This window comes from Dermacentor variabilis, chromosome 5, assembly GCF_050947875.1.
Source record: "Dermacentor variabilis isolate Ectoservices chromosome 5, ASM5094787v1, whole genome shotgun sequence".
In the NCBI taxonomy this organism is placed as follows: Eukaryota; Metazoa; Arthropoda; class Arachnida; order Ixodida; family Ixodidae; genus Dermacentor; species Dermacentor variabilis.
The window spans coordinates 22,388,361-22,532,539 of NC_134572.1; the positions used below are offsets into that span (position 1 = coordinate 22,388,361).

A 144,179-nucleotide genomic window follows, 5' to 3' on the forward strand; every position below is an offset into this window, starting at 1 on the left:
CCAGGAAGCTCAACACGTTGCGAACGACTTTCCTTTCGCACGTTCTACCGATTCGACATCTATAGTCCATGTATATTATATACCGGGAAATTCCGTGGCCGAACCAGGCATTCTAACCATAGGAACGACGTGAAGGGAATCGTCGCAAGCACATTGGCAGGTTTTAAACATATCTGGCAGTAGCTCGTTTCCTGCTGCATCTCTGGGCCTCTCCCATCTCGGGAAAAGATCCTGCACCTAAAACAGCCTCTCTACGCCTGTTTTCGAGGCGTTCGGCAGCCAGACTTCCTCCATCGATGCAAAGGCACGTACTATTGCGCAATCGCGTACCAGGCTGTGTTCGTCGTCGAATGCCACCTATAGCTCTTTGAAACGCACGTGATTGCACGCGAGATCTTAATCGTGTCTTAAGGCTTAGGTGTTGTTATCGGTGATGGCGCTATGTCCCATTTTCCCACCAGCGGAGCTGACAGTTGCAGGGTGGGTTCGTCGCCAAAGAGAGAGAGAGAGAGGGCGCTTTATTAAAAATGCAGAGTGTTTAGCCAGCTTATTTTCACCTACATGCTACCCTGCAGGTAATGGCACGAAGGAGTAGGTATCAGTAGCAAAGTAAGGCTTGCCAAAGTCGCTGGGCGCCTCTTCTCGAGATGCACTTAGACTCCCGCAGTACGTAGGATCTGCATCATTTTAGAGCGAATCACTGGAGCACTCTCTGGCCTTCACTAATTAAGTAAAGGAGCTGGGAAGAGAGCGCAGATGCACAACCTTGTCCTGCAGTCAAAGACTATAATGACTCCATTCCATCCCTCTTCATATTTTTTTCTCACGCTTTTATTTTTGTCACGCTCTTCTTTCCGTCTTTACTTCCCATTTTCCTTCCCCTAGTGCAGGGTGGCAAATCGGAGGTCTTAACTCTGGTTAACCTCCCTGCCTTTCTCTTATTTGCATCTCTCTCTCTTTCTTGTTATGCTGTCGTCATTCCCTTGTCATCTTGCAGCGTCATCGTCACGCTCTCGTAATTTGGTTGTCGTGCCACCTTGGTCACTAGGCCGATGTCGTCGCTCCGTCATTCTTCCGATTGTCGCTATTCTATCGTCGTCACGCTGTCATGTCGTCTACCAAAACATTTAGACAGCAGTTTGTGCCGCCATCATCGAGTACCGTTAGCGACGGCAGCAGTGTACTTCCGAAGTATTCCTATCGTGTACATAATATTTCTGCTGTCCGCGTTAGGTGTTAGCTTAGTTTGACGATCATCTTCGATGGTTTTCTTTCTGGAAGCTGCCCAGCGTTCAACTGAGGCACAAAAGTGATGTGCATCAAACTTATGTGAAGAGAAGTGAACAGTGGAGTCCCTAATCTGCGAAGGCCGCTTTATTGATGCTTATGAAGAAGGTGTTCCGCTAATAATGTCATTTTGGCCATCTCGAGCAGTTACTGCTTTCAAATGTCACGTGTTGTGCCATCTCTTGTGTATTATTTCATCTGCAATTTCAATAACATCGGGTTCAGTACGGTCCACATCAATTCCATGTAACGGCATTAACAAGAAAGCTTTTTCCACCTCACTGTGATAAACAAAACAGCGCGACATACAATGACGTTAGCTATAGCAGACAACGATCAAGAAAGACCGATAGTTAAATTACTGTACTTTCGGGAATGGTGTGGGTGAGGCGACAAAGAAACCCACAGCGCCTGCGTATAAAGTTAGTTTCGACTGCTGACCAGCGACTGGTCTACGCCTGATGAGCCTCGATCCAGAAGCATAAGGCGGGAATTGACACAAAACACTTCCAGTTTAATTAAAAGACATTATGCTACAGAATACAAACAGAAAAACACGCACGCGTGCGACTCTGCTAATGGCGAGATATATCAACAAGGCCAAAACAAAGAACGCTGCCGCGAAACGTATAGACTAATTTACGGGAACGTTTGGGCGCCGCCATCCTGGGCGGTTAACGCTGCTGTTTTCTGTCTTTAACGGCGAAGTGTACGTTACTACAGGCAATTGGCAAGCGTGAATATAGTTGCATGAATGTGTTCAGCGTTTCATGACCATGTTATGTGACTTTACTTCTAATAAAACATAAAAATTGTTTGTGTAACAGCACAAGATGGCGGCGCGCATGAAGGGAATATAAGATCGTCTATAACAACTCCCTATACGGTTACGGTTAATAATAGAGCAGTTAACAGCGCGAGTAAATAAAAAGAATATTTCACAGATAATTGCCAGTCTTATAGCCGATACATCAAAGAAAGTGACGTTGTATAGGCGAGTTCTAACACACTTCAAAAGTACTGACACTCCGTTTACTGGCTCACGACCTCGATCGAATGCCGCAGCACTTGCTGTTGTGTTTGAGTGCACCATCGATGTTAACACACTTTTTAGAACATACTTTTCATAATAACTCTGTATAGCTGGATAGGAAGAAACAATCGCACAGCATTTGACTGTGTCTATACCACTTGTCATAATACTTTATGGATTCTTCTTATGTATTAGCTGTGCCGCGGTGTCATTTCAACGCTAGGCATTATGCAAAAATCCATTGCTTCGCATCTCTGATATTCCTTGTTCTATTTAATGGTTTACCTTATGGCCAGATAATTTCCAGAGTGTCATTAGCTCTTGGATAAACACTCTAATGATATCAGGAGCATGCTAACGCTAATGTCCGCAAGTGCACCTTGATGGCCTCATTTTAGGCAAATTAGACTTCTCCGCTTCACTCAAGCCACCGAAGAGTTAGGATTATGATTGATACTAGTAATACAAATAGATTGTCTTTACATGCGCTTGCGTTTGCCCGTTTGGGTGTGCTACAATGTTGCGTTTATCTCCATAAATATGATCTCCTAAATACTGCCTTACAATACCGCATTATACGATACATGAGTGAAGTACTTCGGCCTAGTGTGCTGACGTTTCAACTCAAGTGGTCATTTGTCGAAGAAAGCATGAAGACCAGTAAAATGACCGTATGAACAAAACAAACACACACACCAAAATATCTATGCTATAACTCATTTCATTATGACTGTCGGCGTCAATGCGAGTAACGGTCAAGCAAGCGACGGACCCTATTGCCGAAGACACCTTTGTCTGCAATATATAGCGGGGTACGTAGACTAAGAATGCTGATCGCAATATTACACACACTTGCCACAGTTCCACCACAGATTCCAGTGTCTACGCGTTCGGACGCCACAAAGAAAGCTTCACTTAATGCAGCCTCCCCACTCAAGCCGGTTCCGTTCCGCTGGCATTGTAGAATTGAGTTAGCATATTTTACTTTCGAATGAACTACGGTGCGATTATATAGGCGTCATCTTCAGGCGTAAAATTTTAATTCGCACTGTCATCTAGAAGAGCGCGCGCTCCTACTTTTATAGGTCGGACATGTAGCTTTATTTCGTGTTTTGAGAACGAGAGCGACGTTTCATTGGATAGGTAGCCGTCAGCAGCATCCGAATGTGGACGAAATAGGCTTAAAATGTTAGTTGCCTTAAAAATGACCTAAGAGGCCTGTCATCGCAACATCTTCCCCAATCTTTATGATATGCAAGAAAACTTGCTAAAAAGATAACAATTGTGCTCATGCATACATTATTAGACTTGGCAACGTAAAAAAAAGTTATTTTCCTCGTTACCACGAATAAGGTTGAGTTACATCATTAAAACGCAACAAAAAAAAGATTTAGACATGCAGAGAATATGGCATTACGCTGGCATGCCTTTGCTCTTTTCGAAAATCGAACCACTTTGGTTCTGTCGCGAGCAACTCCCTTAGTTTCGACAGAGGCTCCAGCCATTGGTGTGCAGCGATTACCCATTTAGCATTCTCTCGCGGTGATGCATTCTGCCCCAATGAGCCTGATGTCTCCTTTCAGGCGAAGCTGGCGCAGGCTCGTACTCCCGTTCCTGTAGTGTTAGCTGCTGCCAGCAGCAGTAAGTCGCCTCTCGCATCTGCTACAGCGCATCCACTACCTAGAGCTTCCGGTAACCCGACGTAGATTTTTGTGATCGAAGCCGTTAGTCAAGTCATTTTCGATGCTTTTCGTGTATATATATACATATACATACACACACACATATATATATATATATATATATATATATATATATATATATATATATATATATATATATATATATATATATATATATATATATATATATATATATATATATATATAATATCATGAGGTGGTGCACAAACCCGCGTCTTCGCATTACGCGTGCGATGCTCTCACCAATTGAAGCAACGCGGCGCCGTTTTCCCATCCACTTCCTGGGGTATTTATTCCTATCTTCTAGAACTAAACCTTGGAGTCTTAGCCAGCGCGGTCACCCACGGCCTTGACGGCGGATGTGGAGCATCGTTTCTGTCACAGGCGTCATGCGAACGTGATCTTTCTGGGTGAAGACAAGCGGTCAATAAACCCAGACGTCCTACCTGAAGGCATCAATGCTGCTGGATTCGAGGCCTCGCTAAGTATTGAACGTGAAGAAAGGACAGCGAGGGCCAGATTTTTATTTGTCGTATCATGAGAAGCCATACACGAAGGACATCATAGTGGCAATTAATTGTACTTAATACTTGAATGAAAGATATGTATATATATATATATATATATATATATATATATATATATATATATATATATATATATATATATATATATAATGGTGTCCCACGTAACTTGAGTGAAGAATTTAAAAATGACAGGCGTGTTGGAAGTGAATTGAACCGAACGCATGCTTTTTGCACTGGCCTGTAGTCACGTAGGCATCTTTTGTTTTGTCCATACTTCAATAACTAATTAAGTTTAATTGCCATGATATCTAATTATTGGCTGAGGACCCCAAGTATGATAGGTAGATTGGTACAGCACCTTCAGTAACCAATGATTGAGTAGTTTCCTGTACGATACGTCTCACGTAGTCCTTTTTTCCGGGTTGCAAAAGAAAGCCAGCGGAATATGAAAAATTAACGACGATTACGTTACTTCCTAATGCGAAATTTGAGCGCAGCAAATAAGCTGTTTCACCTTTTCGACAGATTGAGGCAAAGAAATCGAGCAACACATGTATGCGCTATCACAGAATTTTTTTTTTATATTTCCCGTACTCCTGGATCATCTCGACGGCGGCGACGGTAAGCTTCTGCTTCGGCGGCACGCACCTCTGGATTCCGACGGCGACGGCGCTGGGCCTCTGCTCTGGCAGCTCGTTTAGCAGCAGTAGCAGCAGCAGCAGCAGCAGCAGCAGACGGAGGACTTCCATCGGTCGTCTCGCTCATGGCTCAGAAAGAACTGGCAGATAATTTCTCAGTGGCGAACGGCAGCGGCAATTTCGGCTCGGGCGGTGCACATATACAGATCCGCCGCCACCGATCTGGCTCTCTGATTGCCACCGCACAGGGCGAACGGCAGCGGCAATTTCGGCTCGGGCGGTGCACATATACAGATCCGCCGCCACCGATCTGGCTCTCTGATTGCCACCGCACAGGGGTTGCATTGGAGGAGGAGCGAAGAAAGGAATTAAGTTCGAGCCGGCGCTTTGACAACCGGAGACTCGCAGGAAGAGGGGGGAGGGGGGCGGCGTGTACACCCAGCGGCAAACGATGGGGGCAGAAGCGCGCGCAGCAAGCGGACAACACGATAAAGGGAGGAGGGAAGAGATAGCAGCGACTGACTGATGCCGCTGACGCCGATAGTGAGTCAACCCCAGCTGCGGAGTTGGTTTCAGGGACAACGCCGCCGATGCCGACACAAACAATATGATACCCTCGCTTCCGCAGCGCTAAGAACCAGGTCTAGCCGTGGGAAGGTGGTCACGTATTCGTCGACGTGCCGGGGCCTACGTGAAATAACCGGCGCGTCGGCAACTGAAGAGCACCCTATCCGCCACACAAGAACAGGGGGGGGGGACCCTTTCCTCCTCTTTCTGCATGGCGGCGACGGTGTTCTATGCAGTCACGTTATCTTGACTCTCTAGCGGCGTCAGCGGCATCCAGCGGTATCAGTCGGTCGCTGCTAGCGCTGGGGGGATGAAAGGGGGGCGGAGCTGGTTACGAGGCCGACGACAACGCCGACGACGACGCGAAACCCAGGAACGGACGCCAAAGAGCTGCGCTCTAAAAAGCCACGTGACGGAGCGCTTGCGCAGTGTTATCGTGCTGCTCTCAAGCATGCGTTCCCTTGTACAGGGTCGCCTGTATGGCGACTGGAGAGGGGGAAGCAGCAGTCTTGAAAGGGCCAGTCTTGATTACAAGAAGGATGTTTTCCTTATCTGTTGGCAATTCAAAGGTGTATTGACGCTTTTGATTTTAAGTTCTCCTTGGACTAATTTGCTCCTATATACGTCAACGGAAGGTTTCGAAGTGAAATTGAAAAAGAGAAAACTTTGCGCAGGCTTTCTACGCAAGTGCGTGTTTTTAGTGAATTCCTCTAGTGTAACGAATTCGTGGCCGTAGTTTGTAGTTTTCGACGAAGAGCTGCTATTACTGAATGCGGAGAACTTTCGTTCATTCCTTAATTTGCTTAGCGTTTGAACTTCCTTTTTTTTAGCACTCACTTTACGCTTTCCCGTGCTCCCTTTTTATGCAATTCCCCCCTACCTTCCCTCATATAATCTCTCTCTTTCTCTGTCTTTCTTCTCTTTTTGCTCGTACATATGAGCTCCCTTGAATTCACGTTTGTACTTGAGAATTCATTCTCATTAAATAGCCAAAAATACTATGTTTCTACAATCGCAATAAGTACGCCCATGATGAAAAAAAAAAGATTTATCTAGCTGATCTCGTATTCATCGGAAATCATTCTTCAACACAGGTAGTGGCGGGAGCTGGTTCAGCATTCCAGGCGTCTACGCTTGCACTGCGTTTGCATGTAAATGCAAACTCATGCTGCACTTCATGAATGTCGTTTCTATGCGCATTGCTCAATACTTTTTATTTGAATTTCGTTCTTCTAAAATAGTAACGAGCTTTAGTCGCATAACGTGGGGCGATCGTGACGATATATGGGACTAGTTCGTTGTTGCCAGCAACAGCAGAAGCTTTAGCGGGTGGCTGGTTATGTTAGTCGAGTCTCGTATTCATTTTTCCAGGACTTCTGTTTTCTCCACTATGTAAAAGGTAAAATAAAGGTAAAAAGGCAAGGTAAAAATTTCGCATCCCATGCGCTGTGGGAATCTGTTTAAGCGAAGCGTTCGTGGATGTTTGTGAGAAACGCTGTTCTTGTTTAGCGAGCATTGGCAAGTATTGAGCACACGAATAAGTTGGAGGCATTTTTACCGAAACCTTTGCGCTCAACATAAACTTGCAGTGCTCCAACATGCAGATCCTACACATGACCACGAAGCACTGACGACGTTGATAAGACGATGTAGGATCGATGAAATGATGATGCCGGTATGACGACAATGTAACGACCACAGGCACCTGAAGACCACTTTGTCACCACGATGGCATAACAACACTGGCAAGACGATGGCGGCATGACGACCATAGTATGGCGATGCTGGAAAGTTGACGTTGGTCTGAAAACAACGGTGAGCCGACAATGGGATGACAGTGATCGAATGACCTCAAAGGAATGACGACGATGGAATGGCTATGTCGACATTACGACGACCGTATGAATACGAATACATCGTCACGATCGTGTGACAACTTCGGCATGACGGCGACAGAATAAACATTAACATTATATCGACGGCGTGAAGACGACTGTTTGACGAAGACGCAATGACGACGATTGAGGGACGGTGGCAACATGACGTCATAAGATGATGACACTGAAATGAATAATATAGAAGGACCCTGACGTAAGGACCACGATGGCTTGACGACGACAGCAGGACAATGCTGGAGGGATTACGTGCATGTAACGGCGACGGTGTGACGATGACGGCATGACAACAATGGGATGACAGTTCTGGAGTCATAGAGGCGGAATGACGACGATCCGAAAAGCCTTAATTTCACAACGATGGCATGACTACGTATGTATGATGATGACGGCATAATTGCCATGGTGTGATGACGACGATGAAGTAACGAGGACTGAATGATTGTGACAGTAAGACCACGATGGCATGATAAGAATGAAATGACGATGAAGGAATGGCGATGACGGAGTGATGATGGTGACGTCATGACGACGATATGACAACGCAGCTAGTTATAGCGACTGAGTGAAGATGGTGGAATATTGACGATGGCAGGACAACGAGAGAAGAGGGATCACAACTGAATGAACGCGATAAAGTGACTAAAGATTGACGACTTCGTGGAGATGACAGCAGGTTTGTGTTGGAGCCCACATCCGCGCTTGCGTGTATCTCCTGTCACGCCAAGCCTCCTTGTTCTGCACTATAGTTCCGGTGCTGGTTTGCATTATACCCAATACCGACCAATCGTGCAAGAAAACACTTTCCTATATCTGCAGACACACTGTCCAACCCAGCAGCGCATAGCAGCCTTGACAAGCCCTCTTGTTTTGAGGAGGTGCCTTCTTAGGCAGCACATGAGTTTCCTGCAGGCATATTCTCTGTACCTGGATTGAAAAAAGAAAATTATTTCCATCACATATTTCTTTTTAGCTTATTAATTACCCTCAGGTTTTTTGCATATTAGGGTCCATAATCATAAGGCAATATTGTAGAGCTGTTCATAACTGTGGATGCCAGCCAATCGTGACGTTAGACGTATTTCTTTGCGTAGGTGGCCCACCAATTGAAAGCACATTTACTAACATAAAGCTTTGCAAAGTTGGACTCATACGGCGAGGAATGCCAATTCTGCAGCTTTCTGTCAGCAATATTTGTCAAACGTTGGGTGCATTCTTGTAGAGCGATCAGTATGGGCTGCACAGTACGGAGGTACAGCAATAAATGGAATTTCTTATTCGTGAAAATATATGCATCCATTAGGCTTCTCACATCAAGAAGCTTCTTAAGCTTCTATAAAATATCCATTGTACAGGTGTGGATTGTTAGTCAGATATTACATAATACTGGTGTTCTTTTCTTTGTACTTTCTTTGCGTTGTGTGTTTCATTTACGAAAGAATTTGGAGAAGGGCAGTCATATTATATTCATATTATTACCTTTAACTATGTGAACTGTCACTGAACAATTGTTATCATTGCCCATCTTCTATGAACTATACTTCATGTTAATCTAATAATTCTATTTCAAATATTTTCTTTTTTTTCCATCAGTGGTGCGGGAGTTGCTCTATGTTATCGTCATGATAGGCAGGTCGGAGCGCTGAATGCTAAGAAAATAACAGAATTAAGATAAAAAAATCATTACATTATACCGCACTGTAAGTATGGCAAAATTTTCCAATAGCTGTTGTATACACAAATAATGACAATAATAGCTATGGTGTACGAAGAAGCTGGTCCTATCAATGCTGATAGCTACAGTTTTACACTTTTCGGCAACGTTGCCCTGTAAACGAAATATTTCAGAACTCACACTCTCACTGAAAATGTAATATCCAAGCCTGCCTAATCCAAAATAGCTTTTTCTAGGCCTGTGGTATGCAGATTTCATTACTCAATATATGAGCAGTTGTTACAGATATACTGCAGGAACAATCGATGGAAGTTATGAGGAACAAAAGGACTCCGAGAAATTGATGAAAAATTTAAAATATAATAAGCCAAACGATATCTCTACTTCAAGAAACGACTGAGATTCAGCTTAAAATTCCAACCTATTGTATGCCAACCTGCTGAATTTATTAGAGTTCACAGTGCAAGCAGACGTACAAGAGCGAGGTGCTTCCCCAGGAACAAGCGAAAAGGTTTTGGCTTACTCCAGGATGTACGAAACAAACACGCATTTGAGACAGATCCCAAAAGTGCAACGAAAGCTGCAGCAATAATCGAAATTGTCAGTGAAAATATCAGGCAAATTACACTCCACAGACAAGTGGCTCGGATTGTAGGGAGCACTCAAATTTAGATCCAACGTCTGCAACTGGCCTGTGTCCTTTTCGCAAGTGCTGGTTCCCCTTCATCGCCAAAAAACCATTTCTTTTGTGTTTTTTTTAAATCTCATTGGAGTAGACACTCGCATGGCGCTTGAGTTGCTCGGCAGCCGCACAACCTGTTCTCTTTTCTGTCTGATAGTTTAGCTCTCCTGTTTTCTCCCTAGAAGGTGGACTTACATTTCCGCTCACGTCATGTGTGCGTCGCTCTCGCTTATCCCCTTTCCGCTTCTCATGTATAATGATTTCGGCAGGAGAATGCATAAGACAGCAAGTCGATGCGGTAGTTTTTAAATAGTTGGGCTTTTCTTCATGGCTGCCCATTCAACTTGCGTTTTAGAGGCATGGAGTTTCTCTGGCACCGGTGCTTGTTTACCTTGCTTTTTGACGAGAGGCCAACCAGACACTTGATCAGGTTAACCTTTCTGCATGTCACCTTTTTTACCCTCCCACCTCCTTGCGAAACCGTTGAGGTGCACGGTTCGTTAAGCTAGTAGCACAACTTTTTTTAGCAACCTATCCAACTTTGTATCAAACTGTGTCTTTGCAAAAAGTTACCCTTATTAGGTTCTGAGAGATTTCCTGGAATGTTATCGTTGAAAACTCCAGATAAGTTAGTTGAACTGATGACAACCAGCCGCTCGGATTTCTGAACACTGTAGCTGAACACAAAACACTACTTTCGGTCGTTTTGCGCTATACGTCAGAGTAAAAACTAGGCCGACGTTGTAATAAAGAAGTTGCAAAAGAAAATATTCAGAACGCGCTCATACATGTGCGCACACACATAACCATGCGCAGTGCGAGCATCCACAGCTCTAAACTAAAAAGGCTGAAATCAAAACTCCATTTGAAATGGTAAAAGGAAGTTTTACCTAGTCGTTTCTCGTTAGTTTCGTTCTCCTGAAGGTAGTGACAAGCGATATTTGAAAATGTTTTAATTTCAGGTAAGCGTGCTACACAACTAAAATAAAGAATACGCGACGACGCAACCAATGATATTCTGTCAGCAGTGACATGTGTTCGCTGTCTTAAAACACAATTATGACTTTTCCATCAATATTGGCGCCCTCAAATCAATAATTAAGAAGTACATTAATTAATCTTATCTAACTATTGATAGTTCAATTACGAAAGAATTACTGTTGCGGTACGTCACAGTTGACAGAATACCGCTGGTTGCGTCCTTGTCTACTATATATTTTATTTTTAGCAGCCTGGCTAACGTTAGATGCGACACCCTATATATGTGAGTACATATCAATCAAATGGCGCCAGGCAACCTAAGTGGGAAACATAAGCAAAATTCAGCATGTTTCACGCGGTTTTCAGCCATTTCTTAGGCCGAAGCTGGCCGAAACAAGCATAAGCAATCTTGGCTGCTGCCTTAAAGCCTTTGTATAAGACGGTAGTATCTGGCTTTCAATGGCTGGGTGAGTGGCGATGAACACGTCCACGTATATCTACGACGAGTATGTTACTAGTGGGCAAGGCATTATCGATAACGGTGCATGCACCCTGTCAATCTACAACTCCTACCCCCTAAATTAATGTGTATACGTCTTCGCGTTTCTTTATTGTTGGTTTGATACGGTTACGTCCTTTCGGCTTGCCCACCACATTCTCTCGAGCGTGCCCTGCATTGAGATTCAGCCTGCATACAGGCACGTTTTCTTGACCTTCTTTCCCGCTTTCATGATCCGTCCGTCCTTCAACGACCCCGTACCGTCCAGACGCGAGATTGGGATCCGTCTCTTTTGGTGTTACTGGTGCGAGCGTCGTGAACATACCAGTCATTTGGGATTTGCTGCTCGGAGGCCTCCTACGAACGTGATCGCGTTTGCTGTCGAGAATATCAGGCTTATACGGTCGCTTTTCCTATATCACCATTTTGGAGTACGTTTTTCGCTCCTCATGCAGTTTCTTTCTGGTAAGCCCCAGTTTGCTACGAGGTCAGTAAAGATCCATGACTTTTTTTTCAGCTAGCTACGTGAGGACTTCATCGCAGAAATAGCGCAATGCCGGGAATTGAAGGACCTCCAGATACCGTCATCGCGCTGTTTTCTTTTTTAAGGAAAGGTCACTTTGCCATGGAGGGGGCCCAATTAACTGTTGCTACTAATGCATAGCTATATTTATTCGAGAACAATGACTTCTTTTTTATTTCTATTTAACGTTTTGTGTTTTATGAAGTCTTGACTATATCAGCGGTTATCGCTATCTTGTGCTAATAAATATGATAGGTAGCATTATATTGATGGCACCCAAAAACTTCTGTGCGTTGTACCTTCATTCTTTGTTAATTCAGACAATCTTTATTTATTCTTTAGTTTTAGGTTACGCGCTGCCAACACCTGGAAAATTTTCATTGGTAAATAGGCCTTGAGTTGAATAAGTGAACACTAAATAACAAATTTATGTCATTATTTAGCGCTCTGCGATCACTAATTGCCCATCGAATTCCCGCCAATCTTCACGAGTTATGTAGGTGGAATGTCCTTAGCGTTCACACTTTCTTTTTTATTTAGCGTCCTTAAACAATATAATTCATCCGCGCTTAATGCAATCGCGAAATGTTCAACAGGGCGAAAGTTGTAGCATGTTGAAATCAATCAGTGAATACTGATAACAACACCACGATATGAAACTAGCTGCCCGTTCCTTGAACTGCGGAAATTAAGGGGATATAAGTTCTTCATTAAAAGATATTTTATTATGAGAATCCTGTTTTGTGAGTTGAGGAGAACAAGTGATACACGAGTAAGGTGCCCTCACATACACGAGTAACCATCGTCACTGTACACAGCAGTCACCAATCAGCAGTCACCAGTCACAATCAGTTACTTGGTCCGCGGAAGCGCTGCTTTGAGTTAGTCAGGGTACAGCTTCCGCACTGTTGCTTAACCACGGCTTGCACGATGCAGGGCGCGTGTTAGGCGGAGAGTGGCGGTGAGTCTTCACGTGCGTAGTCCCCACAAAGCAACGACACATATTCTGGCAACGTAACGCACTCTAAGACTGCGAGCTGTGAGCTTGCAGGAAGTTTTAATCCGCGCACTTTTCACGGATCGTGTTCTCTTCGACACGATGTCACTTCTGCTGCGCAGGATGGAGGGACGAGCTGCTTGGCAGCTCATAGCACACTTCCGTAGCACTGCAGAGGAAGCTTCTCCGAGAGGTCATGGTTGTAGTGCGCCACAACCTCGACAGCGGGGCCTATGTCGTCCCCTTTGCAGTCGACCTTTGTCTGTGTGCCCAGTGGTATGGAGAACATCTCGGTCTTCTCCGCTTGGCTCGTAGCGGGAGTCTCTTCAACCACGGGCTTCTCCTGCAGGAAAAGCTTGAGGTTCACAATCCATTCAGTCAGAATGGTGCATAGTACTTTTAAAATAAATTTTTAGTAAGACTGCTTTCCAAGAACTTGAATAGTGTAGATAGTGTCTATGGTTTACAAGAATGAAATTTGCATTAGAACTGCTGTGGCACTATGGTTTACAAGAATCAAATGTGCATTAAAACTGCTCTGGCATCTGCGGATGAGAAAAAAACTAAGACTGCTGCCAACATAAATATAAATATAATCTTATCACACAACACAGATTCTTCGCCAAGAACATCCGACCGTTAATTACACACATTGTTAGACTGCCTGGGATAGCTACGCACTGAATGAATACTTCTGTAACGCTGCGAGGCGCAGGGAACGCATTCTGAAGCAGAGTCAAGATGGTTTTTTTTTTTAATTCAGTACTGTTGGAAATGAGAGCAACGGTGCTACAGCTCCTTTACCCACACGGTAAGAAGCGACAACGCCTCATACCGAGAGTGTAGCTATAAAGCATCAAAAACTGCAAACTGCAAGAATGTTGTGGCATTTCGGAAACAACAAAGTAAAGCAATAGAAGACGCCACACGCGAAGTTAAATAAGTTAAGGTCGGCCGGCACCTTCAACGTTTATTTAGTAAACGTTCGTACATTTAACATTTCTTCTTCAATTTGTTAGAAACTGCTAAAATAATTTATATACTTTATTAGTAGTTTTCTTGTCGCTTCATTTTATCTATATTTATTTTCTAACCAAGTGAGAATAAATACGGCGACGGAAACTTCTCTGCTTATTATCTCACAGGCACACGAAGAAGAAAAGAAAGTGATGGGTGGTGTGTTGGCACCCAACGTTAGAAGGACGGGAAACTCGAACATTCGGCGCTGCCTTACCTTTCGTCTGTGATGATTTTTGCAGAAACATGCAATGCACACGGCAGCTGCAAGGACCGCGATGCTGCCTGCGACAGGTCCTACTATGGCTCCTAGATTTAACTGTGATAGCCCACCATCTTTTTCATCTGCAGGTAAGACAAAAATAAGGGGGAGGGTGTGAGGGTATGTACAGTATTCTTCCTCTACGCAACTTATGCCAACTGCATACAGTTATAGCTTTATAACAAAGCTAAATGTACCCTCACGTAATTAGGAAAAGGCTCTGGAATTCGTGCCAGAACTGAGTGTACGAAACGTGTACGTGAAACACGTGAAGGACTATCACATTGCATGTGAAGAATCATGGACGGAAGCGTGACGTTATTCTGCAATGTTACTCCCTTGATCACTTTTATTTTTCTTTGTTTCCTAAGTCAGGAAGTTCTTCAAGTGTCAACTATAAGTAAAGGATGACAATTTTAGAAGCAACAGTACATCCTTTAGCTGTCCAAGAGAGAGCTCATTATTTACGTTGGACTGAGTCATGTAGCTGTCGTTATGTATAAGTTTGTCAGTGTCCTAGATATCATACATTTCTCTTGTGCCACACAGTCGCCTAATTCTGAGATGAGAGCCTTGGCGCTTCAGAGACATTTATCTGTGAAAACGCTGTGGCAATCGGGACGGGGCATAGTTGTATCACAGGGGCACCGGTAGATACGCAAGGTTCGGGGAAGTAAATTCCCCTATGTTTTCACCTGCTGGTTGTCACTTCTTTCTTTCTTTTTTCTTTCTTTCGTTGTTTGTGCATGTGTGTGTCTACAATAAGCTCAGACGCTCTCCAAGAGTAACATAAGATTCAATTTGAGTTCACGGCACTTTAAAAACGAGATCACTCACAAGTCTTGGCCATGGCAGCCTCCGTAGATGAGATGGAGATGTTCAGAGTGCGGCTGCTCTCGACGCCGTTAGTGGTGTAGACAAGGATGGTGTAGTAGGAGGTCGGGTGCAGCTCACTGAGCTGGAAGCGCGGCGTGGCCGAGGTGACGCGTCGCACGAGCAGGTTGCTGCTGGCATCGTGCAGCTCCATCACGAACGTGTGGTGGTCGTCGCTCCGCCGCTGGCACTCGATCAACAATGACGTCAGCGTCTTGTTTAGGAGCTGGCACTCGCGCACGCGGCTCGGCACTTCTGAGAAGATGGCACGAAAAGCAACAAAGCTTGGGTAAATGTTTAAAAATCTATCAAGTGTATATTTCTAGACAGAGAATACCAAAATTGGTCTTCCGGCGCGGCTATTTTTGACATGTGAAACACGCATGTTATTGCAAAGATGCCCCTCAAAGTGATTCCGCTCGTCGCGGATTTCCCGAAAGCTCGAAGCCATAGCGAGGGCAATTACAGCTGCATTGTCACGCTCGCCTGACAAAATGAAAGAAAGAAAGAACGAAAGAAAGGAAATGGAAGATAAGCAAGCGACCCCGTGCATACTTGATGTTACCTACGGCAACATCTGTAGCGCGTTCTGCCTCGGCAGCGGAAGCTACGGATACGTGTAGCAGGTAATTAGCCGGTTTTGTCTGAAGGGGTCAAACTAACGGTCGATGTACAAGTCATGTGTAAGCATGTTATCTGCAGAGCATACTCAAAGAACTGACCTTTTGGTACTAGACGAAACAGGCAAGGCTTCTTCTGGATTCCGACGGGGTTCTTGGCCCAGCACTGGAAGGTCGAGTGAAGTTCTTCGGGTAGCGGAACGAAAGTGAGCACGCTGCGGGACGCGAACGCTCGGGCCATGACGTCGAAGTCACGCGAAAACGCCGCCTCCCGCTTCTCGGCGTCTCCCGGTGCCACTGACGCCGTGGCGATGGAAGCCCTGTGGCTCTCCTTCATGGACCAGCGGAAAGTAAGGTTGGTGCTGGGGTCGGCCTCCACGTCGCACGACAGGGACACTTCCTCGAACGGGGCCGTGTAGACCACCTTGGCGTGGTGTTGCTGCTGAGGGTTCTGGCAGCGAGGAGAATCTGCAGCGGTTGACAAGATACAGAGAGGGGGGATGCAGGTGAGAAAACCCATGGTCGTGTGAGTATTACACCCGTATCGTGGTCAACTGTGGTTGAGCAAGAAATGTCGAAGAAAGAATGCCCTTGTTGCAGTCCATACACGTAAGCAGAGAGCCTTTGCCTTAATGCAGATATAGCAAAATATTCTGCATCTAATGCCACTATTTATTTCAATGAATAATTTACGGCTGCTCTTACCTCATATAAGGGCAAAGGTTATCGCCTTCGCTGCCTTTTCGTTAATAAATACGAAAAAAGAAGACACCCGCATATCGATGGCATACTCGGTCGAAAGCGAAGAACGCTTTTTCGCTTTCGGACGGTTTAAGGTCTAGTGACACATTGGCATCGTGAGCTATCCCGTGGTGATATGTGCGGGCTACTAATAAAAGGCATGATGCAATATTTCCTTTATAGTCTGCAAACGTAACTTTTTATTCACTTTTGCACAGTAAAAAAAGAAAGAAAGGAAAGAAATTGAAAAAGAACGCTGGCCCCCTAACTACAAAAACTGACTTCATGCTATTTTCTCTCGTTGTCTCTTGTTTACACCGATCCTTCAACACATCGCCCATTCACCTTGGCGAGTGCTGCAACATGGAACTTGTCTGGCTTTGTTTAGATACAAATGCTTTGGAGTGCTACCATTGCAGCGCGACAAAGCGATTCGGGAATACTCACGCTGTATGCGTATCTGGAGGGTCTTGGACGTAGTCACTCCCTCCGGGTTGGTGACTGTGCACGAGTAGTTTCCAGAGTCGGACGACTGCACATTCCGCAACACCAGGTAGCGCTGGTTGACTATAAGCGGTCCACGCATCAGCGAGAGCGAGGAGGAAGCATTGGCCGACTGCTGCAACTGCAGCCTGTGTTGCTCGTGTGGCTGTTCCAGAGGGACGCCGTTAAGCTTCCACACGACGTCTGTGATGCTTGGATACGCGGATGCATTGCACACAAAGAATATGTCGTGGCCTTCGTAGATCATTGACTTCTTGAGGCCAGCGCCAAACTCTAGTGTAACCTGCGGCTTGTCTGCGCATTGAGTGCATGCAGGGAGGGAGACAAAAATCTGTTTAGCGGAAAAGGAATTGAATATAAACTTTTCGCGAGTTAGTTGATCAGTGAATGCCCACAAAAATTTGTGAGATTTATAAAGGGCACATGGTGTTATCCACTCTAAAGTTGACACATTTCAAGTAGCACTTAACTTAGACATTAATATACTTATTTTCAGTGATAATTCTACACTCAGGTAGGAGAGGCAGACATGAAATCAGCTCTCATAATACAGAAGTCGCAAAGAAACAAAAGAACATTAAAAAGGCTACAAATGTGCCGATATCTTACGAATTGGCTACAGTTCATTAGATGCAACGAATAATTGTATTATTATGGTTTTTTAGAATGTCAACCTTGCTTTCATATTTTACGGAAAATTAGACTAAATTGTGAATTATCTCCTTCGTTCGCACCTGAATTTGTATATTCTGGTTTATAACGCAGCCAGATGGCTGAATTGGCTAGCCACGAAAATAAAAGCCAGAAAACCTGTTGGATAAATTTTTATATCTGACACAAATTATGGTAACCAACCGTGACACAAATTTTCCGCGCATAGTGGATATCAGGTGTTCGATGCCACAATGCATGTTTTCAAGCCCGAAGTATCACAAATGCAACATTTCGAAACGTACAGTCTAGAGCAAAAGTGTATAGACCACGGCATCAGTAAAAAAAAAAAAAAATCTAGCACAGGCATGTAACGTGAAATTTTCTTAATGCACGACGCTAGTCAAACAGGCGCGCGTAGGTAGCCCCATTTGATGACAGCCTTTATTCCTGGGCGCCTAGGCTGCGGAGAAGAAAAAGAACTATTTTAGGGACACCTCTTGTTACCAGACGTTTGCCTTCGATGTACAGCCACAATGATTCGCGTTTTTTTTTCTCATCATAATGTCGGGACTTACATGCGATAACGGAAGCACAATGATAGACGGAATTATCTTCGCCAGCTTTGAAAACATAAACAAAAAGAAAAAGACAGGCAGAAGTTTGCGCCATGCTTTTTTGTTTTTTGTGCGTGTGTGTGTGTCCGCCCTCTTTCTCACCTCCGGTTGAAAGAAAACGTTTGCAGCATTTGACGGTGTAGAATAGTGACTATAGCGCCATATTCGCCTAATGCTGTATTTTTCTTTTGCCTCTCAGGAAGCAATTGCATCCTGTACTTTGCTCTTTTTTTCTGCTTGTGCATTAACGCAGAAGAACAAAATCGACGGAATGCCATGCAGCATAGCTCTGTGTGCCGAGATTTTTAGGGTATTCAATATTTATCGGTCATTCTAGTTTTATACATTAATCAAAATGAATGTATGAAACAATACCAAAGTATGAACAATAATATAAATAATGCATGAAATCAATACCATCGAATGATATTAATGTGCCGTCGTCTCTACTCCTTTCCTCAACAGTCGATGTCTTGCGATAAGCCTTTCGTCGACACGAACATTGAGTCGTAAAAAAAAGAAGGAAAATTACGCGCCGTAAAGTCATCAACTTTATTTTTTCGGTACAAGCAAAACAACAAAAAGGTTAGAACTTATCCAAGTGATAAGAAAACCTTCCGTTTGCAAAAAGTAAGGAAACGAACGAGGTCACTTTCAAGGATTTACTGTTGTTGGCAAGGGGCATGCTTCAGCCCTCGAAGCACGGCTATCGGGTATTGCTTTTCTTACGCATTACGTATACAGGACGACCAAGCACCGTGAAATATATGGGCCCCTAGGATGCGTAATTAATGCGTAGGGCGAGAAATGTCTGTTTTTATGGGATCCAGGATACGCACGCCTAGGCGTCATTATGATCACACAGTGGAACCGAAACGCATCCCTAGCACCATGAAACAGCGAGACGCTTGCTCGCTGAGGTGGTAACGTGCGGTCATATTACGAGATAGAAATCTTTGAGCGAGCTGTGATGCCAGTGCTATACGATGCGAGCGACGAGCAAAAAGAAAGTGGCAGGTAATGATTAGCAAACGAAGCTGGCACTAACCTGAGCAAAAGCTAACTACATGCACGGAATGCGCTTGCGTTTTATCCGTAACTTTAGTCGTCTGAGTTGCGCTGCTGACAGCATGGCTTAAAGCTAAAAATAACTACATAAAGAAACGCCCGCAACGATGTGTATGGAAGGTTTACCGCTTATGAGTGAGAGAGGAAAGAAATACAGATAGCAATCATCGACGGCATACGATTATTTCCAGCGGAAAGGTGAAAAAAAAACCGAGCCGTCTTACAACAGCCACTTCGGATAGGGCGATTCCCTTCATTACCTGAGCTTCGTTAAAGCCGTTTGGTGTGGCTCCGGCCTTGCAGTGGCGCAAAGCGACGCGTGCGCTGTTCTTCTCAAATCAAGGAAAGTGGCCACTGCGTTGCTGGGAACCGGGTCGTCGTGGTCGCACGACGTGCATTGTTCCTCATTTCCGGACTCACTAGCCAGCACAACATCAGCCGAAAGTTTTGATTTCTCGGGCAAGGGCGGACGAATATATATATATATATATATATATATATATATATATATATATATATATATATATATATATATATATATATATATATATATATATATATATATATATATATATATATATATATATATATATATATATATATATATTCGTCCCCCCCTCCCCGAAAAATTAAAACTTTCGGCTGATATACATACCTTTAATAACATTTGCGCTTGCAAAAACTTCGCGTGACCTCGAAGACGCGTTCGTCTTCGACAAGCCTGCGCTATTGATCGATGCTCGTGAAAGGGTTGTAGTGAAGCTGGAAAGAAAGACAAAATATTTTGGTTCGCTTGTATAGTCACCAGAGAGTAACATCAGCGCCCTACGCGCAATTTATCCGGTGTCGAATTAAGGCGTATCATAAAAAAAATTTTGGTTAATGTTGTGGAACGTTATCTTGTAGTTAAAGTGAAAGTGTTTCTCATTTCGACATCAGGACAGTCTCCTTTCCAACCGCTTTCTTTTAAGGGAATGTCTGTAACACTGTATGGTGCACGTTACTGATAAGAAAATTTGTCATGAACAGAGGAAAATTATGTAATTAAGAGATTTATGTTTCATACAAACGTAAGCACAGTAGAATTTTTACAACTTGTTTCAGGTTGCTTGTGTAAGTAGCCAATCGTCAGCAGGTCTCGCAGCTCTCGCAGTGACGCGAAGTTTTCTGTGAGAGCAGTCGTGGTACATGATTTTGCTACGGTTTTGTGGTGGGGCTGCACAGCGAGTAGATGCGAATAAAAGAGCAGAAAAGAGTAGCGGGTGGGGGTTCTCGAAGGATGAACGATTCGTTTGCGGCCTGTTAATAGATTTCTAATCGATGGCGCATTGTCGGCTGAGTAAAGCACGCGCGTTTATTCGAAACATACATTGATAGGCTTAATTGTGTGAAATTCACCGGTTCTACTTATCCCGTTCATAATATTACTCATTTGCAGAGTTTGTTTTCGCTGTGAGCCACAGAAAAGCAAAAAGAAAATAGACAGTAATTTTTTTTCTTCTGTTGGTTGATATGTGTGTACTAAAAAATATTTTATAAATTAAACAGGAAGATAGCGTAAGGTGTAATTATTCCTCAGGCGGTCCTATGTATATTATGTTACTTAGTTTTTTTGTTCGCTAACGAGTCCGACAATATCGACTACGACGCGTCAGGCTGATTTTCAAGGGGTCGCATATATTTTGGCTATCAGCTGTGTACAATTTTTTGCTTCTACATTTACTTTTTACTGTCTTACTTCACTGCTTACAAAATATACAGCGTACAAGCCCCTACGTGACCTATATTTAGAGAGCGTCGAAAATGCTTCGTTCCTTTGTTAAAAAATACACTAATTGCCGCGCAAAGGCCGCGTAGGACGTGTTTACAGAATGCAATGTCATATTACACTGGGAGGTAGCATCACCTTATCGCGCTAAGACGAGGGTAGAAAGGGAGACGTTGCCTTGAGCGAATCTCTGTAAGCGGCGATGCATCTATCAGAGCGAGAAAGGCAAAGTGAATCATTTAGTCATTTAACGTTTTCTCTCGTCCACTTATAGGCGAGATGCGCTCGATCGATAATTTGCGTCAGCGTCTTTTAGCCGTCGTCGCGTCATACTCGCCGGTCTCTATGTAAACGATGGGGTATTCTGATAACAGGCTACGCAAAGTGAAGGAGATCCCCTGCTGCCGAATTCGTGAAAACACGTCGATTTTCCAGCTCCTGCACTTGTGTTTCCAGAAAATGTTTGTTTCAGCGAAGGTATTCAATAGTACCTCAACCACCTTTTGAAGCGGATAAATAGATGCAATAAATTTTTTTCTGTTAACACGAGTCTTTTGTGACTATCAGAAAGATATACGGTAAATAGCGTTAGGTTGTCATAATTGACACGCGGTCACGTGCTGAAGGTCTGCGTGAGGTCACCTTATTACTTCTTTGAAGCCAAGAACTCAAGAAACATACTCCAACGGGATGTCAGTGTACTCACATTTTATCTCGAGCAGAGTCTCAGACGCCAGCTCTGAGCCCCTTAGACTCTTGTTGAAGGCGACGCACTTCAGCCGCTCACCATTGCGTTCCTTCGTGGGTGTGACCAGCACGAAGCTGGTGGTGACGTTACCGTCCGTCGTGGTACGGTACAGGAGCGACTCGACGGGATTCGAACCCAAAAACCAGCGTATTTCTGCCGCGGGACGGGATCCACGACTCGTGCATACAAACTCTGCCGGTTCTTCGAAGTACAGCTCGGTGTGGCTGGCCGTAATCACAGTGCTCGCAGGAGGCACTGCGTGAATTGCAAACGTATTCATTTTTATTCTGTGTCCTTCTGTACTCTCCGGCACTGGATTTATAAGGCATCGCACAAACTTGAGATTCTCCAGTGTACCCTCAAAGCTGGAGATACAGTATCGGCAAATGCAGTCCTTCTCACAGTCTCTATTTCACAGAAAGGTGGAGGCAGGCTACACTTTAGTGAAAAATGGAATAACTACAAAAGTTTTCGCAAGCGTCCGTATAACATGAACAATAGATGAATAAATTACTTATGCGAGTCACATGCTAATCAGACCCTCTAAGGGAAACATATGCAACGAAGCTCTGTTAAAACTGTCCGCAGAAACCGAATAGCCCAAACCGAACCAAAGCCGGTTACTGGAAACATTTTTATCGAGGCTTCATCATCATATCGCAATATACTCTGAGTTATAATCGATGTTTACAACGGTAGCGTGTCGTGGTCAGCAGCGTTTAACAGTCTTGCTGCATTTAGCATAGATGGCGTTTAGCATAGAAAGCCAGTTAAAGATGAGCACGAAATCATGTCGACTTGTTCGGGGCAGATTCCGCACTCAAGCGTAGCTTAGCTTAGATATCAATGCTTCCCATGCGCACTCTCACACTAGAAGCGTGAAAACGCTGAATCTGTTATTTCATTCTAATTTTCTTGTACAAGAAGTGTGCCGAGTGGAGATACCACACTCATGCGCAATGCCAAAAATTTCTCTTGTTTCTTTTTCTGTTTCATACATACTACAGAAGGCACTTCATTAAGCGCGGTGTTTTTCCACTTGACAAATGTCTACGAACTCACAATGGATGAGCACGTGAATCGAGAGGGACTTGGAGAAGAGACCGTCCAGAATGGAAGCCGTGCATGTGGCGTTTAGGCCCCAGTGGTGACGTCGCAGAGGCTCAATGCGAAGAAAGGTCCGGTGGACGTCGTCTTCTTCCACAACACTGCTCACGTTCGCGGCTGCACCCAGATTATTCTGCCACGTGGTGAGGAACCGGGGTTTCCCTGCGGTGGTGAGGAGACGTGGTCATCAGGCGCCTGCATCCCGACAATCAAGCATGCTACGAGATGGGTCGTAGTTCGATGCGGAAAAATAAGTGGGGAGGATGCTGCATTAGTCCCGGCTATGTCAAAAATGACGTCACTTTCGGCTTCCTTGCAACAGAACTATTATGTTAGAAGAAATAATCAAATCGTTTGATGTTGGGTGAAAGAACCATGATCTGATTATCAGGCACGCCATATTGGGGGGCTCCGCAGTTTTTCTGACCACTTGGAGTTCTTTGACGTGCGCCCAATTCACGATACACGCGCGTTATTGCCTTTAGCCACCATCGAAATGTTGCCACTATATACGGGCTGGCTCTGATGACGTGACCTTGTGATTAACAGTGCAATGCCAAAGCCACTATGCAACCACGGCGGGTTATACCGAAACGCCGAAAGACCAAAGTGCCTGCGATTGACATGAGAGCGTAGATATGTCGTACTCTGTGAAAGCAACCGTTGGTAATTCATCGCGTTATTTTCGCATAGAACACTAAACTATGTCACGCTTCTGGCATGCCCTTCTGTAACAGTAATTTCCACGTCTAAAAGTAGTCTTAGAAGAAACCAATAGCAATCTGAAGCTGGAAACCTTACTGCACAAACTTGGTTAAAATGCAACTTCGCCGGAAATCCTATATGCGAAACCAGAATATTATGACTTTAAGTACTCGGGAGAAAACAGAATTGCATTGGTGTCAATAATCACAAACCTTGCTAGCCTCAACTATAACAAAATAATGACGTCCACAAAAGCAGATTTGCTCGTTAGAGTAAGGATTACGCCACTCAGCTACCACCCGCTCCACTGTGTCGTCCCCTTTACCGAGAAAAGAAAATTGTGAAAAACTTTTTTCGGGGTATGCGGCATTCGTTGGCAGTAAACTACATATAATGTATGCTTATATCCGCCACACAGTTTCGAGAAATTACCGTTGACTTGACGTCACATTTATTCTCCTCCCATTCTGACCGTGGACATAACGATCTCAATTTTCGCAGAGTAGCTGTAATCGCCAAGGCGATTTTCGACTTGTTAGATGTCACTCATCGCAACTTCGACAGAAGCAGCCAAAAACTACCTTAATATTTTTTTTTTGAGGTGGGGTATAGCCGTGCAATAAAGAATGTTTTGGACAAAAAAATGTAAAAACTAATTATCTTGCAGAAGTCAGACTTACCTCCAATGATTTCACACACCAGAAAGAGGTTGTCACCCTCCGTGTATGGTCCCACTGAATCTCGCACAACATTGCCGTTAACATCCTTGATTACAAATTCCGTTGGTGGCACTGAAAGAGCCAAGGGTAATAAGGTGTCTAACTAAAGGAATATAGCACATTACCTAAGAGTTACGTCATACTGATATACTGTAGCTACTGAAAACGCTACAGTGCAACCATTAGGCCACTTTCAAAAGAAAGCATCAATAGATGCCTCAGAATGCTTTCTAAATTTGAAAACAACCAAATAATTTTCGTTCTCCCGAGACAGACATATAGTATGGGTTTCAGTCACACTCATTCATAAAATTAGATGGTTACGGTATTTTTAACTTCACCAGTACTACGATGCTAATGGAAGTAATATCCTACACATCTGCTAAGATGCCGTACAGCCTTGCAAGATTACAAGTTCGCTTCCAGTCGTTGTATCTACGTGCACTGCGTTTTACCGAATGCCTCTGTGCGTGTATATGCATCCTTCTTTTTGGAAGTTTTTTTCGTGACTAAGATTCAGCACGCTAACCTACTTCGATTCACCTTCACAGTGACAAAAGAGCAAGTTGATATCGGTTTTCTTATGGTTCTTCAGCTCTTGGAAAGCTTTTTCTCTTGCCGATTTTTCCAAAGAAAGCAATATAGCTTTTGTCCGTGACACGAGGCGATGCGCTCGAACCAGTTCAAGCAAAGGAAACGACTTGCAGTGCCAGGTCAGTTTCGCTCTTCCTCGGATGACATATGGATCACGCTGCGATGTGTAACAGATCCGCTTGAAGGAAGCGACGGTCTCAGTCAAGCCGTCCAGGAACCAATATCGGAAAAGCCAAGAGCTTTGCTCTATGGCTTGATTTTTGCTAAAAAAATCAATAGATGCAAAAATTGCGGCAGTAAAAACAGGATCGTGGTGCACTGAAAAAGAAATCGTGTGCTGTATAGCACACAGTATACCGGAAGACCGTATGGTTTGTGTTCGCGATGTCTGGTATTTTAACAGCCTACGTGAAATACGTATGGTACACAGACACTGTGGATAAAATAGGTAAAATATTAACATTCATTAGGATGTCGACAGAAACACCTATTTTCTGTTATTGTGCATACCACTGTAATTATACGTCAATTATGCGTCAGAAACTTCAACTGTTCCTCGCTCTAACTGCTATAGCACACTGCGCAGTATTCTTATTCCTGTCCAGCAAGAACACTTATTAAGTTGGAAATATTGCGTGAAATACGTTTCTAGCATAAAGCGCTGCAAAAAACATTGTTACTAACAGCGTCTGAGAAAATAGTATATTAATATTGCAAAAAAATTCACCTTCTGTTCTTCGCAGATATTACCAGTAAAACAGGCATATTTAGTTCTATTCTTACAGTTGCAGCGTTGAGTGGGGTGATGTAGCGTGCTTGCAAAATGATCCAGCAGGAAGAGAAAATTCGCTTTTATTTACCACCTGCCATCCATACTGCTATACCCACATCACTATCACGTCGTTTTCACACAATAATTCACAGTAATGCTTATTTTACAGCTGCACCACAAATATCTAGCAAATGTGAGGCGCACATAAATAAAAAAACTTTCAGTGCATGAACCTGATGCTTTATTGCTCGTCCCTTTTTATCTTTCTCATCTTTTGTTTCTCCACGCTGCTTCTAACATGAATTTTGTATCCGCGTGCAATCTAGCCCCGACACTCCATGCTAACACTCTCTACACTTACTGAGATGTCACCGTGGGATATTTCTGGTTGAGGCGTTGGTCCTACAGCAGGCATAACTAGGCGAATGATCGTGACGACGAATACGTAAACGAATGCATCACGTACCGAAAACGGCGAGCGCGACGGTTGCGCTGTATCGCCTGCCACTGGCGTAGAGCAGGTCGCAGACGTACGCGCCCCGGTCGGCGTAGTCCACACGGTTCACCTTGAGGCTGGGTGGCTCCTGTAGCACCGAGAAGAAGGAGCGACCCTTCCACGCCTCGCCCCTCGCGTGGTGACCCTTGGACAGGCCGCCCCTGCGCGACCGGGCGTCCAGGCTGTAGAAAGGCTCGGTGCTGTTGTCACCGCCGCGGAACCAGCGCACCAGCACTGCGGAGTCGTTGCGGCTCTCGACGCGAAGCTTGGCTAGGCACGGGATCACGGCGCGCCCGCCGTCCGTCGCGAGCACCGTGGTGCCTCGTGGGTCGACACCTGTGCGAACAACGAGGAACGGCAATCCTCTCTTGAAGGCCGTAGGGAAACCTATGAAGCTCTAGAAAAGAACGGCTACGCGAAGCGCTGGGAATCTTTGATTGGAAAGCTGCGTCCAACACTGTTTTCGCACCACGAAGGAGGTACTTAATGCTAAAGCAAGATTTTGCTCGTTAGAACAGTAAAATTCAACATGCTGGAATAAGTGGTCCTTGTGCTCCTTAAATTCTTCAACAATTTCAGTCAGTTTTCAGTAGATGATTGGCAAGTCTAAGTAAGAGCAATGTATTGTACCGGAATATGGAAATTATCTAAACTTGTCTGAAGACATGAAGCGTGGAAAAATGTAATAACATTAGGCGAACAAACCTGAGTTCAGCAAACACTTGATTTATTCTCTCGGGAACAACGAAAGGAATGAACTTGAGTAATAGCGAGAAAACGCTGCTTCTACGGAAGTTTGCAGCTGAAGTTTGCTTCTACAGGCTCGTGAATTTACGCCGATCGCACGAAGTGACGTCAAATAAGATACGGAAACCTCTTATTTATGACTGTTGTTCTCTGAAACCCGATGGCGTTCAACTCTTCGAGCAAACGGCCCTACAAGTTTCTTTCACCTATACTTCCTTTTCAGTACATTGTACAAATAAATTGCAAACCTGGTAAAAGTTGTAAACGTGACGTTTTTTACATTTTGCAAGTATAACCATGACCTTTACATTAACCAATGATAATACCTATCCAAATTAGAATGTATGGAATATTCTTCGTCATGATCGAAGTTGAGTTCACATGAAGTAAAACTTACAGGTGCGAATGACAGGTTACTGCGTCGACAGGTGATATGTTACCGCATAACATGTTACCGCACGCTGAAGTTAAACTCGTATTGAGTTTGTAAACGTGAATAACATTAATGCCACCTCCAGACATAAATAAAATTAATCAAAACAAACAAGTGCTCGTAGCTCTCATCATTGCCTATATAAAGCGTGCCAGTTAGCTATTATGCTTGAAAATGTGCGCCTTAATAAAATTCATCGCGCTTAGAATTATCTCCCCTGCAAAGCAACTAACATTGTGTCCATTCATTGCCATGTTATCTAAAGATTTCTGTGGGATATATCAACGGTCCCACCTAAATATTAGTTATGCTTTTTCACCTTTTCTTGAATTAGCGCAACTCCGAATGATGCAAGGAAACTAGGTACATAAGAAAAAAAACACATTAGGAAAACAACAGGAGACAGGAAACATCTCTTGTTCTTCTGTGGGACTTGGTTCGCACCGCAATCAGTAGCACTCTATGGATGGCAAGACGGCTGCGTTCTAGCACACAGTTTCAATCCCAAAGCCAGCAAAAATTCTGTACTGCAATAGCTATTCCTATAGACTAACTTCTTGAAGCGAACCAGAAGATATGCAGTTTGAGTTCTTTGTGAAACGTTCTACAAAGTATGTTATGTGAACGGTGAAATATCAAGTTATTTTAACGTTCATGAAAAGAACCATTATTCTACATGTTGTAGTTCCCTTAAGTACAAACTTGAAAGTAAACGAGAAGAAGATCAAGTGTTTAATTTTGCCATTTCACCGATAAGAGTACGTATCAGCGACATATTGGCACAAAAGATAAACAAGTGTGACTAAGCAGAGTCTGTCATTTGTGTATGCAGTAGAGTCTTCACGAACACTGATCCTAAAGGACACATGAGGTGATAAGCCTGAAGCTGTACCAATCTCAGAGAGTAAACAAAGCTTTTTTTTTAATTTGGGAATGGTGTGCCTAGTTCACTCAAGCCGAAGCACGGTTGTGGCCTTGCTTTTTACATCAGCAGAAATACGAGGGTTGTTTCTGTTGCCGCAGTCATTTTAACCTCGACCCAGATTTTAGAGAGAACATTACCAAAAGCTATAAGCACTTTTCTTTCGCCACCGCTATCAAGCGCAGTTGTAGCGAGTCGCGGCTCTATAGGGCCCCTTTGAGCCTTCTGTGTTCTTTGCTACCGCGCACGAAGGTGCTACCTCAGCGCGATTTCTTGTTTAGTGGGCAGAGCAATGTCCTAGTGTTCGAACTAAATCGACATGGTGGCTTAGCTCAAAGAAGAATACAAAAACTCGTTTCATGACATCTGCAACTCGGCACACTGCGTAAACACTTCGTTCCAAAGCACGTCTCTATTTTATTTGGCTCGTCGCTTGTCATTCGCATAGAGAAGTTTCGCTCGTCACCGCTGCCCCGAGAAGCAATAATTGTGGATTACAGCTATAATATGCAACCGTCGTGAAATCCGTGGAAATTGGTTGCTTCATATGTACTTAAATATTTAGGCGAGGTCAGCAAAAGGTGTGCTAAATAATATTTTTTTGCTTCTTCTTTAAATCGTTTGACTTGCTGCATAACTTTTACATGTGATATAATAAAAGTTAAAAAAAAGGAAGCTTCGTTGCTATAACAAGCATCTCTTTATTTAGTGTAATGGACTTTGTTTATTTTCTGGATATTCTGGAAATTTCTTATTTTCCGCCATTATGAATACTGTGCAAGATATTTTTCTTTGTTTAATGTTTGATGTTCTATGCTATAGAAAATATAATATTTTCCCGCAATATATATGCTAAATCCGATCGCCATTTTAACCCTCGTGCATCTTTGTCGATATTCGCGTATTTGCCTTGCTCCACTTAGGGATATTTCACTAACCCGTCCGGCATTCTTTTATGATTAGTAGAGGCAATGAATGTAGGCCAAACTTACGCCTATTTTTCCTCGTTATGCTTTTATGCTTTGTGCTCAATATTCGTCCCATGTCGCCACGCCTGGCCTATTTTTTCGACGCCGTATCGACCGTATCAATCTAGAACTAAACATAGCCAAGAATGGAGCAGCGAGGGCTTTGTATCAAGAGGGGAAGTTGCGATAGCAGTATATGTTGGAATGTGCATGTACCATACTATAATATTTAACTCTTTTTGTGAAACGAAAAAGTAAATAAAAAATAAACATTTTTGGCTTGTGTTACAGCAGCCTATCACCAAATTTTTTACGGTGTCTACTTATTTTTGCGTAGAACGCCTTTGACGTATTGAAAGCAGTTATAATAAGCAATTAGTCATTAGTGGAGGCGGATGGAGGGAAGTGGCGCAGTGAAGCGCAAGAAATTAAAATTATTACATAATTTTTAGTCTGATAATCAGTACACATGTGGTTCTTCATTAATTTAAACCAATGAGTGCTCTACGTATCTCCATTAAGCAGTAATGTTCATACGAGTACTTAATTGCCCATATTCTCCCCGAAAGTTCCTGCAGTAAACATTAGTTTTTGGTTGTGCTCGTGTTGTTGCTACATGTGGGGTTAGCGTGGCAGCCCCGTCCCGCAATTGCTTTGGCTGAGCGTCTCTTTCTGTGCCAAATGTATCACCATGCCTGCATCAGTCCTGTCTCTCGCAAAAAATGTGAGAAGAATGCGTGGCACTTTCATGAATAGTATCCGTGAGAATTCCGGGAATACTAACTGCTTCTCCATGTTTCAATTAGTGCAATGATGTGGGAGACCTAGAACATTTCATCTGGTCCTGCAGACGTTTCTGTCCTCAAAAAGGAGACTTGCGGACATCATGAGAACACTAGGATTTATCCACGAACGAGTGAAAAATTAGCGCTTGAGAAGAAGGCACTGTTGGAAAATTTATGCATTGAGAGCTAGTGCACTGGAGCCACATTTTTAGTTCGAACTTCAGCCAAGCTTGCTTATAAACGAGCATGGCTTGAGTGCCAGAAGTACAGTATCTGCGCTAATACAGGGAAAGTTATTTTTTAACTGTTTGTCAGTTGTAAGGCACGTACATTTTAAGCATGTAATACCAAAATACAGTTCTACATCAACTAAAATTAGAAAATCTTCTTCACGTTTACTTGTGGCATGGAGGGTGCATATTTACTAAAAAATGTTGCTTGAGTTATAAATAATTGATTACAGTACATAAACATTTATAAATCATAGGTTTGCTAAACTATCCTGAATTTAAAACTGTCTCCAGCGTAGGAAAATTCTGCTACAAGCTACGAGTTGCTTGCCGTGCTTAAATCGCCATTTCGAGGTTTTAAAACTGCAAGTCGTATGTGATACGTTTGACATTACAGGGTTAAAGACATCCCGGCTATAACTGGAACCTTGCAGAAACATCTCCAAATTTAAGTACACTTTTCCCTAAGTGGTGACGAACTCTGGCAGTGGTCTCTGGCATATCCGTAATTTGATGGAACTACTGAGATGCTGTAATAAAAATAATTTTGTGATTTGTTACATTGGAAACTAGAAACAAATAAAAAATAAAGCGGCCTGTTGCATCAGATTTTCATCGGCTAAGCTTCATATAGTTGGCTGTCACAGTAATTTCCTCTGTGTATGCACTTTTCCCCATGCAGTTCTTGGATTGTTCAAATAAATAAAGTGCTCACTTAAAGACATCTTTTGAATAGCGTACCTAAAGAAATTGAAGCATCATTTCTGCTACAAAAAGATTCTAATAAAAAGCTTTGATTATCAAAAACATGGTTTTCTACGGTCAATAAATGGATCAAGCGCGACAGCGTATCATCGAATATCGTCACTGCGTCAATTTATGCAAGATAAATTTCACTGACAGTTCATATAAGTTCAACTTGTGGTCAATGTAGCCGCATACCATAGTTGACCGTATACAAAAACCAAATAATATTTGCAGAGGCGCAGCTGCTATCATACCTCAAAGCTGTTAAATTACATATATATATATATATATATATATATATATATATATATATATATATATATATATATATATATATATATATATATATATATATATTGTAAGCACTGTTAACGTACTTCGTCGTTTTCATTTGTACATGGCCATCATCATCTTCCCTGTTCTACTTCGCGCGTGAGCTGGGGGCGTTGCCTTTTTTGGGAATAAACAGCGCTGGACAACTTGATCGGTCTCGGTATTATAAAGTGGTGAAGGTACGTCAAGACCCCGATGTCCTCTCGCGTTCCCGTCCTCCCTGTAGCTCCGTTCCGGTCGCCGCCTGCAGCCAGCTACCCCTACAACAATGGACACTTCCAACCCCGGCCCTTCCGGCGCCTCTAACCCTACCACACAGACGACCTCGCCTGCGGCGCCCTCTTGGACTGTGACGAGCCCTCAGCGCGATCCCCTGTCTTTGCGGGACTCCGCGGTGATGACGCCGACGATTGGATCGACCACTACGACCGCGTGAGTTGTTGCGCCAAGTGGAACGACACCCAGAAATTGAGGCACGTCGCCTTCTACTTGACCGGTGTTGCAAAGACGTGGTATTTCAACCACGAATCCGACATCGCGGATTGGTGCACATTTACCTCCAAGCTGCGGCAAATCTTCGCTTCCTCATCTGGCCGTGCAAATGTCGCCAAACAGAAGCTGGGAACGCGCCGCCAACTTCCCCAAGAGTCTTACATCTCATACATAGAGGATGTCTTGGCTCTGTGCCGCCGTGCGAATCCTAGCATGACGGAAGCCGAACGCGTTCGCCACATCTTAAAAGGCATTGGGCCTGTCACTTTCAACGCCTTAATCGTGCAAAATCCGGCTTCTGTCCAAGACATCACTTCAACGTGTCAACGCCTCGACGAGCTGCAGTCTATTCATCTTCCACATGACAGCAGTGATCCTCAGGTTCCCCATTCTCCAGATCTACGTGCTCTTATCCCTACCATCATCCGCGAAGAGCTTCAACTACAAGAACGAAGGCGTCCACCTGCTGCCTGCGCCCCAACCCCCACCTTCGACTTGCGCGAGGTCGTAAAGCAGGATTTGACAGCGATGACTACACCCACGACGCATCCTGCTCCGGTAGCGCGCTCCACACCTACCTACGCGGATGTTGTTTCGCTACCTACCCCTACCGTGACTTCCGTGCCTACTGGCGTTTCCTATGACCGTTTGGCTTCGATGGGAACCAGAGCACTAGCTGCGCCATCGTACCCTCAGTGGCGTCCACATCGTCCGGTTTGTTTTTACTGTAGTATACGCGGCCATATATCTCGCTTCTGCCGCCGTCGCCAGCAGGATGAAAGACGAGGCTATGCTGAGCACGAAAGAGATCGCACTCGCCGATCAGACGACTACTATCCCGGATCGTACTCGTTCCGTCAACAGCGTTCTCCGTCTTCTCCAGCTGCTCCCAATCTGCCTCATAGTTCCCGTTCGGCCAGACGTCGTTCTCCATCGCCTTACCAGCGCTCTACATCACCGCTTCGCCCCACTTCCAATTTTGTCGACCAGCACTTGGAAAACTAACTGTTGCAGTTTTTGGAGGGGAAACTGCTTCTTATCGGTCTTCAAAAATTCCTCCTGTTCGCCCGGCCAACATGCTTTCTGTGACTGTCGAACGTGTTCCCGCGTCAGCTCTCATCGATACCGGTGCCGCCATTTCTGTTCTTCAGAGCGATCTGTGTTCCCGGCTCCGTAAAGTAAAAACACCTTATCTTGGACCTATTTTGCGTGGTGCTAATAATGCATTCATCAACCCCGACGGACAGTGTACTGCTCGTGTTCTCATCGACAGCATACGCCACCACATCGAGTTTATCATCCTTCCAACGTGTGTCCATGAACTTATACTGGGTTGGGACTTCCTACATTCTGCTTCAGCCGTCATTTCATGTAGAGAGGAAGTTGTCCACATCACAGATACACAGCTTGAACCTGTTGCGGATTCTTCACTTTCATGCGTGAACTTGCCCATCGCTGCAGACTACGTCCTGCGTCCTGGTCACGAAGACGTTGTAGCCTTAACATCCAGTCAGATCACCGACGGAGACGCCCTAGTCGCCCCTTCTTCCCGCTGTACTTCTCGCGGAATTCTCATTGCCACCTGTCTCGTCCGGTTTTCACGCGGCCGCGCCCTTCTGTCTGCTTGCAACACGACCCCAGATCCTGTGATGCTGCCCAAAGGGATGACTGTGGCAATCCTCGCCGACACTCAACCTATCTCTATAGTCACGCTTTGCCCTTCTTCATCGCCAGCACCAACATCAGTTTTGGACGATTCTTTCCCTCCTCCAACGGTTTCTATAAAAGACGCGGAAATCGCGCTTTGAAGGGTGACCGAACAAGGTTGCTCACGATGGAGGCAAGGAGGCGGTTCTAACCGGTCGCTGTCCTTAAAATGAAGGGATAAGCGTGCAGGTTTTGCGCGTGCTTGTGACGTGGACCTTAAAGTTTTTATCAGTGCGTGCTGAAATGCAGTTAGCAGCTATTCTTGAGGTGATGATTTGTGTGGCATATGTTCTGGAGGACGAACTTTATTATTGCAGAAACCGTTGCGCGGTTTATTCCTGGGTTTTTCCCCCTGACAGGGCTCCACTTGCGATCGCGGCTCGCTGGGCCTGGTCGAGGGTCGCCAGTTGGCTTCCCAGGTCGAGTTCGGAGAGTCTCGCCTCCCAAGACCACGTAGTGAGTGTGTGTGTGGTGACTCGTGGCGAAATTGCGTCGCCCGGACGGTCGGTGCATTCGTGTGTTATGTGCGCGAGTGTCGCTGTGTGGTTCCTACTCCAGGGACATGTCCGGGACGTATAACTGTCTGGGGAGATTGCGTGTAGACGAGACAAGTGTGGGCATGTGTTCGTTTGCAGGCGGCGCCAGTGCCTTGCCTGGAGTTTATTGAGAGTTTTGTGTGGGGGAGCGCATTGTGTTCTTCCGAGACGTTGGTCCTGTAGTATTTGTTGACTTGTGGTTAATACTTCGTGGGTCGCTCGTCGGTCTGTTGGGGGCTGAAGAACGGCGTGGTCTGCCGGTCACACCTTGAAGTCTCCTAGCGAGACCTCGAGCTGCGCAGTCCGCCTCTTCGCTGCCCCGCAGGCCTTCGTGCCCGGGGCACCAGACGATACCGTGGGTCCAGGAATGGTTTGTATGTTCTGGAATAGCCCAAGTCGCACTATATTTTTTCCTGTCATAAGGTCAGATAGGTTCAGGTGAAATACCTGTTAAAAATTAAAATAAATTATTAGCGTTTGCTTGCCAGAATTACGATATAATAACGACACACGCCATGGATGAGGACTCCATATTACTTTGACGGATTGGGTTCTTTAACATGCGTCCAGATCTAAGTGCACGAGCGTTATTGCAATCACCACCGTCGGGGTCGAACCTTCAACCTAGAGCTCAGCAGGGCTACGTCACGGTGATTAAGCTAATGCGGCGGGTCCCAAAAACGGGTTCTATACGAATTATGTAGTTAAGTATGTGCTGTGTTAGCACACTGTTACGACTAGGGATACGTTCAATGCATGTCTTGCATACAGTATTCAAGTAATATACATGTAAACTGATTATATGCCATAACTGAGGTGAAGCTTTAGTATGACCTAAAAAAATTGTGCACTGCCATCCCGCATCGTTGAATGCGCTGAGTAACTAGCGTTGGCGGGATAATGGTTTCTTTGCTCATTTCAACCCTTTCACTGCGCTATCAGGCGATGGCGTTTAACCTTTTGCTGAAATAACGCGAAACAGGCCAGCCGAGCATGCAATCCATGTTTGAACAGTACTAGCGCAGGCGCGGGTCATTTGCGTCACATGCTGCTCGCGAGTTCCTTCTTTTTCACTCAATAAATCTATGCAAACACATAAGGTGCTTTGTTTTTGAACGCCTACCGGAAGCAAATTGCGCAAGTCGATGAAGGGTTCCTCCACCAAGAATAGGAGATTGGACGGTGACGATCGAGACGCAGGGACACCCTGATCATCATTTTCTGCTTCGACTGAGCGCAGTTATAGCATACAAATAAAAGAATACAAAATGCGCGGAAAGAAAGCCCACGAGATTGAGTTTTGCCTTGGAACTTAGTAGGCCCTTCCGTTCCATCGAAAGGTCAAACAGCTTTTGGAATAAGGTAATTTTTATTCGTCTACGCTCACGTCCTCCTTTCTATAATGTTTTCCCCCGCAAAATTCCTGAAATCACTGCAGCCCATTCGCCGCTTTGCTATCCTAAACCAGCAACATTACTTTTTGTATATTGGTTTATGGCAGCCAGTATATAAAAAAAAAGAAACACTTAGAACCCTTTGACAACTGCCTAAACTCACGTTTTTTTGAAAAACTTCAAAACGTGTTTAAAATCAAGAAAACTATAAGAAATGAAGGAAGCCCCGAGATTACTCTTTTTTTATTTTCTTCTGCTAAAAGAACTGGTAAACAATCTCAAGTACATGTCTGCCCCCGCCGAGCATTCACGTCAGCGTTCTTTGCGGCCATACGAGAGATTTCGCACGAGTGCCTCGGCAGACAAGGAGGCAGAAATGTAGGCGCCTACATCGTTCCCCTAGGTGGTATAATATTGGATAAAAAGGCTTGAGAGGGGCGAAGGATATCACATTCAGCAGAGGCTGTTCACCATGTTCAAGGCGCTAAGGCAGAGCATGGGCTCTCATGCTTGTAAATATCTTTTTTATTCAACATGACTTTCAGAGTGGCCCCATGCTTAGCTTGGGGACACTCTAAGCTAAGTTTTGGCATATTCTATAGAAATGGATCCTTCCCAAATTTATGTGCGATCAAGTGCAAAGCCGCACCTATTTGATCTGTGGACAAATTTTGAATGTTTTTACACATGTATGTTTTACGCGCGGTGGCTTAGCGGCCACGCGTCGTGCTGCTAAGCTCGACGTCGCGCGTTCGACTCCCGACCTCAGCCGTCGCACTTAGATGGGGGCAAAGCACAAAACCGCCTGTGTTGTTGGATTTACGTGCATGCTCAGGAACCCCAAGAGCTCAGAATTAATTCGGAGCCTCTCACCTCGCGTGCCTCATGAATATATCGTGGTTCCGGCCGGTAAAACTTCATGTCTTATTATGTCGTTTTTCAAAAGGTTTCTCTGGCCTCAAGCTTTTCTTTCCGTACGTATGTTTCCAATTACAGGTGTTTTCTTATTGCGAAAACATGTATGTGCGCGTGCGCGCGCGCGCGTGTGTGTGTGTGTGTTGTAGGCGCGTCATATAAGTAGTTCATAGTTTAATGTAATCTTTCTCACATAGTATCTTGTTGTTCCTGCTTGAAGAAGTTGGTATTTCACATTTCGCATGCAGGCATAAATAAATGTGGGACATTAACACTGAAAATACCGCATTTCCCTATTTCTTTCTGATAATTTCTGCTAATCTGGAATAAACACGATGCAACAACGGTGCCTCTAAGGAAATGATAAAATGGAAGTATAGAACAGTGTTGTGGTCGACCATCTGATGAGAAAGCTTCAGCTACAAGGAAATATTCCTTTTGCAAAAGTAAGCGCCGTTTCGACCAAGTGGGTTTTCTCTCAAATCCGCACGAAGGCACCCGCACGAAAGCATACGCATGAACGCGCGAAACTCTGACGCATCAACGCGTGGTTCAAAATGAAGCATGTGCAAGGAAATACAAAAACACATGAGGGAAGCTTGCCCTGGCGCTTTTGTCGCATTGGCTTAGAACCCTATACTTGCTGTGTACCTACAAGAGCTTACGTGAAATGCAGCTAATGTTAAGCGATAGAAAAAACGACAAGTTAGAGCATGCAGTTTGACTATAGGATAAAAATTGGGAACGCTTTATTTTTTTTTATATGCAAACGTGAATTGACGGGATATAAGGAAGTGTCATTTTTTTTAGTTTTTTTCGTAATTTAAGCCAAGTTCGTGTTGTACCCGTTTTTGCTTGAGCCCAAGCGGTTCTTCATTTAATTCAATTTTCTTTTTTCGTAGTCATTACCTCCTAGGTTTTTTATTCGGGTCTAAAGTAGGGCGGCATGAAGGAACACCTTCGTTCTGTCCTTGTTTACGGCTAAACTCCGAATTTTTGCTCAACGATGCCCTACAACATACCACTTAGGATAGACCCATCCGCCATGTATTTCACGTATTTATGCCTTTGCATCGTCTCATGAATACCCGACTTAAATAGCCTCGTCAGAGGGGGCCGAGGCGTGATAGCAATGGTGGATCTCTGCTAAATCTAGGGGAGAAGGGTTGAAATCTAAGTGGATGGTACACGCACCTGCAATTCAGATGGCCCGCTAAAATGTCGTATAGCGCACAAGTGGAAACACCTGTATTGATTATATAGAACAGGTCAGTAGACTAAGCACAAGCTCGGTGTACTTCTTCTTAAAAGGTGCTGGAGGCTAGCTTTCTTCACGTTTATGTTTTTGGCGAATACCGATTTGGACGTTAGAGCTTATGATGTGTCGATTAGCATGAATATGAATTTGGGAAACGAGGGAAGTTAATTCGCGAGACTTTCATATCAATAATAGCTCAATAATCTGCATTTTTTATTTCTTTGCGAATACGTCAGCATGGTGCTTGATGTTCTTTTGCTTTAGTCTCATAATAACATTCTCTAGCACTAAGGTAATACGTTTCAATGCTCAAACGTATTTGTTTTTTTTATTTATTCATAGTACCTCACAATCTCCTGGGGAGGGCTTTTACATGAGCGATGGGCTTTCTTCTTATACATAACTTCTTCAATGATGCTTTTGAAGTATGTCAGGTTTGACAGAAGCATGGCATTGGTGGGAAGGTCATTCCAGTCTTTTCATGTCGCGATGAAAAACGAGGTGGCATGGGAAACAGTACGGGCTTGAGATGGGTACACTGCCTTGTGGTGGTCCGTTCTGCTTGAGTCGTAGTAGTCTGGGTACAATATTGCTTCTCTGAACTGATGTGAGGAAGAAATTGTGGAAGGTAGAAACAGAGGGAACTTGGCGGCATGATGCAAGGCTAGAGAGATTGGCTTGGCTTTTAGTTTCGATGAGCTTTAGGCGCATAAATAGCCAGAAAAAATATTACTGCGTGTCTCTGCATAGATGTAAGCATTGTAATATAGTTATGTTACTAAAGATTCTAAAGAGCGCACATGCGCATTCAAGTTTAGGCCTTACACAGGAGCAATAAGTTTGAGAGAGGTGGGTAGTAAACGGATATCATGGTGAAGGAAACCAAGAGTGTGATTAGCATAATTTGTTTTGTTGCCTATGTGCGGGAGGAAAGATAGATTCGAGGACAGGTTTATTCCTAAGTAATTGCAGTTACTAACCAAGGAGGTCGCAGAGCCAGTGATTATGTATACGTGAATAGGGTAGAACTGCTTGCGATTTAAGGTAACAAAAGAAAATGTTTCGTATTCAAAACTTTAACCATTGGCTGCACCAAGTTTCAATAGCTCGGAGGTGAGACTGGAGGGAAAGAACATTGCTGTTGACAAGAACAATGTTGTAGTTCAACAGCATGTTATTGGCAATAGGGCGATATAGGACGCTGTTGTCTGCAAATAGCCGTATCGTCGAAGAAATGTTTGTTGGGAGGTCTTTAATATAGATAAGAAAAAGTAGAGGGCCGAAAACTGTCCCCTGAGGAACACCAGAGATGGCGGTTGAGTCGGAAGAGTGATCATTGGCGTATACACGAACTGTTGGCGTTTGCTTAGTAAGTTATGTATCCTGTCGAATACGAAATATTAATGGGTTATGCGTGAAAACTTTAGGAATAGCCAGTTATGAGGTAGCTTACGGAATTGTTTTTCAAAGTCGAGAAACAAAGCACCAACGGATGTTTAAGTTTCAAGGCTAGAACTAATGTCGTTTGGAAAAGTGCAACATGGTTGTCACACGAACTAGCAAAAATACGCTGCGCTGTTATAAAAATTTATTGTTTTAATAAGTTAGCTTTCTGGTGTTCAATGGAACAACATTCAGGCTGAAAGAAAATAGATATACAAAGAGAGGGGGAGAGGGAAAGGTGAAGTTGATTTTATTTACCAAAAATACGTACAAAAGAAAATAGCCCATGACATGTGTTCGGGAAAGTCGGAAACAAGCTACATACATGTAGCTTCACTGTTCTCGCCTCTCAGTACCCACAATCGGGCACTTTGGCAATATACATCTACGATACTAATTTCCTAAACAGTAGTGGACACTTTAGCTAAAGTACATATTACATGTACACAAAGACTGTTACAGGTGCAATATTAGTTAAACAACAGATATAAGATGGAAGCTACTGCTTTACGCAACCACGTGGACTGAAAAAGCGAATGATAACAAGCTCTATGCAAAAAGCGCATACAAATGATTTCTCGAAAGTACGGCCATCGTGAAGTGGAATTCCTAAGGACGCTAGCCTGCATCATTTGAAATCCATCGTTAGTGCGAGATCTTGGCACATTCCAAAGTTTTGTGCTCCTCAGTCAGTGTAAAGTAGCGTTGTTCTGTAAGTTTTGCAATATTCTGAAATTGTGTATGTCCTTACGTATTTCGCATTTAAGGGTCGATAGTAGCTTAAACTAATGCAACTTGTGTAATTTCAAAATTCCGAGTTTAGTAAACAACGGAGATGTGTGCCCATCATATGGCTGCTCTGCAATCGCACGTAGAGCATTTTCTTGCATTATAATGAGCTTACACAGAGCTTTTTAGTGCTATTTCTCTATACGATATGGCAGCAACCCTAATGTAATTCAAACAAGGCAGTGTATGCTGTTGAGACTCGGGGTAGCATTTAGTCAACAGATCCTTCGTGCCATATGGATAAGTACGTCCGGGAGTAGGAGAAAAATAAAAGGGGGTTTGTTTTACATTATTTACATGCTGAAACAAGTAGTCAGATTCCAGTCACAGCTCACACATGTCTGCAGACGTCAGGACGCCCGTGTCTGCAGACGTCAGGACACGTCAACACCCCCTCTGTCTGCCCCAAAAGTCCGCTTTTAAAACGCTTCCTGTCCTAGTTATCTACAGAAGGGAATTCGATCATCTTATTGCGGCCAATCAGAAGTGTCGTGCACTTCACAGAACTCTGCCTCGGATATCCAACCTTCGAAGCAAAGACGACGCAATCCCGAAACAGGTTCCTTACACGAAACAGTTCACGCTCGTTAGCGCCTCCACAGAGGGCAGCGAACGCGGTCGCTTCTAAGTAAGCCGCTTGTTTGGCCGTCGCCGTCGGTGTCGGGCATGCTGTCGCCATCTGAGTGGCGCTGCGTCCTCGGGGGAAACACCCATAGAGTGCGCACTGCCTATTGTGGCGCCTGTTTTCTCGTCACAGTCGGTGTCTGGAACTCGTGTTGCCGTCTGGGCGCTGGTGGAGTGTGTCGACTCATGCGACAATAATTCGGTGGCGTTATTGCAAAAGGTGAAAAAAAAAGAAAATGAAGCAGTGAAGAAGGTAAACATTAGAAAAGAAAGCTAAACTAGTGGTGACACCGTATTCTCACAATGTGGTGCGTAATATTAAACACGTTGTCATAAAATACAAAATTCCTGTGGTTATTTCCGCGCGCCGGATACTTGGTACTTTTTGTCGCCTGATTGTATCTGATGAGTCTAATAAAGTAGAGTGTTCTATTAAACATACAAACCCTTTTGTGAAGCGTGAAGAAGAGGTCGTAAACCGCATACCGCTGAAGTGCGGGAAAGAGTATATCGGCCAAACTGGCCGATGTATTAATGAACGCCTGCGGGAGCACAAGATTTTGCTGAAAAATGGTAATGACTCAAATTTGGCACTTCATTGCAAAGCCTGAGGGAATGAGAATAAGCAAGTATGTGCGGTAATGTTAAAGCTACAATAAGACTACTTTTACAGACGAATAATTAAAACTTCCGACACTGACTTCTTGCAATCTGACCTCGGGAAAATCACCCACTGGTGTAAACAGTGGCAAATGGAAATAAATGTTTCGAAAACTAAAGCTGTAGCTTTCACTAGACCTAGTAACCCGTGGCTTACCCTTACCCATTATTCGATGAACGGCATTAGTATTGCATATGCGCAAACAATAAAATACTTCGGAATTCATTTATCTTCAAACGTTTCATGCAATCATCATATCGAAGCGATGCGTAGCAGCGCGTGTAAAACCCTTTGCTACATTAGGTGCCACCATTACTCGGCAAGCAAGTCCACTAAATTATTAGCCTATACGACACTGCTTCAATCGAAAATGAAGTACGCGTCTTTTATTTGGAATCCGCATCAGTCGTGCCTCATAAACATGCTCGGGTCAGTCCAAAACAAAGCAGTCCACTTCCTCACGAAAAATCACTCACCAACGTCTAGAACCACTAACAATAAAAAATCTTTAAACCTCCCCTCGACAGAAAATCGAAAGCTAATAGGATTTATTTCCCATTTTCACAACCTATATCACTGGGGGTCGTCTTTCAGCGCATGCCAATCAGGCCCGCCCATAGTATCTTCCCGTGCCTTGATCATCCTTTAAAAATGCAGCCCGTTCTTACACGCACTAACTTCTTGAGTTACTAGCCTCTCTTTCTCGCGATATTTCACTGGAATATGTTACCAAATGAAATCACATCAGCTCTAAGTCATGATGATTTCCTAGTAAAACAAAGACACCATTTTAACGTACTAAAGTTATATGCTCATTGCTCATTCGTTATAGACATCGCTGTGTTGTTATGCGCTTCTTTCTTATTTTACTTTCTTTTCTCACCAAATTTTGATGTTCTTCGCGCAAATGGTTTTGTTCAAGGTTAGCACAGAGTTCCTTGTACTGCATAAAATTTTGTCTGGTTGTGCTTTTCATTGTTTCATGCAGTATCTGCTGGTGCGTGTACCTTTTTAGCAAGCATTTTCCTTGCATGAAGTGACCAAGGTACGTTTATATTGTGTAACACCCATTTTCATTCTATAGGTATCTTCAAAGTATAGGACGTGTCGTTGCACTGCTCATACCGTTTTATTGTTTTTGTTTTCCTGTTTTTCCGCTTGTGTTCTTTTTATTTTAATATGCATTATTTGTTTAAATGTGTATACTGTATCTATCGCTAATTTATTGTAACACCCCTATCTAATGCCCGCACGAGCCTTTTGGATATTTGAGTAAAAAATGTCATGCAGAGCTTTTGAGACAACAATCATGGTTAAAAGCAAAGATACTCTGGTGCGGGAACTGTTGGAGGCCAACCAGATTAAGAAAAGAGGGGACGCCTGTGTCAGCACCCTATCTCTGAATACTTACAGAAATGAAAGCATGTCCTTACGTAGGTTTTATATTTTGGTTAATCTTGTGATTTTTTGAAGGATGGTGGGCAGATTGTTCTCTAAAAACTGGCCACACTGCATACGTAATGCCTCATGACTTCGAGCGTACCGGAATCTTGGAAGAACGCCAACATAATCTTAATCCACAAGAATAGGGACGCTAAATACTTGAAAAATTATAGACGAATCAGCTTACTGTCAGTTACCTACAAAGTATTTACTAAGGTAACCACAAATAGAATCAGGAACACCTTAGACTTCTGTAAACCAAAGGACCAGGCAGGATTTCGTAAAGGCTACTCAACAATAGACCATATTCACACTATCAATCAGGTGATAGAGAAATGCGGGGAATATAACGAACCCTTATAATAGCTTTCATTGATTGCGAGAAAGCGTTCGATTCAGTCGAAACCTCAGCAGTCATGCAGGCATTACAGAATCAGGGTGTAGACGAGCCGTGTGTAAAAATACTGAAAGGTATATATAGTGGCTCCACAGCCACCGTAGTCCTCCATAAATAAAGCAACAAGTCCCAATAAAGAAGGGCGTCAAGCAAAGGAGATACAATCTCTCCAATTCTATTCACATTGCGTTTACAGGAGGTATTCAGTGACCTGAATTGGGAAGAATTGGGGAAAAAAGTTAACGGAGGATACCTTAGCAACTTGCGATTCGCTGATGATATTGCCTTGCTTAGTAACTCAGGGGACCAATTGCAATGCATGCTCTCTGACCTTGAAAGGCAAATTACAAGGGTGGGTCTAAAAATTATTCTGCAGAAAATTAAAGTAATGTTTAACAGTCTCTGAAGAGAGCAGCAGTTTACGATAGGGAGCGAGGCACTGGAAGTAGTAAGGGAATACATCTACTTAGGACAGGACTGCGGATCCGGATCATAAGACTGAAATAATCAGAAGAATGAGTATGGGCTGGGGTGCGTTTGGCAGGCATTCTCAGATCATGAACAGCAGGCTGCTATTATCCCTCAAGAGAAAAGTGTATAACAGCTGTGTCTTACCACTACTCATGTACGGGGCAGAAATCTGGAGGCTTGTCGAAAAGGGTTCTACTTAAATTGAGGACGACGCAACGAGCTATGCAAAGAAGAATGATGGGTGTTACGTTGAGGGATAACAAGAGAGCAGATTGGGTGAGGGAAGAAACACGAGTTAATGACATCTTAGTTGAAATCAAGAAAAAGAAATGGGCTTTGGCCGGGCATGTAATTAGGAGGGATGGTAACCGATGGTCATTAAGGGTTACGGGCTGGATTCCAAGAGAAGGGAAGCGTAGGAGGGGGCGGCAGAAAGTTGGGTGGGCGGATGATATTAAGGAGTTTGCAGGGACAACATGCCGACAATTAGTACATGACCGGGGTAGTTGGAGAAGTATGGGAGAGGCCTTTGCCCTGCAGGGGGCGTGGCCAGGCTGCTGCTGCTGCTGCTGCTGCTGCTGATGATGATGATGAGGAGGAGGAGGACGAGAAGGAGGAGGAGGAGGAATCTTGTGATTCCCTTGCTATACATTTTTTTATGTTTATTTTATGTTATTATGTTATTATTATGTTTATTTTTATTCACATGTTAAGAGCTCCCTCTTTTTTCTTCCCCCTCTTCTCATTGCTATATTGTTACACTATATTCATATATTCATGGCTATATATGAATATATATAGCCATGACTATATATATATATATATATATATATATATATATATATATATATATATATATATATATATATATATATATATATATATAATGGCTATATATGCATCCGCTTTTGACTTCAATAAGTATTTGCAAGTAGCGCGTTGTCTTGTCATTGTTCTTCCTTCATTAGTGTGCTGTCTTTTTTGGCGCTTCATCTTTTGAAATCATACTTTGTGCCCCTCCCAGCATAGCGCCGGATGTAGAAGTGTTATGCAGAGTAAAGTTCAATGATGATAAGTTAGGGAGTTGTAGGATTCATCTCAATTTGAGATAGAAAGAATAAAATTATTGAAGAACAAACAGGCCGACATAGACGCAGTAACTGTAAAAGCAAACCAATTCAGGCTGGAACTGGCAAACACATATGCAGCCTTAGAACAGTGAGATGAAGATGACATAGAAATAATGAATGAATCCGTAACTAGGCTGGCTTCAGAAGCAGTGATTGAAGTGGAGTGAAACGCACCAAGGCACCGACGGCTACGCTCTATCAAGCAATCAAGGCCCTAATAAAGAAACGACAAAAAATGAAAGTGTCCCACTCAAAATATCAGATTGAATTCGCGGAATTGTCAAAACTGATTATAATGTAAGACTGGGGAATTAAGTAGCAAAATATATAAGCAGCATGAAATCAGTGAGAAGAAAGCTGGGCGAGGGACAAGCCAAGATGCATGCGTTGAAAGATAAGTCGGGTAATGCCATCAGCAATTTCGAAGATATAGTAAAAGCAGCGAAAAAACTCTATACTGACCTTTACAATACCCAGAGCAGCCGAGGTAGCTCCATTCGAAATGCTAATGAGAAGGTTAGAGAGGCTCCTTCTATTACTAGCAATGAAGTTAGATGGGCCTTGCAAGGCACGAAACGAGTAAAAGTGTCAGGAGAAGATGAAATAACAGTCGATTTAATCAAAGATGGACGAGACGTCATGCTTGAAAAGCTTGTGGTTCTTCATACGACATGTCTCACGACTTCAAGCGTCCCAGAGAACTCGAAGAATGCACCATGATACTAATCCACAAAAGGGGAGACATTAAAGAATTGAAAAATTATAGAACCATCAGCTTACTTCCAGTATTGTATAAAATATTCACCGAAATAATTTCCAATTGAATAAGGTAAACACTTGACTTCAGTCAACCAAGACAACCGGCTGGGGTTCAGGAAGGGACACTGTAAAGTACATCACATCCATGTCGTCAATAAGCAATCGAAAAAAATGCAGTGTACAATAAACCTCTTTATATGGCTTTCCTAGAATATGAAAAGCCATTTGATTCAGTAGAGATACCAGCCGTCATAATGGAATTGCGTAATAAAGAAGTACGGAAGGCTTACGCAAATATCTTGGCAAATATCTACAGAGATTCCACAGCTACCTTAATACTCTACAATAAAAGTAGAAATATACCTATAAAGAAAGTCGTCAAACAGAAAGACACAATCTCTCTAATGCTATTCACTCCATGCTTGGAAGAAGTGTTCAAGCTATTAAACTGGGAAGGCTTAGGAGTAAGGATCAACGGCGAATACCTTAGCAACCGTTGGTTTGCAGATGACTTTGTCCTGTTGAGCAACACTGGAGACGAGTTACAACAAAGGATTGAGGACGTTAATAGGGTAACAGATGTAAGAGTAGGGTTGAAGGTTATTATGCAGAAAAAAAGATAATGTTCAATAGCGGGGCAAGGTAACAAGAGTTCAGAATCGCCAGTCATCCTCTAGAGTCTGTGAAGGAGTACTTTTAGCTAAGTTAATTAGTCACAGGGGATCCTGATCATGAGAAGTAAATTTAAAGAATAAAAATGGATTTTAACGCATATGGCAGAGATTGTCAAATCCTGTCTGGAAGCTTACCATTATCATTGAACAGAAAGGTGTAAAATCAGTGCATCCCACTGGTGCTAACATATGGGGTATAAACTTGGAGAATGACAAAGAAGCTCGAGAACAAATAAAGGACTTCGCGAACAGCGATGAAAGGAAGAATGTTAGGTGTAACGTTGACGGAAAGGAAAAGAGAGGTGTGAATCATAGAGCAAAGAGGGATAGCCAATATTCTAATTGCGATTAAGAGAAAAAATGGAGCTGGGCAGCTGATGTTATCCGTAGGTTAGATAACGGGTGTACCATTAGGATTACAGACTGGGTTTCAAGAGTAGGAAAGCGCAGTCGATGAAGGCAGAATACTAGGTGAACTGATCAAATTAACTAATTTTCCGGCTCTAATTGGAATCGGTTCGCGCAGGACAGAGATAATGGGATATCACAGGAGAAGGCCTTCGTGCGCCAGTGGACATAAAATAGGATGCTGATGATGATAATTAATGAATTTACGACAGACCCTGCATATATTCTATGTAGAATACATTATATATATATATATATATATATATATATATATATATATATATATATATATATATATATATATATATATATATATATATTGAGGCAGAGAGAGAACGACAGCGGCCCCAGGATACTGTTGTGCGGAACGCTGCATTTAATTTCACGGGCTGTTGAAAGTTCTCGGCCAACACAAAATGATTCATACATTCCTGATAAGTAGCTTCTTATTAAATCATCTGCAATAACTCGAATTACATAGTAAAACAGCTTTTTTACCATAGTGCTATAATTTATCCGAGGTGACGCATTTGAAAGGTCTATACGAACACCCAGTGCTTTCAGTTTATTCTCTATGTTGCGTAATATTATTTTTTTTTGGTGTACTAAAGCCACTCAACTTCAACTTTAGAGATGGCTTTCAACTTCCGTTGAACATCCATTTCTAAAACTGCACTGAGATGAAATAGTAAGTGAATGTTTATGAAGAAATGTACTGAATCTTGAGTGAAATAAATTTTCTATTGGTTTAGAAGACAGCGGCAAAATAGACATGGGTCTGCGATTTCCTGGATTATTTCTGCCATCGCTTTTAAAAAATTCTATGACTTTAGGTACTTTCATTTTATGATAAAATGCACTGTATGTCGGTGCTCTAAACAAGATTACAAAAATGGGTTATACAAGGAGTGATCTCAGGGACGCATAATAATGGTTTCATTTTTATGCCGTCAATGTCCTGACGTCTGGTTTTCTTAAGCTGTGTAGATGTGTTAAACTCTTCACTGCAGTCTGTTGAAGTTAAAGAAATTATCACTTGGAAGGAGGCCTCTCTAATCGTCATGTATAATAGGATTGTAGGAACTCTGAGGAAGAGATGTGAAATACTCGCTAAAAACGTTTCCTAGCATTTTTCTGTTTACTATTTTGCTATCTCTAGTTAACTCTTTCAAATTGGTACTCTAATTCCGAGAAAATATAGCTGAGGAAAGCTGCAGCCATAAATGTTTACTATCCTTGATACCATTAAACATGTTGTCAAGTAGCCGCGTTTAGCGTTTCGAACTGTTTTATTTTGAGGATTTCAGTATTTTTTTAACTTCTGCAATATATTCAGGTCTCGATTTTTCAGAAATTTGTTGTACAGCTTATGATTTTCCTTGATCATTTTCAAGAAGTCAGGCGTTATCTACGGTTCACGTGCGCATCATGGGTTCACAATCTTCTTGCAATGAAATTGCTTTTTATACAGGGAGCTTAATATTTCCTTAAACTATTGTACGCCATTTCAGCAGAAAGAGATTGAGAATACGCTGTCCCAATTGTCTTTCCTAATTTCGTTCCTAAACCGACCTAAAGTACCTGCAATTTCTCCTGAACACGGCTGGATGTTAACGCTTTATGCCTCAGCCATATTTGTTTTTGTACAATTAGATAAATTGGCAAATGGTCACTTATAGACCCTGTAGTTGTACCTCCACGTACACTGAAAGAACGGCAGGGCGGTCGACGAGACAAGAACGTCCTACTTGCTATTGAACACCCGGACTACCCTAGGAAGGAAGATAAATAATTAGACTGAAATCAGGGTCGTACACACAGATTAACGCCATTCAGCCGTAAAGCCGCTTACACATGTCAAATATTATAAAAAATTAGCATATACGAGTTATACAAGGTACAAAGTAAGGCTTACTTTACATACCGTCCTCTTGGATATATTGATGTAAGGAACCTTTTGGCAGAAAGTAAGCAACAAGCTCTTGTAGTTAACGTACAATATATTTTAGAATAGGACAATCACGCAAACCACATCACAAAAATCACAGAGCCGAATTTAAACATGGAATGCATTTACCTCCCCTTGTCGGCGACCTTCAAGTGACCTTGAGCCAAAAGCCGTTATCCGGGAACTCAAGATGAGAACGTTGGGAGAACATCCGGGCATCGTAGCGAGAACTAAACGAGATCATCCGGGCAACCAGTTCAAACTTCAGAAAATGCGGTCTCTGTCCCCTAACCCTTTGAACAGGACCGCATTACATACGCGAGCTACTGTCTAAACAAGTTACAAAAAAATATTCCTTCCAAGTTCTTCCTAATGTTTCTTCATAGTACGACATAAGCTCTAACTTCTAATACGCTGAAGTTTTATTTGTCATTTCCAATAGAAACGTTCAAAAGGCTGATAAAGGGCACCATATACTTGATTGTCATGTTTTGGCGCTGAGACAGGGTTGCCTGGGCTATTTTCATTGCCAGCGGTCCGCGAGTTCCGTGGCGCATGTTTTGCTTCCCGTCGAGAGATGGTGCCAGGCTGCGTGACCAAGCCAGCAACGTCCGGCGCGCCACGGACATTTAGCTAAAAAAGCAAATTTGTAGCCGTTCATTTCGACGCGTCAAGAAAAAAAAATAGTAGTGACAGACGCCGAGCGCGCTGCGCTGTCTGACGAAGAAAAGCGGTGAAAGGCGGCAGCACCACACGCAGCAAAAGTGGCCACATGCACGCAATTGTTTCCTGTCACTGTGACAGGAAACAATTGCGTTGATGTGGACCAGTGCACAGTGGTGCGGTGTGGTGCGGTGTAGTGTGGTGGGGTGTGCCATTGTGAACATGCACTGCACCAGTTTCAAGATTGTGGATATTATTATCTCCAACCAGTCGGCTTTGCCGGTAGCCATTTCATGCATATATCTACTATCAATTATTATCGGAGAGGTAGCATTTGTTTTCTTTTTTGTTCCTGTGGCAATGTATTCGCATTTAAAACAAGAAACAAATGTGAAAACAGAGGCATAAGTAAGATAGTAACAGCGTTCACCTCACGTTCAAACATGGTTGCAGAGCTGAATTACCTTCAATAAGTGCTGTAGGGTTCTTATGGATTTCTTTGCAAATGACGGTCGAGTCCACGGTCTCAATAATCATTGGCAATTTTCGTGATTGCGACCAGATCATAGTACACATTCTTACCTGCTTTATACTCTTCTATTGATAATGAACGGCAGACATTGCGCGACGCTTTAAGCTGATAGGGCGACAGAACGCTTACATTTAGCTAATGCATTGCTAGCAGTGCTCAGTATGAATAAAATGTGGCAAGAATCGCCGCAGAAAACGTCGGTAACGGGAGGGGAGGCACGCTGGACACAGAGCGCAGTGTACCAACTCTGAGTTCTAATAAGAATCAGGACACACACGCAAAAAAAATTAAATGCAACAAGTGCGTAAAGCACACAATAAATGACCCATTAGCTGTGTTTCGCACTCGAGTAAAGCGACTCACTGATTACATATTTAATTAGTGTTGCGTTTTTATATGAAAACCTTTAACAAGTTCACTCTGTCCCTGTCCTTTTTAAAAGGATCATTACTGCAGTTTTGGCGCTGATTCTAGGAATAGGGCTAATTTTGAATAAATCACTGCTCGAGCAGCATGTATATATAGAAGGCATAGAAATTGCTTTACATATATGCAAATTTTGTTCTTTACCCTGAACAAATGTTTTACCTTGGCAATCCGGGGCATTTTCTTTCTCTAACAGGCACACGTGATCATCATCATGATCCTCAGACTATTTTATGTCCATTGCAGGACGAAGGCTTCTCCCGGCGATCTCCAATTACCCCTGTCCTGTGCCAACCGATTCCAACTAGCACCCGCAAATTTCCTCATTTCGTCGCACTACCTAGTTTTTGTCGTCCTCTACTGCGCTTCCCTTCTCTTGATACCCATTCTGTCACCCTAATGGTGCATCGGTTATCTACACTACGCATTACATGACCTGCGCAGCGCCACTTTTTTCTCTTGATGTCAACTAGAACGTCGTCTATACCCGTTGCTCTGTGATCCAAACCACTCTCTTTCTGTCTCTAAAAGTTATACCTAGCATTCTTCGTTCCATCGCTCTTTGCGCAGTCCTTAGCTTGTTCTGAAGCTTCTTTGTCAGTCTCCAAGTCTCTGCCCCATATGTCAGCACCAGTAAAATGCACTGATTGTATACCTTCCTTTTCAATGATAAGAGTAGGATTCCAGTCGGGAGCTCAGGATGTCTGCCGTATGAGATCCTACCCATTTTTATTCTTCTGTGAATTCCCTTCTCATGGTCAGAGTTCCCTGTGATTAGTTGACCTAGGTAAGCGTGCTGCTTCACAGGCTCTAGAGAATGACTGGTGATCCTAAATTCTTGTTCCCTTGCCCGGTTGTTCATCATTTTGTTTGCGTTATGCATAATAATCTTCAGCCCTACTCTTACACTCTCTCTTTTAAGGTTCTCAATTATTTGTGAAAACTCGTCTGCAGTGTTACTGAATAGAACAATGTCATCAGCAAACCCAAGCTTGCTGAGGTATTCGCATTCAATCCTTACTCCTAAACCTTCCCAGTTTAATGGCCTGAATATTTCTTTGAAGCACGCAGTGAATTGCCTTAGAGAGATTGTGTCTCCTTGTCTGACTCCTTTCTTTTTAGGTATCTTGCTACTTTTTTGTGTAGAATTGAGGCGGCTGTGCAATCTCTGTAGATATCTTCCAAGGTATTTACCTAAGCGGTCTGTACTCCTTGATTACGCAATGGCCCTATGACTGCTGGTGTCTCTACTGAATCAAATGCTTTGTCGTAATCGATGAAAGCCATATAGAGAGGCTTATTTTACTCTGCGGATTTCTTGGTAACCTGATTAATGACATGGATGTGATCCACTGTAGAGAATCCCTTCCTGAAGCAAGCCTGTTTCCGCGGTTGACAACAGTCCAGTGTTGCCCTTATTCTATTGAAGATTATTTTGGTAAATATCTTATATAATGCTGGGAGTAAGCTAATAGGCCTATAATTTTTCAGTTCTTTATTCTTTGGTGTCTCCCTTTTGTGGATTAGTATAATATTTGCATTCTTTCAGTTTTCTGGGACCCTTGCAGTTGATAGACATTTCGTATAGAGAGCCGCCAGTTTTTCAAGGGATATTGATGGATTCAAAAGATTCAAGGGATTGCACACGGGATATTCAGCGACTATCAAGGAAGCAATGGGCTTCTTCAGGTTGTGTGCCGGAATAGAAAAGAAACTGAGCAACGTCTAGCAAAGTAAGTAAATTGAGGAATCAATCACCGCGAGAGCGGGAATTCTTGGCAGCAAGGACGGTAGCGCTCCGAAGATTTTTCGGCATGCAAGATATAAAGACATAAACTATAGACAAAAATCGTTCTATACCAAGACTGATTTGATGTTAGAAGGAACGAGTGGCTGATGGCCTAGACATATCAAGGCAATATATAATGCTGACGAAAGCAAGTGTTCTACAGAAGTGTATGCGTGCTGGCGACTGTGCTTGGCGCCAATAAAAAGCATGACAGCAAAGAAATATTTCCAGCAAGCAGTAACGGCGTCGGCACAAAAAGCTAAACGATACCTTTATCGTTTTGTGTCGAGACAATAAGACCCAAAAATAGCCAATACGTATACCGCAGTGTTTTAATAGTATCCAAGCTTGTTCTAGGCTATTAAGAACCGATGTGCGTAATCGACTAACATACGTCAAGAAGTTTTACCCGAGAAGTGAACCGAACTTAATACTGCATTTTTCAGGAGGAACTCCTAATTCAGTTACGCGCACATTGGACCCCTGCTTAAGGCTGCTGTAAACAATGTCATGAATCCGTGCCATTATGTTTGTATTTGCAAGCCCGGACAAACGGATGGTCTCAAAAAAAAAAAAAAAACAGTCCCACTTACGTCTTTGGCAACAATGGCACATAACTTGCGCAGAATATCCTATTAAAGCTCGCTCGAAACATCGGCAACCTGCCCTTCCGGGTTGGTAAGTCTCTTGTACTCATATTGGCGAAGAAAGTTTTGGAGGCCTGCTGTTTGGCATCTCCAGCTTTCCCCAATGTTTCAGTGAATAGACTCCGAGATCTGTATAAATATTTAGAATTTTCAGAAGAAACATGCTCGTGCGCACGATAACTCCTATATGAAAAAACTGCAAGCTGGAAAAAATGTGAAACACTCTGTTCTCACACCCCTAATGGCTCGTGTCGAGTGCTTAAGAACCTCTCGAATTTCCTCTACAAGTGACCTTGTGTGCTTCGAAAACCGCACAAGAAAGGACGCTTCAATATGACTTGGTGCCGGAGGAACTCGTAACGATGATATATTCCTCTCCTGGAAAAGAGATATTGAATATAACCGAACAATTCAATGAAGCAATCTTCTGATATCAATACGCTGTGATACCGTACAAAAAACTAGTGCTGATGTGTGAACCAAGTTTGTGAAAGCCAAGGTTGGATAGCTCTCTTATTAGGCAAAATATTTATATGTTACTCTTATTAAAGCCAAACACAGAGTATCATATTGCGTAAACACGTGACTGTAAAGCGATTGTTTCTCCAAGCGGGGTAGAGAAACAAGTTTTCAGGTTCTACGCAGTGTAGGCATCAATTTTATGCTAAATGATTTGTGGGCAGCTTTGTGTAGCCTCGTTCATGATTGCAAAAAGTGTTATCAACGGTTGTGAAATGTCCGTGTATGGCGTGTCATTGCGTGTGTGACGCGAATCTACGTATGACGATGGCGACGGCATGACTACAATGGGGAAGACGATCAATCTATGACGAAGACAGAGAAAACTACGGCATAACGACAACTGCCCTGATAACCACACTCGCTTAATTGAAGATTACACCCAACAAAATAACCAAAGGGGTAAGGCCCAACGTTTGAAACGAAGCATTAGGCAACTGTATCAACGCGAATTTCAAGGGGGCCTATAACTAAACTTAGGGAAAAAAACAGAACAGAGTGCCCCATAGTCGGTACCCTAGCAGCGAAACGACACTTCAATGAATTTGTTAACAGCAATAATCATCGATCCATGGCTCGTGCTTAATTGCGTCTTTGATGCCATACGTTGCACTTTGTTCTCCTTTTTTCTCCACTCAACACTCCAACATACCTTCTGTCCATGTTGTCTACAGGTGCGGAGCACCTTAGAACACGGATATTCTGGTGCCGCAAATTCCCGGGAATGGGCAACGAACAGCCATAAAAGAGCGAACTATTGAAATTATCAACCGAATCGACCTTGTTGCGCTCAAAAACATGCCCACACCTCCATTGATAAGAGAGAGAGAGAGAAAGAGGTAAAGAGTAAAGGCAGGGAGGTTAACCAGATATCAGTCTTTGATTCCTTAGCCTACATTGGGGATGGGAGATAGGGGTTAAAAGAAGGACAGAGAGGAAAACGTAAAAAAAAATGCACACATGGAGGCACACACGCACAAGAGGCGTTCCAGTTAAAGACGTTCACAAAGAGGGTGTGGAAAAGCTAGCAGCATATTGTAATCTCGTGTGCTCTCTAGAGCCCATCACTGAGAGACAACCCTGTGTCACTGATGTAGCATTAACAAGTGGGATTATGGGGAATTACTGTGAAGGGAAATCTCTTGTGGGGGCAGCAACATACCGAATCATTGAGGTGCATTCGTTGCTGCAAATGCGCGCCTATAGATTACTGGGAGACACGTGATGATGCATAAAAAACTCATAACTTTCTCCACGCCATACAATCTAGAGCTGTTACTTCGTGACGGACGTCTATATTTCTGTCAAACATGCCTATTATATTGTTTTATAATATCACGGCATGAAAACTGCTATCGGAAGGAGGGAATTTGCTTATGCAAATACGCGTGCAGCAATATCAAAACAACAAACATGACTGACAGGTGGGCATTGCGATAATTTGACAGCACTGACGTATACAATTCATGCCATTTCCTGATGAACAATGGTTCTTGCCAGAGCATCAGGGCTCACAGCAATCTTACAGCACATATTCTGGAAGGGAATATTTCCAAAACCGTATGAGCATACATGTCACGGGAGCTTAAATCGATGTCTATGCATGGCTTGTCACCGAAATAAGAGACGTTATGTAAATAATAAATTACTCATGAGAAGAATCGTCAGATATGTACGAGTACCTCCTTTCTTAGCTCATGCATTCGTGCCAAAATACAGACTTTCAAGTAACGTTGGTGCTAGAGAAATGCCAGGGAATGGATTCGTGACTCCGTTTACGACATGTGATGACGCTCAGCAGCGACATACGTGGTGCCAACATCACTCATGAGAAATTGTTGGCGTAAACAAGCTTATGTTTAGACTGCTTTGTCGAATTGCGTCAACTTATGCCGCAAAGGGAAAATAACGTCTAGCCCAGAAACGGTGTCATAGCCCTGCTAAAGCTAGTGGCGCAAGGTGATTCAATGTGACTGCGAAAAGAAGAGGAAGATACACCATAGTTGAGCGCGTACTTCCTGATTTTCACAGCATATTTCATCTTCCATACACCACGTAAGTGTTGCTGTAGCTCTGAATCAAATAATCCAACAAACAACAACTAGTGTGTTGATCCGCTGGCGCGCGCTTCTTGAACAACATTGTCGAAATGTCGCTGAAGACATCACATCGCAGGAATAGAGAACAGGCACGTAGCATAAAAATGTCCCAGGCAAAACCAGTCGATATTGACCTTTTTAGAGGTGACGTTATTATTAGTTTTGTGTATTTGATCTGAGAAACGTCCCCAACTGCCGGCAGCCAAATACGGTCACAGAATAAAATGGTTGGCTTGCAGTTTACGGTGCTGTTTTATAGATAGAATTGAAACCATACATTCATATTGCAAAAATTTTTTTTTACACCACATCTCCTATATTTCGACCAGCGCAAGTAATGCACGGATCTTTATCTCTGTGCCGTCAAAAGGTGCCTTCATAATATCAATAAATCGATTCTTCAGAAAGTCAAGAGATTGGGAACCGTTTTCCCCAAGAAAACGGCACCATAAATGGCGCTCACACCTAAACGTTGGCAGGATGGGTAGGTTAGACCACTCTTAACAAACTAGCTTTTCGCTACTCAGGAAAGAGAAGGCGTAACACCGATGAAACGCAACCACCATTCCCTGACACGCAATGCAGAGAAGGTGAGTAGTGGAATCAACGTGAAACCTTGTTTACGTCATCGGCAGGGGCAAACCGTCAATTTTACACTGGAGACACCCACGCTACCGGAACACTCCTTTTTTAGGCGGCAGCCATGGCCAACATGCAGACAACGGAAGACGAAAAAAGGTTTAGCTCCCGCAAAAGGAACAACAACAACTACCACAACAAAAATCAAGCAGCCAACGAGACGCGTGGCTAGCATTAGGAAAATTCAGGACGATCGCAGGCGTTATTCAAGAGCAGATACAACACACATCCTTAAGCCACCGCAGGCACCTGGCGGTGGTCTTGTATCGAGGTAGCATAGGGTGCATGCCGTAAAGTTTGAAACTTGTGACGCTTTTGGCTCCAGGAAGAGCTAGCTTATTGGTATTGGTGTTATTAAGCGTTTGTAAAAGGTTCCAGCGGTAAAATGGCAAGCCTTACTTCCACGTTATTTCTTTCTGAAAAGCCAATGTTCAACGGAGTTGAGTCAATGCACCGCATCTGTGAAGGTATTGTTAAAGTAAAGGTGGGCAAATTATAATAAAAGAAGAGAAACCAGACGCAAGCACAGCAAAGTGATTGTGATGCCACAGACTAAAACTACTGCTTATCGCTTCTCGTTTTTCCCTCGAACTATAGCAGAGTGGAATGCTCTACCGCAAGAACTCGCTTGTATGTCCTCGGTTGAATCCTTTGTGTCTGCCGTGCAATCTGTGCAATGAAGCGTGTTAGTTTTAGAATCACCATTTTCCTATTTTTGTAATATTGTACATGCTGCCTTTACCAACACAAGTCTGTATATTTGAGCATTTTTTTTTCATGGTTCCTTGTAACTCATCTTTTTGTTATTTTGACTTGCAGTGCCGACTTTTTACTCACTTACTCCTGCCTGGACTGCCAAGAGGCGGTTGGCAGTATCTAATAAATAAATAAATAAATAAATAAATGAATAAATAAATAAATAAATAAATAAATAAATAAATAAATACCAAGGATGTGTTTATGGCGGCATCGCTTGCCGCAGCATCATGGGCTGTTCGTAATGTTATGGCAGTGACGAAAAACGAAGTAATCAAATAATAGCGCCGATTGCTTACGGCGGTGACGGACAAACAAATTAAGTAAGCGGAATCGTCATAGCTAATAACGAGTAAATGAAATGAAACCAGTGAAGAGGTTGAAATTTTATGGGAGGAATTCGTGGTATGCTAACAGTACAACTTCGCAGTTTATTTCAGATAAGAAAGGCCGTTAGGTGTTTTGCAACCATAACGAGTACCCCAAAAAAAGTATGCTTCTGATGTGTTACGGCGCAATCACAACACGGAAGTAGAAGGCACACGGGACAACGCAGTGTTTTTTTTTTCTTATTTTCGCCAAAAGGCTTATTTTCTTTAAATTCACATACAAGCAGCACAAAAGTTACAATGTAGTCAACCGAAAGCCGCGTGGCGCCGAAAAGCAAACCCTTGTGATGCATTCAGTAGGGAAACAAGTTTTAGCCACGTGACACGTGCAGTGAGGTGGCGTTGGTGAGCGAGAGCACGCACAAAAGCACGTGAGGCTGTTGCTTTCAGGTGCAGTTCAGGGCAATGACCTCGCAGTTTTCCTGGTGATAGCATACGGATGCTCCGAAAGAGCGCTAGGAGACGTCAGGAGACCGTAGCTGCGTAAGCTTCCAGGATGCACAATTGCTATAGGTAGGAGCCTTCCGCAGCGTGGATTACGAACCCGCACAGCGTCAGCATTCACGCCGTAGAACAAACGTGTAGTGTTGGCAGAGGTTAGCAGGTAGCAGTGGCGGTGTAGGCACAGCTATGGGGCCCATGTCGGCTGTTCTTGAAACAAACTTACCTCGGCCATCGCCCTCTCCCCTCAATGTTTGCATAAAAGGCACTGCTACTCATACTAAATGTGTTTTCGCACACATTATGAAGTTCAATATACTGGAGCCTCTTTAGGGCCGCAATATGTTAAATAAATAAATAAATAAATAAATAAATAAATAAATAAATAAATAAATAAATAAATAAATAAATAAATAAATAAGAAGTGTCTGCAATTGCACAATCTTCTTTTTTTTACAAGCTTTGTCTAATAAATGCTTCCAAGTGTTTTCGACAGGTACATCCACGTATTCCTTTCCCGTGGGAGTGATTGCTTCCATTAACACTCACTTAATTCTTGCTTTAGGGGCTATAGAAGACTTTCACAGTTGTCTAAATGGCTCCACCCCACTGATACAATGCGCAGTTCAAAGCATTAAGCACGTTGTGTAATCGTGCCTCCTTGGTTGCGTGTTAAGCGTTCGCGTACACTGCCTGGATAATACATTGCCTGGATAGATCGACAAATACATTGCCTGGATATATCGACATTACCATTTCGTTCGCTTCTTTTAGGTGTTGCTTATTACAAACGTAACTTCATTGCTCACACCCAAATGATAAAACATATTTTGTCTGCAGAAAAAAATAGTTTGAATGGGAACAACATGAAGACTTCCTATAAAATCCTGGACCAATCTTGTGTTATGCACTATATCTTTCGGTGCGTCAATGTTTCCCTACTTTCAGCATAAAATCTTGCTTGATCCGCATTCGTAATCGGCGTTTTAAATTATTTATACCGCTTTTACAGAGCGTTGCAGTATTCTTTTACGTTGCAGCTTGTTCAAACGCGCACTTTCGCTGCAGTTACCCGGAAATTCACCGTGGCGATCGCTGACAGCAAAGGCCCCTCCCCTCTTCTCGAAGAACGCAAAGGTTTTCTCGGAGGGCAGGGAAGATTGGCTTTACTCGGCGAAGCGACGTGACCCGTCGAACCGGAGGCAGATTGCACCATGACGCGCGCGCGCGAAGACGGGATGGTTGGTGGTGTATGGGGGCATCTCTGCTGCGCGATCTCTACTACGCCGCGCCACGATAACAAAAAGGAATGCCTTTCCCCATGACGCGCGAAAGACCAAGGCGCCGTTTTCACCCCTGCCGATGGTCGTTACTCCTTATCCTCTACCATTCCCCCCTTTTTACGTTGTTTTGCCTGTTTGTGTTTCCTTACCGACCTTCATCCCGTCCTCCGTACAGCCCCGTGTCGTGGCTTCATCGAGAACGGAGCAGCCGTGCAGCGGACACCGAGCATTCTGCGGTAAGCGAACGAAGCGCTTCTGTATGATGAATGAAAGAGAAAAGGGGCGAGATAAGTCTGTGTCGGGGCGCGACTGGCGTGGTCGGCGACAATATCGCCGACTGTGTTCGACTGCTGCAGATCATAAGGACGATGGAAGCGTCTTACCCTGTATTTGGCTCCAAACCTCAATTCATCCTTTACATTTTCTTCAGTCTCCCATTCGCAAGCTTCCACATCCTATGTCTGTTTGCCCAAACCTGTTATTTTTTTTCTTCGTGTATCTGGAAGCATATTTACATCCTCAGAGCATGCGTAGAAGTATTTGCGTCGTCAACCTCTATTAATGGTAGTGCGATGGTATAGTGTGACGAAGGTAGCGCGATTTTATACACTTCCACCAAGCGCAGGCACAGCGGTTCATCATTCTTCGTTGCTATGCCATGGCTAAGGCATCCAATGGTAGCTGGTATTGCTGCGTCTGCCTACGCAGTACGCCAGGATAGCAGACGTCACAACGTCCGCTTTTCCGTATGCTTAGGAACTGCCGCTGTGCATGGGACAAAGAAAATAACACTTTTCTGTTTTTTAAGTCATTACCGTTTAACCACAGAGGCCAACAACAAGACTAGAGTTATAGAATTATCTGCAATTTACCAGAAGGTGCAGCTGGTACGTTCCGCCACAATATATGCTGAGTATACACTAGAAGTACGAAAGAGAATGAGGAGGGAGTAGCAATTATTAGTACGGACGGAGCTAAGGCTCTGACGTGGAAAAGGAACAACACAAAAAAATAAACGCTGCTCTTTTTTATAGACAGGTGCTCTTTCACATGGAGAATGTATTTACGTTAAATACGATGATATATCCAGAGTAATACTATAACTTTCAGCGCCAGCTGCGCCACTAACTGTGTTGTGAAACTGAAACGAGTATCACCGTTCAAGTAATGTTGTTTTCGCTACGAAGCTTCTCGCATCTGGAAAAAGTCAATATGAATCTATAGGCTCAATCATTCTGTCGTGAACAAATGTTTTTCTCTGTGCCCACTGGGCAGTGTTCCTGCATATAGAAATCAGCAATGGAGGGAACGATGAAGAGGAAAGCCAGGGAGGTTAACCAGATATTAGTCTCCGGTTTGCTACCCTACACTGGGGTGGTAAGATAGGGATTAGAAAGAGGACAGAAATATACCGGCTTTTCGAACTTCTCTAACTTGAATCCCTTCGTGTGTGTGTCTCTGTGTGTGCATGTTTTTAGCAATGGGCAATGTCACCAAATATGGCGATCTCCTAAAGCTTCTTTGCAACTAAGGTAAGAAGCCCATGACATTTCCTCTGGTTAGTGTGAAAACAAACTATGAATCCTCGAAAAAGATTTCTTTTTCTAGATGTAAATTGAAAGAAAACACAATAAAACGTGCGTTAATGTCGACACAGAGAAACAAAACACTGTCGGGTTCCTGGTTAGCCCGTTGCCAAGCTGTCGTACATAACCAGTTTACCGACTAATCACTGCGGTACCGTCTCCATCATTGAAGCGTAAATACAGAAGAAGACTTATGCGGAGCACTTTCAGGAGCAAACATCTAACTCATTGGCTTACGCCGCAGACGGAGAGAGAGAGAGAGGGACAGAGGGATTTAAGGAAGATAGGGATGTTAAGCACTCAAGAGCCTGGCTGGCTAGGCTACGCTTGCGGAAATGCGAAGGGCGAGAGAGAGAGGGTATAGGGGAGACGTACACGGACAGTAGTACTTGAGCCAAAGCCGCTCGAGCAAACCAGACGTTCTCAGAGAGCACAGAATTGCCTCCGCTGCCTTCTGAGCCGATGATCAGTAGGGTCGGTGCTCTAGTAATGTCTGTTCACTCAGAGGATGGTCATCTATTTTCGCCAGGGTGTTGGACAAAGATTGTTCTTGTGCTTGAAATTGAGGACAGTGGCAAAATAAATGGTCAATGTTCTCCTCGCATCGCAAGCATCACATGCAGGACTATCAGCAATTCCAAATAGTGCTTAATAAGCTTTGGGGAAGGGAACTCCCAACCACAATCGACACCGAAGAGACACTTCGCGTCGGTGCCGTCCGGTCGGAGGTTTTTTTTTTTGGCACTGAAAGGTTTGGTCTGTGCATCCTGGTGTGCCTTGTATGTGCGGTATCCCATTCTGCTAAGGAGATAATGCGTGCTAGAATGCGAAGTTGTCTCGCAGCGTCGGCCCTTGAGAGAGGAATGGTGACGCAGCCTTCTTTGTTTGAGGCCCAAACGGCCTCATCTGTGTCATCATTTCCAATGATACCGCAATGACTTGGTAGCCATTGAAAATATGTATTATGGCCCTTTTCTCTCAAGTGATAAATAGGTTCGACAATTTCGCACGAGAGCTGATCGTGAGTTTTATGTCGGTGGAACGACTGCCCACATTGTAAAGCCGGCCTTGAATCGCAGAAGACTGCCCATTTTCGAGGACTTTCAGAATTTGTCACATGAAGCGCGTCGCGGAGAGCCGCGAGCTCTGAAGCTGCAGCCGTCGTCATACGAGAAATCTTGAAGCGCTAGTTCACTCCCATTGTTCGTATAACTAAAGTGCCACCGGAACTGGTTGATGTAGTTGAACCACCAGTATACACGGATGTGTAGTCGCTATATTTCTCGTGCAGCAGGAGTGAACTAAGTTACTTGAGTGCAGATGGCAGTAAGTCCGACTTTTTCTGATGTCCTGGAATTGTTGGGTTTACCTGAGTATGGCTGACACACCATGGAATAATTGAAGGCTTTGCCGCAGGTGCGTACCTTGACTTAAGAGAGGCACGGTATTCGAAGACAGATGCACTGAAAGTCGTGTGGGGCCTTTCCACTGGGAGACTTGGGAGGTGGTCGGTAGGGGTCCTGGCAAAGGGTCTAATGTGCAACGCATTGTTTCAATGGTAATGTGCGTTCTAATAGTGTAATGTTGAGCGACTGCAGTAACTTCAGTCGTTGACGCACTCCGCCGTAGACCATGACCTATCTTGCGGACTTGGGCTTGGATGCCTTGGATTGTATTCACGTTAGTTCTGTAGGTGTTGGAGATGACCGGTAGGCTGTACCGCAGGAATAAAATAACGAGAACCCTGTATAGTTGCAGGATAGATTGTAGCGACCCTCCCGAGGCCTCTCCTGCAGGAACTTAAACATATGGCCAGCTTCCATGAGGTGTTTTCTCACATAATTCCCATGTGGCGTCCAGGAGAGATTTCTGTCAACGACCACCACCAAAAATTTGTGACTTGTGCTGTACGAGCTCAGCTGTCCGTCGACGAATATCATGTATGGAGACATTGGTTTCCTCGTAAATGCCATCACTGCACCCTTTTCAGATTATATTTGAAGTCCTTGTTCTTGAAGGTAGGATGATGTTAAAGTGGCTGCCTTCTGAAGCGGTGGGTGAAGCTGCACTCAGGTCAAACCCGACGTCCAAATACAAATGTCGTCACTATAGATGCACAGCCTAACGATGCAGGGATGGGTGTCGGTGAGTCGAATGAGTGTTAGATTGAAGAACGTTGGGCTCAGTACTCCGTTCTGAGGCACCCCAGAGTTACTGTACTGCTGGGAGGTTGGGCCATCCTCGGTATGTCTGAAAAATGATCTCATATGTAGATAGCTACCAATCCCGAAATAGATCTTGTCGCGAAGTCCTACTGCCTCTAATGCGTTGAAAATTGCTTCGTGCATTACATTATAGTATGCTCCTTTAAGATCCAGAAACAGGTCAGCAGATAATCTTTTGCGGGACTTCTGGTGCTCAACGTACGTCACCAAGTCTATAACGCTGTCTATTGAAGAACGGCCGTGCCTGAAACTAGCCATCGCATCTCGATATACCCGATAATGTTCGAGGTACCATTGTAGCCGTGCTAGAAACATCCTCTGCATTAGTTATCTGATGAAACTGGCACGCGCAATTGTTCGGTACGATGCAATGTCTACAGGCCACTTGTCAGGCTTGAGCAGTCGAATCAAGCGGCTGGTCTATTTCTGGGGAATTGGGCTTGTCTGCCTGGAGCTGCTGAACAAGAACGGAAGCACTTTCCGGGCCGCTTCGCCAAGATTGCATAGGGCACGGTAGGTTATACCACAGGGCAGATACTTTGTATGCTTGTATCTTCGTCCTGCACGGCGACGAATTGCACGAAGCTTCTCCAGATCAATGTCGTATTCGGTGCATCTAGACGTTCTCGGAAGCGAATGCGTGGCAGCCTCCAGGGCACCTTTCATGGTGTCCTCCATAGGCTAGAGGACAAGTCATCACGATGGCCCTCTTCCACAATTGATTTGAACATCGGCCAATCGATACATTGAGTGACGCCGCCTAACTTGCAGCCCTTCAATCCTAAGATAAGTGGCTAGGTGGTCACTTCACCGCGTTTTAATATCCAGAAACCACCTTACCTCTCTCGTGAAGGAGCGTGAAATAAAGCTGTAGCCCAGGCTGCTATTGTAGAAAGCTCCACGCAGAAAGGCGGGGCTTCCAACATTTAACAAGCACAGTTCTTTTTACAAGGAAAATCTTCGGCCCGTCAAATTTACCATAGAACTTCCACAGAAATAGCGGTGGGTATTAAAACCCCAGTCATCACTAAAGGCTGTGGAGTCCCCATCGTGATACGCCGTAACCGTTCGCTGTCTAGCCGAGTTGAGAGCAATATGTAGGCACGAACTACTGGGAAAGTGAGCTTGGCTTTCTTTACGGTCAGACATACGTACTGGGTTTCTTGGTCAGGTGGCACTGGATGATGGGCATACGTAAGATCACGTCGTATGGAAATGATAATCCTGATGTATTCTCCGTGGGTGGCGGACATGAAACACTCATACCCGGACAGCCGATGTTACGTGATAAGAGCTCGCAGGTGACGATGATTGCAAAATTATTTACCAACAGAAACATTCCTAAAGGCCGACATGCGTAACTTAAGACCTCTGGCGTTCTATTTAAATATTGACGCGTTCCAGACCTCTTCATGAAACGGCGGCTTCTAGAGGGCCATGATTTGAACCAAGAGCTAGCTGCAAGTACTGGACTCAAAGTGTCCAGCACCTGCAGCGCGCTTTGTGCAAGCGAAGATATAATGTTTTAAGTATATATAACGCGAATGACATCCACGAGTGACCGCAGAATGTTGATGACCTGGAGATCATCAGACAGCGTCGATTCAACAGTTGGCAAAGCCGTCAACGTCGGTGCGTTTGGCGATAACTTAGCAGGGCGTTGTGCCGTCGTTAGCTCAGGCCATTCTTTAGGATGGGTCAGCTGTTCCGTTTTGTTTGCTTTCCTTATATATGTCTTAGTGGTGCTATCCGTTGATGCGGCAATCCTTCTGACGGATGATGGCGCGTGACCACCTGCAGCGGCGGTATTTCGTGTACGTTTCTGTGTCGATGCCGACGTCGCCGAAGCGCGGCAGCAGCCTCTCGATGCGTTGAATTGTCCCGCAGCACTTGTTTGAGTATCGTGAATTTCTTCCGCACCTGTGGGTATTCCTTTGATGAGGCCTTCTTAGCACCACTACAGTTAGGAGACTTTAGAACATCTGTGCTGAAGGCGTCTCGTGAATGGGACTCAGAGAACCGAGGGACCACGACGTTGCTAACGCAGACACACTTTGCTTGGCCAGTCTTGCAACACTTGAAACACTGGAGGGGCTTCGGTACGACTGGTCGCACTGGATGGCGGACATGTTTTACTTTGACGTGGGAAGGAAGGCTGTCTCCTACAAACAAAATCTTCCCACGGCGTGTGTTTCCCAGTCTGAAAATTCTCGTAATAAACATGCCCCTTGTCGTTGGCAAGTCGTCAGTCGGGATGGCAATGTCGACGTCACAAATATGTCCGCAGTACCATCGCCGCCTGTAGGGATCATTGATCGCACCTTTACATTATCGATCTTAGTTAAATTACATAGGCCTTGTAGGGCGCTGCGATGTAACACCTCGACTACCAGGATATTATTGTGTGAGTTAATTTTCACGTCTTTAATCTCATTTGGTTGCAATTTTCTTGAGCAACGAACAGAGCATCTGCTTGTTTAGTAGCAGCCAATTCGTCACCGTGTCCACGGGCATGAAGAGCACAGTGTGCGGCCAGCGCTGCGGTGCACTCTGCATGCTAGAAGCGCTTGTCGGCGAATATGCCTGCAGTAGTCTTCTTTTTGCTGAACTACACTTCACGAGTTTAAAGTGACCGTCAAACGAGTCGTAGTTGTCCGAGCATGACTCAGTCGCCTCGTCGTCTGTATTTCTTGACGCACTCCCACGTTTCTTGGACGTCATCCGGCCTGACGGTTGCGCACCAAGAAGTTCGTGGGAGTTCTCTTCATCGATTGGAGGAGGAGGGCACACTCAAGGAGCGGCAACTCCCAGAAATGCACAGAAACAAAGCGTAGGTCTTTCTATCGTGTTCTTCCCGACTGGTAGCTGAATTTTCATTTCTTGCATTGGGCTATTTCTCCCGTGTGTAGCATAAACGCCCTGAAGATTATAAAATAAAAGCACTCGTTTTCGACGTATGTTTCATAAATGTGCTTCTACGCTCTATTTTTCATGTTTTCATGGTATTGATCTGTTAGAGGAATTAATGACCACGTTGGGGTAATTGTTGGAGTAAAAGCTGAGAGGAACATCATTTTAAAGGCGCAGTCGTGGGCCCTAACTTGTATGAAATGTAGTTCGCCTTCTCTTTCGCTGTATGTTCTTCCCTAAGTTATATTTTGTTTCATAAGCTACATGTGACGGCACATCCTGGAAAACTTTATTGGATCCTAAGAAACTCGACGGCATGGGTTACTCGATTTTCTCTATTTATGCCCGCAATCATTTTTAATAACAGACTATAAGATTTACTTAAGATTGCAGATATAAATATAAAAGTGTAAGAAGTGAAACAAGAAGAAATTAAGAAGATTTTTCGAGAACCGCTCGGGCAGACAAAAAGACAAATAGGGAAAAGCCTTTTACGGTCCCTGGCTGTTCCCTGGCATTGTGAAACCTGTTAGTTTTTCAGAGCACGTTTTGCATTTCAGGTCATAGAGGGAAACTACATGTTGGAGCGATAATATTACCACACGGAAGAAGCGCTAGACAGCGAGAAACTTTGCCTTGCAAGCACTATGGTCTCTGGTGACAAGAACGTTTCATGCTGCTATTGGTATTTTGCAATGTAACGGAAATGTACTGAAAGTAAAGACGAGGGTGACTAGGAATGAAGAGCGTCTAGCACGATTTTTAAGTGAAGAACTTTGTTTCTCTCCTCGTGCTTTGTCTGACTTGTTCTTGTTTTGTTTTTCGAGGCATCTCTGAAAGCATTCGCAAAACTTTCAAAGAAGCTCCCTTCTGCATTTTATCAGAAGGACATTTTTTTTGCAGGTGGGATCTTTGATTTCTTACCCTTCGTTCTGCTTCATTAAAAAATTAAATTGATGTTATGACGCAATTCAGAGCTTGGGAAACATAGCATTGGTTTTCATAGCAATAAAGACTTCTGATAAAGCTACGGTACAATAAACTAGTCGTGCTTTCTTTCTTTTTTTCCAGTTTCCTGTGCTGGCTCCAGCACGGCTTAAGATAAGGGGCACAGGAGGGGTCAGGTATAGTCTACTGCATGGAGAAGTAATTTCTTTTTAATAATGCACCTTCACAGCTAAGCTCTACATATAGATGAGTAATGTACCTATTTGAGTGTCGATGTCAATGTCCTCGACTAAATCGAACCTGTATTTTCTGAGCAGTTTTTATCGTGTGCATCGTTCTGAACATTGTCATGTTTAATAGCTCCCTCTACACTTTTGCATAATGCATGTGACTTCACGTCATTATTGATTTTAAGGTCAAAAGTTCTCGTAATTCTGCGTTTTCAATACAGTCGTCGGCGCCGCCTTACTCACGATGTGGAACCGTGCCCGAAGATATACTAAATGTACACCAGCAAAATTTCGGAAGCACTTGAACTTCATTGGCTTCCGGTGAAATTTTCCGACTGTGCTCACAAAGCACTCTTAGTAACTATGAAGAACCCAGAATCAGGACCTAAAATCTAAGGAACAAAGCATTATCAAAAACTAAGTTTTTTAAAGTTTGTCAATGAATCAATCAATAGCTCAATCAGTCAGTCCATCAGTGAATTGCTTTTATTTTATTTTCCTCCTCAGAAGACGAGGAAGTTCACTACTGACATTTTGCCGCTAGAAAATGAGTGGTTCACACTCTTCTGTGGAAAGATAACATGAGCGCACCTCTGGACGTGCATTCCGATGATAATGCTCCTGACTTTCTCCCGCTAGCATGCTAGCAGTAGTTTCTACTGAACCTAATTGCAATATCAGAGCAAATAAAGATATGAAGACATAGCTATCAGTGAATGAATGAATGAATAAATAAATAAATAAATAAATAAATAAATAGCTTAGCATACTGTCTCCGAGCACTTAAGCGGGGAGCTCTGTCTTAGATGCTCTTCCAAATGCCGTTTAGATGAACTTGCAGTGATTTTAAAATCAGTACTATTGGTAGTTATAAGAAACCTTGCAGCCATAGTCTACGGAATCTTTTTCTGTTTGCTTTTCTAGGTTACAACGTCAGTGCTAAACAAAGTGTAATAATAATAATAATAATAATAATAATAATAGATACGAGCGCTATGCTTTCCGTTCAAGGTTTGTTCAGCTTCCAGTCCAAACCGTTCGGCAGATTTCCGCTGTTCTGCATTCTGACGTAAAGTGACCGAAAGGTTGGTGGAGCTTCCCAGAGACGCCTCAGTGATGCCGCGCTTGAAAACAAAGAAAGAGGACTTCATGACAGGAAATGCATTGGCAGGTCAAAGAAAAAGGTCGGAGCATTCGCAAGCTTGAAAAAGACGAAGGAATGTGCATACCAGTCCCGCAGGAATGACCTGCGTAAGATTTGGTTACTCAGTGCCAAGACAGCCGGAACAACTCCATCATTCTAGGATCTTAGTGTAGTGGACAGCTGGGAAAAAAATAAAAATAAACGCGACTCTCTGAAAGCCTCAAGCGACTGCCTTTATTTATGTATTCTGCCAATGAAAGTACTACAGACAGCTAAAGGGGAAATGGACAGACAGGATTGAACCGCAGCAAAAACGAGTCATGGTAAAAGCCTGCCTTGCATAAATGAAAGAAAATGGTGCGACGGCCTCATATACTAAGCAAAAAAAAAAACTATTGAGCATTTCGTGCGCTAGGCGTGCGTCCGTTCCAATGTCAAGAGAAGAACAATGCCGGAGAGTGGCTTCTCTCTTCGTGAAAGTGAAGTGGCCGTGCCCTTGAAGACCCACTGCTGACGGACACACTACTACCATCTGCACGTCGCCAGCCTCAGCTAAGCCACTTTTTCACCAACTATGCTGGCGCTTCGATGCACACAGCTTGTACTTCTAGATCGCAGTCACTTTTGTTTCTCTGCATCGAGTTTGGGAGTTGCGTCTCAGATGCACACGTATTGCACCGTCACTACGATATCTCTGAAGGGAAATTTTCTTTTCCTTGATTCTTTTAGTTTCCGGTCTGCAACTTCCCGCGTGCTTTTTAATAACAAGTATTCATTTGTCGATAGAAACATGTTACAAAGGGTATTTCACTTAATAGTTTATTGAAAACAAATCATTAGACTATCTGGCTGGATATTATTTGATGCTTACAAAAAATTAAAGCGGTTGAGCTGCTCGCCAAATTCGTTGAGCTTAAAAAATAGCTAGCTCCTGCTCACATTGCGACCTACAGCAGCGCAGAGTACGTAAACGTGCTTATAGGCCATACGATTCGCAGTAATTTGGTATATTTGGCCAGTAGCTTGTTGTTCGCGTACAGCAATGTGATACCAATATTCGGGCGCCTTCTTTTAAAATACGAGACCCAACGCAATACCAAAGCGTACCCACTATAAAAGAGGTAACTGTGTACAGTAGGTGTGCTTTAGTGGAGCTTTGCTTTTTCCCTACTTTTCTTGTTTAATAGTGGATATATTCCGGAGCACGTCAACAAAGGGTTCTACTTGTGTACTTGAATTTCTCGAGATGACTACAACTTAAGTATAGAAAGGGACCTCCTAATTGCAGCGGAATTCTACAACGGACTCGCGGTATTTTTGAAAATTAGACATTTTAGTTTTAAAAAATATCTTTCTGCTTCAGGAATCAAACCCAAATTGACTGCCTCTCCTTCCACCAAATGACTTCGCCCAGGAAAAGTTGAATGTCGCAGCGTTTTATGTACTCTGACACAGTGCTTCTATGCCTGCAAACTTAAAAAAAAGAAAGAGAGAACTGGAGAATGCAGAAATTATGTGTCAGCTCAGTGTTCACTTTTTATGCATTCCTTTCACAAAGAATTTGGGGTAATGTGCTTTTTCATGAAATGCCTTGAATTTGGCTCAACGCTGACACAGGTGCACTGTTTACTGCTTCGGTGCGTTAGGATATGGCTCATATGTTGTGCAGTCGCGTCAAAGAGACGCCTTTCCCGTTATGGAAAAAAAATCAACTCAGGGACGACCCCAAGGAGGAAAATTTGAAGCTGAATCGCTAATTTCATTTTCATTTATTTTATTTAGGCCCATTTACAAGCGAATGGCAAGGTCCAAGGTAAAATATGCTTATTGATGCGAACGTCACCCCAGCTGGCCAGCTCTATGCAACACCTAATGTTCCAGACATAGAGGCACATGTGGTGAACAGGTGCTCTAAAGAAGTGCAAGTTGCGAGCATCTGCTTTCTGCCAGCTGTAGTTTTGGTACCGAAGCACTATGGCAAAAACAAAGGCTTTCTTGAAAAAGTTCTACAGCCTTGATAAATGACGCCGTTTTACAGAAGTTTCATTCCCCAGAAGCTTGAAAATTATGGCCAAGATGCCTGAAGAATGTGGTTTTGGCGTGAGTCTTTGTTTTTATAAGCAGGTCGGCTGCACTGGCAATACGTGCAAGACATAACCTCTGTACAAATAGGCAACAAAATTTGCCCGAATTGCGCTATCATCCACAGCAGGAAAAGTTAAATTGCTCTTTGAAAATGCCGAAGCTCCTTTGTGGTAACGACTAAGTTCCGCTGGTAAACTTGCTAGATGTTTCATGTTGCTCTAATTGCAAACTTATTTGGAATTTCTTGTTTTTTGGAAGATCACATTTTCTTGTGCTGCCAAGCTCACGGTGGCACCGGCAATCACACATAGTAAGACGTTGTGGAATTTTCATACACAACTCATGAAAACTCTACCTAAGGACAAAACACAACTTTCATTCCATACGTTTCTTTACGCAGTGCTGCGTCCCTTAACAAGGTTTTTCACACGTGTTCGTCACTTTACTGGGTAAATCGAAACTGTCTATTGAACCACTCCTATTAACTCTAATGGTTTCCCCCCATTGTTCTGCTGATAATTGTTGGAAAGCCTTTCCGATTTAAAAAAACAATCGAATGAAAAATTGAGACAAAATATAAAAGCTCTCATAGTTATTCGTGTGTGTGTTGTTTTTTTTATCTGGTATTTTGTAAGAGCTTTAATAAACTATTTTCCTCTTTTGTCGAATACATACATTTTCATGTGCTACTATTGAAAAGAAAGAGAACTATATTGAACTTTGTATCTTGCTTCAATGTTTTCCTCCTTGTCTGTGTTTAATAATTACAGCGCATCTCATGAATATGGCATGTAGTTGTCGGGACGTGAGAACACGCTTGGTATATTTTATGGAAAAAAACGCAGTTTGTTCAAGATGCTTAGAAATGGCAATAGTATACAACCACAAAATCTTACTATACTCATTAATAAAAAGATAACTGTCACGTGGTCACGCATACCAATTTATTTAGAATAATGAAGTGAAAGAAAATTCTATATTCACCTCTAAATCTAGTATATTTTCACCTCTCGGGAACGCAGAGGAAACTACATTTGCGTAGGCATCTGCCCGAGGGTTTCAAGCTGAAAGCACTGTTTAAGTTGCCCTCTAGCTCGGGTAACTTTTAACCGATCGTTTTGTTCCGAGAAGTAATATTTATTTTTGGTTTTCTTTCCTCTGGTAACTGGGGTCGCTGGCGCGAAGTATTTCAAAATGGATTAAATTTATCCCGGTTTAAAATTTACTGCAGTCCTCTAAATTGTAGCCTCTCTCGGTGGCGTCACTTGAGTTAAAATGTTCTTTCTTTTTTCAGCACATCTACTTAGACAAAGTCAATTCGATTTCGTTCTTGTTTGTGAAGGAATCGATAAACGAACGAACGAACGAACGAACGAACGAACGAACGAACGAACGAACGAACGAACGAACGAACGAATGAACGAACGAGCGAACGAGCGAACGAGCGAACGAGCGAACGAGCGAACGAACGAGCGAACGAACGACTATTGCATGATTATTCAATTGATTGAATTATTAATTGGTTAAATAATTGATTGATTGGTTCATTTTAACGTCCCACATCAACTTATGGATTAGTAGAGGCGCCGCAGTTAGCGGCTCCGAATTCATTTATGCTACCGGGTGTTCTTCGATGGCTGGCACACTAAAAGGACGGCACACCACTGTTTTCGCTTTCAGCCACCATCGGAGAGAGAGAGAGAGAAAATGAAGAGGTAAATGCAGGGACGTTAACAAAGGACGGGCCCGGTTAGTTACACTACACTTGCAGGCGGGAGAAAGGGTAGAATAGATAATAAGTACAGGAAACAAAAATAGTAGAGTCATCGTTAATGAACTTACAGAGGAATGTCGGCTATCACAAGCGTCCGTAAAGTCCAGTCGCCTTCAGGAAATGCATAGGGGCCTTTGTGGCCTTGTGCATGTACGAATGGTCCATGGTGCCATGATTTTTTCAACCGAGAGCGCTTTGTTATCCAGTCGGTGGAGTCTAGCTTATAGAGCACATCTTTGTGTGTAGAACAATGGGCAATGGCACAGAAGGTGCTCTATTGTCTGGTGTCACCGGTACAAATTTCATGCCAGCCTGTCAGCCATTCCTATTAGGAACGAATATGCATTTCTAACTGTGACGCCCAACCACATGCGACACAATAAAGTTATTTCGCCCGCGTCAGGATGTTCATGCCACAGCCAGAAATTCAAAGTGCGACCTCGTACACAGCTGCACAAGTGCCATAACCACTGAGCAACCGGAACGAGTGCTTTCTAGCGGAGCGACTTCGCTATCCGAGATAAAGCAGTCGTATTACCATTTTCTCATTTCGAGCTTTCGTATATATGGCCCTCACACAGCATATGTTTCACCGTATATTATAAACAGAGCTTCTGGCAATTGGTGAGGTAAACTAACAATTTATGACTCTAAGAGCGAAGCGCTACGCCTAATTTTGCAAGTCGTTTAACTAACTGAATGACTCTGTGGATAAGAGCACAATTTTTTTTTCGTCTTGTGTGTGTGTGTGTGTGTGTGTGTGTGTGTGTGTGTGTGTGTGTGTGTGTGTGTGTGTGTGTGTGTGTGTGTGTGTGTGTGTGTGTGTGTGTGTGTGTGTGTGTGTGTGTGTGTGTGTGTGTGTGTGTGTGTGTGTGTGTGTGTGTGTGTGTGTGTGTGTGTGTGTGTGTGTGTGTGTGTGTGTGTGTGTGTGTGTGTGTTTGGGAGAGAGAGAAAGAAGCCGTAAGAGAAAGGCAGGGAGGTTGCACAGGCTAAGATGGGTTCGCTACTCTGCACTGGAGAAGGTGGAAAAAGAAGAGAAGAGAAGAAAAAGAGAAGAGTTATTCCCGATTTATATTCTTTCATTCTGAAGTTCTAGCTCCACTTCGTGCGCATCTGTTCTCAAATTGATTACTTTGTACAAATGCGCCATTTACAGCAAAAGGAAATCTTAATTTCTAGCAAATATATTTCGCCAGTGACATGTGACAGCAATGGTGCAAGTAGATGAAGGCATCTGCGCCAAAAAGGCACCTGTTTAATTCACCTGTAAACGCGAGATAAATGTCGCCGACACTCTCACGCTCGAAACACCGGTTGTTCACGACTCGATAAGGAAAAGACTCCGCTATTCACTGGAAAACCAAATTCTGTGAAGTGCGTATTTTTTTTCCCATGTTCAGCCCAGAAATAGAAAATTCCCACTTCTCCGTCCTGCCTATCGAATGCAGGAAGTGAGTATATGTTGAAACTTGAAAAATAAAGCAAAATTATAAAAATTATAACCTTATAAAGCACACCCAATTACCTCGATAAGACATCCTCTGAAACTGTTATATATATGTATATCTATATATAATATGTATTGTGTTCTGAGCAACTGGTAGATTGACGTAAAAATAAACTCTAATAACGATCAGAAACAGAGAGAGAAGGGAAAAATGAGAGGGAGAGAGGCTAACTAGACCTTGTCTAGTTTGCTACCCGTTGCATGTGGGGAGTGAAGAAAGAGAGAAATAAGGAACGAGTCTTCATCGCAATTTCACATGCACTAAGCCAAATGAAGCATATCTAAAGTTGGCCACTTAAATCTGTCGCCTCTAGGTACTGTAGAAGAGCTCGAAATGCCTTCTGGGGTCGATGAGCCAAGTTCCTGAGACCTTTGCTTCTGTACATGGCCTGTCGTCCAGTCTATTCAAAGCACAATGGAAAGCCTGGCGTTGTTTATCGAAGCGAGAAAAGTGGCACAGAAGATGATCGATGGTCTCTTCACACTTGCGTAACGATCAAAGAGCAGGAACACGGCCTAAAGACGTTTAAAGAGAAAAGAAAATCGAAATCAGCAACCCTCTGGTAAACTACTTTAATAACCCATAATGATAGCATTACGGGTCGTTTACCATGTATGAATGTTGTTTCAGTATCGGAAATTGGGCACATAACTCATCGTGGCAGACGGTTCCAAACGAGAAGACTCAGCGGTAGCGTATGCAGGTAGCGCGGTGCCTTCTCAGTGACTCAGTTTGTCGTCTCTGATGCATTATGGAGTGTGAAGGTGTCTGTAAGGAATTTTGGGAGGAAGTACATCACACTTTTTAACTTTTTAGGAAAAATAAATATGCAAGGAAAGAAAGGGAGGACCTAGCATTTGTTAGCGTGCCGGACCAACGGCTCATACTCGGGCAGTCATTTTAATATGGGGCACATATAAAACAGCCCTTTATATAAAGGGCTGTTTTCAAAGATCTTTAAAAGTTGCCTGTGGCTGATATCACAATTGTAGTTCATGAGCTGGTCTACTCGAAGCGACGGACAATACTTGCACAATATATTGAGATGCAAAATTGACTAGTTAATAACAATTTACTAATTAAGTTTTAAACTAATTACATTATGGCCCATATTGCAATTTACACCTTCTAGTCGGGGAGTTAGCAAGGCGGATCCACTTGAAACGAATTTTTAAAGATGACACCAGTTTCGAGATAGAAATATCCGAAATTTGCGGAGAAATGCATTGGCGTTGCAGTTGATTTGTTAACAAAACGTCGTTTCATGCGCTGAAGCGCACAAGTAACTGGAACGCCAATGAATTTCTGCACAAAGTTGGGGAATTTATATCTCGAAACTGGTGTCGCCCTGAGAATTCGTTCGAAGTGCATCCGCCTTGCGAAGTTCACTGCTAGAATTTGTAAATTGCTATATGGGCCATATGGTAATTAGCTGAAAAGCTAATTTGTGTATCTTTCTTGATAAGACGATTTTGTATTTAAATGTTTTATGCAAGTAGTGTCTGCCGCTTCGGGTAGACGTGTTCATAAACCAGAATTGAGCTGTCTGGCACAGGCAACCTTTAAAAAATTTTGGAAGTGTTCGCTGAAACACTCTGCATATGAGGCTATGCATATAAGCCCATTCGTCATGTGCGTCATTTACAGTGGCGCGTGCACTGACCTGAAAGGCGACATTTCTTCTCCTCTCCGCCCTCATGACTCCTCTCCAGCAGCGGCCACAAAGGCAGAGAGTGGTGGGAAAAAATGATGGCTGTCCTTGCCGAGCGCTCCACTTCAGCATCTAAACATCCATCTCAACCTCTTCCGTCTGTGCTAACTGTTTCCCTCCCTCTCTCAATTTTCAGACGCTCCAAAGCCTTCGCGTGGCAGCGAGTGCGTCTCAAACAGCTATAATAGTTGGCGTAAGCAATGAACGCGTCCTGCAACGGGGTTGTGTGAGAGCGCGCGCCGTTTTTATCGGAAGAATGCATCCATGTGCAGGGCTCAGGCAGTGATATCCGATAATCGGACCGCATGGCAACAGGCGCTTTTTGCTTCATCGGAAAGCGTTGGGTAATCGCTGAGGGGCCAGATGCAATGATGATGCGTCACAGAGGCTTTCACTTTCATCGCATCTCACAGTACATCAGGTCGGTGCCTCCGGCACCCACCGGTGACTCAAAAAGTACCGCAGCCTTGCGCTCCGAGTACTGCGTTTCAATTGCTGAGCACTGTACGAGGGAATACATGGCCACCCAGTATCTTATTAACCTTCGGTGATCCAGGAAGCACCATCTTAAAGGCTATTAGCATGCTCTGCTCGGTTTTAAGAGCCAGGAAAATGTAGCTGCATAAAGGATATCTGAACTACCTTTATATTTCAAAAAGAGCGCTGTTTCGTTCTAAGCATTATGTGCAGCACTCGTGACCTTTATCTCATTGAAATGTTTACCAAAATATTGGTAAGTTTCCTAAATTACAAAGACCAGCCATAACAACCATAGAAGATGGAGTAATGTAGTTGCATTATTTAGCCAGGTACAGGAAAAGTTGCGAGTATAGCTTTTATAAAGGCATGCAGTTAAGAAAATTTTATAACATGTTTCTTGGCGTGAGAAAATAATCCCCACTTTCAAAGCTGGAGGCAACGGGCCTCCAGGAGAAATTCAACTCGTACATTTCTCGTAGCAGCGCAAGTGTTTCTCAATTTCAGGAACCTATATTGTGCTTAAATTCCTTTGATTTCTCACAGACCTCGGCAAACTCCTGTTTGTCGAATTTGTTCCACCACTCCTCTCTATAATGCCGTAATGGCCCTGAGGGTATGCTAAATAAATAAATAAATAAATAAATAAATAAATAAATAAATAAATAAATAAATAAATAAATAGACTTCATCGAACCAGAGGCAGGAAAGGTTTGGCAGGCGGAAGGTACCATGCGTCCGTCGTGTGCCGAAACGCTGGAGTTCATGAGCTTATGAACACGTCCGTCAAATGACGCCTTCCTGTGAACTGCTCAAATACAAGAGAACTCTGTGGCCCGGTCTCTGGCTTGCAATAAGTATTCACTGAAAGATGGAATAAAATTATTCGCGGATTTACGGGCTCCTATATAAACAAGGAAACATTCAGGATTAAAACAAAGCTTACGCAGCAGAACTCCTTGTTCGAGCACTTGTATACACGTGCCAGTTACAGTTGAGACAGTAGATTCCAGAGTAATGACTTGTCTCATCAGAGTCGTGAGCTTACCTGGTGGGTGATTTTATTCAGAGAGTGGCTGACGGCACCGTCTTGGAATGAGATTACTTGTGCGTGGCGGCGGTTCTTTCTCGAGTGAGGAATAATACTGTAGCGCTCTCTGACTGTCCTTGCTCGGTGCAAGAGAAGAACATAAGCTGCGACATAACACAGCCCAAGTAATTTTTTTTTCTAAATTCAGTATGATGTTCTTCAATGAGAAAAAAGCTTGTGGTCGCACCACGTAGACCCTTAAAGATGTTAGGATATGAACCGAGTGTGAAGAGCGCAAAATTCACTGCTTTTTACAGGAAACGTATAGTAGAAAAACAAAAGTTGAAGTAGTCAGAACTTAGTGACAACTCAGTTTACTGGCATCTAGCAGAAGTTATTACAAACGGTAAAAATATTTCTATGGCACTACCTAATTTGAGTCAGCAAGAAATAAGTATGCAAGCCCAACAGACCCGGAATTATACGTAGGTTTTGTTCACGTTCGCAGGGATCACATTAGGCGGAGCTTTTAGCGAAAAACGCGATTTCTCTCTCTCTCTCTCTCTCTCTCTCTCTATATATATATATATATATATATATATATATATATATATATATATGGTAACTGAGTTATACAACTTGAGTAAACAAGACGAAAGGGGGTTAACCGAGGGGCCAGGTTTTTATTAAGGCATATCATAAGAAGCCACCAAACACTGACACCAAGGATGACATTATGGGAAATTACTTGTGCTTAATAAATGAAATAAAGAAACGACAAATTAATGGAAATGAAAGTGGATAAAAAAACAACTTGACGCAGACGGCGAACGATCCTACAACCTTCGCATTTCGCGTGCGATTCTCTACCAAACATCGAGGCTCTACCAAGCCTCTGTAGCTCAGTTTGTAGAGCATTGGACGCGAAATGCGAAGGTTGTGGGATCGTTCCGCACCTGCGGCATGTTATTTTTTTTCATCCAGTTTCATTTCCATTAATTTATCGTTTCTTTATTTTAATTATTAATCACAAGTAATTTCCCCTATGTTGTCTATGGTGTCAGTGTTTCTTGACTTCTTACAACTTGATTAACAAGCACATGTTCAGTAGAGGTTAACTTGTAATGGTGACTTTCCGTATTAGGGCAAAGGAGAGGCATGGGCCAACTCGAGAAGGTTGTAGGCACCGAAGTTCCTTACTGCGTTCGCCGGTACGAAGGTAAAATCTTCGCCTTGCACTTAACGCGAGAACGAACCAATTAGTCTGCGTGGTGTTTCGCGCGCTGTGCAAGCATTCCAACACGGACGGCCAAGACTCGGGAATTAGCTTTCAGAAAGCCAACTCCAGATCACTCCGTTTACGTTAACCTCTCATGTTTTTCTTCTCGTTACCTCGTCGCCTGTACAAAAATTCCTTGACAGTTTTTGAATATTTCTAAACGCAGTTGTTTAGAGTTGTTCAGCATCTATGTATAGCTGCTTGAGGTGCACTGTATATACTCGAGGCATCGGTATGGTGACGTTCCAGAAGCTCACTCTATGATCTTAGGGCTTATTTCAAGTACAAAGAAGCTTCAATTTATGTTTTATATTCTTATTATTATCTAAACTATTTGCTTGAGTATACGCCCAACAGAAACTTTCTCCGCCCGCCTTTCGCACATTTCTCGAAGACAAAGCTCGATGGAAGTCGCAGCATGGTTGTGTTGTTTCTACGCTGTAGGAAGGAATGTCCTACGCAATGCTCTGTGTCATTGTTTGAGGGAAAACCTCCTTTGCAGCTCGGTTCCCCCACCCCACCCCCCCCCACCCCCTATTGACGTTTTCAGACAGCGAAATTCTCCTTCGTCTTGGACGTTGGGGTACATCACAAGAACGCGCATTCATATTGTAAGTGCCGGCTACAGACAGGTAAATCCAGAGCTTATCCAGAAATTTGACTTGGAGTTCTATGTTCATCATTGCGAATGGTTATGTGAAAGTGTGTGACACACTGTTTATCTGCATATTTTTATTTGCGTTATTTTATTTAAAAGTACCTTACGGGCCCCTGAGGCGCTTACTACTGACGGGTTGCGGGAGGCGGGGGGGAGGGGGGGGGGGGCGTGCACTGATATAGCTGTCGCAGTCGCTGGTACTGCTTCAGAGTGAAGCGTTATTTAGTTGTTTTTCTTTTTTTTTTTGTTGAATGCTTGAGAGTTCAGTAAACCTCCGCTCTCGCTATAAGCACCGGCAGTTGTATTTCTTGAAATATAAACCAGTAAAAATACGAAGAAGAGAGAGGCGTGGCAAACTTGCATTTATTTCGTTAATCGTATTTAAACGTTAGTTTATTTTCTCACTGCCTGTAGTAGCTGAGCAGCTGTGCCGTTCTGTTGTACTTGACGTCGTAGATTCAAAGGCCAGTCACCTCTGCCGTATCCCTAATGGTGTGGGATAGTAAGCGTTCAGGTGCCCTATTTTAAAGGCATGTTGTGGAGCCTAATGTTAGTAAAGCTGCCAGAGGGGCTAGCTGGGGTGATTTCATGATTAAGTGCGCTGCCAAGTTTTGTCGAAAAAACTTTCGTCAAAACTTGACAGCGCGCTCAGCCGTGAAGAAACCTCGGGCGTTGTAAATTAATCAGTAGCGCCCACGCACGGCATCATAGCTGGCGGCTTGCTTGGAATTGTCAATCTTCGTAATATAGTTATTATCTCAGTGCAATTCAACTACAACATACCGTTCCGTTGTTTTTTTATTTATTACAAATACCTACAGCGCCCGAGTTAGGCATTATCGCAGGGGGGTTAATTACAAACATAAAGGTCAACTTCGCGAACAATGGCATCATATCAGCTATGGTATTAAAAATACAATCATCGTAATTAGTAGAGAAAGACAACACATCCAATACTAACAACGTCCGATTATAAAATTTGTTACACAACTCATAAAAAGGGACACTGGAAATATTGTCTAAAACAGACTCATGTAAAGCTCTCTATGGCAGATGAAAAATTGGGTGCAGACACTGCCTCGTCCAGGAGCGAATTTCACTCTGCAGTTGTTCGCGGAAAGAAGGAAAACTTAAATACATTAATACGACTTTGGTAGGCCCTGATTTCTTGGAATTGTCGTGTCTCTTAGACTGATAATGAGGTGGTTTTAAATATATGTTCTTATCGATTCATGTGTTACCGCTGTTAATGTTGTGTAAAAGCTTTAACCTGATTATTTTTCTCCGTGTGGACAGCTACTTCAACCCTAGATTTTCCCTGATTTGCGAACCTCTAATTTTGTAGTCGTAAATGCCCGTGACGAATCTTGCAGCCCTTTTCTGAATACGCACTAACTTATCTTCAAGAACTTTTGTGAAGGGTCCCATGCTGCGCAAGCGTATTCTAACACCGGCCTAATATTTGTAAGATACAAAGCTTCCTTCCAAGGTTTAGGCTCATACTTGAAGTTCCTCTGGGAAAGGTGCAAAAGGCGGCACGCTTTAGCGCTTGTTATGTCCAATGTGGGATGTCCAGTCTAATGTCGCAGTTAAAGTGACGCCCAGATATTTGACTTCGTCAACGCGTTGCACTAAAACATTATGTAGATAGTATGAACTGGGTACCTTTTTCTTTTTGTTCGTAAATTTAACATGATAACACTTTGTTGCGTTCAATTCCATTTTCCATTTAGCACACAAGGAACAAATTTTTTCGAGATCAAACTGCAACACACTCGTATGTTCGGCACATGACACAGGATGTTACACAACGCAATCATCCGCATAGAGTCTGATATTTGAAACACCGCCTTCACTTAAATCATTGATAAATATGAGGAACAGCAACGGCCCAAGGACCGACCCTTGAGGAACACCTGTTAAAACATTAACTGTTCTCGACGTTGCACTGTCCAGAACCACGTTTTGCTGCCGTTTATACACAGAATCCTTAAGCCAACCGTAAAGTGAATCGGGGAGGTCAAGAAATGACAGTTTGTGCAAAAGTAAGTCATGCGGGACTACATAATACGCCTTTCGAAAATCAATAAAAATAACATCTATCTCTGTACTATTGTTAAAGCCGAGTGCAACGTCACGTATGAATTCAGTAAGTTGAGTGGTACAGGATAATCCCATGCTGGGTCGGGATGAACAAATTATGGTCATGAAGATGCTTAAAAAGACCAGAGTAAATAACACGTTTTAGTGTTTTACAACAAACAGATGTCAAAGACACCGGTCTTGTAATCCGCCTCTTTCATGTTCCTGTGCTGCCCTCTGACGCACACCACTGGAAACGTTTTGGAAGGGTGTTGGATATTTCGCCGGTTGATTTGTGTACCTACGCCCATGTTGAGTGTGCGTCGGTTGTGCGGTTCGTGGATCGCGATTAATTATTAATGGTTTCTCTGGAGCAACATGTCGTTCACCCATCGAGTATAGTGGGTGAACAGGCTCGAGTGCGCTGTCGTGGTAACAGCGCGGCCGATAAAGGCACTCTGAGTTCCGTCTGCCGACGCGGCTGCCTTGAGTTCGTTGTCGCTGATGTCTGCGATTACACATCGCTTTTTGTATTCCTTTTACACATTCACTAAACATTCAAGAAGCCTTAGAGCGCAGCCTTCCACGCAGGATTTGCCAAAGCGGTGCATTTGTTTACCTCTACAGCTTCAGATCACCGTTAGCTTCGGTTATTGTAGAAACGGCGCATCGCTGATCTGAAATGATCCCAAAATGTCGCAAAACATACAGACGAGTCAGTTGCGCGGCGGCCGAGTCCGTTAAACTGCAACTGTGATCCAGACACATATACATTACGGGCTGTTACTACTGATTCTCGCTTTTGTTTAACTTCATCATACTTACAGTTTGCGCGCGCTATAAAGTATTATTAGAGACAACTGTGCTCGGCATAAGTCCGCACTTATATGCCGTGTAGTTCTCTCGCGAAAAGGCGGATGCCATCGCTGACACCGTTGATAACTGAGCGAGATTATGCTGCTGTATCGAATGCACTGTCTCTTCTTTCCTGTTTGACGCAGAGGTAAACAATGCTTCTTTTGAATTAAGAAATGCTAGCATAACAACACGAACAGACCCACCATCTACGGTAATGCGACCGGCAGCGTTGGGGAACGGTGACCAAAGTACGAAATATTGGCACAGCGCTGTGTCGCCGCTTGCCGCTTATTGTGAACGTGCCGTGCGAAGTTTAGAGTAGTTATCAAATCGCTATAGGGCCGCAACCTAACTATAAGAGTGGTTTCCTTCGTCCTGACTGCTTATAAGTCCAACTCCATCGGCAGAGGGTGCACGAACTCGACGGAGTCAGGCCTAACTCAAACTTTGCTACACAGGATCAACATTGACTCAGCTTCACGTGCACGGCTTGAGAGGGCTGAAGCTCGTGCATTCCAACTTCGAAGGCACGTCGACGCATTTTGAGCGCGAATAATTATCTTTACAAGTGAATGAGCTGCAGCTATCGCGTTGTCGGTTCGACGGCTGATCACGTAGGGTTCGGTCAAGCTATCACGGTCAGCACGCTGATTTTGTCGGTGCTGTCGACACGAAAGCCCGTCGCGCTATATGACAACTCGCACCCGTAGGTTGCGACGTTGTCGGCCTGGTAGGATCAAATGGTCTCAGTGATACAGTGCTGAATAGTCGGTCAATCGTCGGCGTCTTGTCGGTCTCGTATATCGACCCAATGTTACTACGCCTTAAACAGTACATGAAGTCAGGCACGCGCTGCCACTAACAGCAATAGTGGGCCGACGCTGCAAGAAGACTGCTTCAGCAACGTGTTTTTGAAGTGTCGCCCAAGTGTAACGCAGAGGTTTATCGATAAATTTGACAGCCGTCAATGCAAGGCGGCAACTACGTGGTTCACGGTGCAGTCCGGACCAAGCCCTGGCCCTTTTCTGTTTTAAAGTAGAGTTGCAGTCTTACGCACGTTTTCGGCACCTTACCGACGTCGAGCTACCAGTAGAGTTTCAACGCGGTACACGGCACGAGCGTTTTCAACAGCGCGCGTCCGAGCGCTTTTTTCATTCCGGGGTACTTCCCCCGATATCTGGCCGCGCGGCCGCGCACGCGTCCCTTCTAAAACGTTTCGCGACTAATCCGGGGCAGCGCGCATGCGCCGTGGAGTCATGAAAGAGGCGGATTGCTTGCCAAATCACGACAACCACTTTTAAATATAGGAGTTACATTGGCCATTTTCCAGTCACTAGGTAATCTTTGAGAATTTATTGAGTTGGTAAATAATTCACCGAAGATAGGAGCAATACTGTGGGAACAGCGCTTCACGACGAGATTTGATATACCATCCGGACCATGAGCAGAATGAGGATTAATGTGGCACAACATAGCCCTAATTCCAGCCTAATTTAAAACGATGCCATGCATTTGAGGTAATTGTTCGTGTAATTCAAGTATCGGAGTATGACGACATGCTGTGAAGACGGAGTGAAAATATTCGTTAAAGCTAATCAGCTTCTTTTGTGTCATCAGTGAACATATCACTTTCATGCCGGAGAGCCGGAACGCCAACACTGTCTTTTCTGTTACTTTTGACATATCGTCATAGCTCCTTAGGGTTAGATCTTATTTTATCAGCTAGCGACGACAAGTATGCTCTTTTTGCTGCCTTTAATTCTTGTTTCAAGTATTTAGTTAGAGTTCTAAGCTTGTCATATAAGTTCTGACTTGGTGCTATCTTGAATGCCTTGTATACTCCGGCCTTCTTTCTTATTGACAGACGCAGTTCTTTGTTAATTCAAGGTTTATCCATTCTACGTCTAGATGATATCACTCTTGGGGGAATGTATCTAGCGACCAAAGACAGGATTTTGTCTCTGAAGACAGCCCATAATCCTTCTATGCTGTACTGACTACTGTATTCCAGCAGTCTGTTTTGTATTCGCCTATCCCTAAAAAAAGTTGATGAATGTATTGATTAGTTCAAATTACCCGGACAAGCATGCCTTAATCAATAATTGTATCGTATAGACTATTAATACAAGATGGCTTCTCAATACGGTTGCAGTAAACACGCTGTCCTAAATATAATCTCTATATCACCAGGAAGAACAGTGGTTAGCTGAAAAAAAATCAGCAGAAACAGTTAAGACGGCTCACGTGTGGGAATGCTAAAGAATTATAATCGCTTAAGTGAAATGTTTTCGATTGTTCTCTTCGACGTGCATTAATGCTCTTTCTGATGAAGCGATGCGTGCGTTTGCGTATGCGTTGGCCACAGTTCGGAAATATTCCGACCATTTTGCAGCCGATTCACAGCTACCGGTGAAGCTGACACTTCGGAGTGCATCCCAATAGACACAGCACCAATGACATCCGAAGAGCAAGTGACGCGCCCAAGGCAGCGAGTGACGTGTGTGATCACGCACTTATTAGGCACACTTCATTTTATGCACTCGTGATTGGGCGTCCAGCGTGCACCGCAGTAGACGCAGCACTGATGAAATCTGAAGAGCACGTGACAAGTGGGAGGCAGTGACGAAGACAGGGACGTGACGTTTGCAAACGCACCCACAAGGCATCACTTTAGTCAGCCGTAGCCATAGAGCCACCGTGGCATCGGGGAAGCGTGCTCGCCTCGCCCCCTGGAAGCCCGGATTCGATTCCTACCGTAGGCGAAATGTACCGAAATTTCTACTTAATTACATTAATTAACTTTGTTCAGAGAAAGCTGCCTGGAGAATATGACGTCAATCTGAGCATTCTCACGTGTTTTTACTCTTCGCGCCATCGGACATTTTTGGTACCATCTTTCGGGCATGGGGCATGTAATGCTTTAGCGTTAAAGAAAGACACGCACATTGTCAAATTTTAACAAAATGACATTAATTTACTCGATGTGCATGCGTCTTCAACGTACCGCTAAACGCCTGCTTTGCGCGTGTTGAAAATGTATGTTGACCAATATCACCTTTCATGCGGGCGTCGCAAATGACGTCTACAAGCACCTACGTTTTGAAAATGACGCAAAATCGAAGACACTAACAAGGGAAACACAAAGGCCTGATGTCTTCGTTCTTCCACGTTTTCTTTTATCGATTCTGTCCCGACTTTCCCCGCTTACAGTAGGTCTAGCATCTACGCGCCGCGGCTAAGAAAACAAGGAAGGAAATCACCCTTAAGTGCAGAGATGCGTCAATTTCAGAATTGCGTTTCCCTGGGCTCGTTGGCTGCACATCGCACTAACGGTTTCCCGCAGAACGCATTGAGGCAGACTGAAAGGGACCCCTACACACGACCCTGACTCAAGCCTGTGTTGTCGTCCCTTTCTGCCCTGTCAGTGTGTTCTGCTGGAAACCGTTTGCGCCATGAATGTTTACTCTTGGTTGCGTCAACAGCGAACTTTATGAGTGAAAACAAGCTTCCGTGGCCTTCGAGATCGGCATCGATTACATTGCCACATCAAGAATAAGTGTGATACCTTTACTACAACACTCTACCTTTAGTATCTCGGCACCATTTGTTACCTTTAGTGACCACCGGACAGGGACAACCAGACATAAAGAAACACGGGACGCACATAAGCGCTTGGCCTAACCTCGCCCCTGACCTCCTCACTTCCCTCACCATATTTGCTTTCTTATTCATGTCTCGTCTTCGAGTATATTGTTCCTACATAATCGATATCTACCTAGCATGAATTAAGAATAATGTTTCAGGTGTAAATTTCAAGTCCAATGTAACGATTGACAATAGAACGAAATATTCATATACAGCTACGTGTTTACCAGTTTTACAGTTATTATGCACATTGATTACTTTGTGCCAGTGACACACCAACGCGGGTCGGTAATTGTACTTGGGCTACCATAAGCTCGTTCTGAAAGGAGGCAGCGAAACGTTATTGCTAAATTGAATTATTCGTTCAAAAATGTCAGTAGAACATTAGTGGATAGAAAATACAAGAAAGAATTTACTCGATAAGGGGATTCTATTTTAATATACTCATCTCTTTGTGTGTGTTGTGTAGTGCGTTGGCCTGAATCCTGAAGGAACCCGATACTATAGCAGTGTAGCATTATCAAACTTTTCGCGCTTCTCGCTTAAAATTTTGAAGTGGAACGTCTTTCAATTCGGTCAGTACAGGAGGTTGCTTGCTAAAACCGCATGTAGCGAAAACGTGTAATGTTATTGTCTCTTATACCTTTTCATCTCTACTATATACCTGTAGGCTGCATACTGTACTGTATACATTTTCATCAGTTCAGGCGCTGTTTAGGCCGGTGTTTTCATTTCGTCGCAGTCATTTGTTTAGTAAAATTAGTCGCATTATGACGGTGGTATTATTCTTGCGTATAACACAATGTGCGCAGAGTATTTGCTTGTACTGTTAGAGATTAATACTCATATCTGAACAACCCTTTTCCCAAACAGAGCGTCTAAAGGCATAAAACGTATCGTTTTATTTATACAATAGTGTAAATAATAATCGCTATGAGCTTTATGGAGTTAAATATTGCAAACAATCAGTAGGTAGGACAGCGCGCCGATGAAAAGCAATATCTTGGCTTTTCTAAACTTCATAGGTTAAAAATTGTACGAAAATATATAAAGTGCACAGTCATCTCACTAACAATAAGTAAATATTAAAAGAATCACATAGGACATTACGATAACTACAATATTTATTAATCATAGAATGGTCAGATCGGTCATACTTGGTTTAATTAGGTGACTACCGAAGGAAGACGACACGGACTAGATAGACCTTTGATAAAGCTTTGATAAAGAGATAATGAAGGCGCTACTGACTGGAGTGAGAAAGCCAATGACGCTGACCACTCACACTGAATAGTTCTCGGAGAGGAACAAAGAAGCGAATGCTGATTGCGTTTTGGAGCTGTGGTGAGAGCGCACGCGATCTTCCTCGGAGCAGAACCGAGCTGCTTGCACTGCCAGCTTGAGAGCTGTGCCAGTACAACTACATGGAATACGGTCGACACAGTTTAAGGAGCGACAGTTTTCTTCTTTGCTGTCTCCTGCAAACAGACAAAAGCTTCACGATCGCCTTGCCTGACTCTAGTATTCAGTGTTTGAAAATAATGTACCGAGAAAAATTAGTCAATTAGATTATTGTTTTCGAGCTGTCCTCAGTTTTATACCACGCGGTCATTTGAAACTCCAGGCAGTGTCAGTGTGGTCGAAGAACGTAATTCAGTAGCAGTGTAATGTGCTCAAAAGAAAGGAAAATTCTCGAAAGAAGAAAAGATGCTAAATCATTAATATGACAAGCGTGTTTTTTATAATGATTACCCACAACGACTTCAGGCTAAGGAAATTTGCAAAAAAAATATATACAACCATTGCATTTCGTAGGAATCACTGCCAACCAAATTCCTCGTGCCAAGAGAGACATCTGCTTTTTTAATGCTGCCGGCAATAAACATTATCAGCAGAGGTACCTTGACTTCAAGGTAGGTTTGCCGTGTCAGATGCAAAGAAATGTCACGGCCGATGCAAGATTGAGGTAGTTGGAGATCGCTGAGAGCGGCCCTCATACTCTTGTTCACATAAAAGGACGATGGCGCTAAGGCCTCGGTATGCGCCAGAGTTCATCATTTTCATTAATCAAGGAAGCCATACTGAAAGATAATTCCATCACTTTGTTTTTTCCCGTGCTCTCAAGCGTAGAAGGAAAATTGCCCATACTTCACTTGTAGAGCGCAAGTAGTTCTTCAAGGCGCCTTCATGTTCTTGTGGTCGACTGGCTAAACTTTCGGATTGAATTCCTCAAGTGATGCAACACGGGTATCAGGATATCCTGTACCTATCATTTCCTTGAACTGGCATTCTCCTTACTTATAGAAATAAGTACACACAACCGTTGAAAGCATATCTGCCACCTTAGGTGTTTCTTTTTTATTTCTGACGATTTCGCTATGCAATCTAATGTTTTATAATTCAACGCCGCCCAATTTTTTTGTATAGCTTTAGTGTAGTTACGCATTCTTTGCAGCGTTTCAGATGCTTAGTTATTTCAACCTAATCAGTTTTATTTCCTAGATATAAGTTCCTGTCACAAGATTAGAATGAATGATAGGAGCGTTCATCTTAGAAGAATGTTCGAAAGGAAAAAAAATCTAACTATTTAATAAATTGGTCTCACGGGATCCTTTCAGTGTAGATAGCCGGTACTGAGTTACAATTCTCAAAAAGCAGAAACATTTTTGGAGATGGCGTCTAAATATTGCGAAAATCAAGAGACTTTCTTACACGTAAAAGGAGGTCGTATTTACTTTTGTGGCGCTACGATCCTTCATTGCCTCCAAAGACTGGAATAGGCTTCTGTCGTGATTTTGCGCTTTTCTTTTGTGATTGTGCAGTTCAGCTTTGTAATGCATGCTAGAGAGCTCTGCAGGTCGAGTCACGGAAGTGCTATGATTTTTGTTGTATAAAAGTAGTGCCGACCGCATGAATTTCCACTATATTAGCCATGACGAAGATGATAATTATTTATTGTATTTCGGCAAAGTGAAATGTATTTGTTCGGTTAAGAAAAAGCAAGTTAAAAAAACGCAAGATCAGCAGCCTTCATATATATATATATATATATATATATATATATATATATATATATATATATATATATATATATATATATATATATATATATATATATTATAATACCGAGACCGATCAAGTTGTCGAGCGCTGTTTTTTCCACAAAAGGCAACGCCCCAGCTCACGCGTGAAGAAGACGAAGAACAGGGAAGATGATGATGGCTATGTACAAATGAAAACGACGAAGTACGTTAATAGTGCTTACACTAACTTCCCCCCGTCATGGAAGCGGCCAGCCTGGCCGCAGATTAGAGATTATCTAAACGGGGAGTGAAGGGCTTCATCCGCGAGACGTGAACAATTTCGGCATTCCGGCGGCGCCGGTCAGTGACGGAGTGTACTGGGCGGACGAGATAGTTCACTGCAGATGTTTGCTGCACAACGGTGTATGGGCCAATGTAGCGTGGAAGGAACTTCTCACAGAGGCCTGGGGTGCGGAGTGGAGTCCAAAGCAGGACTTGGTCGCCAGGGTGAAAACGTAGGTCACGGCGTTTGTTGTCGCAGTAACGCTTGCGCTCAGCTTGGGTAGCTTCTGTGCTTTTCCGGGCGATTTGACGGCAATGTGCAACTCGGGCAGCAAAATCTTCTGGAAGCGACGCGTTAGGCGAAGAAGGTGCGAAAAATAGTTCTCTGTCGAATATGGTGGAAGGAGATCGTCCATACACAAGGAAGAAAGGGCTGTAGCCGGTAGTCCGTTGAATAGCAGTATTATATGCGAATGTCACAAAAGGAAGAATTTTATCCCAGTCAGTGTGGTCAGGACGGATGTACATGGAAATCATGTCAGACAGCGTACGGTGGAAGCGCTCAGTAAGGCCATTGGTTTGCGGATGATAAGTAGAAGTAGATTTGTGGACGGTATTAGTGGCTCGAAGAACTTCCTCGAGAACTTGTGAAATGAACGCCTTGCCACGGTCACTGAGAAGAACGCGAGGAGCCCCATGGCGCAAGACGATGGCGCGCAAGAAAAAGTCGGCGACCTCAGAAGCGGTGCCGGATCGCAGAGGGGCAGTCTCGGCATATCTTGTTAAATGGTCGACCGAAGTGACAATCCAACGGTGACCGGAGGGTGTCAACGGCAAGGGACCATATAAATCAATGCCAACAAATTCAAAAGGTGCGTCTGGGCAAGGGAGAGGTTGTAGTAAACCGGCAGGAGGGGATGTCGAGCGTTTGCGGTGCTGACATGACGCACAAGAGGCAATGTATTTGGCCACCGTTGAGGATAGGCCAGGCCAGAAGCAGCGGGTCTTTATGCGGTCGTAAGTCTTGTGGAAGCCTAAGTGGCCAGCCGATACATCGTCGTGAAGTGCCTCTAACACCCGCAAACGAAGGCAGCGAGGTAGAACTGGGACCCACCGGTGACCTGTTGGGTGGTAAACGTAGCGGTGTAGCACGCCACCTTGAAGGCGGAATTGTCGAAGTTGGCGTCGCAAGCGGCTGTTGGGTGGTTCGGCGAACCCACTAAGGCGATCCATGAGAGCTCGACAGTAGGAGTCGGCCCGCTGAAGCGAGACGAAATCAGAGCGTGATGAAAGCGTAACTTGGTCCAGGGGCGTTATCGAGAGTTGGTGAGAGGCAGGCGTAGCATCGGAACGACGTGGTTGGGAAGACGACGGCGCGTTACCTGGAGAGAGTGAGAGTGGGCAGCGAGACAATGCGTCTGCATCATGATGGTGTTTTCCAGACTTGTACGTTATAGTGAAGTCATATTCCTGCAAGCGGAGTATCCAGCGGCCTAAGCGTCCTGACATGTTTTTCATTGATGACAGCCAACACAGAGCATGATGGTCGGTGACGATGGTGAAGTGGCGGCCGTAAAGGTATGGGCGAAATTTCTGAATCGACCAAACGATAGCCAGGCACTCTTGCTCTGTAATGGTGTAGTTCTGCTCCGCTGGAGAAAGTGTTCGGCTGGCATATGCTATGACTTGCTCTTTAGATGCTGTATTGCGTTGCAGAAGTACTGCGCCAATACCTTGTGCGCTTGCGTCAGTATGGAGTATGGTGGGGGCACGATTATCGAAGTGGCGAAGCACTGGTCCAGAAGTAAGATGCCGCTTAAGAGCTTGAAAAGCCGACTCGCAGTCGCTAGTCCACGTGAAAGAGGCACCGGTAACCAGCAGCTTGTGTAGAGGAGCTGCTATTGCTGCGAAGTTGCGTATAAACCTACGAAAATATGACGCCAAGCCGAGGAAACTACGTAGATCTTTCTGTTGCTGGGGGCGAGGAAACTGAAGAACGGCACTAATCTTTTCGGGGTCAGGCTGGATGCCATCTTTTGAGACGACGTGACCCAACACTTTTATTGTTTTGCTTGCAAATCTGCATTTTTTTGTATTGATCTGGAGACCAGCATTCGCAAGGCACGTGAGAACTTCGTCTAATCGATGAAGATGTTGGCTGAAGTCAGACGAAAAGATGACAATATCGTCCAGATAACAGAGGCATGTCTTCCATTTTAGACCACGAAGTACGTTGTCTATCATGCGCTCAAATGTGGCAGGAGCATTACAAAGGCCAAAAGGCATCACGTTAAATTCATAAAGGCCATCCGGTGTAGCGAATGCGGTCTTTTCTTTGTCAGTCTCGTTCATCGGAATTTGCCAATATCCTGATCGAAGATCAAGGCTGGAGAAATACTCCGCCCCTTGTAGTGTGTCCAAAGCGTCGTCAATTCTAGGTATTGGATATACGTCCTTGCGTGTGATCTTATTGAGCGCTCGATAATCCACGCAAAAGCGAACTGAGCCATCTTTTTTCTTTACCAGGACCACGGGAGACGCCCACGGGCTAGATGAAGGTCGTATTATCTTCCGCGCAAGCATGTCAGCGACCTGTTGTTCAATGACCTTTCGTTCGGACGGCGATACACGATAGGGGCGTCGTCGTATTATAGCGGAACCATCGGTTTCAATGCGGTGTGTAGCCGCAGGAGTTTGGCTCAACACAGGGGAACAGCTATCGAAACAGGCTTTGTGTTTTGCCAAGACCACCATTAAGGCTTCGGACTGCGCGGCTGTTAGGTCAGAACCAAGAACGGCTGGAGGAGGGAAAGAATCATCCAAACCTGAGGTTGGTGCTGGCGATGAAGAAGGGCAAAGCGTGACTAGAGAGATAGGTTGAGTGTCGGCGAGGGTTGCCACAGTCATCCCTTTGGGCAGCATCACAGGATCTGGGGTCGTGTTGCAAGCAGACAGAAGGGCGCGGCCGCGTGAAAACCGGACGAGACAGGTGGCAATGAGAATTCCGCGAGACGTACAGCGGGAAGAAGGGGCGACTAGGGCATCTCCGTCGGCGATCTGAGGGGATGTTACGGCTACAACGTCTTCGTGACCAGGACGCAGAACGTAGTCTGCAGCGATGGCCAAGTTCACGCATGAAAGTGATGAGTCCGCAACAGGTTCAAACTCTGTATCCGTGATCTGGACAACTTCCTCTCTACATGAAATGACGGCTGAAGCAGAATGTAGGAAGTCCCAACCAAGTATAAGTTCATGGATACACGTTGGAAGGATGATAAACTCAATGTGGTGGCGTATGCCGTCGATGAGAACACGAGCAGTACACTGTCCGTCAGGGTGAATGAATGCATTATTAGCACCGCGCAAAATAGGTCCAAGATAAGGCGTTTTTACTTTACGGAGCCGGGAACACAGATCACTCCGAAGAACAGAAACGGCGGCACCAGTATCGATGAGAGCTGACGCGGGAACACCTTCGACAGTCACAGAAAGCACGTTGGCGGGGCGAACAGGAGGAATTTTTGAAGACCGATAAGAAGCAGTTTCCCCTCCAAAAACTGCAACAGTTAGTTTTCCGAGTGCTGGTCGACAAAATGGGAAGTGGGACGAAGCGGTGATGTAGAGCGCCGGTAAGGGGATGGAGAACGACGTCTGGCCGAACGGGAACTATGAGGCAGACTGGGAGCAGCTGGTGGAGACGGAGAACGCTGTTGAGGGAACGAGTGCGGTAACGAGTGCGGTCCGGGATAGTAGTCGTCTGATCGGCGAGTGCGGTCTCTTTCGTGCTCAGCATAGCCTCGCCTTTCATCCTGCTGGCGCCGGCGGCAGAAGCGAGATATATGGCCGCGTATGCCACAGTAAAAACAAACCGGACGAGGTGGACGCCACTGAGGGTACGATGGCGCAGCAAGGGCTCTGGTTCCCATCGAAGCCAAATGGTCATAGGAAACGCCAGTAGGCACGGAAGTCACGGTAGGGTTGGGTAGCGAAACAACATCCGCGTAGGTAGGTGTGGAGCGCGCTACCGGAGCAAGATGCGTCGTGGGTGTAGTCATCGCCGTCAACTCCTGCTTTACGACCTCGCGCAAGTCGAAGGTGGGGGTTGGTGCGCAGGCAGCAGGGGGACACTTTAGGTCTTGTAGTTGAAGCTCCTCGCGGATATTATATATATATATATATATATATATATATATATATATATATGAAGGCTGCTGATCTTGCGTTTTTCTGCTAGATCTTTTGACACTATCCCTTCTATTAAACCAAATATCGACTGTACACATAAGCTGAGGCAAGCAGAAAGAAAGAAATGCGCAGGAGAGAAGCGACCAAGCTGATAACCGTGTCAAGCATAATAAGTCAAAATGCTTTCTAGTCGCAGTTTAAAGACACATGCATTTAAGATGCGCGCGTATTGATAATTGCCTTCAACATTCTTCTGTGCATGAAACCAGTTTGCTGAAAAGTTCAACGTAGTATGATATACGTATTTCCTTTTCTTATTGTACCAACGCAAGTAAAAAATATTGCATAAGTAAATCCAGCAGGTGCTATGATGTTTTACTACAAACATGGACTTCTTTTCACTGTTGGGGTAGTGGTATTTACGCTGCCCATAATTTGTCACTGATTGCTGAGCTAATGGGAGACCTTCTTCCACTGAACAACACCATCGCCATTCATATAAAGTCGTGCATGCTTTGTAGAGAAACAAACTGTTCAAACTATCCGCCTGCTCTACCATACAACTTACAACGACCACTTTTCCCGTAAAGCTTGCAAGTTGGATCAGTTTGTCTGCTCAAACTTGTCTTGAATGATTTAGTGCTTTAGAAACTCATGGAAGTGCGTAAAACGCTTCTAACTTGATGTGAATGAAGACAAAAATAATGTGAACGTGAATGCGTGAAAATAATGCATTTTAGTCGGTATTCAACGCTCTCCAAGTTGCCTTGACTTGCGTACATTGCAGTAAACATTCTCCATTTGTCCAGACAGCATCAGTCTCATTTGATTACGTGCGTATCTGCCTAAAAGAGATGGCACTTACAGCGGCGCGGAAACTGCTGCATGCAGGCACTGCAAGAACACAGCACATCACAATTAACTGTGCGGATATTATTTGTATTCGTCGTGATTTAAGAAGTTCGAAACGAAGTGAATGAATGCAATTCTTTATGAGGCGTCAGTGCGGGTTTTTACCTCGCAATATTTCTGGGGCAACTCCCATCGTTTCTTGCGTAAAATATAAATTTCCACCGAGTATGATCGAGCTAGGCGGCGGGTAAGATTGTTTCGAGCAGAATAAAATTGATTGGAGTGCCTTGAAATATTTTGTATCCAGGAAAGGAAGTTTAAAAAAAGTTTTCAATGTTTTAAGGTAATGCTTCCCAACGCCAGCAAGAATCATACCCTTTAAATGTCTAAATATTTTTCCTGGATTAAAATGCCTCGTGCCGTAAATAGTCATTTGGGCAAAAGCTCGAAGGTCAGGAAACAGTTGTGATGGAAAATGTTTCCCTATAAGCTTTTACTCGATTGAGACATTCAAACTCACCCCTTCCGAAGTAGTCATCGCCGAAACAGTATCCCGGTCGCGGTGCTATGCTCATCACACTGAGCACGACGAGCCGAAAGAAGCCGCAAGTCAGTTCCAAGCTCCTTTTGTGCAAAGGCTTGTGCCAAAGAAGCCGCTGTGGTGGCGAAGGTACACTTCTGCTTCCTCGACTATGAAACATGACTCGACGGAAACTAGAGCAAAAATAGCTAAAGCCTGAGCGATAAAAGTTATTTCGGTTTCATTCTACGGGGAAGCGACGACAAGACTGATAACGAAGAAAGCAGCAGAAGTGGGTTTCGAGAGAAAAACACCACAAGTGCTTCCCAATTAAGCAAACGCGAAGAGCTTCGCAAGGCGTCCTAGCGTGCGCGAGTGTGCGCTTAGTTTTCCTACGCGGGTGTTTGGCGGAGAAGCGACTCTCGACGGCGCGTCCCGAGGAGCGACTGAGCGCTCGCGCTGTGCTCGCAGAGCGCGGCAGCGGCGCCGTCGGCGGTAGCGCGCAGCCAACGAACGGCGACTGCACCTCTACGCCTGCCCGTCTTCCCGCAGCACCGTTGTCGAGTGGTGCCGCTCCGCAAAGCGGCTATTCGGCATCGATCGCTTGCTGCCACAACGTATACTGCGGCAACGGTGTCTGTGTGTGCGCGCGCGCATGTGGCACATAGCACGAAAGCTGATAGATACTGCTGCTCGTGGCTGCACAATAACTGTTGGTTGGTAGCGCCATCAGCGCAGTCGCGGGCACCCCGTTGCTTCTTTACTAAGGAGAACTCGCGCTGCCCGTGCAATTTTTCTTTCAACTCTGCTACAAGAAAACACTAGATATCCTTTCTTTTCCTTCCTTCGTCCAAGACTGGCGAATGAAGAAACGAAGGGCCTGGAGTGCGTCTCTGGAATTGACAGCGTTCTCGTTTTGAGATGGTGCATTCCTCTCACCCTCCCTATTTATTTTCGAACTTCGACTCCCGCCCTCGTCTTCTTACGAACTCCGCTTTGGTTTCCCGCTGTCATTGCTTTTTCATCCACGATGTCACTTTCTTAATCCACATCCCTCTCCCCTTGCCGTTCTCAGCTTTGAACGCCCCGCAATCGTGATTTTTGATGAATCACTGTTAGCATTCACGCTGAGAGTGCGCAGTGTTTTGTCGTTGCAAAGTCACAAGAAAAAGAACCGCGTTAAGCTTTTCGAAGCATTTCCAACAAGAATGGAACGGGAGAGTGGCGAAAGATGAAGTTTCGTTTCGAGGGAACTGCTCCATAAAGGACGCGCGGCCGTTATTGATGACGCATGCGGCACAGTGTGGAAGAACGTCTGTTGTAGTAAAGCTCCGTTTGAGTTTAGAATGACTGGGTGATGCAGAAACAACAGCGAGCGAAACCCACGAAAGCACAGAAGAGAAAATGTAAATTTCTTTATGTTATCACAACACATGCGTCTGATAGCGACACTGAATCAATTCTCGTCACCCCAAAAACCTTCTTTCTACGAAGATACAGCACTGCATAGTGGTACTGATGTGCAGAAAATTATTTCATGACACAAATACGGTGTGAACTCTCAACACTATATAGTTATTGAGCTCGATAGTGTGGCTTTATTACATGCAGCTGAATGCGCACGCCATTCAGTCTATTGCAGAAACATCTTTCTCTTTAATACGGCCATACGGTACATCACTTCTTTCAACACTTTCATAAAGCTCATGTTAAAAAAATTGTTATTGCCTTGTGATTACAAACAATTAAAGGATTTTGAGCAAATATATAAAGCTTGCTCAATGGACATCTAGCGAGCTCTTCTGATATGTGATCAAGAAATCAAGTAACACGTTGTGGTACTTGAATAACATATGTGATATGTTATTGTTCACCATCCTAAGTTAAGCCATTGGTCAATCATTTTGTTAAATGTACTGCGAGCCAGCATCCGTCCAACTTAAATTGTTATTGAGTTATCTTCTGTAGTCTAGAATATCAGAGGACAAAACATGAAATTAAATAACCACCTTCACAGTTGGTGCCTATAAATGTTATCTCTGTGCCCCAAAGGAAAGAGACATGAGGACAATTGTTCTGTGGTTGGTTCACGCTTTCACGTCAATAATTATGTTCAACTTAGCTGCTGCCTTATTGTCCTTGAAAATCGGCGCTTCAGTACCGTAGTCACAATCATACGAAGTGAGAGACAATGAGAAATCATAGAAGAAGCTAATCGTTATGTTTATTTTGAATGTAGAAATATTTACCTAAATGAGAATGTAAGTGGACGAGAAGATGACTTGCCGAAGGTGTGGTCTTGCTCACATATTTCGCGCTACGCGTGCGCTTTACCAATTAAGGCAACACGACACCGTGGCTCCAGCCACATTCTTGGATATTTGTATACAACATCAGCCGATTAGTGCTTAAGTGTTAGAAAGCGCTGCTTACGGCCAATGTGGTGGACTTGGAATGCCCTCTACACCGCAGAGGTCAAGTAGTCTGTGAGCTCTTAATCTCTCCATCTTAAGCTATTAATTTCCTAACGCTGAGCAAGTGTGAGTCGTGGACACGTTTTGCGCGCTTCATTTACGTGTTAGTTTTCGACCCGCATAGCAACCAGTCTTCGTAAGTGTGAATTTTGCTTCGCCTAACGCTTGGGAAGTGTGATTTCAAAACACTTGTTGTACATTTACTGCATGCCTGTGTTTGTTTCTGTCAGCTTCCTCATGCTTCCCAAGCGTCAGTAGCTTTGCGATGCCACGCTTGCGATGCCACGCTTGCGAAGGCTGTCCTATTTGCGAGCTTCCCGCTTTGTATGCGGCATGCGGGTTAATTATTTAACTTTCACCACAACGGGAAGAAACCATGTGCAAATACAGCTTTTCTCGGTGCTTTCTTTACTTCTCACTCTAAATAATAGACATACTTAAAACACAGCCTGTTACAGGCCAATGGTACGCCATTCACGGAACCTATGGCATACCATCTGTAGAAGAAAGTATAGCGCAGATCAATGCTTAATTGTGCGTGGCTTTTCCCCAATTGTTATCGAAATAAAGGTAAACAAGCAACTGGCATGACTTATACAACACGGTAAGCTCGCAAATAATGTCACAATTTGCAAGTCTGGCATACGCTGCAGACACCTGCAATTTTAATTGCCTCACACACACACACACACACACACACACGCACGCACACAAACACACGCACACACACACGCGCGCGCACACACACGCACACGCGCGCGCACGCACACACACACACGCACACACGCACACACGCACACACGCACACTCTCACACGCGCGCGCAGACACACACACACACGCACACACACGCAGACGCACACACGCACAGACACACGCACACACACACATACGCACGCACACACACACACACACACACACACACACACACAAAATGGCACTATAAGCCAATCCATTAATAAAGCAACCACTATAATTACCTCATTGCAATGCACGAAGAAGCATGCATGTCTTATCTAAGCACCCGAACTTCACAATAAATAAAAAAAGTGCTAACTTGCATCGAACGGGTGTAATAAATACGTAGTTGCGGTTAAATGCATTCTCCAAAACAGTAGAACAATTTATTCACGATGTTATCCAAACAATTTGTGAAGCTGTGCGAATGCAAAATTTCTAGCTGTATATCCCTGTCCTAACCAGAAGAAAAAAAAACATGAATTGATTTATGATTTACTGTTATGAAGCGTAACGAACAAAAGCTTGACAGGTTTCTGAGCCTGTGATTTTCAAATTGCTCTTTCATTTAAGTATCACTTGGACAGATCTTAACAGCTTACCAAACGGCGCCGGCTATGTGGTGGTGTATATGTAGCTCGTGAGGGCATACACCCAAGGACTTCCCCAAGGACGTCTCGTCAGGCAACCGGACTTTATAGCTCGGCGTGGCACCGCGAATGATGCACTTCTCTCCCGATCTTATACATGGTGCGGGAATATGTTCGAGTTTCATCAGCAAAAACAATTGGCAGGGAAGCCCTTCGCACTCTGAAGAAAATAAACTTTATTAAAAAGAATGGTCCGGCAGTTTTGGTTGCGGTGCCACGAAGTCCTTGAACTAGGGCGGCATCTTCCGTGGTTTCAGTACTGTTGTTCCCGGAACATTCCCAGAGCATGTGTCCCAGCGTTACTCTCTGTCTGCACGCTTTACGCGCATCAGTTTAGTATAATCCGGGGTAGCAGTGATGTCAGACGGCGGGGCTAGGGTTGGTGTGCGTTTGGAGCAAGCGTAAGGCCTCGTTTCTGTTTAATTTATTCTGCGGTGGCGGGAATGTGCATCTTTCGAATCTGCAGTGTTGGGTGAGGTCTCAGTATGTGGCCACGCAACCGTCCCATGCCCATTGTGATCCTTGTTTCTGCATTTCTCTCGTACTGTCCCCATCCGGCAGATCCAATTGTGGAAAATATTTTTCTTTGTGTTGTGCAATTGTACGTATCCAACTTGCCCCTTATAGCTCGTATTTTTTTCTCTCTACATATGGCTTTGTCAGACTCAGCTAATCAAAATAGGTTATCTGGGCAACGCTGCGTACGCGAAAATAAATTTTCTGCGGTTGATCACTACACTGCAGACTGCTGAATGACAGTAACAGATCCGAAATGCAAAATACAATTGATTTCTATTACACATTAGAAAATCTTATATTATTTCAGCGATTACAAAAAGTGATAAAATATTTCAAGCAAGCTTTCAATATTGTTGGTACAGAGGATTGGGTGGCAACCTCAATTAGTCCGACATCTCTAACTTCTTGGCTAAAATTAGTAGTTATATATTGTTTGATGCGTTTTTGCGATGTTTTTTTCCTGCACGTACATGAGCTGCAATTACAATGATCTAACGAGCTAGCGGATAACGTAGCCTCGATTGCATTAGACCGGCGTTTCGCGAAACAAATTTTATACTGGCAACCAATTATAACAGTAACTTGTTTTTATAGGGCGTATTCGTGCTACGAAAATTTTAGGAAAGTGCTAGGTGCTGCGCTTGGTTTATCCAGACATGTTTACCACGCAACACTTTTTATCCCCAACTCTTTTCTGGCCCGAAATAACTGCTTTCGCTAGCATGATCTGTGTGCTGTCTGGTACATGTTGTCCTATCAACTGCACAGATCTCAAAGGTTGCTCCCAAATAATGATAATGGGAGGAAGCAGTTAATTACAAAAAAAGTTATTTGCCACCAGCGTAACCAGTTGAAAAATACCTATAAATAAAGAACTGTGGCAAAAGTGTTGCGAATTGGTTACATACGTGATGCACATAACTTTCATATGTCAATACGGGCAACTTACCAATGTGCTTCACTTGTTCTGTAGACCAATCGTGACAGGAAATATTTGTCCAGGTCGACACAATATTCCCTTTTCAACCGTGCAACCTTCGTTGCCACTACTAGCACTTTCTACAGCTTTTTCTTCGCTTTCTTCTCCCGTCAGCCCGAATCGCAGTTCACTCTTTGTGGTCAGGTGAAAATAGTTGCATGTATTAAATTACTGTTTGGAAACACTATTCAATTACGGTCGATTTTTTGTGAGATATAGGAAGCAGACAGTTCAATCGAACATGAAATATTGGTGCATGAACAAAACGACACATGCAGGACGCTAAACGCAAGGGGATACAAATGTTAAAGATAGCACAATTGTCTGAAGAGCTTATTGGGTTATGGTTTGTTGATATGCATATATGTTCTACCTGCTAACGATGCACTTGAGAGACGATGGCACATATTGCCGAGTGACCACTGACATCTTTACTCCTTTTTTTGTTTATTGAGTACGTATATTACTCATTATTATAATTTTCATTTTAGGTCACGGGCTTGACAATGTGTTTTTTTGCTCATGAAGCATTACTGTTAATATGAAAAAAAAGAGCAAAAATTGCTGGACAATTTTGGCCGAGAAACCTTGCAACTTCAGCTACTTGTCTACAGCATTGGTTGTATTGGCACACATAAACTAGATAATTCGCTTGAATAAACGTGTGATGCGCAAGTCCGTCATTTTCTTCTTTTCTTTCTATAAACTGCCAACAGATCGCTGCCTCTTATACCTGCTCTAAGCAGGTGTAGCTGCTCTTACAAGCTGCTCTTACACCTCTTACACCGCACGCTCTAAGTTCATACCCGCCACCTGTACCCATGTGCCCTCTCAAAAGGCAGCCGACGCAGAAAAGAAAGAAAAAAGGTGGAACATTCGCAAAACTGTTCGTCAGCGCACTAAACAGTTAAAGAAAGAACATGCGAAGATAGGTATTAAGCCACACAGCTTCACACGATTGGCGACAGTCACTCGCGTCGTGGCTCGTCGGCGAGCGAGCGAAGGAGATCCCTAATTGACTGGTCCCTCCGCGCGCAGTAACAAGGAGGCCAAAAGAGGAACCGGGTAGGCTCCTCCCAACACTTGTGCCCAACATTACTTTGTCACTTGAACGCGAACGGGTACTATCCTAATCATTTTTCAAAGTGACCATGAATGCAGTCTGTAGTGTGCCAAATGTACCATTTAATATCTATCCACCTGCCTTATACTCCAGGCGTCCATGCAAAGCAGGAAAGCGACCACCGTAACTGCAGCAGCCATGCTGATAGGCGCGGCCGGAGCTTTCAGGTAAGCCACGCGCATCTCGCATAAATAGGGGCACCCACAATCGGCACTTTCGCACAAATCGCACGTTATGCCGGCCACGTCTGTAGATCAACACATGGCCGCGTATTCACTTTAGTGTGCCGGTGGTTTCCCAGAAAACTCGACTCCATTTTTTGGTATCCTTTGAAACTTATCAAACAATGACGGTGAGAAACTAGCACGGAAAGACCCATACAAGCATTTTTCCAGTCGAGAAACTGGCTCACTCCGTACATGAAGTCAAGAAGGTGTCGTGACCTTGAAGAACGCACTCAAGCTCGCTTGATCGTCGTTGTCAATATGCGTGATTCGGAGCGGCGGGTGAAGGCGCCTAAGCGTGAGCTTCCTGATCTTCACCCATACTTCTATAAACCGTGCCAAAAAAAAAAGCTCTCGGAGAAACCATGCGCAAAGTCAACAGTTGGAATATATATATATATATATATATATATATATATATATATATATATATATATATATATATATATATATATATATATATATATATATATATATATATATCGTAAATGCGGAATGTTCAGTGCCGAACGAAGTTTAGGCATTAGCATAATAGTGGTGAGATTAAAAGTCTAGATGCAGGCAACTGGCTAATACGCCCAACTCGGCTTTATATACTTCATAACGTCAAGAGTGCCATGTTCGAGGAGTTCGTCATCCAATGAGCGGGCACAGTAGCGGGATCCAAAGCACTCGATTTTTTTATCCATTAACACACGAAGGGATAGACAACGGAGCCACAGAGAGCTTAGGGGAAGGTAATTATGTTGATTTGAACGGTTGAAAGTAGGTCTGAGGTGTCCATTTGATCAAGCGGCTAAGATACGGCAGATCCATCAAGGATAAACTATCCCACAAAGCTTCAAACTGCCTTCAGAGTACAGTGGTTATAATACACACCAAGCTGTCCATCACGCAAGCAAACCTCGCCGTCATCACATATGTGCCATGTCGGATTCTTCGCAAGCAAGGGGGATAATCTACGTGCATTATCCGGCTTCGACGGCAATCAGTGCCAGCGCGGCTGAAGACTGTTTTCTATCGAAAGACGCGCGGCTGTCGCCGTTAAATACGTAATAAATAAATAAATACAGTAAAATGTGCGTATGGTGAAGGAGAATTGGCCTTCTAAAACGCCAAAATTAAACAAAGATCCTGCGGCATAACCTCGTGAAGTTTGCAGTCAGTAAGTATGTCGCTGTGCCTTGCTGGTTGCGTTGCGGTATAACCTTTGAATGCTACGTTGAAGTAACCGGGTTCGATGCAACTCCTTACTTTCTTTCGATTATTATTATTATTTGCTTTTTTTTTTTGCGGGCTGGCACTTAGCCTGACGCGGCTAAAGCGACTTGTGCAACTCACCTGACAATGGCAATATGGCAGCAAGCAGTGCTTTCTCGCTACCACTCGGCAACGGTATGTAATGAACGTTTGAATCATGCGTCTAAGCGTGTTTTCTATGTTTTGGGGGCAGCAACAACGACAGCTGTGGCTGTTGGGCAGCATTAAATGGAAGCTGAAAGCTTTTCCAGAAAAAATGAGTGAAGAGCAGTACGCCGTGGTTTTCAACCCTCTGAATCCGAATATCGCATTGAAATTGAGCGAAAGAAAGCGAAAACATATTATATTTCGACGAAAAGTGCAGCAGCAGACACACCCAGCTCGCGCGCCTCGTTTCCGCCTGTGATTGGTCGGGCACCTCGTGACGTTAACAGTGGTGTTCGTCCGGACCGACTGCTGCCGCTACACACGAAGCACGGTGCAAAGTAGTTTGGTGGTGTTTTGCTGAGACGGTCATGGAAATTTTCGAGAGCTTGCGTTTCTCTGAGGAGTTCGGCGTTAAGTCCAAACTCTACGAGAGCGATTTTGCGTGCGACGGTGACGGGCGACGGCTTTGAACGACAAAACGGGCCGTCGCTTGAACAAATCACTCGGTGTTGTTGCTCGATCGCTCGTTTCTACAAACCTAGAACACGTCGCTCGTCGCCCGGAAATGCTACGAGCGACTAGGCAATTGTGCGAAGCCGAAACTAGATGTACATAACTCAATTACTACTGTTTGTCGCAAGGAACGAGCAAACTATTGAACTTTACACGTGCAAGAATAAGAACCTAGTGCAAGACCTTCAGAAATATTTTGTGCTCCTTCTTCAGTAAAATACATCAACTGAAATTGATAAAGCACGCGTCACGCTAGTTTCGGCGTGTATATTGCTGCCCTCATACCGGGAAGTCGTCGCTCAAAGCCGTCGCTCGCGTGGAGTTCGGCTTGCAGACGACGCGTGAACGCGACAGCCATCGCCTCGCTTGTAGCGCTGTCGCGGTCGCGTGCAAGATCACTTGTAAGGGGTTTATACTTGTACATACTACACGCACGTACATACTTGTACATACTACATGTACGAGCCGATTGCGAAGAGCCGGCCTCTCCAAGAAGCAAAAAATGCTGGTGCAAGCACTGCTTTCCACGCGAACGAAGGTGAAGTGTTAGCATCTCCTTGTGTTGGAAATGTTCTTTGGCGAGTATGTTTTTTGCTAAGCTGCATTCAGCGTTCCAGTGAGTACGTTTCCGGGCAAACGACTTAGTGTTATGTTCCTGCATGCCTCCTCGTAGAACGTAAGCGGTGATGCGATCTTCGGCATTTGTGCGCGGCCTCAAAGCTGTCGGCAATCTACACAGACGTTTTAATCGCGGGAAAAGTTTACCGCCTGTTGTAGCACGTGTAGTATAGAACCTTCATCAGCGCGCGCGTAAGCGGCGAATTCCGTCGGCTACGTGAGATGGTCGGTTTCTACATATGTGTGCGAGAGAAGGGGGAGCGCAGCGTCTTGGCGCGAGCAGGCTTTCCAACACATGCAAACCATACGCTTGCACTGCGTTATGGTAGCTGCATGCAGGCTGTTTCACAACACACGTGCGAATAGAAAATTCGCGGCGCTTGGCGATGAAACCTGCGTCAAGGGTGGGCGATAAGCATGCACCTTCCTTTGAGCGTGCTAAATATATATATATATATATATATATATATTTAGGAGAACCCAAAGCACGCATTATTGACAAACTCCGGTAGTAATCGTCACGGAAGTGGTAAGAGCACAACACTGTGGTTCTTGAGCGCTTGAAATTGTTTCGCTTCACAGCAGCCTCTCACTTAGCTGAAAGCTTCTTGTCTTGCAGGAACTAATGGAACATCGGAACATCGTCGCGGCCGCTGGTGTTCGTGCAAGCGTAGGCTGCACAGAACGCCGGCATGATCGGCCTACAAGTTCAATTGATGCTGCGCACGTCAACTACCACTCCTATATACACACAAATAAAGGAATGTAGGGTCGAGCAAAGCAGATTAGGACGGCACGCACGCAGAAATAAGCCAGGTCAGGCACGGTCGCGGAGACTGCGAAGGAGCGGAACAGCAGTGTTGACGTCACTAAGCCGCGGTTTCCGGTCTCCGCTCGCATCGTCAGCGTCAGCAGCAGCGCGCGGCGCTCGACGGGGGCCGGAGCTACAGCGTAATTTTAACCGACGATTGCGTCGCTCCTAAGTGAAAAATTCCCCCTAAAATTTTACCTTCATGGTTTATAAGGTTCCCGCATCCAAATATGAGCGTCTCATTGAATTCGACAGACTCTTCAGCTTCCCTTTAAGGACCTACTGTTAGCTGTCCTGTTGCTCTTGTTCGAAATAGGTGGCGAAAAAGGTTTTCGCTCCCTCAGGCAGACTGCCACTGAAAGAAAGATCTCTAAAAATTCTGTACGGACCTGGTATCGAAGCAGGTCCGTACAGTATTTCAGCGTAGCAATAGGATATTTTAACGCGATACCAAGAACGAGCAACTTGTAGTTGTTTCTCTACTCGTGATATTATTTACTGGCGGCAATCTGTAGAGGTTTCTGTCGCATAAAGTTTGACAATTCTGTCGTTTCGGAAGGCTAACGCTTGAGAATTTTACGTGCATTCTATACCCTAACCTTTTATCTAGAATGTATTGCACACTTACAGCAACTTTTAATTGTCGGTTCCGTTCGAAAAGCGAATCCTCAGCTACGCTGGCACTGATTACCATGGCGGTGAGCTACTGCATGTAGCTTAGCCATCATGTTAGCGCACAATTCCACCTATAAAATTCGCTACGTTAACTATACGAAGCAGCATCATATTATAAGTGTGTACGGACAAAGGACGAGTATACTTTTGAACGCGTGTAGCACGACGTCTCAAACGACGTGAAATACACATTCTACCAATTTTCATGTTTATATTATTGGCTTGCATTGCGGTATGTTTGAAGCACAGTTTCTGGAAGAAACATAGAAAAACCTGCTTTTGACTGACAGAGCAAACGGTGCAACAAGGGTCCCCCTCACCTGTTCTGGAATGAAAACTGAAGGAGACTTGAAGAGTGGTCAGTGGAGCTAATTAACTGTACGATCGGGCAATGAGTTGGACTTGGCCAGTTCCGGTTAGTTAACGTTCCTGTTAGTTTGTGGATTGCTACTTCGACATCTTCGTAATTGTGACAAATCCGAAAAACAGCTGCGACACGGATGAATTTCCAGCAACCACTCAAACATATCGCTAGCGGAGCATAATTGTATCATTGTTCCATTTGCGAGTAGCATTCGTTGTCACACTGTAACGTCGAGAGGCACCGAATGGGAGGCGTGTTTCTTTCTGAGAAAGCACGCGTCAATGCCGTGGAAGAAGATGCACCAGTTGCAGCGGATAGCGCCAGCCTGTGCTCACCGAGGCGCACTCTACTGCAGCATACTCAGCTGGAGCGTTCACGCGAGGAAAGCGTGTATTTAGCTGTTCCGCGTGTCCTATGATCGTAAGTGAAATATGCCGAAACGAACAAGTCATAACACACAACACTTCCATAAAGAAGCTGCCGGATCCGTCTAACGAAGTTGTGAAAACAGTTCAAGGGATACGTCGGACTTACCTTTAGCCACAGCCTTAACTTTTGAGATATGTGTTTCGTCTCCAAGTGTGGCTAACTGCCATTTCGTCTATTTTCGTTGGCCTTTACCTTATATTCTACATTCTGATTAAACGTAACAGTTAACTTCTCCTAGACTACGTGTGGTTTTATTATCTGTCATTTCCTTTTAGTGTGTCTCACAAAAAAATTTAGCGCCTCGGATTCTTTTATTCTTTTCCTTCACTTCAGCCCTGCACGCATACCAAAAAGAATGCCGTGTTGTCTTATGGCACGCCTATTCTTTTTCCTTAAGTGCCGAAACACTTGAATTTAAAAAAAAGAAATAAAACAAACACGTGGGAAGCGCACCAGGCAGTTTTCAAATGCGCAATGCCATTTTCCTGACAGCACTCTGGCTTTTGTCGCTTGTATGGCCATGAACTTGCGCGCGAGTAAAAACAAGAAATGCAGTGGTGCTTTTGTGAGCTCGCTCTGGCTCACTGGCTCTCGGCCTATGTCGTTACGATGCCATTTTTGTTCGCATACGATGCACTCACGCGCAATTGTTGTTGCAGTGTCTCGCATTTAGCGAAGGAAATGTGACCCCGGAGTTGAACCACTGGCCTGCTTGGTCTATAACGAATTCACTGTTTTGGCTATGGCACAGAGCCAGTGGTTTCTGGAGACACTGAGCATGATGTGTCTTCCATTCATCGAAAGGACAGTATGTCGTCCCTTTTTTTTCCCTCGGGCGAATCGCTGGTCGCAGCTGGGAAGATAAAATGAGATACGAGCTGTTTTACGCAAAAATGAAATTGAAGCGCAGTCTTCACCACGTTACCCATTCCTATCCTACTAGTGTTGCAAAACAGTCGATGAAAATGCTTAGGCAAAAACTGAAGCGGACGCCTTGCAAAAAAAAAAAAAAAGTGGAAGAAAGGAAAAGAAAGGCAAATTGAGCTGATTTAAACGTTCACTGTTCTTGTTCGTTCCTGCATCAGCAACAATATTCTTTGTCACGCCAGAAGGTCCTTACCTCATTATTAACTGAAGAACCTACACATAAAGGAATATTTAGCGGTTGTTGTGAAGCAGCAGTGACAGCCCTGGTGCACAGAATTAGTTACTTTTTGTAATTATGACAACTGGCCACAGGTATAGATAAATATTACTCCTACGCGTTAGATATTGCCACGGGGCAGAAATAGTCAAGCAAAGATGTATTTACAGGTATTTACAAATTGCAGCAACGCTGCATACAAAAGATGGCTGTCCGAAGCAGCCGCACGCTCGCTTCACCAAATCGTCGTCTCTGTTCATAGTAACACTATGCCCCACTCCTCCGTAACAATATTCTTCTGTCAAGTCTGTCCTTAATCACAACGGTCGACTGCCCTCAGTCCAGGGCTCCGCTGGCTTCTGCTGTCCATCGTGCACGCCGCACTAGACCTAGCTGGTCTTCATAGTGCTCGCGATAGAGGACGGTCGAAGCAGAGGGTGAAGACCTCCGCGAAAGACACCTGGAGGAAGGCTCCCCTCAAGAATTCGTCCCAGTCACAGAAGAACACAGATACCAGTACTCAATAAAGTTTTCACTCACTCACTCACTTACTCACTCACTCACTCACTCACTCACTCACTCACTCACTCACTCACTCACTCACTCACTCACTCACTCACTCACTCACTCACTCACTCACTCACTCACTCACTCACTCACTAACTAACTAACTAACTAACTAACTAACTAACTAACTAACTAACTAACTAACTAACTAACTAACTAACTAACTAACTAACTAACTAACTAACTAACTAACTAACTAACTAACTCACTCACTCACTCACTCACTCACTCATTCATTTTTTGCAATAGTATGCATATACGAATAGCTTAATTGCAGCAAACCATCATTTCTTGCTGAATGCGCTAAGTGGAGGACCGCACTTTTGCAGAGAGAGATCGAACTTATTTGAGAAAACCCAGAGAGGTTAGCCTGGGGTAATAGTCCCCTAACCTGCTGTTCTGTCCAGAGTGAACAGGAAGAGAAGAAAGCAAAAACAGACCACAAGGATAGGCAATAGAATGCGACTATATTCACATTCGGGTCCGAAGCTCCCATTCACGGCCTGAAGTAGAAACCTGTGTTAAAGCAAAATTGTAAGCGAACGTTGGTGGCTCGTTTCGTTGATTTGTGTGCCCAAAGGCCGAGTAGCACCTTTCCCTCAACAGCCCGTGGCTAATTGGCGCAAGTGAAGAGGCTATATGTATACTTCACACGCAGATAATTGATGCTCTGCTGAAGTAATAAATTTGGTGCCCAAGGCAGACAAATACAGCCATGATGTTGCTAATGAGGTAACCTGGTTGTGTAATGAACTTCCCATGTTCTCGGAATAGTGGGGTTATGGGTAACTAAAATGGCTGGGAGAGGCCTTCATACTGCAGTGGACTTAAGGTGGGGACGATGACGGTGTCAGCTAAAAAATGTTACGTAAATATTAGATAAGCACTTATGTTTTCATGGTATAGTGAGACTGGATTTGGTGACCTAGATGGTTGGACATTATTTGAACTGCAACGCTGAAGCGACGAGTGCGCATGAAAATGTTAGCTCACACCACGGGCACTGCAGCCAAAGGAACTAGCATAAGACGACAACTGTAAGGGCAGGGAGGCGGGTGAGGAAGCACAGCAACGAAATGCCTAAAGAGGGGGACAACGAGGTTGTTTCCGGCATTTGTGGTTAGAGCCACAGTACTCAACGCAACTGCAACAAATTTATATTAACATCACTGACAAAACTAGGTGCTTGTACCGACCCCTGATAGTATTTGTCTTTGTTCTACAAAGCCTGAGTGTTTTTCCTGATGCCTTCGAAACTTCAAAAATTGAAGAACCTAACGTGAACCGGTGTGTATTAGTCATGACACTCTTGCCTGCAGTTGTTGTCACCGTGTAGTAAACATTGCCCTGCGCTGTATATTTCGGCCATGTTTTAGTGCGTCTTTTCGTAAGGCTCTGTTATAACGCTTTCGATATTGCTGCACAATATACATACGTATATTACGTAAAGCGTGTATCTCAGAAAGTTCGTGCTGGATGGGCACCTTTCGCCTGAGCAAGGGGAGTTCCTATTTGTACAACGAAGCTGTCTATGGCTAGGATATGGAAAAAAAAGTGTATCCGGGTTGTTGACAAAAACAAATCATCAGATGGGACGACCTTGGTGATAGTGCCGAAAGGGTCAATGCTCAATAGCACATACCTCAAAGAGAGAGGCAGAAGTCTTTCTGACTGACGTGTTCAGCTAGGTGTCTCTCGACAACAACACATTCCTCGTCGTCGTGGGGGATATTAACGTTGACATCAGCAGGCCCTACGGAAGGTGGATCTCATTGTTCATGTTCGAACGCTTCGGCATAAATGGTTGCAGTGAAATAGGTGTGCCAACAACAACAACACGCAAGTGCATTGATCTCGCATTCAACAAAAATATGTCTAGAATAGACGCGCAACCAATAGCAGTTTACGAAAGCGACCTTAAGGCTATGATCTATATGGTAACCAATTGAATGGAATTAAAAAAAACAAGGCAGAAGTAAACAAGGAAATTATGTGTGGTGTCTCTTCAACCAATTTAACATACCCACCAAATTAAATAATTTAACATATAGTTAAAAACCAACAGCTACGCTGGTCTTCCATCTTCCCATAGTGGTACGGCCGCGAATTTTAGAATTTTTCTGCAACAAAGCTTTTCCACTGAAGAGTGCCACATTGAGAAAAATTTAGCGCTAAGACTAGACAAAAGTGAAGAAAGCGAACACGCTACGAGAGCTTTTGAGCAGTTTGGTATTGATTCATGCCGAAAAATCATCGTTAAAATTTAGACATTCTTTATTACTAACGTGCTCAATTCAGCCTTCATATATTAGTACCACATTGTTACGTACGAGAAATCACTAAGTGACGAATTTTAGTCTCAGTGAGAAAGAAATTACGTCCATAGACAACAGGTAAGATTAAGTATTGTTAAAAAGTTAACAGTGCGGCTGGAAAATGTTCTAAACGGACTTTTTTTAATTTTTATGCTCGCGCAAGCCGCAAGGCTTAAGAGGCTCCTATTGTAATTAGAGCAAATCGGCGCGCAGGGCAGTCCTTTGTTGCGTCAGCAAAACAGGCACATTTAGCCTTGCCAGCATTGTTTCGGTTGCAAACAAAAGTCTGTTCTAGCTTATCTGCCGCGACCGTACTCCTGAAATGTTGCTTTGTTATCGCAACCACAATGGCGAAGTACCGTGGCAAATGACAGGCTAATGACCAGGCACCACAATCGTCCGTATTTTGTGCATGAAGAGAGTTTTCTCCTCGAGTTCGTGGTCATTTCAGGGCGCGGAGCAACGAAAATACGCAGAGGAACGCGTTGCTATAGTATAGAAAAAAAACTCAAAGTGGTAAGAGTATTGTTCCGGATTGTGGATAAGAAGGAAGCGCATCATGCCAGCCACAAAAGAATGAAACCGAGCAGGTACTAGTGGCGCGCAGTCAACATACCTGTTATAGAGTAATATATCTAGAACTTTCGTTGTTCATGCATAGATTGTTCTCATCGTCTTATTATTGTTCCCTATTCATCATGCTAGCAGTCACGGTAGCGACGCCACATTTATATTTTACCCTGTGAGGTGTCAGTGTTACGTGACTCTACAGGTTTTACAGCTGATTTCACCGCGAATGCTTCGCACAGTATCGTGAATGTATATTCAGCTGGGTTCACCAAACGTCATCGACCTCTAATATTGAATTGGACTTTCTTTACATGATGGAACACTGCCTTAACTTAGCTTCTGACCAGAAAAAAAAAACGTGTTTTTTTTTTCTCACACGCAGAACTTCGAGTGCTCACCCTTGCACCCGTAGTGCATCACGAGACCTCTAAAACGCGGCGCGCGGGCCGCGGATACGCTAGGTCAGCATGCGGCCCAAATGCCCACAGCGGGCTAGTCGCGAGTGCCGCGCATGCGCCGTTGCACTTCCGACAGCGCGATGGCGCCGACGGCGACAGTGTGAACACGCCTCGAGTGTCGTACAATTTTGTCGCAATGATAGAATAATCACAGTGGGCACTTCAATGTGAACCCGGCAGGTAGAGCTAACTTTCGATACTGAAAGCAAGAACGACCACAAGCAGACATGCCTTCCATTCGGTCAGATTTGGTCAGCTCGTTTTGTCACTGTAGGTTTCTCTGTGTAATAGCTTGCTTTCACCTGCGCTACAGTAATCTCCAGATTGGACGTGTATGTGCTTCCAGCTTAGAGCAACATGCACACATCAAACGTTCATAAGAGCGTTTGGCGTAGTGTAGCGCCTAACAGATTCTCAAACTTACCTTACACATGTGTGTGTGTGTGTGTGTGTGTGTGTGTGCGTGTGTGTGTGTGTGTGTGTGTGTGTGTGTGTGTGTGTGTGTGTGTGTGTGTGTGTGTGTGTGTGTGCGTGTGCGTGTGCGTGTGCGTGTGTGTGTGTGTGTGTGTGTGTGTGTGTGCGTGCGTGCGTTTGCAAAGGAAGACCAGTGCGCCGTTATCCACAGCGCGAGCTTCCCAAGTTATGTATTGAATATTCAAATAAACAGGCGCAGTGTAAGAGCTTCAACATTATTCATATGTGGCAGAGAAAGCGCGCGGTAACACCACGTGGAAAAAAATAACTTCAGCCTCAGATCACTCGTCCGCAGTAACCCGATCAAAGTATAAATGACCTTGCGAACACAGAAAACAGGGCCGGCTGGGCTAAACTTAGAAAACTACCGCTGTCCAGAACGTTTGATAACCACGCGTTAGAGGTACATTTGGCAGAGGCCACAGAAGTTTGTGGTCACAATAAGGCCTGCTTATGAACTAAATGAATGTGCCTACGTTACCGAAAGTAGTCAGTTTTAACTTGAAACTAGTGTAGTGCTTTAGCGACGGGTGCTTAGGCAGTTGCGTTTGCTTATGTAGCGGCGTGGATGTCCGCTTCATATAAGCGGCAGGCATGCATGACATTGTCATGAACAGTACCTACAAGCGTCACACTTCATTCAATTTCCGCAAGAACTGGTCAATGTTGTAATCCAATCGAAATAGCTGCACCCTCGTTGAATTCATGCTTGTCTTGGAGCCGGAAAACATTCGCGAAGCAACACTTGGCACCCGTTATTTTTGGTTTTACCTTCGATACTACAAAGCTATATTCCGAATATAATCAAAAAGCTGATTATTTCCAACTTTTTCATTCATTCTTTACGACACTGGGCTAAAGAGTTATAAGAGCACTCAGTTCTGTAAACTGAATTGGATGTCTTCCAATCCACTTGAAATATCTGGACTTCTTTCGGATTAAGTGTAGTAATTCTCACAGGTGTTCTACTTGTTTTCTATGTCTTCAAAAGCGCCGCCGTGCTGGTCATAGTAACTGAAACCATCTTAGTGTATGCTTTCCTTTTTCTTATGGTCACTCAGATTGGTGATGATGTCTCAGCAGGACGGGAATTAATACATATGTTGCTCTCGTTTCATTTGCACAAAATGTTGCTTAAGGTAATTCAATGGTATGAAAGAGACAACAGATCACTTTATATGGCCAATTAGCACCCTGATATTTAACGACGCAAAACTAAAGATACCAGACTGCGGCGCCATATAGCCGAAGCGATGATTATGTTACTTATTAATGCTCTCAATATTAAACTACGTTAAGCCCCTAATTACTTTCACTATAACTTTTCCTTTCGGTTTAATTGCACGTGTCTTAACTATATGAGCTTCGTGCGTGTCTTGTTTGACTGTTCGAATTGAACGCGCAAGCAAACTGCACTGTGGAAAGGACGCAAGCTTGATAGGCAAAACTAAATTAATTGCGTCCAGGAAGGAGCATTAGTATGCTACTTTTATGTGGCTCTACGATTGGTCAAAAAATGTTCGGGCCGCCCCTGCTTTGCTTGTCGGTCACGCGACGTCACGAAAACCACGAAAACTTTCCATTTGACATGATATGGGCACACTGAGTTTGCATGATTATGCCGAACAAAAGAAAAATCATTATTTCTGATTCGATGCCCTTTTTGTCATTAGCCCTCTGGTATTGGTCAAGCGTTTTCCGGCCTGTCTGTCATGCGACATCATAAAATCGCAAAAGCTCACCATGTCCAAGTGACGTGTACTCATTAAAGGCGCATTAATAAACTGAACAAAACATAATTTTTTTTTCTGAATCGCCGGCCAGTGCCCTGTTCCAAAAGGAAAAATTGGAGGACGCTTAAGCTTCGCCTTCAAGAGTGGAACGCGACAGCGTTCCCGTTGACCCGCCAAGGGGTGTCAGACAATGGGCTACGACGCAGCGACTACGCGCCCCGCATCGGAGAGACGCTACCAGCGCGCGTAGCGAGCGGACGCATGGGACATCGGCTCCGGCGATTTTCGACCGTGGCGGCGGCCCAACGCGTTTGATCCCGACAATTTTGGACTTGACAGGACCAGCAGGTCAGCCGGCACGCAGGGAGACCACTCCCAATCCGGTGGGCCGATTTGTTGACCTTTTTAAGCGTTTTTCCTCCCATCCGCCATAGCGCCGCGACGCAGCCTCAAGGCTGAACGCCGGCGTTCGGCGGCGGGGAGGCCGCTCCAAGCCAACATGGCAAGCGCAAACCAGCAACGCGGCTACGACCCGGAAGGCATGGCATGGACAACTGTGCCGCAGACCAGTCGGGACCAAGCCTGCAACGCTAATGTGATCCGGGCCTTTGAAACAAGAGCCCAGAAACTCCAAGCCTGCGCACAAGGGAAGGCCACGTCAGCTCACGGAGGCCACCATGCGCAACCCGACAAGGCATCCGATGAGCGCGCAGCCGGAGGCCCAAGGCAAGTCAAAGCTGCATGGAAACCCAAGTTTCTCTGCAGATTTAGACCAGACGATGTGGTGCTAATCATCAAACCATTAACGGCGACAAGCTTGAAGAACTTACAACACGGTGAGCTAGGCCTAGCCCTACGACAGCGAGTCGGGGAGGCCGAAGCGGACAACTTTTACTTCACAATATCCCCGGACCAAAACCTGATCATCGTGGGCACGTCGAGCATCCACGCGGCAGACAAACTGGTCGGGGACTTTGCGATAAAAATCCAAGAAGGAGCAGACCTCCATTTGCACGGGCACGTAAAACAGAGCGAAGACAACGTGATTCACGGAGTCATCACAGTGGCCAATCTGGAAACCACCGAGTCCCTGCGAGGGAAGGTGAAAAGCTTTCACGGAGAAAGCACCATCCTGGAGATCCGAAAGTTCGGAACTTCTAACAAAGCCAGAATCACCTTCGAAGGCAAGTACAAGCCCAGAGCTGTACTGTACAACGCGCAAGTCATACCGGTAGCAAGGTACCGCCGCACCATACCAGCGTGTAACTTGTGCGGCACGGTGGGGCATAGGCCAGATACCTGCCCGACACCGAGACAAGAAAACTGCGGACTCTGCGGAACGCTAGCCCCGTTTGTGGAGGGGGTGCGGTCCCCTCACCTGTGCAACCCAAAATGTGCGGTGTGTGGCGGCGAACACGCCACGAACTCCAGAGACTGCACGGCGAAATTTCGCACGAACGCGCAGCAACAACCCAGCAATCAGGAGAAAAGGAGGAGGAAAAAGAAGAAAAAAAACAAGAAGACGAAGAAGGGAGGAAGCGGGAATCGCCCGCCCCCTCCACCTAGCAGGGAGTCGACTTCTGATCAACCCAAGCAAAAGAAGACCTGGGCCAGCATAGTCCAGAACGGGATGCGGCAGGTGAGTGGGAACGCCTCTCCTCCTCCTCCTCCCAAACCTTCCTCTCCACCCACACCCAACCCAGTAGAAACAGAGTTACGAAACCAGATAGCAGCCCTAAAAGCGCAGATCGCGGTGCTAACGAGCAAACTAGAAAGTGCGCTAGCTAAACCCCAGCCACCTCAACAAGAGGAGACGATGGAAAGCGACACAGAACCTAGTCTTGAAAATAAACTAGAAGCTATGATGCGAAGGGTCCAAGAATCCATTCCCACCATAGTCTCACAACAGATAGCGAAAGCGATGACGGTTCGCAAATACGCTAACACGAGGAGACTCCAGACTCCCCGAGCCTACAGGATGCGTAGGGTGATAAGCGAGGACGAGGAGGAAGACCACCAGGAGCACTTTCCCCTCCAGAATAACAACAATCTCCAGATACAACATGGCGAGACAAACTAAAAAGAGTCCCATAACATTAACGCAGTGGAATAGTCGAGGCTTGAAATCGAGGACTAAGATAGCGGATCTTAGGATGCACCTGTCTACGTACGAGCATACTCCGGCAGTAGTGGCCGTACAGGAACCTGGCGGGAACGTGAGCCTCACAAACTACAAAACGTTCCAACTCGACCCCCTAACGTGCATCTTTGTGCACAAAAACTACACTGCAAATTTGGTAGATCTAGAATTACAAACCAGCTTTTCGCACGTGATGGTGACTCTTCTGCCACTGAAAAAGGAGGATTCGCCGCTACACATCCTGAACGTGTACTGCCCACCTAAAGCAAAAAACGTAACCTTCTCCACACTCCTGAGCAGAGCTATCAGGGAAGCAGGACGAGACCCGTTACTAGTAATGGGAGATTTCAACGCGCAGAGTCCCTCATGGGGCTATCATCGAGAGGACATACGAGGACGGAAGCTAGCGGAGGCGGCGTCCGCGTTAGGTCTAACCCTACACACTGACCCGGCGTGCCCCACGCGGATAGGGAACTCGGTGCAGAGGGACACGTGTCCCGACTTAACCTTCACGAAAAACGCGAGGCGAGTGGAGTGGACGAATACGGAGGAAACTCTCGGTAGTGACCACTGCCTGATCACCATAACGATCCGTACGAAACCCCTTACCAGGCCTACGGGGCACACTATGCTGCCGGACTGGACGAAATTTAGAAAGGAATACGAGGTAAGCTCCATCCAGGAGCAGGGATATCAAGCCTGGACAAAACAGCTGCTGATCAACCTGCGTTCGACGGAAACGCAGGTAAAGCTCTCAGAGGCGGTGACGGACGTGGACACCCACCTCCTCCACCTCTGGGCAGCCAGACGCAGCATGGTCAAAAGATGGCGTAGACAGAAGCATAACCGAAAGCTAAGAGCTCGGATCGCGGCAATCACTAAAGAAGCGGCGGAGTACGCGGCGCAACTTGCGGACGCGAACTGGGTAGATAGGTGCAACGCGGCCGCTGGGCAGATGTCTAGCAAGAACACATGGCGCCTCTTCCGGGCACTCATAGATCCCAACCAGACGCGCACCGAGACGCACAAGCACCTGCAGAGAGCGGTACATGCATTTCAAGGAAATACGGCCCAGCTTGCACTGAAGCTTCGGGACCAGTACCTGACCACAACCCAAGATCCAAGGGGAGACGCTTACAGATACAATGGAGCCCAAAATGCTGAGCTGGACGGACCTTTCAAAATATACGAACTCAAGGCCGCTCTAGCGAGGATGAAACGCGGGACCGCGCCAGGAAGGGACGGGATCTCGGTAAAACTCCTAGCCAATCTGCCGGACCGCACATACGAATCCCTCCTAGAACACTTTAATTCGATTTGGGTGGGCGAAGCTCCATTTCCCACGGAGTGGAAGACGGCGCTGATAACTTTCATCCCCAAGGCGGGCAAGGCCATAGATACGGATAACCTAAGACCTATTTCTCTCCCCTCGTGCGTGGGCAAACTGATGGAAGCTATGGTCAGAGACAGACTATCTGAGTACCTAGAAAACAAGCGAGTCTTCGCCGACTCGATGTACGGCTTCAGGCCAAATAAATCGGCTCAGGACATCCTGCTGCAGCTCAGCAGGGAGGTACTAAACCCGATCGAACATCCGAACGGGGATAAGATAGTGCTGGCCCTAGATCTGAAGGGAGCCTTCGATAATGTGACACACGAGGCGATCCTCACACACCTATCAGAGACGGGATGCGGCAGGAACGCTTTCGAGTATATAAAACGCTTCCTCACGGACAGACAGGCCTACGTGAAGATCCAGAACGCGGAACACGGCCCCTTTCTATTAGGCACGAGAGGGACGCCACAGGGAGCGGTGCTATCCCCCTTGCTTTTCAACTTGGCAATGAAGAACCTGCCGGTCCACTTGGAGAAAGTCCCGGGTGTGCAACACGCGCTGTACGCGGACGACATCTCCATTTGGGCCACGCAGGGCTCTCTCGGTGAAATGGAGGCCAGCCTGCGGGAGGCGGCCACCGCGGCGAACGAGTACGCGAAAAGATGTGGCCTTCATTGCTCCCCTCAAAAATCCGAATTCGTGCACATTCGCCCCAACAAAAAATGCACAAACAAGATAGAATTGAGACTTGGATCGGAACCGATACCCGAAAGAAAAGAAATTAGAGTCCTAGGTCTTTTCATCCACCAGCGTCGGCTGGCGACGACCACGCTCGACAAACTAAAGAAGGTGGGAGATCAGGTGGGCCGAATGGCCCGCAGAGTCTCGAACAAGAAAGGGGGACTGCGAAGCAAAGACGCCTTGCGGCTGGCCAATGCCTTTGTAACAAGCAGAATCCTGTACTCGACCCCCTATCTCCGCCTGAACAAACACGACCAGAACATCATCGAGGTGATAATACGCAAAATGGCGAAGAAGGCCCTCGACCTCCCGATAACCACGTCTAACCTGAGACTCCAAGGTCTGGGTATGACGAACTCCTTCGATGAACTTAGAGAAGCCCACCTCACAGGTCAATACACGCGATTATCGCAGACGCCGTCAGGACGCCGCCTTTTGGCCCGTCTGCACATAGAACACACGACTCTCACCGAGGAGAGAGTAAGACTCTCTCAGGAATGGCGTTACGCCCTGCACGTAAGACCACTCCCAATTAAGATGTCCAGGGACGACCACGAGGGTAGACGCAGGGCCAGGGCAGAGGCCTTAGCTCACCACTACGGAAGGAAACCCGGGGTATACTATGTGGACGCATCCGGCCCGCACCATGGCGGGTGGTACACGGCGGCAGTGATCCACGAGTCCAAAACGGTGAACGGGCTCACCTTCAAAGCCCGAAGCGTCACTCAAGCAGAGGAAGTCGCCATCGCTTTAGCGGCAACACACTCCGATTCCAAGACAATCATAACCGACTCGCGAGGGGCGTGTCGGAACGTCCAACAGGGCTGGGTCCCGTACCTGGCCTACCGACTACTGCAAAATAGCTCGTACGTAGGAGGTCCATCCCACCGCTTCATAGTCTGGGCTCCGGCCCACTCGGGGCTAGGAGGAAACGAGGCAGCAGATGCAGCCGCCCGCGCGCTCTCTAACCGGGCAACCTCGTCCCCCGCCTCCTCTGAAGAAGTAGCGGAAGCCACGCCGACCTACACTTACAAGGAAATAACACAATTATACAAAGATAGACATAAACTGTACCCCCACCCGTGTAAAGGATTAACGAGAGCGGAGGAACGCCTGTTCCTCCGCCTTGTCACGAACACCATGATGTGCCCGGCCTCGCTAACGCACTTTGACCCTGCCTTTTCCGGGGAGTGCCCGCACTGTGGGGAGAGGTCCTCGGACCTCTACCACATGGTGTGGGCGTGCCCCTCCAACCCTGCTTTTACTCCACACCCAAACCCCACCCGGGAGGACTGGGAGGCGACCCTACTCGCCTGTTGCGACCTGAAAGCCCAAAAGGCGATGGTCGAACGAGCTATGGCGGCAGCGGAAGCCACTGGGGTCCCGTACTAGGGACTCCACCTAGTGTTTGTGAGGGGAAGGGCACTAAGCCTGACTCCAGAGCACCCTCCATGTAACTCCCTCTTTTCAGAGGAAATAAACGTTTTTACCACCACCACCCCCGCATCGGACGCGGTGAGCGTCGAGCAAAGCAGTGTTCGGCGCGACAACGAAATGTGCGCCTGAGCAAGCGACGCACGCCTGAGCCTTAGAAACAGCTTGTTTCTAAGGCTACACCGCGTTCACTAGAGGCGCTTTTGTACCGCTTTGAAGCATCGAACTCGTGGCTTGTTAAAATGTCTTGTTTTCTAGCCTTGTTGCCATGTCGTTAATAAAGAAAAAAAACTCGTGGCTCAGTGGTAACGACTCCGTCTCACAGTCCGGAGACCCTGGTTCGATTCCCACCCAGCCCATCTTGCAAGTTGTTTTTTATTCATGAAGTGCCTGCTGGGATTTATCGCTCACGGCCAACTCCGCCGACACCGACGCCGGCGACACCGGCTTTTCGGCGACACGAGCTCCTTAACGCTGTCGCGTTAATATAAGATGGCTGCCCATCGATCGCTCTAGCACTGATAAGTCGGAGCTGCCCGGGAGCATGGACTTATTTGAGCATTTAAAAAATTTTTGCCTGGCAATATAACGTTACTGAGCCCTTTAGGCACATATACGGCATTGCTCTGCCAACTATTCTTTGCTGAGGATATGTTTTAGTGGCATTTGTAACCTTCCGACGCACACCGCGTGAATTTTCGACCAGCTATCTCAAGCTTAGCAAAGGAAGCGGACCAATCGCAGACTCCGGCTGCACCTTTCTCATCCTGTTATCTACTTTCACTGTGCTGGCTCCAGCCCGTCGAAACCCTCTTCATTTGAGCGCGGTCCTCGCCTTGTTTCAGCCTACTAGATACGAAAAACTGCTCAATATAGGCAGTGCTGTTCGCTTTGAAAGCAAGAAAAAGTTACCTCCTATAAAGAGGATCGTGTTTGATTGGGCTTTCCCAATAACCCTGCAGGTTACCCGCGCGATGCTTATGGGTGGTTACGTAAACTAGACGTCAGGAGATTAGAATAAGAACAGATTAGAGTAATTTTACTCTAGTAGATTAGAGTAAATTAGATTACTCTAATTACTCTAAGTAGATTAGATTAATTTTCAGCAAGGAAAGATGATATCACAATTTTGTGAATTGCATCTGATAGCACATATAAAGCACACAAAATTGATTTGTTACACATGAATTTAAAGAATTCAGTAATATGGAAATACAGCTTTGCAGAACCCTTGTACACAACGTAATGAATTCACGTAAGATATGAACTGACATATCAAGCTTGTAACCCTTGAATTATATAATGGAGGCCGTTTACATAACCGTGATTTCTGTTCTTGATGCAGAGCTAATAATGTATAAACTTCATGCGTTTATTTTTTTCGAGCGCTCGAATTTTTTAAGTCTTTTCACAAGGTTCCGGCCCCAAATCGAAATTCCGCGTCCAACAGTCACTAGAATTTAACTTTCTCTCTCAAATACAACAAATTTCGTTAAAATCGGTTCAGGCGTTATCTCAGAAAAGCGTTTTCGCCTTTTACATTTACTTGAATAGGCCGCGTCGGAGCTGAGCCAGCGCTAATGATTCCTGTTAAGTACCACGCATCGGATGCACGGTAGAGAACCCCGGATGTTCAAAATTATTCTGCAATCCCCCACTCATAATCAAAACAGGGCTCATTTCGTCGGCTCCGAGAAAAAAAATTTAAGAGAGCTGTCGTCTGTCCTTCTGACACATTTGGCACTGATTTCCTTCAAATGACAGGAAGCGTGCCATGATACCGCATAAGTCACTCATGTTGTAAAAAACATCGTAAAAAAGAGTTGAGCACAGCTTCTTTGCAGAAAATTAGCATTTTTGGCTCCGTTTCCAATCATATAGGGTGCTGAATATCTCTTGCTTTACCTGCTAGTGTAAGGAAGCACCGTAGTTGCCTTTCGAAAAAGGAAGGAACACACCACAGCAAACTTGCATACCACAGCACACCACAGCATACCAGTGTCTGTAAGTCCCAAATGTGCAGGGTGAGACACCAGGTTTCCAATAGGAAACACGATTTCCTTCCTTTTCTTCTTTTTTAATTTTTATTTTTGCGCGTTTGAGTTTTTTAGTGAGCTAAAGGGTGGAACTCAAGCTGAAGTTGGACAGCGGATATAGACTGTGTGCAAGAGGAAATCCAATCACCTAAGTTTTGCTAACCAAGTACTTTATGTTATACTTTGGAAAGCGAGATTCATCACACTTACGTCATTGTTTATATCAATTTAAGTGAAAGAAAAACAAACATTAATAATTATTTTTTTCAAAAGTACACCAGTACAGCGCAGTATCGAAATGTAGATAACAATAAGTTTGCCTGTGATAGCCAGGTAACTAGTAGCGCACGACACAAGCACAGCCTCGTCCCCATTATAGCTATTTTTGTCATGATCATGAAGGGGATGTTTGTCGAGAGAATAATGTTGATGAGAGGCAGGAAATAGACACTGGTGCCCCAAAATAGAGAACAAGAAATATTAGAAATACCGTAAGAAAACCAGAGAAGCCGTTCAATATTATGGAATATTCTATTGAGGAGGAGGAAAAAGTGGAGAAGGAAAGGTAGGGAGGTTAAACCAGTTTAGCTTAACCGGTTTGCTACCCTACACATGGGAGAGGAATGGGGGAAATTAAAGATGGGGAAGGGGGAGAGGAAGAGAGAGCACATAGCACAGCACACACACATCGTCCGTTGGAGTCCATCAATCTGGCTTGGTACGTGACATCACTCTCACAGCCGCTTGTCTAATCCAGTCTCTTTCAAAAACCGAAGTAGTCCCTTTGTCGCCTTCACCTGCGATGTCTTCTGTCGGCGGCATGTGAAAATCGTGTCGAGGGACAATGGTCTACTGTCAAGGTGCGCTAGAACAGATGCCAGGGACTGTCGCTGAACATTATATTCAGGACAGTCGCACAGAATATGTTCCAGCGTCTCCTCGCAAAGACAGGCATTACAGAGAGCGTTGTCGGCCATTCCAATGCGGAAGGAGTAAGATTTCGTGAAAGCCACCCCTAGCCATAAGCGATAAAGCAGAGTCGCCTCTCTTCGGCGGAGTCCAGTTGGCATATAGAGATGCACCAACGAGGGCAGATGGTATTGACGGTTGTTCTGGTTGGTCTGGCTGTTTGGTGTGCACCTATTGAATTATCTGTGTGCGTCAGAGATACCTATGAGCCGACATTATGTGCTCAGGTTTTATGTCGTGATGCCTTATCTGATTAATCCGAACAAAGGCGCGCTCCTACTGGCACTACTTTGCCGGTCAAAATTACATGCTATGAAACCGCAAAATCCTATCACCCGTACTCGTCGGGACATGGACCAAACGAACAAGAGTCATCATTTCAAAAATTAATCTTTCCGGTATTGACAGTCCTGAAAACGCGTCCGGCAGCTTTTTACGCAGTAAACCGAGTGCGGTCGATATTTCATGAGCGAGTGGGCCGTGTAATGGCATCACGAAGGTGCTCGCTAGCTGGTGCCATAGCACGGGGAAGATAAACATCTAGTGGTAACGTTGGTTCTCAGATAAATAATAAAATAAAGATCGATTTACCAGCAGTATCGCGCCGAAAGGAATGGCTGAGAGGCAATCTCCTGAACACGATGGTCAGTGGAGACGTGTTTTCGTTGCGCGGATCTTTGGCCACCATGCAACTTCAAGACTCGTTCGGTTATCTGTTCGCGAATGGTTCATTCGTGCTGGATAGGACATAGGTGAATAAGGAGGTACGACCACTAACTGTAACTTACGTGACGCACCCCGGTGTAAAACATCGTCGCTGAGCAGAGTCTCCACGACATCGATAACTGATCTGGTATTGAGCGCTCGCGTGAGGTAATCAGTGCCTATGGCGACGCAATTGTTCCCTTAGGCACATGTAAAAAAAGTGCGAGGAAATCCAAATCACGCGAAGCAATGGTTCAGCAAGACGTCAATCGACTGAAGGTAGCCGGCAGTCACGACAGTGACAAATGTTCACGCGAACACGCTAAGGCGGCCAGCTGCTCCATGAACAATCCTGTAAAGAGCTTCTTTGAGCCTTCGCTATCTTTTCTTCTTGTCAATTTCTTTTTACATGGCAACACCACCTCGATGTCTTACTCTGCACTCGTAAGTCATGAAAAGACTCGCGAGCCTTCATCATGATTATGAAATTAAATCGGAAGGATACATTCAAACAAGCAGACAAAGATAAGGACTGCGAGAATGCCGTTCTACTGCATCTGCATTTATTTGAAATTCCTAATTAGTATGAGCCTGGTAAGCTTTTCAATAACAAGTTGTTCTATTTTTGCTAGAAATAAAGTCGAAATCAGGAATTGTTTCAGCCTCACTACCATATTTATACCCGCCAGAAGGCTGGTTCATCTGATCATAACACAGGAATGTAATGGTGAACAGACTCTTCTGTTTCTTTTTTTAGGAGAAGTGGGAAGGGAGATTTAAGTCGAGTGAGCCTTTTTTGCGCATGAATTATATTCTAAGAAAGAAATCTTACTTTCGTTCAATGTCGCTGAGCAATTCAGAACACAATAATTGAGATGGTCTCGATGTAACTCGATGCAACCTTGATTTGCCGAGACGCTGGCACTTGTAAATTGAAAATTCATCAAACCCTCGCGTTATTTCAGCATTCGTAGTCTGCTTTTCCTGTGCGCAACGAATTTTCATCTATTAAGCTACCGTTTCTTAGCTGCGACTAAACAGAAATTGAAACTCAGTACGCCTACTCAAAGAAAGCGTAATAGACTGACTAAAACAGTAGCATTAATGGAGTTCTCTGCTATAAGGCTACGTGTATCCCCTGAAGAATCAGTCACTTTTTCAACTGTTCTCTCAGACATGCAATTGTGCCTAATGTGTGACGACGTCAACGACAGTAGGTAACTAACCTCTGTGCCAGCTCATGCAAATCAATGTCGACACACCCTTTTCGTGTGCTATTTCTTCAATAAGTAATTTACATAGACCGCCCTTACGCAGATTTTTAAAAAATATATCTAAGGCCTCAGCCGGCGTCTGAGCGCCACTCGAATTATAGTAGCAAAAAATTTGGTTGCTAACGCGTGTGAATGAGCCATTGACATTACCTGTGACATGTCTCGGTGCTTATAGTCTGTCACTGATCACATGTCTCTATTGCGAAATTCTACAACGATTTTCCTTCATTACTGCTGCTTTTACTTGCCTTAAGTTCTCGCAATAGCTAGAGATGTCGTAATTCGCGAAGCCATGTCGTTCGTTGTGGCACTGGTGCTCGGGTTGACCCAGGTCACGCCTCCCTCATTAACAGCGTTGCGCCATTGTAGTGCAACATCTTTCACTTTCTCCAAGATATCGTAATATTTTGTTGTTTGTGCTTTTGGCTTACTCAACTATGTCCTTGCGTTCACACTCAGTAGTATTTCTACTTGCGTTGTATGCTCACGTTTTCAGTTAGGACAAATTTCGGACTTCGTACCTGAGAGAGAGATAAATGACATACGAAAGGCAGGGAGGTTAGCCGGAAGATAGATATCCAGTTTGCTACCCTGCACTGGGTAGCACATACAGAGAAAGAGAGGAAGATTGTAGAAAAAAATGGAAACACAGACGCGAACACAAATACACACACATACACAGACACACACGCACACACGCATCCTTCAATGAAAATATTGTTGACCACACAAGCTACAATTGTAGACAGTAATTATAGATTCATTGTCTCTATTTAATAGCGGCGTTAACCGCACGCTTTTCATGAAAAAGCTTGAACACGCTTTTCGAAAGCATAAGATGCGGTCTTCCAGCAATGCCACCTTCTATATATAGGCAGCGATGAAGAAGTATTGAAATGCTCTTGAAAGAAACATCATCATTACAAAATAACAAGGTAACAGAAAAAAAACGCAAAGAAGAATCACCATCCTTCTTCAGCCATCTGTCAACGCGATCTAATGGGAATTATTTTCAACCACCATATTAGCTCAAAGTGTCCGGTTTCGCGATCTGAAAGACAAGATTATGTCACATTTCGTTCAGAGACATTTTTTGTGTCTCTTTATTCCCAAATATTTCCGTACATGTGAATGGCCCCGTGTAAATATTTTTGGCAGCATCTATATATCTGTGGTGCGCTCGGACTGAACAATAGTTATTTGCTTAGCTACCGAAAAGAAAATGAATGCAAAAAGGAAAATTGTCTATTATTATGCAGGCTCTGGAACAGCATTCATATTAATACGGAGCAGCTGCAGGTAAACTTCAGCGTTGCTGCGGTTCTGCCCGACCAAGCACAAGTTCACCACTTCGTATTATCCTACGACGAACAAACTCACCGCACGCCTCAACCGGAGCCTCACCGACATGCTCTCGAAGTACGTTACGGCGGACCGTGTTAACTGGTATCCTCATTTACCAAATGTGACATTAGCATATAATTAATCCCGCCTCAACACAGCCGCTTATTAACCATTGTGTTTTTTGTACGGCTGAGAACCCGCCTTTGACTGCACCTCCTGCCGGTGAATATGCGCGCTACGTCATCGCCCACGTTAACCACGTCCGGCAGGTCACCCGCGTTTCGCCAGCACGAGTCCAAGGAGAATACCATTGCCGACACAGAGCGGCGCATTCTCTTGTGCTTTTTTGGTCACTTACCCGCTGTGTGCCACGCCGAGCCACGCAAGAACACAACAAACCCGGGATTCTCTTGTGCTCTTTTGGTCACCCACCCGCTGTGTAACGCTTTTCGAGGAGCTGCTGTCACGTTACGCCGGTTCAAACCGCGTGGTGCGACAAGTGACTGATACCCCGTATGAGATCGTCCCGGCCGGTTCCTCTATATCGTCGTCAGTATCAAGTGACATTGCTCCCGTAGACAGGCTCATACCCTACCCATCGTCCTCGACCACCGACGTGTAGGTACTGCAGCGGGAAGGGGCTGCCAGGGGTCCGGAACAACCGTCATGATCTGGAACAACCGCAGACAAAGGCAGGCTCAGCGTGGCTGCAGTGAAGAAGACGGAAAAGTCGAAGTGGTGCCGATTGCTAGTCCATCTTCATCTGGGTCATGTTTATACTAACCGTGAAAATATATCGTTTAAATAACCTTTTACCCTAGTTTCAAGTTGCATGATTCTCGTTCGATCGTTCTCCTTAATTTTTTACGGCACCGTTCCCATTCGTGATATAAGTACTAGAGTAAAGACCAACACCTATTTTGCTGAAAGTGCTCAAACAGATACGTAAACGGTGTCTTTACACCTGTGTTCGTCCTTGTTCCGCATCGTTTACGTATCTCTAAACACGTCTTTTGCTGACTATTACTTGTGCTGCACGGAAAACGTCAGCGGCCTGGGGACTCCTTAAGGTGCGTTTTACGGGATGCAAGCGAATGAACACATATGTCTCGCTACAGATGTGCTTTTTCGCTCTGTCATTATCTTTGATACATTGCGCCTTCTACTAAAAACACTCCCTGCCTTCCACTTCCAACGAGAAACTCAGTGCTCGATACCGGGTTAGCCTCGTTCGTGCCTCCATCCAGCCACCCTTGCTTTATGCTACGCTGAGTGCGAGCATTGTCGACCTCGACGCATCTTTGTCGTCGTCAGGCCACTTCGTAACGCCAGCGTCATCAGGGTCATAAGGCGAAGAAAAGAAAAGTTTGCCCACAACTGCCACCACTGGAATTTGAACTTGCATCACCGTAGCAATGCGCATTCGGAAAAAAAAATTCTTGGGTTTCACGTGCCCAAACCATGCTATAATATTGAGGTACGCTGTGTGGGGGTCTGTGAATTCATTTTGACCGCATGAGGTTCTTTAACGTGCACATAAATCGAAGTGCATGATCGTTTTTACATTTGGTTGAATCCACGACTTCGAGTTCAGCAGCGCGATGTCACAGCCACTGGGCTAACGCGGCACGTTACGCATTTGGGAGTCGGGCATTCCACTTCGAATGCTCTCTCTGTTTAAGAATGGCTCTAAGCTTTGGGAATGCGCAAGCTGTGAAAAGCGCGTATACTTCGCGCCTTCAGCTTTCACGCCGCAAACAAAGTGGGGGTGGGGGTCTGCTTTCGAACGAGGCACCTATACACAGCGTCCTCAGTGCCACACTGCCTGTTTAGGCCCCGAGGTATTTCACTGCTGACGCAGTGGTTCAGGGGTTGTCGTTCTGCCACTGAGCGCCAAACCACAATCTCAATTCTACGCCATAGAGGCCATGGGCACCGCGAGGGACAAATCGGAATGGAAACTCATACATTTGATTTACTGCTTGTGCATTGATTAGCCGGGTGGTCACCGCAGGAGGTCAGATGTTTATTCCGACCCTAAATTAATCACGGTGCCTGTCACGGGAACTGCATTGTGCGTGAAGTAAAAATTCTTCAATTAATTCATCTTTTCGCATTCTCTGGATTCTTAAGGATAGTTTTAGACAACATTATAATAATATTTGGGGTTTTACGTGCCAAAACCACTTTCTGATTATGAGGCACGCCGTAGTGGAGGACTCCGGAAATTTTGACCACCTGGGGTTCTTTAACGTGCACCTAAATCTAAGCACACGGGTGTTTTCGCATTTCGCCCCCATCGAAATGCGGCCGCCGTGGCCGGGATTCTATCCCGCGACCTCGTGCTCAGCAGCCCAACACCATAGCCACTGAGCAACCACGGCGGGTTAGACAACATTATGATTAAGAGCGAATAAGTAAAATTGTTCCATGACCAACGCTGCATGCTGATAGTAGTATAACAGTGAATAAAAGTATTAAAATTGACAGATGTCTCACGCATTTTTTTTTTTAAAGAACGGATGATGTGAAAAAAAAGGACTTAAATTTTTTTTTGCGGATTTGTTAAAGCTCAGTTTACTTGCTGCCATGGCATTGCTTTAATTATAAGGTGCTTTGAATTAGCAAAAAAAAAAACGTTGGGGGACGACGTGTTCTTTTCTATCTTGCGTAACACCGCGAGCAAATCCACCAAATCCTGCAGCAAGTAGTCTAGGTTAAGGAATGCAAACTTACTGGTTTGTTGTTGAATGCGCACAGCTTATGCGCACTAGAGACTTATCTATCTGCCGTCAACTTTCCCGATTCCTATTTCTCCTTTCGTGCCTTGCCTGCAATGGATCATTAAGCTAGAAAGGAAGGTGATTGTTTAGGATTAAATTTACACTTTGCGTACGCTTTAGCGGCGATTCATTAATCAAACGAGCCATTCTCTCGCGACGCTTGCAGACCAGACAGAACAGCCGCGCACAATCAAACCGCGTTTCGGTCGTTGGTCCTCCCATGCAATAGAAGAAAAGTAGTTTGGAGCCTTTTTCTGGACAGACTCAACATTTCAATGCATTTCTTGCTATTTGCCAATAATTCCTGATTAATTATGCTCTTGAACCAAAAAAAAGTGGTCGGGAAGGTCACTTCGAAATGTATGCGCTAAATAATTGAAATAAATATTACGATTTAAGAGGAAGAGTAATCAGCTCTCCGCTTTTGCGGTGATCAGCTAATGATGCGATGTGGAGCTTTTCATGAGGACTGATTTTCTTTAGCTCACTGCATGTTATCCTGAAAGCGTTTTGCATTCATATATGCTTGCGGGTGCGCTGCGTTTTCGTCATTAAGTATAACTGAAGGGCTGGTTAACGCATTACAGCGTAAGTTTTTCTCTAATTCTGTTCGTGCCTTCTCCGGCGCAAGCGGAATTAGACAAGAACAGGATCAAACCCGCGCCATTGTTAAAGATGCACAATATCCTTACGATAATCGCTCGGGTTTTTCTAGTGTGCAGAGTTCGATATTTACCATGACCGCTCGTCCTTCGAAATAGATCTAATCGTTCATTTTCCCTCGATCAAAGTGCACAACACTTTGTATGGCTGCTTCCGCTTGGAACTTTGAATCAAAAGCTCACTCTGACTGCGCAAATGGGCTTACTAAATGAGTGAGGTATTAGAGCTCCGCTTCAATTTATTACAACTCCAGCCAACTTTGCTACATTTTTGTCCTATATTAAACAGGATACCGGCTCTCTTTAACGAAGATATTCAAATTTGCCCTATGGCAATTAGAAACGAAATTGTATTTGAAATTTAAAATATGGACATGCATATTTAGGCCTTCTTTAAGCCGCAGTTATCGCTCATCATTCAATATAAGCACAAAGGAAAGAAAAACAGGGAAGGATGATTGCACTCCCTTCAATTAAGCCAGTTCGTTCTGGTCTAATTCTAAAGCAAAGAAGTTCCCCCCCATTTCTGTTTTGTTGTTATTTACTATTGGTAAAGTAATGGTACGTTTTGTCGATTACTTCCCTGGATCGCAATGTTTATTGGTTGTAGATATTGCCACTAAATGTAAAAATTCGCATATAACTCGTAAATGTAGCGATCACTCTACAAGGAGGCCAGGTGTCCTTCTTGAGCCCTAGACTGCAAGCAATTAAGTATAAGCTTATCTATATCATCGAAACAACGGACTGTTTGTAACCAGAACTACAACTCATAGATGATGTTATCAAATTTGTCCCCACATTACCCATTGTTGCGGACCTTACTATCTACACTGACTCGCTCTGTGCTATAAAAAATGAAGAAAGTCGCTAAGTCATTCTAAATCACTACACGCATACGTAGGGTAAACAACTCATCACCCTTCAGCATTGCAGTGCATTGGATTGAGGGACGTAGTCCGAGTCCGTTTGAGAACACGGCTGGCTATGTGACTCACCCGCCATGTCTATACGGCACACCACCAGTGTCGCTTCCTTCTGACCCCCAGGTTTTCCTCCAAGCCCTGAACTCCCTTCTGTGACTGGTCAGACATGCACTTATGCCCCGTGTGCCCTTCCCCGCAACTTTTTTTTATTAAATGTATTTAAAGAGAACTTGGTGCCTATGTGTGGCGCCGGCTACTCCTCTTCTCTTACGTGATAGTTATCGTCGAAAAGTTGTCAACAATCACCAAACTGGACAAATAAACACATGAACGAACATTCATGTACTAAGTCTCAGTACTGCAATATAAATAAATTTCTTGTCATTATTTCCGCATTGCTTAGTTGCCTCTTCCTTACTGCCATTATGTGCACAAATTTTATTTACCATGTATTGTATTTCCTTCTTTTTCGTCTGTTTGTGTACGCACTGTTGGGATTTCTTGCCCCCCCCCCCTCTTACATAATGCCCTACGAGCCTGTAAGGCACTTCCAATGAATAAATAAATGGTCGCGCAACTTTTCCAGGGCAGAGAAAGCTTCTCTTCAGGGCATTCGGGCTGGGATGGCCCTGGCATCTGCTGTCACCTACGTCTGCAACTGGTGAGTCTGCAACTGAAAATCTTGGAACGTGCCCAAAGAGCCCAGATGAAGTGTCTACGGCAAACATTCACAGAGTTCCGAAATTCAGTCTGGTGCTAAGTATTTTAGGCACAAGATGCTCAGAGAGGCCAAATGTTCCGGACTACAGCGTTTAGAAAAAGCGCCAAAAATGCCTTAAGTCTTTGCTACATTATACGCTGCATGCGTTTATTTGGTGTCCTTTTTTATTACATATGCCTTGAGAGAAACTTCCTCACTTCTAAAGAAAATTATGTTATTGATTCTAAAAGTAATTCAGTAATTAAAACCGAACCGCTATTTTTTATAGTAACGTATATTGCTTCTCCGAGAAAGGAAAAACTAAAGACGCAATTTGATCAGCATGGAGCATAGCAAAGCAGAAAATTTCGCAAGAAGGGGTCCAATATGTCTGTAAATCCGTGAAACTTTAGTAGCGCTTTACTAGCTTACGTTGGTTCGGATATAATCACTTTGTCAGGTTGCGTCGTCTAAGCAACGCGGGAGGAGAGAGAAAACAAGGATAGGAAAGGCAGGGAGGTCAACCAGAACAGCATCCGGTTTGCTAACCTACACTGGGGGTGGGAGAAAGGGGAATAGAAAGAGGAAGAAAGCGAGAGAGTAAGCACTGAGTACGTGTGGGAGGGACACCATACACAAGGACACTATAAACGGTCTCTTAAGCCGGTGCACTTCAAGTACTGCGCTAGTGCACGAATCGCTTTTCGAGCCAATGACGGGTGTGGCCACGGTCCGAGTATCTTTGACTCGGTGAAAGGTCTCGAGTCCAGTCGGCATAAAGTTGCCCGCAGAGAGAGGCGTTGGCCATCGTAGCGAGGGCAGGTAGACAATAGGTGCTCGATGGTCTCCTCGCACCCACAGGAGTCGCATAGCGGGCTCTCGGCCATTCCCATACGGTAGGAGTATGCGTTCGGGAACGCCACTCCCAGCCACAAGCGACACAACAAGGTTGTTTCTCCGCGGGAAAGGCTAGGTGGCAGTTGTAGCCGTAACGTGGGGTCCAGTTTACGTAATCTGCAATTGAAGACACTTGGAATCCACAGATCTTGTGACTTCTTGCGTGCAAGTAGGCGAAGCTCTCTGGCAGCGTCCGACCTCGCCAAAGGTGTTGGACGCGTCTTGGTATCTCCGTGGGCACACCGGGCAGCCTTATCAGCTAGGTTGTTGCCGACGATGCCACAGTGAGCAGGGATCCATTGAAATATAATGTGGTGTCCTCTTTCCAGAGCATGGTGGTGCACTTCCCTGATGTCAGATATCATCTGCTCCTAAGTTCTGTGACGTAATCAGACTTCATGCTGTGAAGGGCTGCCTTAGAGTCCCAAAATACGACCATTTCTCTGTTGGCTCTTCGGTGATGTACATCATAGCGGCATGGAGAGCTGCAAGTTCTGCCGATGTATATGTAGTCATGTGCGACAATTTGAATTTAACTGTAACGTTCTTGGCTGGAACGACGAATGCGGCAGTTGAGCTGGTAGGTGAGGTCAAACCATCGGTATATATATGAATGTGGTCATGATACGTCTGGTGCAGTAATAGAAGCGTAAGTTGCTTCAGAGCGGGCGCTGGATGATTGAACTTTTTTTGTAATTCCAGGACTACCAAAAAAAACTTGAGGCTGTCGCAGGCACCGCACGGGAGAGGAAGTTTTCGCCGCCGGTGTAAAATATGCCGGTATGCTCTCTTGATGAGCGCTAATCACTTGTGAAAAGGTCGCTTGAAGTCTCTCGGCTGGTAGGGAGGCCAAATGATGCTCGGGGATCCTTGACAGGAGGCGAATGTGCGCTCTGAGAGAGTCGACAGCTATATGTGTCTGGATTATATGAATTCTCGATTATCCATATATCTGAATCAAACCTGCAGTTCGAAGCATAAGTTGAACGAATTTAAAATAAACGAACAGCCGCTATCCCTTCTTCACTGGTACATCAAGCCTTATAATCTCTTGAAGCAAACAAAATATGCGTGAATTCGTAAGATACTCGATGTGGTGATCTCAGCAGTAATTCAAACCTATCAATCGTCGGCAACTTGTAATATTGTCGCTCGAGCATAATGTGACAGCAAGCTTAGTTTTACCGCCATTGAAATGGAAAGATACCCTCTATAAGCCTAGCCATTTTCCTTTATCTACGCCCAAACAGAGATACCAACGTATTTAGCGCCAGGTTGCTCCCGAATCAGACTGATAGAACTGCTTGTTCTTTTAGTTAAATTCGCTGACCTTTTGAACTTCATGCGACTAATGAATGGTATTAGGGTTTCCGGTTCGCAGTTGACGCCGACTCACTAATGTTATAGAGCAGTTAGTATACGAGGGATACTAATGGATTATGATGATGATGATGATGATTATGAAAAACTCTATTTATCCCTCTTTAAAGGGAAGGGGGCAATGGAATAGAGGGTGGGGGGAGGAACTACTTGAAGTAGGCCTCTTTTATCCTCTCAGCCCACTCCAGGATGGCCTCCTGAAGATCGGGCCTGGAGCTGCGCAAGGCAGCCTCCCACTGCTCCTCACTAGATATTATTTGCGTGAGGAAAGGGGAAGGGGGCGCTCAGGGCACCCCCACATGATGTGATTTAAGTCTGCTTTGGCAGAGACACAGAATTTACAAGAGGGAGAAAGGTAAATGGCGGTATGAATGCGGTGGAGGAGGTAAGGGGACGGAGAGGTGCGAGTCTGCAGCTGTCGCGACAGAACTTCACACCTACGCGGGGATTTGCCTATGAGTGGCGGAAAGGTTAAGCGGTCTAATTGGTAGTGTGTGCAGATGTCGTGGTAAGTAATAAGTCGATCCCGCGCTGTAAACGGCGCCTCCTCCGTGGCGAGGTCCGACACACCTGATGCCTGAGCCCAGACTGTAAATCCTCGGGCACTGGCATGAGCCGCCTCGTTTCCGGCAAGGCCCGCATGCGCGGGAGTCCGGATTAATGCCACAGTTTGATGGAAAGAATGGGCCAAGAGGAGAGAAAGGGCTATCTTAGAGACCCTACCAGCTCCGAAGTTATGTATGACTGTTTTGGAGTCACTAACGATAACTGATGAATTTGGGATTGGGTTATGGGCTTCCAGGGCTATGGCCGCTTCCTCCGCCTCCTCCGAGGAAGAGCCAGGAATGGAGGCGGCCGCAGCGACCTGGCCGCGAGAGTTAATTACTGATATTGCGTAATGATTTCTGTTCCCATATTCGGCGGCATCAACATAGAGCACGTCTTTAGAGGTGGAGATTGAAAAACCTGGTCACCAGCGTTCTTACGCAGGCCGCAATTCAGTGGGTATACAAAGGTTATGTTTTACTCTTAGCTGCCTTCACATACTCAGAGGGTAGGGACATGCTTGTTTGTTTATGTTCGTGGATTTTGAAGGCTGCCAATAACAATATCACTGTGCAAAGGCAACAATTGGAAACGTCAGCACTCGTAATACGCCTTACTTGGTTCATAATAATTTTAAGATCCACAGTTGGAGAAAAATGAACCCCATCATTTTTTTCCAGAATTTATTTATTGGTAAAATACAGAAAATTACACTTGTATAGTATAGAAGTGTAGTAGTCCCATAGTCGAAGACTGTATTGGGACCTCCTGTTAAAGAGGCATGATGGTATACATTGTTTAAAGTAACAGTAGCGCAGATGAGAGATGAGATTATCTATTAAATTGGTATAAATTTTTCGCATTTTTGATTATAGGTAGTAGAGTATTCCAAAACAATATCAAAAAAAATTCCGCAGTCCGTTTACCCAAGTTAGTACACACTTTAGGTAGGCGCAAAATATTGTTAAGTGCAAATCTAGTGAGACTATGAACTGTCAGGTCACAATTTGAGAAGCACATCGATGGAAGTTCCTTAGTCATACATTTGTAGAATAAAATACCTAGATTGTATTTGGTGAGTTCTGAAATGGTTAGGATGCAGTTTTCATGCAGTAGTGATTTTCCATTTGTAAAGCGTGAATTGCATGTAATAATTCTTTAGGATTGGTTCTGGATTGCATCATGAAGTAAGTTCCAAGGCCTGTTCCACCAGTTCACTGTGCAGCATGCGCACGCAAATTGTTTCCACATGCCCATGCCTCACCACACTATGTGAAAACGAGGAACGGCACAATGTAAACATTTCTCACTTGATCTTATCCCTTTCTTATGATCTAGCTCTCACTGCCAGCCGATCCTGGTTATAACCTACGCGGACAGTCACCCGGGCTGCGGAGAAAGTGTGGTCACCAAAGAAAGTGTAACGGAATCGTTACGTTTTCGTGGTCTAAGTTGGACAGAAAAATATGTGTGGTCATCTAAAATCAAATACCTGTTCACGTATGTGTGAACACACGCATGCACGTTATTACGGGAACCCAGAACTTCAATAGCTACTGCTTACTTTCCCACCTGTTGAACTGAAAGTCTAGCTAAGTTTGGTCATCGTCACTTGTCACTATCTCTACATGCCTGGCAAGTACACATCAGTGTTTCTCGTAAATCAAGAAGGAAAGCTTTAAACGGTCTTTTCAAGCGACGTGGCATGTCTAAATAACAAGAATTGCTGTGGTGTCTTGCAAGATACCGCTATTATTAAGCAGTTAACAGGATAACCTATTAATGACAACCGACGTAGAGGAGAAGGGGGAAGGAAACCAGAATGTATGCATTACTACTACACATACAAGTACAGGAAAATAGAGAAAACTCGAGTCTTAGGAAGACCACGATTCAATAAAGGGTCATCTGTGCCACTTATATTTGCCAGCGGTGACGAGGCAAATACAGAGAAAATTATCAACCGGGCAGAACATCTAATCGTACAAACGAAAGCTCATGGCAATCATTTTATAGGATCATTTGGTCTCTATCGCATAATTATGGGTAACACTTGCCGGAGCGAAATAATTTTTTTGGAGCATCATGCAATACAGAGCTTTTACCTTGCTTACATTGTTCAGGAAGTGGATTAAAAGGTGCTGACCTTTATCGGTTCCATCTTTTAGGCTCGCAGCAATCTTCAATGCTTGTAACCAGAGCTGAAGTTGTAATTTTGAGCTGCTGAAACTTAAAGCTCTCTTTTCAGGTGCCCTCTGCAAAAATTTTCTCCGCAAAATTTACGTGATTTCAAATTACGACAAGCGGGATATTCTATAAGTAGTAGCACACTCAAGCCCAAATCAGAAAAAGCTTCAGCATAACGTCACTCATGCCGCATTACAACGTAAATCATAGTAAACAAGGTCATGTTGTGGCAACATAGTGCACGCGCTGTACCTCAATGGGAGTGACAACCGATTTTCAAGAATCTAGTCGTTACAGCTCTACGAAAAGCACACCTTCGGAAAGGCTTACGCCTGCAGCGTTAGTATACTTGTCTATATGTATGTACTTGCAAGTTTACGTCAGATTCTTAGTATGTTTGCAAAAGGTCTCAGTGTGTTTCTTTTTTATTCAAATCAATTGTGAAAGGTTTTGATTATTTCTTTTTTTTAAAGCTGCAATTTTGGGTTAACGGCTTCTTGGGCAGCCATACGTCTGATGAATAATTGACATTAGTGGCGCAAATTAAGGCCACATGGGGCAAAAGAGCGCCAAAGCCATGCAGTCTCCTCCGTAACAGTTTAAAAAAAGTTTAACACTACACACTGGCACAAAAGAAATATCAAACAATATAATAAGGAAATAATAAACAGGGGTCTTGCTGCACATATAAGGTTTTGAAATGTTAGATAGCTGCAATCACATCTTTGGTGGGTTTGTTATACCGTTCTTTTCAGTAACTAACCTGGATCCATATTCACAAATGCTTTTCGAACAGGCATTCCTTCATTGCGCGAAATTCTGCCTCCCGCTACTCACAATTGACACATAACGAGGCGATTGCAGCTGCGACGGCGAATCTCGAAATACACTAACGCAAAAAAAAACAAAAAAAACATGGTAAAACCCGCTAGTTTATCCACTTTTCTCAATGCGTTAGTTGGCAAAGTTTCTCGACTACAAGCTCACATCTATTGCCTAACTTCCCTTACTCGTAGTTCACCTTCTCCGCCGTGCTTTCTTGCTCGCCCTAAAGGGAAAGCGCCTCGTGCAGGTTACACTGAATAGTCGACCACAACAGAGCGTGCATGCAAAAGACTCGGGCCAGCCCGCATGCGATGGTAAAGATCGATTAACACCGCGCAGACACGTTGCCTTTATCTGGCGACTCGCCACTCTGGTGTTTTGCTTCGCTAGCCAAGCAATACGGCAGTACTTCGTGATAGCACGTTGCTCACTTCCTATAATGGCATTCTGTCTGTGTTTACTTAAAGGCACCGTTGATACAACTGGCTTGCTGCACTGCGCAGCGGGAAAATGAAGATGGCTGTTTTCTTTCTGGTTCCTTTCAAATCACCTCGGCTAGGCGGTACCATGCTGATACGTCCAACAGCCCTGTTCAACTTCCTATGACTATGAGTACAAGTTTACTTTCCCAGCCGCTATAATTATTGTCGTTTAATTTCTTACATTACAAATAAATGGGCCAGACACGTACCAAGCCCCCCCCCCCCTGCCCATACACTACACACACCCCTAAAGCGCCTACAAATTAAACTTGAGATTGGACAACTATTCGGCGGTTAACATTTTGCTGCCTTTTTCACTCTTTTTGGATGGTGGTAGTTATCGGAATCTTCTGGGGTGTGAAGGCCAATTTTCTCATCGATTCGGTGTCCGCGCATTTAACTCGATATGCGTTCAGAAGCAAGCTTCATGAGAATCATCCAGGCGTTCGTCATATGTCAGATCAATGTGGGTGCATACCACAGATGGTGCGCCGCAGAAAAGAAGCTAGATGGCCTGATTAGGAAGATACAGAAACAAACTATTCGACTCATGCTAAGCAGGAGCACGGTGAAGCTCCTAGAGCTGGGACTGCGCAACACGCTAGAGGAGCTATTAGAAGCGCAACGTATAGCGCAATATCCGCCACCAAACAAAACACAGAGACAAATGGTCCATACCCAAGAAAATAAGGGCCAAACTCACGGTAACCCCCTACCCAAGAATATGCATCCTGGACAACACGAATGCAGGAGAAAAAGCAGAGCAAGGAACATGGCGGAGAACTACGGAAGAAACAAGGACGCGGTCTTTGTAGACGCTGCAAGTTACAAACACAAACGCAGCTTTGTTGCAGCAGTACTTAACCACAGAAGACAATGCTACACAAGCTTGACTATAAACACGACACGCATAGAAACGGCGGAAGAAGCGGCTGAAGCGTTAACCATAGCACAAACGAACGCATACTACATAATCAGCGATTCGCAATCGGCAGTACGCAACTTCGCGAACGGCCGGATCTCAGATGAGGCGCTAAACATATTCAGAAAAGGCAAAACAACAAGGGAAGACAGCTGCGTCCAAATCCTGTGGATAACAGCCCACACTACCGACTCAACGGGAGAGGACAACCCTAACGCGGTGGCACACAACATAGCTCGAAGACACTTTCCGAGCTGCGACGAATGTAGACCCCTCAACACGGTCCTCCGAAGTATGAGAATGGGAAGACAGAATGACCAGCTCCAACGACCTCACCAACCATTACGAAATGCAAAAGTGCGCTTATCCACCACCCCATCCACAACTCGCGAGGTCGCAAGCTGTCCAGTGGCAACAACTACGAACCAAATCATACAAGAGTCCGATACTTATGCATGCCATTTTTCCTGAAATATACACAACAGATAGATGCAAAGTATGTGGAACCAGAGCCATGGTAGAACACATGCTACGGGAATGCCAGAGGGTAATAGAGGACAATGAGAGCGAAGCCTCCATGAGCAGCCTCCGCGCGCGATGGCAAGCCGCACTGCTCAGCTCGAACCCGGAAGACCAACTCCGGGCAGTCCAGCGGGCCAAGGAAGCCGCCGGGAGGCAAGAACTCTTGGCCACAACCTCGGCGGGTGCCCAAGCCTGCTAACTCGCCGGACGCGAACCGTTCTGATTCGAAATAAAGTTTTCTCACTCACTTACTCATTTGTCACCATGTGCTGTAAAGGTCACACGCATCGCTCTTGCTTCATTAGTTCAACCTTCTTTACTTAGACTGATCCAGGGACCAGACAAAGGATTCAGTTCATATTCAGCCGGTCTATACGCTCGTGGAACGAGTTGCGGCCAGAAAAAAGGCCAGTTGACCCGTTTCAGTCTTCCTTTTACTTCATTATTTCCCCTAGTGACGGACCGCCGTGACACTGGCAGATCCTCGGAGCAATATACCCGCGATAACGTTTAGATAAGGTGGAAAATAAAATCATGTGAAATGGCGTCCATTCTAAAACCAAGCAAAAACCTTCAAACCCACAAGAAATATTAATGTCGCCCGTTACCTCGCCTGGTTTCTTCATAACTGTACATTACCTTCCGTGCGAAATTGGCAACTGGAAACAAGAGTCGCAAGCAGTTGAGAAATTAGGCGATTTACTGAGTGAGCGAGCCAAAGCAACAGCCAAACAGGAAGGAAAAACGAAAATTAACAAATTTATCTGCTGTTTGTGAAAATACTTATGGATCAACATCTTTTTATTTAAAAAGGAAGTAGATAAACGCCGCAGGAACTGGAGAATGGTTCCGCCTTTTGAATGACGAATCTACAGTTATCAGTCAAGCAGCCTGACGAAGACACTTATCTGCTGTGCTTATGTGGGTGTTTTTGTAACATTCTGTGGTGAGCGCAGCACGTTTAGAACCGCAGCGTCCTGCGATCTGCGTGGTTGTACGGGTCTGGCGGCCACGCATCATTGCGCAACTTGCCAAATAACAATACGAGTCGGTGTTTGCACTTGGTAAGCAGTAAACGAGAGATCCAAAAGAACTGTCTGTTCCGTAAATATGTATTTATCTACAATTAAGTGACAAGTGATAATTCAGAAAAACGCAACTAGAAATCTATATTTTACACTTCCGCTTGTTTACTTGTTCTTGGTAGTGTTCTTCCTGCGCTTCTTTTTTGTGCGAGTTCATGTGATATGCTTCCTTGTTTGCCAAGTAAAGGAGTGGTGTATCTCACAGGCGCACCTGTGAGATACACCTTATTTCATTTCTCTTTTGCTAGTTTATGTATCTTTTTGGCAAACGGTGGGCATTATTCACATTTGTACTAGTAAAGATACAACCCCCCCCCTTTGCATAGAAAAGCTACCTTGTGTTGCCCCCCCCCCCTCGAAAAAAAATCCTGGCTACGTGCCTGAAGTGGACGAAGCCACTGTAGCCGCACAATCCACATGCAAAGCACTGCATGGCACGTATGCTCAGAGAAGTTGTTGTGTTCCCTTTTGCAGTTTCAGCACAACAGCTCACATGGTCGTAACTTTCACAGTATACGGATTGATGATAACACCAGTGCAATTTTGGAAAGGCAATCAGGGTTTTGAGCATAGGCTGAAAGAGGTAGTATCGGCAGAAAGAACCCTCTTTTTTTATGTCGTTCGAACTTGACACAAAATGCGCGAGCAAAAAATTTGTGTCGCTAAGGTAATATACAGGTTGTTATAACGCGGATCAATAGTTGCGGTTTTGCTCTATCGCTCTCCTTGACCGCCACAAAATGGCGTACTGTGGCCACTGCCAAGAAGAAAAGCGCCATCAATGCAAATTTGAGAAAAGTCTCCCCATTGACTAACGTACGACCTGGTTCGCAGATGCTTGCGGTGGCATCAGAGGTAATGCGCAAGACCCTGACGGCGCTATTCACAGCACATACATGTGATGATATCACACGTGAAGATCAGCCTCTGCTACCTACGGGCTATGCGTAGGTGCAGACTAAACACGAGTTTTTTTTTAAATTAAAGGTGCACCGCTTGCTTACTCAAACTTGGGACATGCAGATGGCAGATTTTGCCTGTGTGGACAATGTACTGGATGTCGACGCGAGATGTCGATGTGAGTCACTGTATTTACAATTTCTTATCCGCTCGATGGCAAGAGGGAACAGTGTGAGAATTACATAGCAGAACGATATAGGTAACAAACAAATGGTCTTACCAGCCTACAATGAGTGATATTGAAAAAAAGATGTCTAATCTTCTGCGCGCCAGCCCGGAAACAGAATTTTGTGTGATTTATATATATTCAAATTCATGAGCACTTTCGTGCATGGGATGATGTGGGCTGACGCAAAAGAGGAAATCGCTGGAAGAGGCCCTTCTCCTGCAGTAAAAATCAAATAATCTGATGATGATGATAAATAGTATTCGTAGTGCACATAGGGCAGATATACTGTACATGGATGCACGCTTAAACAGAGCCAGGTTCTGGATGGTCAAAATTGCCAATCGTTGTCAATTGCACCAAGATAAGAGCTGGGCGTAGGGAACGCTGGTGAAAATAATGAGAATGTGACATGAAAGCTGCTCTGCTATGAAGCTGTTCTATGTATATAAAAAAATGTGTTTTTTTTTACAGTAAACAATATTTTTCAGATAAGCTATCTTCAGCTGACGGTAGATGCTGCTAAGGAAAACGCCGAACAAGGTTAAAATAGCTCGTATCACCTGGATGATGCTTCGATTGCGTGAGCTTTATTTTTTAAAGGCAAGCTAAACACGAAAAATAATTTGAGCTCTACGAGTACCATTAGCCTTCTGCAATACCACTAAAAGCCACTCATACCGTAAGAGGAAGCATAGTAGCAGCTGGTAGCACCAAGTTCCCGAACCAGCTCCCTATGACGTCATGAATTTTGACGAGATTCGCATGGCGCTAGTGAAACATTTATTGGTAGCAATGAACTGCATTGTGCTCTATAAGCGTGAAATACTAAACTTGGTAGCTTTACGGTACGTTTACGGTGACACAACGACCGCAAACACGATAAATAACTTCGTAGGTCATGATGTCACAATAATGTAACAGCGCATTGCTTTTCATGTGATATATAAAAAAATCTTGACTTTATTTTCTTGCAATTTTTTCTTCCTCTTGTAAAGCGATTACCACGAGATTAACGAAAACGATGTTTTAAAATGTTACTTAATGTGTACCAACTGATCTAGTGTTTCTTTTTAGTGTCGGTTCAGAGAGCCTTGATAAAGACAGCCGATCGTCTTTGTTATAGCTATGCTGCGATTTGTTCTTCCACAATGGATGCACATGTATGACTTCACAAAAATTATTAGACTAAGCACAACTAAAATCAGGAATTACCGACAGAAGGCACCCTCCTGAGGGCAAAACAAACAGCAGGCTTACTCCGGTGCAGGGCTTCACTCCTTGTATGTAGATTGCATTACTGCCGTGCGACTCACGATAACGTCTCCCCCCCCCCCCCCCTTCCTAAAGTTATTGACACCAGCAGTAAGTGGCAAGAATACAATAAGCAGGGCGCATCCTTGTCGCATTAACCAGGCACCTACGTGTGTTTAGAGCCTTCATGAATGCTATTGCATTCTACCTTCTCTTGTGGCCTACATGACTACAGAAATGAGACTGTGCAATTCATTTCAACGGCTTGATTTCTGAACAGCCTTATTTTGATAACTTCCGTAGAAGAAAGATATCGATTCCGTACTGAATACATAATACGAGCTAAGGAATGCTAATGGGCTGAAAGAACTGTTCATGGGGTATCTCTATCTTACTTTCCTTTTCTTTTTTTTTAGCGGAGCAACGTGATTGAATTGTAAAGCCACATTTGACTGCCCCAATGAAAGCGAAAAAAAACGCTGTGCAGCACAAATCTGATTATAACCTTCCCAGCTTCCAGGGCCAAAAGAAGACAAAGTGACTCGGTTAACCGAAGCGAGTCTGATTGCGGTGCGTCTACAAATCAGGATGCACCCATTCTGTTGTTGTTGTTGTTTTTAATACTCTCAGGAGAAAGACGAGGCTATACGTTTATATTTTTTTAGCAGTTCGTTTCAGCTTTGCAAATGATGCAAAGTGTGGCTGTGGTAAAAGAGAAAGCGTTCGTGTTTGCATACGTTATAGCACACTGGCTTTATAAGAAGTATGAATGCGGGCTAGTTGACAATGAAACCACTTTTCTTAGCTCGCGTCCTTCTGTGTCAGCCTATTCTGAAGGCGTATACACCACAGAGCAATGTTACCCCTAAAGCTTTACAAGCCTAGTTAGAGCTATTCCACAAACACCGTTCGTATACAATGTCGAGGTGCTATTTTGTAGCGATGTCTTTTTTCCAGCGCTAATACCTTTTGGCGCTAAGACTGGCATATAATCAAGCAGAAGGTATCGCTGCAAAATGGTGGTCCTGATTTGCAGCGCAATGAATGAGGTATGCTCTACGACAAGGTGTGCCTTAAAAGTGTTATATATAATCCAGAGCGCTTTAGTGAATAAATTTAAACTGTAATTCTGCTTGTACCGTTTTGGATGCAATAATTTTTCACTTAGTATTTTGATAACTGAAGGAAAAAAGCTTTTTTATTTTTTGATCATTGATAAGAGCCTTAGAACCAGAAAGTAAAAAAATATATATGCGTTTTTATTGACCAGCGCAGCTTAGGATTTCGCAGTAAGCAAAAAAAAAAACATGCTAATGAACGCAGTACTTGATCTCGAATATCGTCTGCTTTCACTAGAGATCTCCATAGCTTATATTTACGCAGTGCATATTGGTCAATTCTGTTCTCTCAGCGCTACGTGGAATTAGATTATGAGGATTTAATTACGTGAATGGTGTGATTGAACCTCATTTATTCTGTTTCAAAGCTGTAGCCACCTGCATCCCTTTCTTTGAATCTTTTCAACCCCTATCTCCCATCCCCAGTGTAGTATAGCAAACCGGAGACTGACATCTGCTTAACCTGCCTGCCTTTCCTCTTCATCTCTCTCCCCCCCCTTTTTTGAATGTTGCAGTCAAGCAGACACGCAAGTTTGCATGTTGTGCGTTGTCCCCACGCAGAATGGCGAAAGCATTGCCCCTGCGACGTTTGAAAGAGGCTACAGAGATCTATCGGCTACGCACTATCGACGCCTGTTTAAAGCCACTTCTTTTGGTGACATTATAGAATAAGCCGTCAAGTGGATGCTCAAATAACTTCACAGTATTTTTATTCCATATCCACACGACAGCCAGGGTCTAAAGCTATCTTTTCGAGGGGCGGGAGTCATTGTACTAGTAGCAGTAAAGAGAAGAGTGACCGAGATATAAATTAAATACTGTACTGCTACGTACTAGCAGGGGCACCTGGTTCTCAACGTCGTCAGCGTCAGCCACTATTATATATGCAGATTTTATTTTATTCAGTAATTATTTTGTGCCGACAACCTTTCCGAACATCGGAATAATTGAATTTGAATTGAAAATAAGCTTCTAAGCGTAATAAAGAAAAATATAAACAAAGACTAGCAACCCGTTTGTTGGAAAGAAAGAAAGGAAACCGAAAATCTGGTGGAACACTGTTACAGGGGAAGCAATCGACGAATGACAGCAAGCATTCCGAGAGCAGTGGCCGGCAAAACAATCGCAGTTGCCGCATGATGGAGTCGACAGAAAATGGGAAATATAAGAGAAGAAAAAATGTGCGGCTGAAATACTGGTTCAAGCAATGAACAAAGGTGAAAGTGGATGGTGGTTGACAAAAGTGCGTGAAATTGACCTAATGATGCCTTCAGTATCGGTACGCGCCTGCATGATAAATTATGCAGTTCCTACTCAGTGTATTGAACAATCTTGTGAAGAAAGGATACTATTATATATGGCTCTTTTAGACATTACCAGATTATATGACATTCGCCGCAACAACTGACAAAATATTCTGAAAGGAGAAGGCTTAGGCAACGACTGTATGCAGATGTGGAGGGAGATTTACCTAAATAATACCGTTTGCACTGAATGAGAAGGAATGAGATGTGATGCAAAGATAGAGCACGCTGTATTCCAGTGAAACAAGGGAGACATATCAATTTTGTCATATCAGAAAAGAAAGTATTTTTTTAAGTGAAGCTGTGTGAGTTATTGTGGTGTTGCAAATTCTCATTGCGGTTTGATTCCAATACTCCATACGCTAGACCTGCCCTAATGGCTCACTAACTATGGCATTGCACTTCTGAGCACGACGCTGCGGATTCAATTCCCTGCTGTGGCAGGCACATTTCTATGGAGTACAATGCGAAAACACTTGTGTGCCCTGCATTGGGCGCCTGGTAAAGAACCTCATGTGATCAATATCGATTCGGAGCCTTCCCCTACAGCGTCCTCATAACAAACTGCGCAGTTTTGTGCGTGAAATCACAATTTTTATTTTAAATTTGATACGCTGCAAGCCCCTTCTGAGTTATATGGCTGCACTTCGTAAATGACAAGCGAAGAAACTGGGACTCATTTACTTGTAACGACATTTCTTTCTCTGGGAAAGGAATAAAGCTAAAGCTAACGACGCGTGCTCAAGCACTTCGTTAGAGCTCGGCTCATAACGGCTCGAAACTGTAAGTAAATCCAACAATTGTCAGTCTGTAACTTATCCAATGATCGTGTTTTATTTTTCATTTTATTTTTGTAAGTTCAGGAACTCAGGCAATTCTTGAACGCTAAAGAACGTATTACGGTATTTTGATAGCACTAGGGTGTACGGGTAAACGAAAATGCCAACTAAAGTTAAACAATGTCGCTTCACTTTAGTCGCAGTCAGCTAAGGTTTGTCAGTTGGCAGAGCAGTGGCAGA

At 44.4% G+C, this 144,179-nt stretch overlaps 1 protein-coding gene across 1 annotated transcript; it reads right to left on the reverse strand.

Annotated features, from left to right (window-relative positions):
* Positions 1 to 12,730: 12,730 nt before the first annotated feature.
* LOC142582159 (neural cell adhesion molecule 1-like) lies at positions 12,731 to 64,606 on the reverse strand. The gene is made up of 10 exons (XM_075691554.1): positions 64,531 to 64,606; positions 26,240 to 26,605; positions 24,369 to 24,479; positions 22,939 to 23,145; positions 21,835 to 22,131; positions 16,968 to 17,318; positions 15,882 to 16,247; positions 15,124 to 15,414; positions 14,242 to 14,369; positions 12,731 to 13,350 (listed from the first exon to the last, which is right to left on the reverse strand). The coding sequence occupies exons 1-10, from the start codon at positions 64,604 to 64,606 to the stop codon at positions 13,156 to 13,158; spliced, it is 2,388 nt and encodes a 795-aa protein (XP_075547669.1). The 3' UTR covers positions 12,731 to 13,155.
* Positions 64,607 to 144,179: the final 79,573 nt, after the last annotated feature.

Excerpts from the sequence above, each read along its gene's own strand:
- LOC142582159 (XM_075691554.1), bottom strand. The coding sequence starts at position 64,606 with ATGTCCGCCATCCAGTGCGACCAGTCGTACCGAAGCCCCTCCAGTGTT. Across the intron at positions 17,319-21,834 it reads GACTCTGCTCGAGATAAAAT|ACAAGCCGCAGGTTACACTA; the intron begins GTGAGTACACTG and ends CTCAATGCGCAG. Across the intron at positions 16,248-16,967 it reads CCTCCAGATACGCATACAGC|ATTCTCCTCGCTGCCAGAAC; the intron begins GTGAGTATTCCC and ends CAACCGCTGCAG.